General features: G+C 41.3%; 12 protein-coding genes across 21 annotated transcripts; 6 read left to right on the plus strand and 6 right to left on the minus strand.

Moving 5' to 3' along the window:
• Nucleotides 1-953: 953 nt before the first annotated feature.
• RB195_011501 (uncharacterized protein) lies at nt 954-36,340 on the minus strand (the record flags this gene model as incomplete). Of its 5 annotated transcripts, XM_064192944.1 has the most annotated exons (43): nt 954-1,061; nt 1,113-1,193; nt 1,258-1,314; nt 1,371-1,514; nt 1,708-1,853; nt 1,919-2,084; nt 2,149-2,307; nt 4,294-4,405; nt 4,479-4,555; nt 4,616-4,762; nt 4,830-4,934; nt 5,586-5,679; nt 5,789-5,930; nt 5,988-6,141; nt 8,660-8,745; nt 16,016-16,068; nt 16,158-16,228; nt 16,288-16,290; nt 16,350-16,373; nt 16,481-16,540; nt 16,598-16,676; nt 16,817-16,881; nt 16,961-17,093; nt 17,223-17,362; nt 17,418-17,483; nt 17,552-17,742; nt 17,866-17,961; nt 18,578-18,697; nt 18,788-18,908; nt 19,115-19,186; nt 19,247-19,360; nt 20,207-20,359; nt 21,248-21,294; nt 21,352-21,478; nt 21,759-21,790; nt 23,189-23,301; nt 25,168-25,255; nt 25,319-25,474; nt 29,763-29,862; nt 31,241-31,345; nt 31,432-31,498; nt 33,041-33,113; nt 33,184-33,256. In XM_064192944.1, 43 exons carry the CDS (start codon nt 33,254-33,256, stop codon nt 954-956), a joined length of 4,320 nt encoding a protein of 1,439 aa, XP_064050524.1. The 5 variants fall into 5 exon arrangements, with proteins under 5 accessions (XP_064050524.1, XP_064050525.1, XP_064050527.1 ...); XM_064192942.1 differs by lacking the exons at nt 954-1,061; nt 1,113-1,193; nt 1,258-1,314; ... (15 more) ...; nt 33,041-33,113; nt 33,184-33,256 and adding an exon at nt 30,491-30,511 and having other exon boundaries at nt 16,168-16,228; nt 16,288-16,373; nt 25,319-25,447; XM_064192941.1 differs by lacking the exons at nt 16,016-16,068; nt 16,158-16,228; nt 16,288-16,290; ... (23 more) ...; nt 33,041-33,113; nt 33,184-33,256 and having other exon boundaries at nt 8,660-8,740.
• RB195_011502 (uncharacterized protein) lies at nt 8,883-9,131 on the plus strand (the record flags this gene model as incomplete). The annotated part of the gene is made up of 1 exon (XM_064192946.1): nt 8,883-9,131. One exon carries the CDS (start codon nt 8,883-8,885, stop codon nt 9,129-9,131), a length of 249 nt encoding a protein of 82 aa, XP_064050526.1.
• Nucleotides 36,341-37,885: 1,545 nt separating the features above from the next.
• Nucleotides 37,886-46,633, plus strand: RB195_011503 (uncharacterized protein; the record flags this gene model as incomplete). The annotated part of the gene is made up of 11 exons (XM_064192947.1): nt 37,886-37,968; nt 38,039-38,154; nt 38,215-38,354; nt 39,148-39,240; nt 39,290-39,374; nt 42,719-42,819; nt 42,876-43,037; nt 44,349-44,407; nt 44,473-44,611; nt 46,278-46,379; nt 46,469-46,633. 11 exons carry the CDS (start codon nt 37,886-37,888, stop codon nt 46,631-46,633), a joined length of 1,245 nt encoding a protein of 414 aa, XP_064050530.1.
• Nucleotides 46,634-52,917: 6,284 nt separating this feature from the next.
• RB195_011504 (uncharacterized protein) lies at nt 52,918-55,154 on the minus strand (the record flags this gene model as incomplete). 2 transcript variants are annotated; one of them, XM_064192948.1, is made up of 5 exons in its annotated part: nt 52,918-53,046; nt 54,280-54,395; nt 54,452-54,593; nt 54,661-54,812; nt 55,061-55,154. In XM_064192948.1, 5 exons carry the CDS (start codon nt 55,152-55,154, stop codon nt 52,918-52,920), a joined length of 633 nt encoding a protein of 210 aa, XP_064050531.1. The 2 variants fall into 2 exon arrangements, with proteins under 2 accessions (XP_064050531.1, XP_064050532.1); XM_064192949.1 differs by having other exon boundaries at nt 55,061-55,133.
• Nucleotides 55,155-56,218: 1,064 nt separating this feature from the next.
• On the minus strand, nt 56,219-56,539 carry RB195_011505 (uncharacterized protein; the record flags this gene model as incomplete). Its single annotated transcript, XM_064192950.1, has 1 exon — nt 56,219-56,539. One exon carries the CDS (start codon nt 56,537-56,539, stop codon nt 56,219-56,221), a length of 321 nt encoding a protein of 106 aa, XP_064050533.1.
• Nucleotides 56,228-60,130, plus strand: RB195_011506 (uncharacterized protein; the record flags this gene model as incomplete). 2 transcript variants are annotated; one of them, XM_064192951.1, is made up of 6 exons in its annotated part: nt 56,859-56,918; nt 57,071-57,228; nt 57,286-57,433; nt 58,847-58,935; nt 59,007-59,085; nt 60,077-60,130. In XM_064192951.1, 6 exons carry the CDS (start codon nt 56,859-56,861, stop codon nt 60,128-60,130), a joined length of 588 nt encoding a protein of 195 aa, XP_064050535.1. The 2 variants fall into 2 exon arrangements, with proteins under 2 accessions (XP_064050534.1, XP_064050535.1); XM_064192952.1 differs by lacking the exons at nt 56,859-56,918; nt 58,847-58,935; nt 59,007-59,085; nt 60,077-60,130 and adding exons at nt 56,228-56,510; nt 57,657-57,772; nt 58,458-58,634 and having other exon boundaries at nt 57,087-57,228; nt 57,286-57,497.
• Nucleotides 60,131-63,337: 3,207 nt separating this feature from the next.
• On the minus strand, nt 63,338-63,691 carry RB195_011507 (uncharacterized protein; the record flags this gene model as incomplete). The annotated part of the gene is made up of 1 exon (XM_064192953.1): nt 63,338-63,691. The coding sequence occupies one exon, from the start codon at nt 63,689-63,691 to the stop codon at nt 63,338-63,340; it is 354 nt and encodes a 117-aa protein (XP_064050536.1).
• Nucleotides 63,692-64,255: 564 nt separating this feature from the next.
• RB195_011508 (uncharacterized protein) lies at nt 64,256-66,261 on the plus strand (the record flags this gene model as incomplete). The annotated part of the gene is made up of 3 exons (XM_013450331.2): nt 64,256-64,298; nt 64,434-64,505; nt 66,158-66,261. The coding sequence occupies 3 exons, from the start codon at nt 64,256-64,258 to the stop codon at nt 66,259-66,261; spliced, it is 219 nt and encodes a 72-aa protein (XP_013305785.2).
• A 10,025-nt stretch (nt 66,262-76,286) lies between these two features.
• Nucleotides 76,287-77,939, plus strand: RB195_011509 (uncharacterized protein; the record flags this gene model as incomplete). Of its 2 annotated transcripts, none has more annotated exons than XM_064192954.1 (5): nt 76,287-76,380; nt 76,654-76,805; nt 76,873-77,014; nt 77,071-77,186; nt 77,811-77,939. In XM_064192954.1, the coding sequence occupies 5 exons, from the start codon at nt 76,287-76,289 to the stop codon at nt 77,937-77,939; spliced, it is 633 nt and encodes a 210-aa protein (XP_064050537.1). The 2 variants fall into 2 exon arrangements, with proteins under 2 accessions (XP_064050537.1, XP_064050538.1); XM_064192955.1 differs by having other exon boundaries at nt 76,308-76,380.
• A 4,847-nt stretch (nt 77,940-82,786) lies between these two features.
• RB195_011510 (uncharacterized protein) lies at nt 82,787-85,065 on the minus strand (the record flags this gene model as incomplete). The annotated part of the gene is made up of 5 exons (XM_013448178.2): nt 82,787-82,915; nt 83,779-83,894; nt 83,949-84,084; nt 84,142-84,293; nt 84,993-85,065. The coding sequence occupies 5 exons, from the start codon at nt 85,063-85,065 to the stop codon at nt 82,787-82,789; spliced, it is 606 nt and encodes a 201-aa protein (XP_013303632.1).
• Nucleotides 85,066-87,028: 1,963 nt separating this feature from the next.
• RB195_011511 (uncharacterized protein) lies at nt 87,029-93,073 on the plus strand (the record flags this gene model as incomplete). Of its 3 annotated transcripts, XM_064192957.1 has the most annotated exons (12): nt 87,029-87,059; nt 87,139-87,192; nt 87,370-87,432; nt 87,507-87,511; nt 87,943-88,062; nt 89,423-89,581; nt 91,244-91,330; nt 91,592-91,766; nt 91,939-92,074; nt 92,154-92,288; nt 92,430-92,575; nt 92,982-93,073. In XM_064192957.1, 12 exons carry the CDS (start codon nt 87,029-87,031, stop codon nt 93,071-93,073), a joined length of 1,203 nt encoding a protein of 400 aa, XP_064050539.1. The 3 variants fall into 3 exon arrangements, with proteins under 3 accessions (XP_064050539.1, XP_013294041.2, XP_064050540.1); XM_013438587.2 differs by lacking the exons at nt 87,029-87,059; nt 87,139-87,192; nt 87,370-87,432; ... (3 more) ...; nt 92,430-92,575; nt 92,982-93,073 and having other exon boundaries at nt 91,592-91,774; XM_064192956.1 differs by lacking the exons at nt 87,029-87,059; nt 87,139-87,192; nt 87,370-87,432; ... (4 more) ...; nt 91,592-91,766; nt 91,939-92,074 and having other exon boundaries at nt 92,231-92,376.
• A 293-nt stretch (nt 93,074-93,366) lies between these two features.
• On the minus strand, nt 93,367-100,663 carry RB195_011512 (uncharacterized protein; the record flags this gene model as incomplete). Its single annotated transcript, XM_064192958.1, has 9 exons — nt 93,367-93,539; nt 93,602-93,728; nt 94,903-94,969; nt 95,032-95,157; nt 95,918-95,998; nt 97,732-97,804; nt 97,858-97,982; nt 100,469-100,570; nt 100,644-100,663. The coding sequence occupies 9 exons, from the start codon at nt 100,661-100,663 to the stop codon at nt 93,367-93,369; spliced, it is 894 nt and encodes a 297-aa protein (XP_064050541.1).
• Nucleotides 100,664-103,130: the final 2,467 nt, after the last annotated feature.

A 103,130-nucleotide genomic window follows, 5' to 3' on the forward strand; every position in this document is an offset into this window, starting at 1 on the left:
TTTTTGCATTCTTCGTGTAGCAGGAACCAGTAATATGGACTGAATTTTCCAAAAAAAAAAATTTCAAACAAATCGCACAATGCACTATGAGGGCGAAAATGAGGTAATGTCGAGGACGAGAATTCCCGTTGCTGCTGCCCCCATAACTTGGAAGCATGCAATCGATAAGTCGTTAGTCCTAGAGCAAAAACTAGGATTAGTTTGTGAGTGGATTCATTGTTTCGAAAGAGTTTTGCTTTGAATCAGTGTTGGTAGTTTTTTTTTCCAGTTGGACAACATGCACGCACGATAGAACATCTCATCTGGAGGAAACTCGGAAAGTCACAACAGGGAAAAACAATGCTCTACGCAAAATGCAGAAAATTATTTCATAATGTTCAAGATGTACGAAGGCATGCCTATAATAATATACTAGCTATATTTTGTTTGTCCATTTACTGTATACTCCATCCACATTTCATCTCCCACTCCTTCATCAGATGACAGCGATACTTCTTATACATATTCAATATGCAACAATTTCCAAAACCGATCGTAAAGCTCAAAGCACATGGAAATCTGCAGGTTCGATCTGACTATTGAGAATATTTTATTAAACGAATGGAACAAAAAATGACAATAAAAACGAGAACAATACGCCGAAGCCCTACATCGCAACCGGTCTCAAAATGGAGAACACTGGTAGAAGTTAATGACAACACAAGAAAATGATGAAAGCTGGGGCGATTTGCATGGAAACGTCCAATGGAACTCATAACATGGTACAATGCACACAACTTTGAGAAGTTGCAGTTGAGAACAAAAGCAAATCCCAAGAAAAATTGACCGATGAAAAGGCGATAACATCGGCAAAATCAGCGGAAAAAGGACACCAAGCTCTGAATGAGATGTAACGACAATACGGATGGTTACCTATTTTTTTTCTTGCGGTTCATTCTAAAGGGCTGAGCAGCTCAATCCTGCCTTCTAACACGCCTCTTCGTGACCGTAGGAGATTTCTTCATGGCCTCCTCGGGTTCAGCATCTACAACCTCCGGCTCGCTGATACTGCCCTCATCATCCTCAAAGAAAAATGAGTCAATGAAAGACGACATTCACACTTCCTAACTCACTTCGATATCCTTCATGGCTTGATGTTCTTTCGGAAGTTGTGCAGGACTTCCCTTTGGACTAGGTTTCACCACATCTGTTGCCTAAAAAGTGAACAAGCGATAACCAAAAGCGATAAAACGCTGAAGAAAATTGGAGAATTGCGACCTCCTCAATTTCCTCGCCATCTTTCTCATCTTCGTCATCATCGACAAGATTCGGCACCTAAGTCAGCGTAACGGGGGTAACGTCTGACACTTTTATTAGAAACAGTAACCAACTTCATCGTCAGCCTCAGGTGTGTCAGTCTTCTTTCTCTGACCGGAGATATCCGCATTTGACTTGCGGCCAAAGCAACACACACCGATTAATATTATAGGGATCAGCACGCAGAGTACATATACCACCCACAGCCATGGACGCTCCTAAACAAAGTCGCAAACTGACACTTTCCAGGGCAACCAATTGTAACCACAGCTCAGCTCAAGGTTAGAACTACGTTACCATTGAAAATGCATCGGACATTCCTAGATACTATGTCATCAGATCAATAATGGACGATGGATCAATAATGGACGAACAATAACGTTTAAAAACCAATGGAAGCTAAAAACGCACGTTTGCAGCATCTACAATCCCTTGCACAATTCCAGCTCCTTTGCCTTGGCTTGTAGCCAGTCGTTGGTCTTCGGCTCGTCGAACTGTGTAAGTTTGTTTCGCGACATCGGCAGCCAATTCCTCAGATTCACAAACGAGAATGTTGTCTGCATAAGTGTTTGCAGTAGTTTGGACACACCACGGAACAATGAACGCGATTAATAGTACTTACCGAAAATGATGTTTTGGCTCATAGTCCATAACTCGATGCCAATAACTGTGATTGGTGCCAAGCCTTGGAATGGTTTAGGTTCAAAGTAGTTTGGGTTTTCGATCTGACGAGGAGCCCATACACCTTTGAAAGCAGGATTGGGGATTTTTGGGCGCACCCACTTTCCCTAAAAAACAAGTCGTGAAAGTTCATCGTAACAGAAATACTACCGTATCATCATAAAGAATAACCTTATACAGCGGATTTGGGACCAGAGGCTTCTTCCATGGACCACAACCGCTGACACCTTTGCATGCTGGATTATCAATCATAGGTGGCTCCCAGTCCCCGTCCATGTCATTGTCCCAATCGCTCGGTTTCGATGCTTCTGGATCGGGAATGAGCTCTGGCTAAAAAAGGAAAGCTCAAATCTGTATAGGCAATCAATCTCGTATGTCATTACTTAAGATCACTTGATAAAAAAAAACTCAAGCATTTTAAAAGTATTGCTAGAAGCTGCAACCCCCTTAAGGCATTAAGAAGATCACAACGGTAATTTTGTTCTTTGTTCGAGATCTTAATAACGCGGCTAACTTAGCATTATAAGTATGTTGCTTGAAGGCACCATCCGTAAATTCAAGACGTTGAGTTTTCTCTAGCAATGAGTGATGTTCGTGACGTAGCTTGCTATCATCACGACCAAAAAGCGAAACGTCCTAAACAAAGCCAGAAAAAGAATAAAGGATACTACACTGATCAGCTTATCTAACAAAACAACTACTTACACTAACAGGACTAACTAGAAAAATTGCGCATAGCGGACTGGATTACCCGTACTGTACGAAGAGTAACTTTGTCACGAAATGTCACCTTCAATCCATTTTACACTTTCTTTCATTCAATACCGTGGATGTAAAGAGTTAGATTGCTGGAAAAAGAGATCAATCTGCTGCTCCTAATTCACATTTTCCTATACTCTCAAGAGTATTTCACTTCTTCTTGGTGATACTTACGAAAAACCTAACTTATGAGCAGATAAAAAATAAACGCTGAAAAATTCGAACGCTGACTTTAGAGATTATCTATGTATCATCAAGAAACCAGATAAGGTAATTTCACATACTCTTTCACTTGCAAAGAATTCATGCTGGACGTATGCGTTGACTTTATGAATATCTGTTACTGCTATGTCAACGTCAAAATATGTATTCAAATTGAATCTTTCAACTAAATTTTACTCATTTGAAAGCGTCTACATTCTATCGAAGTAGTAGAGTAGTAGGACAGAATTCTGATGCCGTTTCTATTATGAGAACAGATAAAAACTGAGAGATAAAAACAAAAAAACAAGACACACGAAATATTTTACTTTGAAAACAATCTATAGTCAAAGGCAAAACTGAACTAATACAGAGACAAACCAAAAGGTTCTCTTTCTTTCCTTCCTCCCCATCAAATTATGACTTCAGGGCAAAATTTTAGTGTCATAAACGCAACTCGCAATGTGAGGGAAAGTAATAGTAATAATATGTAATATGTAACGAACTCACGCAATCTTCCGTAATCTATTGCGCAGCTACTCAACCTGGTACCAGAAAAAACTGATTCAACAAGAATCTTAGCATCATACACCTGCTGGTACGCTGCAGCGCCACATTTATTTCATTGTATTCAATGGGTGGCTGTGATTTTAGTGCTCGACGAAGGTCGTAAAAGTGGCATGAAACAACGATTTTCACCATGATATCGTCAATTCCAAGAATTTTCTTAGAAATGAAGATATATACATCTTGGCATGAACAATGCCTTTTTGTGTACTACACAATCAATCAAATCAGCCCTCATTATTAGCGAGTTACACTCGCAACTCTGGATTCTTCTATACTAGGAAAATTCCTAAGTTCGTGCCAAAATTCATAATTGAAGCCATGCTTAAATGGTGCGTTCTTTAATAGCAAGTCTTTGTATGGTTATGTTGTATGTAAGAAATGATGCGCCTGGTTAAACAATAACAGCATTATGAAAGTACAAGATGTTGCAGAGGTTAAGATGCAACTTCAGCTAGATTCTTCGAAAAAAAAAAGTTAAAAAGCACAGTTCACAAGTAACGCTGAAAAACTTACAAGCGCATTCATTCTTTATAAACCGAGGTAAAGCTAACTGCATTCTGAGCCTCGGTGATCATTAGTTCTCCCCGAAATAAAACTCAGAAATAAATGTATCCACATGTGCGCTTGATCAGCTCTTCATGTAGCTTTGTTGTGTTTATTAGTTACAAAAAAATACTAGCCGAAAAAGGGATAAGCAGTAGTTGATGAGAAAAGGAAAACTAGAGTGAAAGGAAAAACAAAACTGAATAGATTAAACCACTGATTATTGTACTGAAGTAAAGCTACCTCATCTTCTAGCCAATCTGAAGGTTTCACTGCGCTTTCGTCTACAACTTCACGCGGCTGGCTTTCATCCCAGTCATCTGGTTTTACAGCTGATTCATCTTCGATTTCAGGCCTGCAATTATATAGTTAGAATACCCGACAGCCTTAGCGAAATTCAATCAAAACAGTCCCAAGGAATAGCTCACCTGTCATCCCAGTCAGCTGGCTTTTTATCACTGGGATCAGCGATTTCCTTCGGGGGTTGAAGTGATGGCACAAGATCCTAAAAATCCGAGCCTAAATAATGGCAGTATTTCGACGAACCACAAACTTTTCTACTTACGCTGAGCATATTTCCAGACATTATTTGCTTCTGGTCTACTGATACTGTAAAGGCACCATCAGGTTTCACCACTAACGTGTAGAGATGTGTCTGGTGATCATCCCAGTAAGTGGTTCCAAGACTCGATGGTTGCTTGGCATGGTACTCCTGGATAAACAAAAGACAATTAAATACTGTAGGAAACTTTACTAAAACGGACGGGCAGGAGACTCACATCAGTTGACCCATTCTTTGGATTGGTGTAGCGGAAGATGAGATGAACTTTGCTGGTAGCTCCACATTTGTCCGGACCAAACATTATGGTGTAGGGTGTTTTGTCCTGAAAAGGACCAGATACTATTTCGTTTTAAACTAAGAAGGAAAGGATTCCATAAGAACAAAAGCACAATGCTTATTATGCAGAAACGTTTGCTTTCGATCATATCTGGCTTCAAACCATCTGGAATCACACTACAACTTCCATTTAACTCTGATTCAAAGTATCGAAAGGACCCACTCCCAATTAACGATTACATAATTTCACAGATATTAGGAGACTACTCCTTGGATCATGATCAAGCAAATATTTCTGAATTTCATATACTATTCTGCTACCAAAGAATCAGTGCTTAGGCCATTATGTTAGCGAAGGCTTCGAGAAAGTTCTTTTCTAGAAGAGATCGTATATTATACATAGTGCTGAGAAAAAGGTAGTCTTTTTGTCATAGATTCCATTTTTTCTTAGAGTCTCCCTTCGTAAAAGTGTGGTACGATTCAGTGCGCCATTTTCATGCAAGAATTCCAACATCCTCACTTTAGGGGCATCTATTAAAAGAAATACTTTTAAAGTATATTTAGTATAGTTCATTCTCGAAGGCTATCACGACCAACATATTCGACAGTGGTTTCATCTTTGATAGATACATGATACTATCAGCGACGACTACGACGAATTATGGTGGTTTCCATACAGAGGAGTAAAATAACAAACCTGTACAGATGCGAGGTTCTTTTCAGCGCCTGAACTCAATAATTTCAAATAACCACCACCGCACTCCTGACCTTCTTCATAACGGACCTCATACCTTAATTTGAATGAACTTAGTAACGATAAGCTATTTTCGCAATTCAATGAGAAATTAGAGAGCAAAGGAATCTCAAGTGAAAAGAAAGGGAAAAAATTATGAAACTCACTGTACAACTAATGGCTTGTCTGCGAATGTGAATGGTTTGTCCAAACTAGCAGCGATCGCGTGATGGCGGGCTTTTGTACGAACAATAAGTCCGTAATCACCCTCAATGGACACCTCAGAAGATGTTCCAATCTCCCATTTTCCTTCAAACAAAATTTATGGGATGCGGACTGTGTACCAGGTGTAAACTCAACTCTTACCATTGTATTTTGAGATCTCTGAATCCACTCCATCTTTTTTGGCTGTACTGAGTATCCACCGTTTGCCAATTGCATCTATTGTTGGGAAGTAGTCAAAAAATTGCGGCTTAGTGGTGAGTTTTGGTGAAACAAACTGCGATGGAACGAAGACGGTCTGAAATGATTAGAATAAACTAACCGCAAACAAAAATAACACCACCGCAGTCTCGAAAAATGGTAGGTAATGTATTTCTATCATTCTATTTAAAAAAAATATGCGGAGTTTCTAGAAAAAGTTTTTTCTAGAAACCTCCGAGTGTTTTCTAAAGGTCTGCTCTAGATACTTTTTGCAGTTCTCGTATATAGATAAAATTATGTTTGACTTAAAACGAATGTTAGGAGCGGTAGCGAAAAATGAGTGCAAGACCAGAAATTGTCACAAATGTAATCACTTGAAGAGATTTACCCAAACTCAAATTTTTTATAAGTCGGACGAAGAAAAAAAGGGAGCTTTGAAGATTGCTTTCTTCGAAGTCACTGCTACAGCTGCAACTCGCACCGTTCGTTCTGTCCAGTTCTATTTCAGTAGGATGTAAACAATAGAAAGTCGCCTCGTTGAAGAAAGCAAAAGTATCAAAGTAATACCCAATCCAAAACAATGTTGCTGCTGCTGATCGACTATCACGCACAGAACGAATTCGGTTACTCTAACGAATCAGGACGTTTCGGTTGAAGTTGTCAACAACAGTTCTGGGCAGCAGTTTGTGAGGCCATAACATTTCAACTCAATCCTTTCATTTTCCTTAGGTGATATCTTTTTTGGCAAAAATCCAGGTTCCCATTTCTAAAAACTTCAGAAAGGGAAGCGTTTAATTTTCTTTCAAAGCAGTCCGCCATTTCATCATGGTATTAGAAGTGCTGGGCGGGTGCAGCGTAGCGGTTAGACGTTCCGCTTCCTGCACGATCTATCGGAGGTTCGAAACCGCCCTAGTGCTCACCAAGCCTTTTATCCCTCTCGAGTCGATAAATTGGTAGGCTTGTCTGGGAGGACAAAAACACTGACTTTACACATCGCAAGTCATTGTATAGGCCAATTACACGTTCGTAAACCTCAAACAATTTTGAGTTGAAGTGAACGTGGGAGCGCATCCCAAGCGGATTGATTAACGCCAGAAACTTTATCCTTTATCTTTTATTAGAAGTGCTGAAGAATTTTGGTTTTGAGAACTGCTGATTACAAAAATATCTGCATATGCATTGCAGTTTACATGTCAGCTAAAAACTAAAGTTTACTGAGGGTTATAATAATAATCGAACGAATCTGTAAGAGAAAGCTAACCGCTTGCAATCGATTATTATTATACATAATAGATCATCTGAGGCTAAAAGCTTTAGGAAAGTAATGTGTTAATATGAAAAAAGATCAAAATGTTCGATTCTTCACGGCTAATCCATCTCTCTCAGGAAAGCCCGCTGAAGGCAAAACTGTTTAGTCACTGAATACGCGGTCAATTTCCGATAAAGCGTACTAGCAAAAAAGGCACTATCATAGAAACAAACAAGCAACAACAATGGCAATCGCAGAAAAAAAATTCTGGAAGAGAAGGAAATCCAAAATCATTTTAAATAAATTGAAGCGAATCTGAGAAAAAATGAGGAAGCAAAGTGAATTTGTCACAATCACCTTCAGCTACTTAATGTGCTTCACAAGTACACTTTCTTACTATCAAAATTTAGGAGTAGTTCCTGGAAATCCTGCAGAAAGCTAATTCTTTCCTTGTGGTACTCAATCTTGCTTTTTCGAATTTTTCAATCAATTTTCTCTCGAACTAAAACGGAATGCTGGTTGACTTCATTTTTGATTTTTTTTCCAACGGTTCTGTTATATGACGGTGAAACACTTTCCATATGTAGTTTTACAGGAATGGATTGGGACCCACTAGATTTCATTTACTAAAAACATTTCAAAGGTAAAGGTAAGTGCAGGTTAAATTTCTCGCATGTGCTGAGATTTTAAACAAACGGTGATGGCTGCAAGAAGCATTTAATCTCATCCCATACATCACGATTGAATGTTCTGGCTAAATGTTATTGTGAATCAATGACACTATTTGTTCTCAAAACTCAACTGAATCAAAATCTTTGAAAACGAAATGAAGCGAGCTCTGCTTTTATGGAAAAGAAATGTTCCTCTAATCCAGCAGAAATGCTTGGACTACTGCAAACTATGCTTTTTCTGCAGACTTCCTGTTTCTATTCATATGTTCGCTTTTTCATAGAAAATTTATTGTATGTCTGACGCGTGATGTACTTCTATAATGCCTCCATATGTCATAGCACGTAAATACGCATGCAAATATCAAGACCTCTTATCTCGTCGAGTGTCGATGACCTTTTCTGTGCTCATTTTTTAAGGATCCGAGAAAACGATACCACCTTTCCTTCAGCGGACAAGTAAGTCCTAATCAAGATGTCGGTATTTCTCATTTAATAACTAAGTAAAGTAAAAAGTAATGCAGTATCGTCTTTTGCAAAGACAAATCGTTAAAGACAATAATAATAAACAAATCGATAGCTACGCTCAGAGAAAAAAAAATGTATGCCTTTCATTAGCTCGCATATATTATACATTAGTGTAAGTGGAGAAAAGAATGAAGAAATAAAAAGTAATGCAAGCAAACATATACGCTTACCTTTTCACCCTCAGAGTCATCGTTGCTTGCAGCACCCACTGCCAGTAATACAACGCACAAGCAATGCGCAAACGGCCGCATCGGTGCTGAAATCACAAATTCAAACACCAATAACTGTACGGATGAACAGTTTCACGAGGTGTACAGCAAACAATATACAGTATTGTGATGCGAATGAACTATACGTGCATAATCTACGTTGGAATTGGTTGTACATAGCAAAATGTCAGACAAAGCGAAACAAGATGCATTCTCGACACAAAATGAAAAGCAGCCCATGGACCACCGATCTCCACGTCAATATTCAATAGTTACACAATCGAACAAGTACAGATACGTGGACGCCAGCGCAATAACGCCTGATTCGACACGTGAACTCATGTTGTACACGTCAGAGCAAGACAAGTACGAGATCGCCGCCGAATGCATGATTTACGTGTACAACTTATGGACAAAACATCCAGCCTACTAACTTTGTTATTCTCTGCCAGACACACACCCATCAAAGAACAATGTTCGGCAGATGCACATTAGTGCTGAACAAAAAACTGTCACAAAGAACAAAAACATTAAGTAATTCCTACAAATGAAAAAAGAACTTTTTCTTTCCAAAGATTATGGTCTTTACATAATTAACGATGTGGTACTAATGCAAGGTACCAACCACAACGGTTTTTGAGTGGATTTTGTGAGGAAATATGCTCTAGCTACATGATCCAAAGAGTATTTCAGACATACATCAACAAATCAAAATGATCTGCCTCAAACTGCACACTATCTGCTTTCGAAAGCCTCTGAATACTAAGAAGCGTGTGGAATATACAGTATTGAAGTCGTACAGCAATCTGCACGCTGTACCGCTGCTTTATCTTCATATAAATGCAAGCCCAAATAGGAACTAAATGTACCTCTTCGCATCAAGCCGGTAAAGGGAATGAAAGAGCAAGCATAAACGTAGCAAATGCAAGTCGTAACAACTGAAAATAATAAAGAAATCCACATAAAGCTCGGCGAATTTGATATGCAACACTATGTAGTCTAGGAGTCCATAACAACATTTGTAATGCCAAGTCTCCGGAGGTTACATTCCGCCTTTCGCGCGGGTGCGAACTCTACAATTCTCAAACATTCTGCGGATGTAGAAATAAACACGAAATAAATTCTCTTCTGCATATTATTACCATCTCCCTAGGCGCTGTTGCTAATAAATACCATTCTAAAGGCACCATCATTCCGAAAATTCCGATATTCACTAATTAACAGATGTAAATGAATTTGCGCAATATTACCAAGATACTGCTGAAGAAACTGGAATAAGACAATACAATGGATACCAACGAAATTTGATCAATAGCAGCTATGTACTCGTGGGAAATTACACAGAAAAAAACTCAGAAGTGAGCATCGCAGGACGAAACATGTGACATAGTGTACATTCGGTTAAAATCATTTAAAGCTAAATGTTCACTATAGTACTTTGCAGTGTACCGATTTCAAAGCAATCAGCTTGCTGTCATTGTCTGTCAAGATCTGTCACATACATCATATCCGAAAGTGACGATAACTTTTCCAAAGTTTACAACGATGAAAAATGGAAAATGAAAGAAACTTTCATTTTATATTTATGTTTCAAATAATTCTAGTGAAGAAAACCTTAATAATAACTTGTAGGAACTTTAAAAGCAACCATATTTGGGTTCTCTAATTCACTGTACTAAGCGTCCAAGAAAGCAAGGATAATTTTTCGATTCATCTTCCACGGTTAATCAGAGCCGGTGAACCGATTTGATTAAGTAGCCTATCCAGATCTGAGTTATTGGATATATGTGTGGTGCAAAAGTACTCTTACTGCTGTATTAGTAGCATCAGCGATTTCTCGTCCAAGTGGTTGGTGATGATATTTCACTGTCTAATGTAGAAGCAGAACATGAATGCACATACTGTGAACATAGATCGTTATAGTGGAATGAAAGTTGCACACTGCAATTAAGGCAGAAAATTTAAACATAACAATGATATAAGGAAAAGCGTGAAGTAACCGGGGAGCGTGATTGTGAATTTCGTAATGTCATCACTTGAATGGCACTAAGCCAACCACAAATGCAGCAACGACACGTCATATGATACGAAGGGCAGTTCAGTTCATTACGAATGGGTTCAAGTGTAGTGTCCCACAGCTAGCGCTGTGGTTTATCGGAAAAGGGGATTGGATAATGGCGCTTGCAAATGCACCCGCCTGAATGATTGGTCCTCATTCGAAGGTACGGCTGTCCGTATATGGAATTAACATCAAGGTCTGTGAGACCATGAAGTTAAGTTATTCAATTGTATTGCCCAAGTAAGTGCGTAAAGATAGCTAACAACAACAAACATAATTCGTCAGAGAAGACTAGGTTGCGTAAAATCACTAAGAATTAAGTTTATATTTCTCTCTCCCCACCCTCTCTAGCATTTTAAATGATCGCTTACAATGTATAAATTAACTTAATGATCAATTGAACAATTACTGTTCTCATACTTGAAGAAAAGGTGAAACTTCTCCATAACATTACTATTCATAAAATATTATATTGATCAAATCTAGCTACGAAATCATCATTCATGAACGGAATGAGAACACCCCACTCAACTTGCCACAATTACGTGACAAAAGAAATACCGTAGTTCTAGGATATGAACATATTTCGTGGTTAATCAAAATAGTTTTATTACTGATCAAAATGCCTGCAGGAAGTTGCACTATGAAGATATTTCGTGCAACTTTCTCTTGATTGCATATTTGCTGACTTCATAAATGACGTCGTTCAAAACCTTAAATGTTGCTGTCATGAGCTAAGCAGGATTCTGAAACAAAGATCACATAAGAAATGTCTAAATTATGTGGATGACATGAAATTTGTAGCAGTAATTAGACGCGTTCATAAATAGATCTTCTCATGGACTAGACCTTAGCAAATGCCATGCCTTAAAGGCATCACCCCACGAATCTGAGGTGGTGCAGATTTCAGGTGGAGTATTCTTATAAGGGATAGTAGATTATGAAGAGGAGGTTGATTCCGTCCATTTCATCCCAATTGCCGTAAAAAACGGCCCGGAAGATTCGGCACTGGGCGCGAAGGCTGGCGCGCTCCAGTCGAACTTCTTGTAGAAAATAGTGCACCAGAACGCCCGAAGCCGTATCTTCCGGGCCGTTTCGTACGGCAATTAGGAAGAAATGGACGGGATCACCCTTCTCTCCATAATCTACTATCCTGTATACGAATACTCCACCTAAAATCCGTACTACCTCAGATTCGTGGGGTGATGCCTTTAAGGGAGGAGCAACAAAATGAGAAAACGAACATCAATTCAATACGCCATGCAGAAATCGTTTCAATGACTTCTTGATGCGAATAACGTCAAATATTTCAGTTAGCGCAAATGAGTTCTTTTCAAAGCAAATATCTACATTTTCATCGTGCGCTCACCCCGAAAATCCAAAAATCCCCAAATCTTGATAAAGATTGCACATGTTCGAAGGACAACAACAAAGAAAATGTCTTTTTGTTATTCTGCAAGTACGCTAATTGCAAAATTGTGTGCCACTTTGTGGCCTTTTGACCTTCGTTGATTGCTATGTTTGTGCTGACACTGATAACGGGAAGAACGATAACCGGTCGTGCACGCCTTTATAAGCTTCTTCTCGGACATTATTCGAGAACCACATCCATTCTTCAATGAATAATAAAAGTGGCCAATAGTTGTTTGTATCGAACCACTTGTGACTTTCTGACCAACCTTTTTCTTTCTACCCTTTTCCGCAACTGTGCCAAGGTTTTTTCCTAAGATAATTTCTTCAAACCATTTTTTGAGCCCTAACATTAAAGGTGCTCCAATCATAGCAGCCAAACATCGAGTTTTTAAAGTACAGCGACCTGCACCGATGGGTGGTACTAATTAGGGTCCCACTTCGATCTCAACCGCTAGACTCCAGCACACCGCTTATGCAAGTGCATCGAATTTCAGCTCGTTTTGACTCGATTATACAGGAAGAGATGCTACTGTTACATCGACGAAAAATCGAGGAAAAACACATTCAATATCGGGTCAAAAGGATCTAACTTGTGCGGCAACGATCTCTACGATCGGAGCTAGCAAGGATTCCAGAGCGGGCACAACGCTTCACGCAATACCATCACAAGCCCTGTAATTTCGACCCGACTGTAGTGCCGTGTATTAGCAATCAAGCGAAGCGCCGATACGGCGTGGATGAAAATGACGGTCCGATGTAATCCTTCGGGGTTCTCTTTTTTTTCTTGCGTTACAATATGCACATTTCACATCAACAATGACAAAATTAATACCGATCTTGAGAGCGTGGAAGCATGTTTTTCCTCCTATCAATGACCGGTCCCAGGATAAAGAAGAAAATGTGCACTTTCACTACAAACACATCTTCCTCTTTAGACAAACTGGTCATTTCGTTCTGAGGCATCCAAAAGCAAAAACGTTACTTCTCAAGAAATACGAGCCAGCTCAGAAAAAAAAAAGAAGGAGGTTATCTCCGACATACAATCATGCACCTATTTTGCCGTTGGATACTACAAGTAAGTACAGATGCATAGTGGCGGATCCCGAAAGCCTTACCTCCAACAACCGGAAATAAAAGTGTTCGAATGAGATAAGAAGAGGAAATACTACATCAAAGATTACGTTCCAAACAGCAAACACCAGTAAATACAACAACGTTTTTTTAGAGAAGGTCGAAACTCAAAGATATTCGAGGCAGTACACTAGTAATGTAGGGCGGGCGCGTACCATTTAAAACATTTTGACAGCAAAGTTTTAATGTTCATTCATTTTTACATCCGTTTCAAACAGTCAACAGAGAAAATACAACTTCCATCAATAAAACAAGAAAGAAAACAACAGAGACAACATTAAAGACATTAAAAAGAACACTGAATGAGATAATGCTACTTCAAACCGTGGACATATTTGTATACTGAAGTCCCGGAACGAAACGAAAAAAATACAAGAAGAAAACATTGTAAAAACTACAAGAAAACAACTATTTCTACAGTGAGTACAAAAATTACAAAATAAATCCGTTGCACATCAGAATTAAAATGGACAGACCTAAAGAAACTCATGATCATCACAACAACAATGGGTATCGCACGCTACGTCGACATTTATCACAATACGAAAATGTCAAGGAGACGAAAATCTTTTGAAGTTGAATTGCAGAAAACTGCAAGCACGGATTTACAGAATAGGATGTATTATGCTACAAAAAAAAGAGAGAACTATAGAAGTATGGAAAACGAAATCATATGGAGAAAAGTAATAAATGGAGACGAGTGCGAACGTAGAGCTACAAAACAAAAAAAAAAGATGAGAAAACAAACATAGCATTAGCCACCTCGGAACAAAACCCGGTAACGCCTACGCGTGAAAATTCGAAATACTATGGCCGAATTCACCTCACACGCACCGAAACATCCAAGCATGACTCAGTGAAATTAGAGTAAACGAAAAAGAGATATCAACATAAAACAAACTACCAACTAATGAGGTTCAACGATGAAACGAGACAGATACGGTGTAGGTTCCTCAGTACCCCATAAATAAACTATAGACCAGCTGCTTCAATGAAAGTTGAAGTCAAAACCCAAACCCTCCACATCCAGAATTTAAAGAGAACAGAAACTTCTAAATTTAATAATGAGGATCCCTTAGTCATTACGACCTTAAAGTGGAAGATCTCGAGGTTCTTACAAGTCTTTCCCTTTTTCAAGAACTCGAAATTTGATACAGGAAGAGGTTGTCGTAGAAGGAATGTCGAATGTTATGACCTGAGATTCGCATAAGAAAATTTGCTGCCTTTACCAACTCTTTGTCTGCTCTCATTAATAAAAATGAGTAAATTGCGAGAAGAAGCGTATCCGTAGCAAATAATACTTCGAAACTGAATCCATTTCAAGAGAACATATAACATGTACTTGTACTTCTATCGTCACGTTTTTCGTGACGAATATGCATATTTAGATGCACCTAAAAATAACAGTGGAGGAGAGATACTTCTAGTCTTCTTAGTAACGCAACCTTGAATTCACTTAGTAACACAATCGTGTTACACGTGTTTACCTCCACGTCATTGCGTAGAGATGCACTTCAGTGAGAAACTTAGCATTTACTGTCTAATCTTCAAAGTTCAACTCTTATCTCGGGTTCGTCCTCTTGCGAGACGTACAGACTTGCTCAAGGTCGCACGATACTTTACTTGGCTTGATATTTCGAGTTTTCTGTCACCTTCGGAACAATAACAATAGTGCACTGCTTTCAACGCACATACTGAAAAATATCAAGCATCACTTATCGCTGACCCACTGCAGTATCTTCAAAGTCTAAAGTAATGAAAACCCCAAAATGAGAAATGGAGGCATATGTATAGTCCAATCGAAACGAATTGAAGCCTGATACAGCGGCGCAAACGGATGCGCAATGGAGCTAGCAATCGTGATCGAAGACCCCGCAAGATTCATTCATCTCTGCTTCGAGTCAGGGCAGCGATAATCCCATTTCGATAGGGAGAGCTCGCTCTACCATGCCGTGCAAGTGCAGCAGCCTACGCAATTGTATCAAATTTTAGGTCGTTTTCGCCCCATTCTACACGCGTGCGTTCAGTCTTCGTCATCGGTGTTTTTGGATTCGGGTAACTTTCAAAGGTATTGAAGTTTGCAAGGAGGTACTTAGAAGAAGAGATGATGGCAGTGAAAGGGAAAAGTAAGTGCATCAATTGAAGTAAATCAATACTTCGCCCCACTTTTCGCGAGTGTATAGTCAGATCAAAGCAACAAGAGCTTCGGCGCAGTTGTGCAAGCGGCTGCAGCCATTGGTTTGGACCATTGCGAACTGCAGAAATGAGTGGTGCCAGCAAGGGTCTCTCGTTGATCCTAACCGCAACGCCCTAGCGCATTTCTACGAGCCGCTTACTCAAGAGCACTGAGTTTCATGTCATTTTGACCTAACTATTGTGAGAAAACAGATAAAAAAAGAGCACATTTCACAGCGCAAATGGTAGAACCTCGAAATGTCCTCTTTCTTTAGTAACATTAATAGGATTACACAAATCATCGTAAATGTACATACGATGCATAGTGTAATTGCAGATGTAATTACAATTACACTACCTACGAAGATGTCATGAGCAAAACGGAAAAATGGGATACAGGAGATCCTATGCCGTCTTAAGTGTGACTCCCTAAACCGGGAAACAAAACAAACCGACTATATCCTTATAAAAACTTTCCACTAAGAAATATATACACATGAAAACGTCGATAAAACAACGCCGCCGAGGTCGATGAAAACGAATCAGTGCACTGTTGGCACCCATGACGAGTTCTTCAACACTAAAAAGATCCCTGAAGGAAAGGATTTCTATTCTTAACGGTGAGACGGTATCTTCCAATTTTCCATATGCATACAGCAAAATAATAAAACTCAGACTTACACGCACAACACTAATGACGCGGAACAACTGAAGGCATAGTGGACAATTCTCTGAAAGCTGTTTCGAGGCACCTAAAAATACAAGAAAACGAACCATAGAAACGAAAACAGCTATGAACACAAAATGTTACCTCCTCAAGTCTCCATATGATACTATGAGAAGATTATTCCCATCTCGCGACACAAGCTGTACCTTTTCGGATACACCCGCATCAAGCTAACAACACAAAAAGCTAATCCAATAATATACCAAAGCAAGAGGAATATATAGAGGCAATGAACGTAGAATAAATTTAAAGGACCTTTATTGAGCTAAAAACTTACTTTATTAAGACACTGTACAATATGCGCCATATCCATCCACGGTTTGCCACTTTCCGTCACCTAAAAACAGCTTTTTGAGTATGAAAAGAATGACTGAAATGTTGCTCAATGCTCAACCTGATGAAAAACATAGTCACGGAACAACTTAATCATAAAGCGATCTCCAGTTTCCGACCACGACGGATCCAAGTTGAACCTATAAAAAATTAAAACATGGAAATGTTTGTGTAGACATAGTAGAAACTGATAACTTCGTCTGGCAACTTCGTAAAAAGCACCACAAAGAGAAAGAAATGTAAATTGAATGCTTTCATGGAGATGCAAAAGTTGGCTTACTCGGGTCGTTCTACTATTGTATTAATCTTGGCAAGAATACGGAATAATCGACCATTTTCCAACTCCTTAAATGAATAAGAGAACTTTGTTGGCACAAAGAAATCATATGAATGCGGATACTAACAAAACAGCAGAGAAAAGTACCTTGCTGAGTTCGTTCTCTAACATGTCATTGCGCATCTGGGCGCTTTCCAGTTGTGAGTAGAAGCGCGCTCCAATCATTGGCATGATCTCATTTATGGACTTGCGTCCTGACGGCGAGGAAGACAGAAGGAAACTGAATAAGCAAAATGTTGAAGAAGACCAAACCATAAAAGGCAATCTTGCCATTTTTTGCGTGTCACGAAAAAAAAACTGATCTAACCTGTGTTTGACAAAAATTTCTTGTATGGAAAGTCTGACTTGCCTTATCAAATTCTTCATATCATTACTGTAGTGATTTGTCACATATGTCATGCTCTGCTGTACAAGATCTCGACGCGCTGAGAAAGCATTACCAGTGGCTAAGGCCAACAAAACACGCCCAAGAGCATGTAGGTCTTCCATCTTGAAAAAAACACTACATAAACAAATTAAGAGAGTATGACGCAACATTACAAACCTGAAGTTGTTGTACTTGTGTATCAGGGGCAAGCAGGTCAGCTACTCCACCACAACTCAAGAGTATCTTAGAAACAAATCATGCAGTTCGAAAGGAAAACAGAAGCATCTTAAGACTCCCTCACAAAAACTGACTTTGCTTTTTCCATGAACAAGAATTTTCGAGAGATCAATGCATCTTGATGCGAGACCATTTGCATGAACGGCTCTCAAAGCAGACGACAGCTGAATGACATAAGACCACAACAACCATTCGACCACACCTGCGCCCTGCTGCATCTGCGTTGAAGTATGACCAGGTATTTGACTCGAAATCTTTGCCCCTGCTAGAAAAGCCAACTTTTCATTCAAGATTACAAGAAAAAGAAAGAAAACAAGCAAGAAAACTAGTGGCGACATGGTTCGCAATATGTGCAACCTTTCTAAAGAGAAAAAAGACTGGAACGTACTAATTCCATCTATGAAACCGCTTCCGAGCATGCGTCCGAAGTGGCGAGTTCTCAGTGAATCAGCTAGCGGATGGTAGTCATAAACCAAGACAACCGCTGAAAATCTTTGATGAAATCGGGACTGCATAGCAGAACACTGTCTAGCAGCTTAGAATCCTAAATTCTCAACCTTTTGAATTTTAATTGTCATCCTCTTAAAATTTTAAAACAATGGTAGGAGGTTGAGAATTTAGAAATTATATTCTCGAAATAGCAGGAGAGTCTTTCAAAAATGTCTTACAGGGCCTACGTGAAAAATGTAAAGTCAATACCGGACAAGAAGCTTTCCAAAAAGTTCCTGCTAAAATCTTCTCTAAAGAAATAACTTTAAACAGATTACGTCTGTTGGATCTCTAGACGACAAATGTTCGTTGGTGAGATTTCCTACATACTAATCGAGTGTGGTCCACACATGAATGTAATAGACGAAATCACTCGCTCTACTAGTGAGGCAACATTGGTTTTCCAACTAACCGTGTCATATCTCCATTTAGAAAACTCCACAATGATCTTCTCTTCAGGAACCGCTATCTTTCACGGAAATCTAGCGCCTGACCTCGTTCTCAAATTAAAAAAAGAAAGAGAACCTTCCCGGCCTTCTTGACCAATTTTGTCCCTCTGCAGCTTGATTCATTCTGTGTAGGTAAAATTTAAGATAAGACAAAAAACTCACAACTGTCCCCGAACGACTTGCAGTTGACGATGACTTCACGTAATTGAACGACATTAACGTTATTTAGCTTCTTCCACGTTTCCAGAGGTTGCAGTTGCTTTGGAGATGAAATGCGGAAACCTAGAAACAAGGCTCATCTCTGTCAGCAATAAATTACCACCTAAATGTGAAGAAAGGAGGAAGCATGTATGGATCGAGAGAGCAAATTACCATGTAATCTTCGTATACAGTATGTTACACCATCCCTGACTGAAATGGCTTTATACACGGACTGAGTTGCATGGTGTTGATTAATCTGTTCCAAAGGCACCAAATGATTTAAATGTTCAACCTGAAAACAATCCAACATCTTCTTAGCATCCTTCGATTAGCAACTGTAGAGCTTGAGTTTCAAAATCTATCAGTGCTAATGATGATATGTAAGAATAAAGATAATGATAATAATAACTATAATAATAGTTATTAGTTATAATAATGATAATAATAACTCATAATAATGTATATCTAAACTTTGTTTAAAAAAACAAACGCGAACACCTGTTGAGGCAAATCCGAATATATAGCGGGATCAGCAGTTGCTTCCATAGCAAGTTGTCGATGAACCAATTCCTGATCCAATTTTGCATTAAAAATACAACCAAGCTGAATGGTGAGGAACGATTAATTAACCATTTTCACATCCGGCGAAATAAATTGGGCCATGTTATTTCCAGCAACTCCTTTTGGTCGAAACTTCCCAATGTGTGGCACAGGTCCTTGATAAGAAAAGCTACCATTTGTGTTCTAAAACGTTAAAGTAGTTGATAGAAAGGAATGCTACAAACAATAACTTAAAATTTTCTCATATATCTGAGGAAGGTTTATACTTACGAGTCAAGCAACGACGGAACAATGAAAGAAGGAAAGTTTAAAAATATGAAAAATTGAAGAATGCCTGCAATGCAAACGTCTAACATTTGGGTATGCAGACCACTCAATACTAGGTGTTTTTCGTGAAAAATTCGTGAAGAAGTGGTTTTTTACATTACAAAAGATGAACAAGCACTCCTGCTTCTTCCGCATCAGGGTAGGGTAGTAATAGTATTTAAAGAAGGTAGTAAAACAACGACAGTGATGAACAGAAAAAGTAGTCCATAGCATAGGTGCGATAGAGAGAAGCCGGACCCTCCTCAGATGAAGGGGGTTTAGCTCATGGGGTGCAGCTCAAGTGAAGGGGGTCCTTTCGCCAGCCGTATAAAAGTGAAGGAGGTCCCTTCCCCAACCGTTCAAAAATGAAGGGGATCAGAGCACCGGCTCCGACTATCCAATCTATGGTCCATAGTGGTAAGGCGGATCAATTATTCTTTCAAGATAGGTTTTTGTTTATCTATAGCTTTGCAACAATCCTCCAAGGTGTGTGGTTTATTCAATTACCTACTATTACTAACCTACTGATTACTCACTGCTTTGCTAGCACTGTTCGGCGAACAAAATCATATCGGAAAAAAATCCTCTGTTGAGAAGTACTCCTCTGTTGTGCTAATACTTCATCCAGGTTATAAACAGAAGCAAATAAATCAGAAAGTACCTCATGAAGTCCGAAAAATAGCACAAGTTTTTCAGAAAAAAAAAAAACAAAGAAGAACTTACAACAATAGTGTGGTTTTCCGGTATTCCTTGGTCATGTATGGAAATTCCTGATGCGCTGCTGACACGAGGGTTTCCTGCATTTGAATCAGCTGCGCTCAAAGATTGTGTTGTTTGTGGAGCATGAAAGAAATATGTTGTTCCGCCGTGGTTCTCCTAAAAAAAAAACAAAGATTGGCGCGTTACTATTCCATCTAGTAGAAAAAAGTATAAAATTGGAAATGCTGCACAAATGCACTAACCTCGAGTCGCTTATTGTAAAAATTTATATTTGAGCCAGGTTGTTTCAACGCAAACGATGTAAAAATCAATTTGGAGGTATACATTGGTGTTACTCCCTATTGGACCTAGATGTTCTCTAGTTGGCTGCAATATGAATCCAAGAGACGCTTACGTGACTTCAAATGGCGACTCTTGATGTGTGAAATTTCTCAGAAAATTCTCTCAACAACTAAAGGAATACTCACCAAAATTCCAACCTTTTGTAAAACTTGCTTCAAGCATGTACTGTGCATATGATTGCAACAACAATACTGCAGGAGTTTCCTAGCAAAATATAACATGAATTTCGTATTTCCTACCCTTACTGACTTCATAACTAAATCTCTCCGCTTCAACCTCCGAACTATTTCTAAAGACATCCTACACAAAGCCATTTGGTTTCCAAAATAAATGTTGATTTGTTAATGAGCGAGAGGAATGCACGTTTAAGCAAGAAATAATCTATCTTTCACAGTTTTTTTTTCAGTATACTACTACTGTCTCCTTCGTTTCAAAGGCCAGAATCTTGATTATTTTGCAAAAAAAAGGATGACTAGGGAACGAATGACACTTGCGACACAGTTATATACCTAGTTCAAATGACAGACTTCGAAATACGTCCGGAAAATACCCGAAAAAAATACAGTATAGAATTAGCGATAAAACCATATACATTTGTATGTATGTTGCTTGACAGCTAGTTCTATCCCGTATTTAATTTACGAAAGAGCAAACCAAGGTTAGTGAACAATTGTTGGCACTGATTGAGATATGCTTACAAACCTGGTATGGCGGCAACCCTTCGGTGTGATTAGAAGCGGACGTATTGCCTTTAAAAAACGAAGATAAAACACAAAAATTGGTTAAACAATTTTAAAAGTACCCACCGGGATGAAAAGGAGGTGCACGATTGGGTGTAAACGGCGAATGGGATCCAGAGGGTTTTGCACTGGGTGGAGGTTGCTGCATGTCACCGAGTCCTAGCTGGGCGAATTGTGGGATGAATGTTGGCACCTTAACAGCAATAAATTTGTTTACAATTGCAATACATTTATAAGACAGGGACGCGTAAGAGTAGAAGAGATTCACGAAAGCTACCCTCCATAGAGTAACAAAATGTAATTTGTTAGTAAATCTGTGAAAGGATATTAGCGAATAGTAGCATCCAGAATGCTCTGCAAAACAATAAGCTGAAAGAAATTGGATTAAGCATGCATATAAGGTGAGGAAAAAGATAGCTTTTTTTGTATGAGTTATGAAGACTTGTAAAATACAATATGTCAATTCAACTCACGTTTGCATTCAAGTGCAATCCACTGCTTCCTCCTGAAAGTGATCCGCTTAAATTGAAGTACACAGAAACTGTCGGCAGCCTTATGCAACTAAGATCGCCGACAGTTTCCGTGGCAACTGAGATGCAGAAAGAAATGAAGAGAAGATGGGGAAAAAGAGTAGCCACAAAAAGATTTATGGGTAAAATGTAGTTGGGGGCGGGGAGGGGCACTCAGTGGCGCCATTATTTCTCGAAGTAAAAAATCAGTCGGAGCTCTAAGGCCTAAGGAATAGTCTTGGAGGATGTATGACATGTAAACCAAAGTTACTAAGAGAAAAAAAATAAGTTAGAGCGTCGGGAGCACTGCGCCACGTAGACCCAAAATGCACCTGGGAAGTTCTTTTTTTAAATAAAATAAATGGATGAGACATTATAGAAAATTCTTCAAACACAAGGACCAGAGAATGGTGAAGAAATACTTCAAGTTCCACACCAGTTTTTTATTGCCAAGAGGATTTCGACTGTTTCATTCTTGAAATGAGTTGTTGAAAGTAATATATCGTTCTCTCGACTTCTCTCTGCCTCAGTATCCATAAACACTACTCGATATAGCGAAAAGTTGAAGTTGGTCGATATTCCTACCAGAAAAGTTGCAAGCAGTTTTCTGTTCTCCTTGAAAAATAAAAACTGGCTTTTATTCTTCGTTCTAATGTTATATAGGTTTTCAGTGGAACTATAAGTTAGACTTTCATCAACGGAAATTCTCTCAATAGTTCATTATCTCCGATGAAATCGAGAGTTTTTTCTTTACAACTGCAAATCATTCTCGCAGAATAAAACATTTTCTCACCTTTAGTGTGAGGATTTTAAGTGTAAGAATGGTTTCGACAAAACTTGGGTTGGAATGGTTTTTATGAAGTGACAGCCGTTTTGAAGGATGAAATCAGATATGAACATGTCAAAAAGGACCAGTGATATTGGTGATTGCCATTGATTTTTTCTTTGCACTTTCTCTTATCCTGTTTTGTCATCAATGTAATGGGAACGAAAATTAATAAGAAAAGTGTAAATGTAGAAAAAAATGTTGGAAAAATCCTTCCAGGTTTGCTTGAATTGATATCACATCCAATTTGTCATTAGCTCTTTGGTGTCTTCAACAATCACTGTTCCCTTGCAAAATTCTTGTTCCATAAAATACTTTTTTCAAACACAAGATCTCTAAATCTCCATTTTTAGATGGGGAACTGGGATATTTGCTCTGTCACTAGGATTCAGTCATTCGTTTTGCTCCGTTTTTCTCCCAGGGTACAAAATAAGAAGAGTACTGAGAATACATCGCGATATTATTTGCTAATTCTGTTAAGAAGATACGAATAGTGTAAGATGTGGGAAGGGGATAAACGAGATCTCAACCAGTAAATCGGTTAGAGAAGAAATAGGAAGATTACTACCTGCTCGATTGCCTCCAAGATATTTAGCAAGTCGCGACCCTGGAGGAGGTACGGCCCCAACCGTCGGACCACCATCATGTCCAAATCCATCAGCCGTTTGCATCCGCTTTCGTCTGTAAGAGATTAGTTGTGGCGGTAATATTTCGAATCATACGAATTAGCAAATTATGATCAATACTGGAAAGAGGATCGACTGAAATGCGAATAACCCAGGAACTGCACCTAGAAAAAACCACGTTGGGGAAGTTCCAAGACAGAAATTGAACGAAATCTTAACTGCGAGCTCAGCAAACGTAGTAGAAACCTAGGGAGCAATTGAAAGAAACCACCAAAGCCACGCAAAAGTTGTGGTACACCCGAATCCATTCTTCTTTCCTTCGTTTCAAAGAAATGTACTGAACATACTCGGCCAATAAGAAACCCCCGAAAGAAAATAATAGCACGCCACCAACTTGTACCAGCACTGTATGGTAAGCCTCGTGTTTTTCACTCATCGACCGTCACACAAGCGCATCACGAGTGTCAAAATTCTCATTAGAGCGCGGAAGAGACCGTGTCAGGGACACAACCAACGTCGCTATTAGTAAATCACTTTGTTAAATCTTCGGGCGCAATCGGACAGGATCAGGTTGTTTCTCAACTGGTCGACCGATGAACGGAAGCGATCGACCGGTAAAATTCACTGGACAGCGGATTGTATAGATTCATGGTGAACGGAAATCCGAAAGGAAATGAGTGGAAACGCAACGTTTGTGGGAAACTCGAACGACTAGATTAGGGATATCCAAAGTTAAGGAAGGGTTCCATCAAAATTTCGCAGTATGCGAAGCTGGCAATTCTTTGGTTTCTGTCCCAGACTCTTCCTTTAAAGGCATCACCCCCACGAATCTGAGGTGGTGTAGATTTCAGGTGGAGTATTCGTATACGGGATGGGAGACTATGGAGAGGAGGGTGATTTCGTCCATTTCTTTCTAATTGCTGTAAAAACGGCCCGGAATATGCAGCGCGTGCACGTGGCTGGCGCGCTCCTGTCGAACTCCTCGTAGAAAATAGTGCACCAGAACCCCCAACGTAGTGTGGATTTTCGTTGGAGTATACCGCCTGCGATTTCAAATGAAATGAATTGCCTATTGGGGCGTTCTAATGGATTTCCGACGAATCGCAGGCGAGGCGGGAAACCGTCTGTTTACAGTGATGCAGGGAGAGATGAGCGGAACCACCCCTGCATTCATAATCTACGATCCGATAGAGGTATACCCCAACGAAAATCCACACCACGCCGGATTCGTAGGTTGCCTCGTGATGCCTTTAAGGTCGCATGTTTTCCCATGCAGCGAACCCTCCTCCCTGCAATAGTTTACGAGACTGATGTACAATGTTCACGTCCTCTCATAGTCTGCTACTGACCCAGATATTCTAAAGGCGTTGCTCTGAGACCTACGCACGAACGCATTCACATGCGACATGTTTTCATTTTATCATATCTTTATCATATTTTTACAATAATAGTGGGGGTTGAAAAGACATGAAGCACGGGTGGTTGACGGCTGCGCGCGAAGCAACACAGTGGAGAGGGCGGTTGGAATCGAGGTGGGACCGTCGTGAACTGCGGCAATTAAAGGCATCACCCCACGAATCTGAGGTGGTGCAGATTTGAGGTGGAGTATTCGTATACGGGATGGGAGACTATGGAGAGGGGGGTGATTCCGTCCATTTCTTCCTAATTGCCGTAAAAAAAAACGGCCCGGAAGATGCGGCGCCGCACAAGGCTGGCGCGCTCCAGTCGAACTCCTTGGGGAAAATAGTGCGCCAGAACGCCTGAAGCCGTATCTTCTGGGCCGTTTTTTACGGCAATTAGGAAGAAATGGGCGCAATCACCCTTCTTTCAATGATCTACGATCCCGTATACGAATACTCCACCTGAAATCCGCACTACCTCGTGGTATACTGCCTTTAGCGGTGGTAGCAAGGGTCCTCACTTGATCCTAACCGCTGTCCTCCACAGCACCGCTTCGAGCACAACCGCATAGAGTCCCGCGAACCGTGCTTCAAGTCGTTTTGACTCTACTATATATAAAGAATAATTGTAGCAAGAGTTTGATATGATTTTCCCCGAGACTTCAACATTACCCATTGTATGCAACATTCCCATCCATTTATTCGCATCTATTTCTGGTGGCTCATAGCTGAACACCGCAAACTCTGCATTGTCACAGATCTCCTTCGAGTGTAATGCTGTGACAGTAGGTTCTGCTACGGCTGCACGTGAGATGGCTCGAGAAAGCTCTAAGTCGAACCATACCCTTCATCCTTCCGTGGTCGATAATTAGTAACCAAACTTCTTCAAAAGAGCAAATACAGTGACCGGGGCAAATCTGTTGGTCCTTGCAAATTATTGTCAGGTTGCACTTCGTTCGTTCATAAACCTATACTATTCTGAATTAACGTCGAAAAAGTTGGCTCATCCCAAGCGAAAGCCAACCACTATCCTTCATCACTTATTTCTGTTGTTTCTGTTGTTTTTCAGTAAAGAACCCCTTGTAAAAAAATCATCTTTCAAAGATTTTACCTTTTGTCTTCATTCTCCCTTCTTTGTGTTATTTTTCGTTCTGATTATTTTTCTGTGACCTCTTTTTGTAGTTCGAAAGTCAATTTCGCATCGCCAAAGGAGCTCTTTTGATGGAATCACAGAAGTTTCAGCTGGAGAGAGCTTAAAGTCGGCGCCACCATGTTCCACCGGGCTGACGTGACGCGCCGCAAAGTTGGGTGCTCCGACCGCCAGGTACGTTCAGTGATAGATGGCGCGGTCTTGCTGCACTAACAAGCTGCTTGAAAACCCAGTGCACGCGTTTGCTTTGAACCTATCGCAGGAGTCGTTTCGGTGCCGATTTAAAATGTTTCGAGGGTCTGTAGATACCATATCGGTCATCCTATTCCCCTTAAGTATAGAACATTAACTTACGTAGGGTGACGGCAGATACCCATGCTGATTTTAGTACTTTAATAGGGGATTTTCTCCGTAATGCTTGTCACGGGGTAGTCTTTCAAATTTTCAAAACCAACCTAGCGGAATACCGCAGTATGTTCTAGAAGTCGCCCAAAATCTTGTATAAAGGGAGTCTTCTTTTATTCATTGTTCTAATAAAGCTTTCATTAATGCTCAGGTACAAATGGCGATCAGGATTAAAAAAGACGAATTTGTTAAGGAACAATGTCAAGACGCTTCACTCGCTTCTGGAGATCAGGCAGCAGCTCTCGGGGCGACGCCGCCATACAATGTACGGAGTCTCCACGGTAGTCACCAGTTCCACTGCCGCTAATGTCACAACTACAGAGTTTGCCACCTATTCGCTCTCGATACGACCTCCGGAGTTCAACTACGATCTAGAAAATGGCTGCACGTTTTATACATAATACGAACCGATATCAAAACGTTATCTTCTAGGATGAGCCCAGTGACCCAAGACACTGAGTTAATAAGAGCCAATCTCATTGTTTTAAACTCGATGCCGTCACTTGTTCGCAACTTAAGAACCACATTCCTCCGAATGAGATTTCCAAAGCCTTCCTAGAGACACCGCAAAGACAATGATGGAGTTGTTCGGACAGTGCACATCACTCTTTGCGCAACACTTACTTGAAGGCATCACCCCAGGAATCTGAGGTGGTACGGATTTCAGGTGGAGTATTCGTATATGGGATAGTAGATTATGGAGAGAGGGGGTGATTCCATCCATTTCTTCCTAATTGCCGTAAGAAACGCCTTGGAAGATGCGGCGCGTGCACAAGGCTGGCGCGCTCCAATCGAACTCGCTGTGGAAAGTAGCGCGCCGGAATTCTCGAAGCCGTATCTTCCGGGCCGTTTTTTACGACAATCAGAAAGAAATGGGAGGAACCACCCCCCTCTCCATAATTTTCTATCTCGAATACGATTACTCGTGACTACTCTGGACTGGCCAGGTGGCTTTATGGCATGACCAAATTCAATGATGTCGTACCCGAACAGATGAAATGGGTCTCATGGGTTTGTGGTCTTGTCGCTTCAGAAGACGCTGACATTCGTATTCCTGTTCTACGCAAGATGTAGGGAGTATAATCCACAAACATCGCTCAAAACCCTCAGGACAGAGATTCAGCGGTTCATTAACATTCGGCAAGATGCGAGACTCATTGAGAAGCAACTTTCTTTTTCATGTTTCGCAGTCGACGCCATCAGTACTTTAAAGAAGTGAATACGGGAGCCGTCTTCGCCGTGCTTCCGTTGGGGAGGATCTTATTGATCTAGGGACTGCGGCTTCAACAAGAAGTTTCACAATATCAGGTCGATTAGCGGTTATTCTGCAGGAATTCCACCAGGAAGAAGCCTAACTAGAAGAAGTGCGGAAGAACAAACAAATGCGCTACCGCCGCCTCCACAAATATAGATTTCAAAGCAACCAATTGCATCCATCGACAAGTAAAAATCAGCGGCTCCACCCTGCGGATGCGCCTTGATACAGGGACTGATGTCACCTTGCCGAGCTATAAGGACTGGATCGCAATCGGTTGTCCGAATTTGTTACCATTTTTCATAACACTAAAATCCACCAATGACAAGCTGATCAACGCTTACGGAGACTTATATTGTAACTTCGACATCGATGGAGCCGGGGAGAGGAAACTGTTACGTAGCCGTTGCAACGTCCTTGCCGAGTCTCGACTAATTTACCAACATGTACTTTACTTCCAGTGACTCAGTGAAGCACACATTTGTAAGGTGACTTTTTCAACGCTCAGCATTCTGACATCTTCTGCACCCAGAGGATCACTTTGCGTCAATGTTTGCATCAGGCGCTACACCAAATCAAGCCGCACCTATCGTCAGTTCAGTCGGCGCTGTGTTGGAATGACCCTCCTGAAGAAGGGTCAATCTGACTCTGTGCTGACTTCTCAACTGAACTGAGCGAAGCCCTCGAGCAGTACTGGCCCTCGCTTACAACACCTGATGATAGTTTTCTAGGGTGAACGGGGGTCACTATTTCTTTCAGCTCAACCTTGTTTTCAGTGTATTGCACACTGAAAACAGATGAAGAGTCACAGTCGACAGTTAACACTCACTGGAACAATCGCTTCAATCATCTTTGAGTGAAGTATCCCCATGGAATCTTCCAGGAACAATTCGGGCTTCTCATTGTTGGATTGGATGGGAGTGTGCCTTCCTTAAAAACATCTTGACCACTGGCTGAACTATCGGGGAATACAAAACACGTCTCAAAGTCGTATTCCACAGTGTTCAGGTCTACAGATTCAGTACACCGTCTTCGCGTCTCCTTGCATGCTCTCACTCAACAAAAAAAGCGTCATCTACAAGTGAATACCGGGGTGTCGGTCTACTTTTGATCATCAAGGCAATGGTCAGCTCGGATCTTCTCCTCACGCACTTCGATCCTAGGCTACCAGTCATCGTTGCAACAGACCCTTACAAATACAGCATCGGAGCAGTCCTGTTCCATCGTTTACCCTGAACCGACTCTAGAAAGTTGTCTGTGTCTGTGTCTGTGCAAACCATTCATTGACCCCTGCTCAAAAGAACTGCACTCAAATCGAGAAGGAAGCTCTTGCTTCTATCATCCCCGTGCAGCAGTTCCACCGCTTTGTCCACAAGCGTCATTTCCTGCTAAACACTAATCATGTGCCACTTATCTCTATCTTCGGAAGCAAGAAAGTCTACAGTGTCAACGGTGTTCAACGATGGGCCACAACGTTACTGAATTATGACTTCACTGTCAAATACCTCGACACCGACGACTTTGGGTAATTGGGTGCGTTATCAGGGCTCATAACATCCCAATCGTCGGGGCCAGAAAGCTACATATGTGATGGCCGCTTTAGAGTCAACTCAACTCCGAATACGCTGACAACTGCGATAAATTATAACAGTATTATTATAATATAATAATGATAGTAACAATAATAATAATACTGTTGCCTTCTACATTATATACTCTTTAATGTCTCTCATTAATGTCTCTTTCGAAACCATCCAGACCGCCGCAATTGTCTTCTCATGCTAGCGATCAGTTACACTCGCACTGGACAATGGCCCATCATCGAGTGCTACCGCACATTTCGGCACATTTTGCACACTACTACAACGGTCAGGACGCGCTAACAACTGTCAAGAAGTGTCTGCTGACTGCTAAACACATTGTGATTTCGACATCAATTTAACATCGTGTGCTCTCGTCACTACACAACGAAAATAAGGAAAAAAGTGCTAGCTCGTTGTAACGTCTACTGGCCGAAATTGGACGCTGTCATTAAAGAGTCAGGAGCTGTCCTAGCTTTACAAATCGCCAGGGATCGCGTCAAAACCTTGCTATTTGCTGACATCGCCAGACTACTCGATGGTCGCTACTATTTCGTCAAACAAATGTCACGGACATTGCCACACTCACATTCACATTGTCCTTTTGTAAACAAGTCCAACAACTTCTGCCATTTTCATGTAGTTATAAATGGTCGCTCACTTCCGTCCCACCCGCAAAACAACAGACAAGCGTTTGTGGACACCTTCAATCGTGGACTCGCAAACCTGAAGGGATCAGAGACGACAATCGACGAACTACAGACCTTTCTAATGGCTCATCGTTCGACGCCATGTCCTTCGGGACCTGCCATCTGCCAAGAATTCTCTGGAACAACATTTACGAAGAGCGCTAGATGATGATGATGTTTTCATCTGTCGACACCGACGTTCGACCACGTAACACCGGAAAGGAAGCACAACTCAACTCCCGCTTTGCTGCGCAGAGCCGTGACTTTGAAGTTCACGACTAGATGCAAAGGACAATCGAGGAATGAAGAATAACTGGGTGTTTGGGATCATCATCCGATGAATCGGAAACTCGATGTATTCCGTGCATTGCGCAGGCCTACTGCTGGCTCGACACATCAGCAAGCTGCGAAACGATACAACAACCAGTTTCAAACCGTTGTTCTAATGAAGTTCTATCAACGCACGATTACAACAACTGCGCTGTGGGATTATCGCATCATAGCTGACAGTTCAGTGTCTTCGGAGAGGATGGATTAGGCTATATGACGGAGTCAATTTGAGCAACGCCAGGTGAAATTATGAGGTTCGATAAGTGTAAGAAACCGAAACCAAAGCAAACCCTTGCATTGTATTATATTATTATTGTATTATATGTATTTATTTATGTGAATATACCACTTTGAAAGAACCCGTCCTATCTTCTTTTCCGCTTCTGGTATTTAAGTGTTCTTGATTTTCAACTGTAATGCGTTAACAGTTTTCACCAATGGAATGTTTATTTTCATCTCTTATGAATTTATGGTTTAATAACACAATGATTAAGAAAGAGTAATACAAGGAAAGATGCCCTTCCTCAAAAATCTTCATGTTATTCCCCCTTACAGAACGAAAGGCGGAGAATGAGAAAGCACTACTCGAGCTTTTTCCTGTAACGTCATAACATCATAACATTGTAATAATGACTATAGTAATAACAATGCACCCCGGTAAAAAAAAATTCTCACGCAATGGATACAAACATTCGAATCTATGTATCAGATGATGTAGATTCATTTCATTCATAAATGGTCTCCATACACATTTGTTATATGTTACAGTGCATACAGTCCTGTACAAAGATACGTAGCGATGAGCTTACAGCTTCGATATATTTGTACAATGTTATAGAGAATGTTAGAGATATTCATCCAACCTCTACATAAGAAAAGGATAGGTGCCGATTAGATGGCATGTCAGAAAACTAAAAATTGTTTTTTTAGGGGTAAAGAATCGTTGAAAACCTGTAAAATGTAATAGACTATCTGGATGAAACAATGAGTTATCCGAGCTCTTAGTAGTTTTCTATAAAGCATTACTTGCATAAGTTTGGAACTGTTTTTGTTTCGATGAGGTATTTGCTAGCTAGAAGCTGCATTCAAGAAAACAAACAAACAAACGAAACAAAGAGGAAACAGGAAAAGTGAACTAAATTATATTGAATTGGTATTCTAGAAATGAATTAACTGCATAGCTACCGCTAAAATGATTAATGTAATTGAGAAGGTCGAAGATAAATTGCAAAAGTCCTTGTCACAGCAACATTTTATTTTGTTTGTGGATATAGATGTACAACCATTAGTCTGCAAAAGAAAAAAAGAATTACGTCCTCAAGCATAGATTGTAATCGGTTTAAGCTTAGTTATAACTAGGTCAATCATTAACTTACCAAGCACTGCTGATCAGTTGCACATCCATAAACTGCCGCTGCCACTCCATTAATTTCAGCTCGTGCCCTAAAAATACATATCTGAGTTTCGCGACATTCTACTCTTCTGAGATTTCGGCGTGAGCGAATTCTAAAGGTGGTGGAGTCAACAAACTCCAACGTTCGTTTGATATATTGGCTCTTACTCACTCACTTCTCAGTGAGATGTTCCGCGTTATGCAACGTGCAAGTCATCAGAACGACTTGCTTTGTAATGTAAGCACATCACTGAAGCAGAACCAGTGTCTAATTTTTGGTCCGGAAGCGGAGATGAGCAAGGATTCCCCCACGTGGACGTCTGCTTTAAGTCTGTGCAACGGTTCTGATTCCACTCCGCTGCAAAGGGAATTGTGAGAGCTCGCTGCATTTAAAGGCATCACCCCACGAATCTGGGTGGTACGGCTTTCAGGTGTACTATTCGTATACAGGATCGTAGATTATGGAGAAAAGGGTGATTCCGTCTATTTCTTCTTAATTGCTGTAAAAAATGGCCCTTACAATACGGTTTCGGGCGTTCCGGCGCGCTATTTTCTACTAGAAGTTCGATTGGAGCGCGCCAGCCTTGTGCACACGCCGCATCTTCCGGGCCGTTTTTTGCGGAAGTTAGGAAGAAATGGACGGAATCATCCCACTCTCCATAATCTACTATCCCGTATACGAATACTCCATCTGAAATCCGTGCCACCTCAGATTCGTGGGGTGACGACTTTAGGTTCAATCAGTGACTTACTCTTAGAAGGAAACAGTATGTGGTACGAGATGAATCAGTGTGTAACGCAAGCTAAGCTTTACATTCTGTGTGCATAGAGTTCCAATGCCGTGATTTCTTCTTTCCGCCAAAAGTACCCAGGTATTTACAGTTTATGTACTTGATCTAGTGCGCTTGTCCTTATGTAACGTGGAACTAATGTTCAAATCAATACATGTAGTTGTGATTCGGGAGAAGGATAAAGAATGGACTTCCATCAATTCCTTTTGAATAGATTGAATTTATTTATTTATTTATTTATTTATTGAAAACAGCTGCAAACAGAGCTCACTAGAATTTTGCCTGAATTTTACACAACAAGACTAGCCCTTCAAAGGGAATTGAATTGATTCCTTTTGAATGACATACTCGTGTTCTAATTTCGGAGGCTTAAAAAAGTGGTAGTGGAGTAGCGGATAAGAGCATTTTGAGGAAGATTTCTTCAAGTTGTTATATTCCATTCAAATCGAAACCAGTGTGATTCTCGGTAGCAGGGACCCCTTAATGCTACGGAATCCTGCTACAGAAACTTTCGTAATGCTTCACTCATGAAATCTTTATCTATACTCAGAAAGATATTGCTTAAGAACATTTTGCAAGTAGTAAGTGTATCACGATAAGAGAGTATTCCATAAGAATGAAGAAAACCTTAATACTTACCGCTCTCCGATTATCCCTCGATACTAAATTATAAGAGCTGTATGAATGAGAAAAATGAGTAAATAAATAAATATTTAATAAATATGAAGTGGAGCATTGGTGGTGTCGAATGCGTTCACAACAATAACAGGCCAGCAAGCAAACACACAAAAAAGTTCTTACTTGACGCAGAATCGAGAACGCAAAGGCGTGCAGTCTTTCTTTTGCGTCGGTTTTTCTATTCCATTCGTTTCTCCTAAATTTGCTTAAAAGCTACAATACTATAATAATGATTTCGTAGAGCCATGTTTGAAAGATATAGGCACCTTCATAACATTTCAAAGGGTACACAGAGGTGAGTAAAATTGCGAATAAAACGGTCGATAGAAGGGTTGTCATCGTATACGATCTCAAATCTATCGATAAGCATTTATTTGCTTCTGAAAGAGAGTGTTTCGAATAGGAGAGAAGCGTCTGATAAGAGGAGAATTGCTTATTCTAAGAAAAGATATGAATTGTTAGCCGCAGTTACATTTAGCAAGTTACAATTTCTCGTGAAAAGTGAACTATTTCCAAAATAACACTAAAAATCGCCTAAGGCAGCAGTTCCAATCGTATCCGAGTACGTTCACTGTCAAATACTTGGTCAACAACAGAACTCTAGGATGTTTATGTACACATGTGGAATAACAGCAACCTGTTCACAACATTCAGATATAGTCATATCAGTGTAGCGCGCGTCATGCTACGATTCTCTCAAAGTGTTGATTTACTCGAAATAAGTTCATTTTGTTAGTTATTTCAGTGGAACATCACTTTTTCTGTCCAGGATACGTTGACAGGAATTTTTTAGTGGCACCTATTCCTTATAACGACTCATTCATTCCTTTTTCATACAAAACGCTTTGATTGGCCTTTTTCCTCCCAACTTGCGGCAACGTCCGTTTCACCAAAGACGTCAAACGCAGCAATTTTCTAGAAATGATGGCAAACACGAGCTTGACAAATATGTTATTAACTGAGAAATGTGTCAAGGAGTGCGTCCATGAGCACAATGAAATGTGCAAATGAAAAACAACATAATCAAACAAACAGAGAATTAAGCAACAAACAAACAATAAAGAATTTAAAATTAGAGAATAGAACATAAAATTTGCATGAGCTTTTTCCTTAACCGGTTTCTTTTTGACGTGCATAAGTTGCAACAATCCTGGATCCGCCATACTAACCTTTTGCGAATATCCTGAGAACGAGAGTGCAGGCTTCGAACGATTTGATACACTTCTTGACTAATGTTACTCATTGATCAGTGGATCCGCGTTGTCGCAATGTCGTGCGTTACGAGGCGACGTGACATATTCGCTGGATCATAAAATTTTTGCGTTGTTTCGTTGCGCGCATTAAAGGCGGCGTACCACAAATCTGACGTGGTGATGGAATTCGCGGGAAAAGTTAGAATTGGGGTTTTAGATTGGTAGATCCGTAATGGTACAGCTCGTCTATCTCCCGTCCCCGTCGTCGTAAAAAAACGATTCAGATTCTAGGACGATTTCAGTTGCAACGCGTCACCTTTGTGCACGTACCGCATCCAAGTCCGACCGATCGTAGATCAGTGATGTCTTCTCATCAGCCTACTCAAGCGAAACCAATGAGTAGGCAGCTGAGGGGACCGGATCGTGTGCATAGAAGAGCGCTCTACCTCGAAGGCACTAGAGCGTTTCCCACATAGAGTGGTAACCACACGTCAATCCGTGATTTTTCTCCAGCGATGCAACACGAATGGGTTGATTCCTAAGTTCCCACACTGTTTTTTTTTACTATGACTACAGAGAGATGATCGTCGGATCCCAAAATGTACAACCCTATGTCTAGTTTTTCCCTCGGATTCCCTCACAACATCAGATTCATGGTACGCTGCCTTTAACGGGCGTACTGACGCGAGCTGAATCCAGCTTGAACCACTGTCGTGGATTCTCTACACATGACACATGCATTTTTATTGTCAGGTACCACCTACTTGACAAAGAAAACACATGTGTGGCCAGCAAGCAGGAGGTGTAAACTTGGATGTGACCGGTTTTGCGGGCCAGTTCTTGCCAGGAAAAGATGTAAGTGCATAATGAAATGAACTTATGATAAACAACATAACCGAACAAACAGAACAGAATTATGTGGTAAACTAACAGCAAACGATAGAACTGGAATGGCCCTTCTTCTGAGCCGGATTCTTTGAAGCTGCGTAAGTGGTGACAACTCTGTATCCGCTACAGTGGACCCTAACGTAAAAGAAGTTTTGCGATTATGTTGTGTACGAAAGTAAGCCCTACACTATAGAGATAGATGCTTTTAAATTGGCACATAAAGAGAAAGAGAACTCGCATTCCCACCACAATTTATTACTGATCTGGGTCCTTCCTTAGGAATTTTGCTTCAAACGTGATCTTTGCTTAAAATTTATGTATCTATGTATGCGTAAATTTATAAGTTTATGTATATGTAAATTTATTTGTCTCTTTATTTACAGCCATAAATTTTTATTCAAACAAATATAGACGTGAATATAATTATTTTACTTTGCTTCAACATTACACAGATCCGAAGCAGCTGCATAAAGTAATGTGGTTACAAATTAATGCAGTATGCCATCTATCTAATAAAAAAAACGTCATTAAGAGAAATGAGGCTAAAATTGAAAGTGTGGATCGTTTTGCCTCTACCTAGACGATTCACTTTAGATTAGCATTCCTTGAGGCTCCTCAGTAGGGAAGGGAGGCTAGTCCAAAAGAAAAATAAAAGTAAAAAATCAATAGAATAGAATCAATTAAATATTAATATAGAAAAAACAAAATACTAAAAATAGAGCAAATCAAAAGAAAGGAAATGGAGCGGAAGGGAACATATGTGTGACCAGCAAGCACAAGGTATACTTGAATGAAACTGGTTTCATGGACATTTTTTTAGTTGAGAGGAGGAAGGCAGGATACAGGATCCACAGGATCAGTTGAATATCGAGGGACCATCGTTTTCAGGATCTAAGAGAAGGGCGAGCATAGGGCATACATCATGCATTAGTAACCACATTATTTTATACAGCTTCTTCGGACTTGTGCTATGTTGAAGTAAAGTAAAACATGCACGTTAGGGTCTATATCTGCTTAGATAAAAATCTTTGCCCTTAAATAACAAAACCATCAAAAAATTCAAATCAACGATCACATTTTAGACGGAATTTCTGAAGAAACAGCTACGTCAGTAACGATTTCTGATGGGAAGACAAGTTTTAAAAATCTTTTTCAATTTATGTGCCTATCTAGAAGCAGATAAAACCTCAGAGGCACGTGTGGAGGCCTAATGGCAACCAGAGGCGCTGTCGACTGCCTCAGACTTGGGATATGGCTCAACTGATCTGGGGATCGAAGCCCTGGTTGTGTGAAAATTAACCTTAACTACATATGCTAATGAGACTAGCCACAGAATATCCATCCACTATCCAGCGAAACAACTGTATTTTTCCTCTCAATACTTTTGTTTTCGATCGATATCATTGATTAGTTTTTGTCCAGGCCTTTTTGTTCAATTCATCAACGCTCATTTTAAGCTACTGGAATGACATTTCAAAAAGCTTGCCTGAAAATGGCATGAGTGTTCACAACTATCCTTTGAATATGGATACGATTGAGAGCGCTTATAAGAATTTCTCGATCCTCAAAATCAAAACACGAGCATAAACACACAATAATTTGCACTATTTACATTACACAATGTTGCTGGAATGCAAAATTGTCCTTACTTTTCAATTCACAAGAGAAGACTGTTTTAGTTTAATACCTAAACTTACCTACCTACCTAGAGTGTTTCGCTTCTGGACTCGCTGTAATTTTCCTCAGAATCTCGACAGATTTATTCACTCAGTAGAGCTGAAAAACAAAAACCTTCAAATTTTTCTTATAAAATGAAGATCTATAGATATTTTTCTGGAACTCTGCAAGTACTATAGTACAGTATGTGTAATCAAAACTTCTCCAAATCACAAACCATTTACTTTTTTGTTAGCTGTCAGCTATGGTTCCCGGATCCATGTATACGAGGGCAGTTCTTATACTCGGATTATAACATTTTATGATATAAACCTATGATAGCAATTATGTGGTACGATATATCATGTATTCATATCATTATATTTTATACTCAACTATTCAACAGAATTGATGGCATGCACCAGTGGAACTGACGTCAATGTTACACAGCACTAATGAGAATCATTTCTGCCGTTCGTACGCCAAGCAAACCTCGACGATTTAGCTGTCCAGAACTTTTTCTGGTTCCTGAGTTTCGCTTTTTTTTTCGAACCGAGTCTATATTGTTGGTTACGTTTTTTCCTATCCTCCTCTTAAATAGCAGCACCACTAAAGTTTTCGCTGAAAGTTCAAATTATGGATATTTCAACAGGGATTAGCATTATTTTTATTCATCACTGCTTATTTCCCGTACGGTTTCTTTCTCTGAAAGGAAGTTGGGCAGGGTGTGGACAATTTCGGCTGTGATTTCCTTTGTGCATACGTTGGTATCGAAATGGAAGAATTCATATACAGTACCGAATAGTCGAGCAATCTAGAAAAGTGGGAAATTCAATTACACGGACACGCGATTCGGAAACAAGAACTCGATCGCAATGTGTAGGATCCATGCACAAGTGTTCTTTTAAAATAGAATGAATCATACTTCTTTTACTTTTCACTTTGAGTTGTTGAAAAGTGGATGTTCTTAATATTGTAATACTGCATACCTTTTTTTGAAATTTGAGTGGTCAAACACTCCAATCTTTCGATTTTTCGACCTATTCCTGCGTTCATCACTAAGGAATCTTGAAATATTCGAACATTCGTTTGAAAATATTTGCTTGAATGGCGGTGTGTAGTGGCCAATCAACGGGACTCAAATGAGTAATCCCGGCTTTTTTAGAGAGCTGTGATTAGTGCTCAAAGAATACTTTTATTTTGTTTCAGCTGCATATAATTCTGGATACCAATGACCGCTTTTGGCTACCTATTCATACCCATCATTGTTGCCTTTGCAACCATAGTGTCTACTCTGGATAACGGATTAGCCAGGTATTAGATAAAATCCAGTAAACTGAACCACAAAATTTTTGGTCAATCAGCAAAGAGCTTTGTCATCTAGGCTTCCACCAATGGGATGGATGTCCTGGGCGACTTTTTTCTGCGAGACTGACTGCGAAAATAAACCAAACCACTGTATAAACGAGAAACTCTACAAGGAAATGGCAGATAGACTTGGTCAGACACTATTTTAAGGTTCATTCAATCTTGTTATTGAATGTACAATGAAAACTTCAGTCGAAGATGGATTTCTGGAAGCTGGTTACAACCGCATTCATATCGATGACTGTTGGATGGAAAAATCGAGAGATGAAGAAGGAAAACTTGTTGCTGACCGGAAACGTTTCCCGAGTGGAATCAAAGAGCTCGCAAAATATGTTGGATTTTTTTTTGTTTTTCAAACCTGTTTCTTACCGTTTCTTATAACTTACTTATGAACAAGATTCTATTACTAAGTATTGGTTTTGATCTTAAAGGCATCATTCCACGAATCTGAAGTGGTACGGATTTCAGGTGGAGTATTCGTGTACGATCGTAGATCAAGGAGAGTGTGGTGATTCCGTCCATTTCTTCCTAATTGTCGTAAAAAAGGGCTAGGAAGATACGGCTTCGGACGCGCTATTTTCTATAAGGAGTTCGACTGGAGCGTGCCAGCCTTGTGCACGCGCCGCATTTTCCGGGCCCATTTTTACGGCAATTAGGAAGAAATGGACGAAATCACTCCCCTCTCCATAATCTACTGTCCCGTATACGAATACTCCACCTCAAATCCTACCACCTCAGATTCGTGGGGTAATGCCTTTAAGGAACTTTGCAGAGCAACCGTTTAGCAGTCAACCATTTACACATAGTTTTTTCTCTCTGCTTTTTGACCCCATCAGTACTCCACGAAAACATAGTTTGTGCTGTTACTTCGTTCTAAATTGTTTAAATGTGATGAGCCGGGCTAGCGCAGGAGAAAGGTGAAGTTGTTGGTGCGAAACTCACCTAGGATGAAACGCTGACAAATCATGGAAACTTTACCTTGTTTTCAGTTTAAGAACAATTAAGAAGATGCATACAAAAGAAGTATATATATATATAATTGTATTATAAGGATAATTCAGCTCTTAAGGATCTCTTTAAAAAGTTTCCTGTTCATAGATTCATCTAAAAGAAAACCGAATTCAGATGCACGAAAGAAATCTTGAACTTGGAATATATGCAGATTTCGGGAATGAAACGTGCGCAGGGGAGTATCCTGGAAGCTTGGACCACTTAAAGGTTGGGAAAGTCTCAATAGTTTTTAAAAGAAAACGACTTGAGGTCTCAGGATGATGCTGACACATTCGCTTCTTGGGACGTTGATTACTTGAAACTTGACGGATGCTATGTCGAGACTGATCTGATGCCGATTGGTAAGTGTTATTTCTCTTAATTGAGAGTCTGTTATGGCAACATGTGATTCGAAAATCATGGATCTATGAATACATCTTTGTGCAACAAGTGTGGCACAACTGAGAAGTGGCACCCATGCTAGATTATCCTTGAACCCTTCCGGATTGAACAAATACGTTCACATCAAAATTATCTAAATAGTGCAACTGCAAAGTGTCAGCGCTACATTATCTAAAAAATCAGTATCAGTTAGCTAATAATTTATAGCGATGCTATGTGTCGGGAAACGTATTGGGTTAGAAAGATGCGCTACGACGTTGGCGGAACAGGAAGCGCACAAACCACATCTGCCCCACCCTTCCAACCTAACGCCTTATCGGTTAACTTTGTTTTTTTTGGATAAATCTTGCCGTAGTTGTGCATACCTACTCAACCAGATATTAGGTGAAGTAAAGAGCTCTGAGCATTTTCCCTAGATGTCTTTAGTGAGCCTATCTTAAACATCACATCGGGTCATACTACACGGACATTCAAGGTGACATTACGAGAACAAAAATCAAAAACGATTGTGGTCCAATCGCGCTGGACCGGCTCAAGAGATCGTCGAACCCGGATTATCGCCCAAGATGGTTTCGCTGTGTGTTTGGATCATACACTATGAGCTCTTCACATCGCACCAAATACTTAACTGGGACCTCTACTGTCAGAAACTGACCAGATTGAAGCAGGCAGTGAAGCAGGCACGGTCAGATTTGGCCAACTAGGAAGGTCTCGTGTACTATCAAGATACAAGTAGCGCACATCTTCAACGACGCTTCAGGAGCTTTGAGAGCTTGGATCGGTGGTTTTCCCTCACCCGCTCCGCTGTATACTCCAGAACTGGCACCAAGCGACATCTATCGATATCATCTTTCCAAGAATTAGCGAAATTTCCTTGATTGTACAGAACTTACCTTATGAGAAGATTGTGGAAAGGTAGAAGTAGTCAAGTTTTTTTTGCTAATGAGGACGAGGACTTTTCCTATTTCGGAGTTAAGAAATTGCAATCGAAATGGACAAAAGCTATCGAACAAAACTGCGCATATGTGATCTAATAGTCGGAAAGTCCTGACTATATTAATTTAATTGTCGAAATAAAGCGAAAAAATGCTCAAAACGTTTTACTTTACCCGATATGGTCCGCCTCCACTGAATGTGCGGGACCCAGGATCTTACCTAGTCATTTCGTTCCCTCGTCATCGTCATCCTAGATGTTCTCAAGTTTTCTGGGTAATGTTGACGAAGTCTTTGAGCCGTATTCAGCTGAGCTCTCAGATAGTAAGTTTACTCTAGTGTTCTTCTGGTCCAACTGTCGTCGATTCTTCTCCATGTGACCGGCCATGCCTTGATTTCAATACAAATTGAACTTGGGGGCAAAGCCGAACTAGCCGGTCTTCGACGCTCTGCTTTAGGAGCAGTGTCGGGGACACTGCTTCCGCATCGAGGGCTAAATTGTCGGTAGTACCGTCTCGATCATCGAAAAATAGAGCAAATCAGACACTCATTTATCAGTGTCATGATTTGCCTAATGCTTTATGCTTCTGCACATGTTCAATGAAGCCAGGTGCTGCGTGAGGAGTTCGTGAACAGGTTGCATTGCGACATCGTTTGAAACATTTATAGAGCGACTAGACGTCAAAGAATTCTATTACACATTTATCTTCAAAGGAGGTACTGGGAAGTTGTTTGAGGAACCTGTTAGAACTGCGGGAAGGGCAGAGACACATTTTAGGAGCTCATTTATGATTATGTTGAACAGCCAGGGAGCTCTATCTGTGGGGCTCCCAAAACCACTTATGATAGATCTCACTTAAAGTCACGAGGATTAATCGGAGCAAAAATCACCTTCTGAGTCAGAGTCTTCTGATCACCTCAAGGGGTTTGAAAATAAGTGATTTTGAAACAAACTAAGCTATTTTGTATTTTGCATTTCTTTTCTAAAACTTTCCGGATATTTTTTAGTCCCTAAGAAAAAAAAAAGATTTCAGCGGCAGACTCTTTGAAAATCTTTTTCTGAGGATTTGTGAAAAATAAAATTTTTCGGTAACCCTGCTGTTCCAGCTGTTTCAACGCTAACCTTGTACAGACGAAGATACTGCTTTCTAAGTTCATTAGCAGATGGATGGAGCATCTAGATTGTTATCCTCAAGAAGTTGTCTTGTTTTCGCTATGTCTAAGTCACGCAAAAAATTTCATGTCACTAACGGAGATTTTGGTCTTCTCAAATGCACCAGAATTCGCAAAAACAGCACAAAGACAGACATGGGGCAGACGTGTTACGTCTCCTCGGCTGGAGTCACATGGCGCCGATTGTGAAGCCAAGTTTTGAAAAACGACAGGTCCTCGCTGGAACTGAGCAGCTGAGTTAGTTGAAGACCTAGAACCTATGCATTGGTTTCCGAGGATCCACGACATTTAGGTGAAAACTACTGAGAGAAAAAAGAAGGAGAAAACAACAAAAAGTAGATGAAACAACTACTGCTTTAACTTCACCAAACTCTCCAAAAAGACCCACTGGAATTGAACAGATAAAATGTATCATGTAGCTCTTTCACAAACACCTAGAGTGGGTTTAAAGGCATCACCCCACGAACCCGAGGTGGTACTTTGGTGCAGATTCGACATCATGGGAGATTGTTAAGAGGGGGATCGATTCAATTGCCGTAAAAAAGGCCCGGACTATGAGGCGTTTTTTTAGGTCTGGCGCGTCAAAGTGTACGAGTCGATTAGTGTATTGTTTCGTGCCTTGGATGCTACTCAGCAGACTTTGGTGACCAGCCGGGATTGATTAGGGTGAAGGATCAAGGAATCTCTCCCTGTCTGCAGTGGTGGGTGGAAACCGCCTGGATAAACAAACAAAGGACATACACTGGTTGCAAATCCATGAAGTTGCAGTTCCAGACAAATTTCACTGCAAAACGTCGTTTTTGGCGTTTTTTTTGTGCTCCGAACCTTACCTGAGAATGCAGCTTACCCAGTGCTTCTGATCAACTTCCAGTTAAGTAGTTTTCGTAGGTTTGCTGCACCGCAAAGCGGCATATGAGTAGAGATTGAGAAGTGCGTATTCAAACAACACGAAGTTAGTGCTTGCACCAATTTTCCGACGGATGAGCTTGCGACTTCGTTTTGAGCACCAAATCAAACGAGAGGTGTTGCTTGCTTAGATGTGTCTTTTGTACCATACCAGGTTTGTGGGAAAACTATGAAAACGGGTTCGAGAAAGTTCGAGTTTTGCGAGATCATTGTATCACGTGGGTAACTCGACTTGACTCCGTCACCTACATCCTATCTTGTTAGAGCCTTTATTCATATCAACCTTCTTAAGGATACCCTAAAATGGAACGTGCACTCAACGGAACGGGTCGACAGATCGTTTACGCCTGTGGCTGGCCATTGTTCTTTCATACTGCCGGCAAGGAAGACGAGGTCGAGGAAGTATCGCTTTCTTTTTTTAGCACTTTTTTTACCCCTAGAGCATTCAGATTAAATACGATGAAGTAAGAGCAGCTTGTAATTCATGGCGAATCTACGATGATGTTGAAGGATCATGGAGTTCAATTGCCGGTATCATTAGTTATGTCGAAGAACACCAAGATGTACTAGCAGCAGCACATGGGCCGGGAGGATGGAATGATCCAGACATGGTACTGTCAGTTTTATTGCGGACAACAATAGAAAAACAAAAGGAAGGCAGCAACAAGTTTGACATTGCTTTCATCTTGGCATAATGACTGGAAGTTGTCGGCTAATTAATGTGAAGCGATAACCAATATTCTTAACACTTTTTATTAATATTGTTAACACTTTATTACGGCTGACGGTTCGACGTCATCGCTTTCGTCAGAGCCTGAAAAATCAGAACATCTGGAACATATCCTATGTTCCAGATGCTTACTGTGGTGTTAACAGATCACCGTCTGATAGAATCACTCTGCTAATATTAGATCGGATGCGACCCGCATATGACCCCGCAGATCAAAACCCGCAAAAGTCTTGATACAGAACCAGCTCTTTGGTCGCGGCTATGCACTGTTTCATTTTTAATTATTTTTGGAGCTTTAGCGCTTATCCAAAACTCCTTCAAAAATCTGCGAGCCACAACTTCCGTTTGTACAGTAGGACTGTAAGAGCAATGCGGAAAGGAGTATTTTTACGAGATTTTCTGCGATGAGCTCCAGAAAGGTGCTTGGAGTGTTTCGTCCCATTTAGTTCTTTTATATGAACACAACATGATTACCCTATTCCGTCAATTTATTGTTCCCTACATGCTTTGCACGAAATTAAATAGAATGCACGAGAGACGAAAATAATTGATACAACAGCAGTTGAAAATGTCACTCCGTTTTCAGAAAAGCACCTGCGACCAGAATTTACGCCAATCTGTCCCTCAAAAACTGCTCACAACACCTCAGATTCGTGGGGTGATGCCTTTAAACATTGATGACGCCACCGAAAATTGTTTCAGTCGGAGATGTTTTCCCAAAAAAAAAAAAGCGAGACTGGAGAAGAGCGAGCTTTGTAGTGGCCTTGTAACGAACATCAACGCAAGCAGAGCACGTTGAACAGCCACCAAAGCCATTCAGCCGTCTTACGCGACGCGTGAGGACGCAGTGTTCCGAAATGCAACCTAACGAAACCTGCGCCGTTAGTCAGCTTGTTCGCTAGGGAGCTGCTGAATTTGATTAGCGCAGTGTATAACGGAGAGGAACGGTGGGTGCGACAGAGAAAGGGTGTACGACGCATCGTACTGACGCAATTAAACACTTTGGCGCTGCCTTTGAATTTGAACTTTTTGCCCTCAACAAGTTAATTCCATAGTGGTGCCTTTCTTGAATATTTGGATGATGTCTTTCTCATATATACTTCTATAGATCCTATCTCCTTTCTCCTTCTTAGATATCCTTTCTTCTTGCGCAACGCAAGGAATATCACAAAATTTAACGTTGCACTTTTAGCTTGTTATTGGTCTCCCAAAGGTGAGTATTGACCAGGCGGTTGTGCAGATGACAATGTGGTGCGTGAAGTTTTTTTTTTTTTTTGAGATGTAATGTCTAGCCGAATTAAGTACGTACGTTTCAGGTCTATGTGGTCTGCACCATTGATAATGTCTAACGACTTAAGAACACTGGAACCGGAGTTCAGAGAAATTCTGCTGAATCGTGATGTTATCGCCATTGACCAGGATCCTATGGGGATTATGGGGAAGCTTATTCACAAAGTGGGATAGAGATTCTACTGCTTATTTAACTTGTGCTATATTTGGTTTTTTCGCGAACGTTAAAGGCATCATCCCACGAATCTGAAGTGGTATGGATTTCATGTGGAGTATTCGTGTACGGGATAGTAGATTATGGAGAGGGGGTGATTCCGTCCATTCCTTCCTAATTGCGGTAAAAAACGGCCGGGAAGATGCGGTGCCGCACAGGTCTGGCGCGCCCCAGTCGAACTCCCTGTAGAAAATAGTACGCCAGAACGCCCGAAGACGTACCTTCCAAGCCGTTTTTTACGGAAATTAGGAAGAAATGGACGGAATCACCCTCTCTCCAAAACCTACGACTCCGTATGAGCATAACCCACCTGAAACCCCCACTACCCCAGATTCGTAGAGTGATGCCTTTAAGCGACAAGAGAATTGTCCGTGTAATTAGGCGCTTAGCAGGGGACCCACGTAGAGCATTTCTACACTCCTTTTCAAGATTACTACAGGGAGTTGGGCGTAAATACGCTCACATGGTGAACTACACTCCCACTTCTGCTTCGTAGAAAGATCTTAACAACGTCGATTTCGTAATGTGTTTCATTTTCATTTTCGTGATCTGTTTCATTTTCATCGTTCGACCCATATGCCTACTCATTCCTTTAAAGTTTTTTTAAGGAACAGACAATGATAATACTTCAAATTTTACCACTCCCCTTTAAAGCCAGCATGCTATGAAATTGATGATGTTGGGAGCTCATCACGAACAGTTAGGGGAAGAGCAAAGTTTGCGAGTGTTAGAGTGGTCGGGCTTAGCAGCGATCCTGCACGTTGTAAAGGTTCTGCTGCTTTTTTTTCAGAATTTTACCTTTTATGCTGGTTATTGGATTACTTTGGCTGGACTGGCGACGTTAGAGGATGGAATCGCAGTCTCAGAACGTCTCTGACCTCTTTTTCCTAGATTACTAGGGGGAGTTGAGCGTGATTATGCTCACAGTCGTGAATTCACCTCTAGGGAGGATCTTAACACAAGGTCAAGCATGTTATGGGATTATCCCATCGGGGATCGTACAGGGAGAGGAGAGGTTGCAAGGGGAGGGGACGAAACGCGTCTGTACTACATTTGGAGAGTATTCAAATCATTTACATTTTTTTATACCTACGTATATTTCTTCGAAACAGTGGAAATTAGATTTAATTTATTATTCATCATTTTTATTCATTTAATTTATCAATTAATTAGAACGTCATCATCGAAGTGAGGATTGATGGTTCCATGTAAGATCGTGTGAAGTTTGTTAGCTACTATTTAAGCAGCCGTTTGCATTCGTACTTCCAATTTCTGAAGAAAGAATATTACGAGCCTGATAAGGCAAACGTGCAGGGAAATGGACATGCGGAACCGTACATAGGGATGAGACGCAACAACAGCGCATGCGCACAACGTTTTGCTTGCTTCTTTGCAAAATCACTTCAAATTTTTTTGCGCGATGCTACTGCCCCGGCGACACTGGAGGACTTATCTGAATCGTTTTGCTGTTTACTGGCGATGGCGTACCAATTTGAACCCATGGGACCCTTCCCACTTCATATTATCGCTTTTTGACGCCTGCGCAACAATTAAAAACAACAAAAAAAAACAACAACACGAACAACAAAATCCCATCTTTAAACACTAAATTTCCAGAGCGAGTCGATTGGAGTGTATTTGAAGCCGATAATACCAGTTCAAGGCGATAAAACATCATACGCATTGGCTGTTGTGAACAAAAATCTTCTAGAAGTGAAGGTTTGATTATTTTCCCTACTTTTCCTGCCGTATTTCCTAACATTCTTTAGACTCTAGCTATTCAGTAAACAGAGAAATTCTACTTTCAGAAAGTGGAATTTGCCTTAAAGTCGCTTTCTATTCCAAGTGACAAACTTTACCATGTTTGGGATCTATGGACTGGTGAAGATCATGGAGCTGTCGATTCGTCTTACGTTTTCAAATTTGAACTCCGTCCAACGTCAGCTGTGATGCTGAAATTAACGCTTACATGATCTCCACAACTACTCTGCGCTATATTTAATTTATATTTTGCGAATTGCCATTGTCCCGACTTAGTAGCTTAGTGTGTCTTGAAATTAAAACTTGAAAAAATTTTCCAGACAAAATTCCTCTAGTAGAGACCTAGATTTTTCTTTCCTGATACTCTTGATAACAGCTAGTTGTTGTACAGTAAAACTTACAAGCACCATTTGTTAGTACTAAGTAATTCGATTTATAGTAAAAAAAAAAACGCTGCAAGAGGTTGCGCTCGTATCGATGGTGTTTTTGACCTTCGCAGAAAACATTCTGGATAGTCACATTTCTCCAGCGAGTCTAGTGCACTGAATGGAGGTTCTGCTGCGGTTGTACGGTCGATGACGCGAGAAAACTCCAAGCCAACCAGCACCACCATCCTTCCGCTGACGATAAATTAGTATTAAAATTGTTTAAGAGGATAGAAACACTAAATTAACACATTGGCTTGGCCCCTGATTTGTAAGGGTGGACGTGCGTTCATAAACCCACACGATCCTGAATTAAAGTTGAACACGTTGGCCCATACCAAGCGGATACCGAGCACTTTATCCCTTATCTCTTATTTGTATTGTTTCCTAGTGAACCCCTAAATAAAAAATCCTTCAAGAATTTTACCTTTGTCTTCACTTTCCTTCTTCATGTTATTTCTTGCTCTGATTATTTTTCTATCACCTCTTCTTGTAGTTCTAAGCTCAAAAGAGCTCTTTCGATGAGATTGCACGAGTGTAGATGTGTGAAAAGAGAGCTCAAAGTCGTTGCCATAGATGTGCAACCAGGCTAACGCGACTCTTTGCGGAATTGAGTGCTGCACCTGTCTGACGCGCTCGCTAGTATATGGTGAGGTCCTGCTTCACTAACAGGCTCCTTGAGGCATCAGCACCAGCGACAACACATCAAACATGTCCTGGTCGAAACGAACTGAAGTTCGATGCAATTGCGTAAGCGGTCACGCTTGAAACGCCGCGGTGAAGTGGTCGGCTGTGACAGGCTCCCATCACCTGTGCGATCCGAGCCATCAGCAACCGCTAGTCCAACCGCAACCTCTCGAGCGCAGCCGCTCACGCAACTGCATCCAGCGTAAAGTCGTTTTGACTCGGGCATACTTTCTGGGTGGATGGAGCACCTTCGCCATTTGACGTAGTCAACTCGACTAACGCCAGCCGGTGAAATTATGAACTTTAGTCGTAAATAGGGTTGCAACGCACCTGCGCTGAAAAAAGGAACAGAATCGAAACATGATCTTTAGATAGATGTGGATTTCCAAGCCTGTACCACTGCGCGCCTTTGAAACAACTCCTTTATACCGGTTTTTTCCACTTCTGGTGTTTGATTTTCCTTCTTTTCGAATTGGAGTGTACATATCCTCACTATCAACAGTTTACGAGGGCATTTACAACTTTATTGAATAAGATCTTCATTCGTTAATGCCTTACAAATTAATCGATTAATATCACGCCGATCGAGAAAGAATCAGAGAAAAGAAGAAACGCCTTTAACTCTAAGTTTGTGCCATTTTTTTCCGTACTTGAACTCCGCACTTGAACTCAAGGACCTATGTCCAAATGGTTAAAGAATCACATCAATTGGACAATACTCAACAGTTCTATCATGATACCATCCGCATCAAAGTTAAACAGAAGTGTTCCAACGAAATTCCGTTGTCTCACGCTTGGTTCCACCAAGGACGGTGAAGTACATCCCGCTATTGTTCGAACACCAATAAATATCGGCTCGAACGATGGTGTGTTTTGAAAAGAGATTTTTACATATCCCATTACACTGCACTGGAATCTTGACTTACTTTCATTTTGTTGAATTTTTACTCGTTTTTATAGCAATATCCATGTGCACCCTCTCTTTTTCCCTCTAGGAAAAAAATCTTGTGTCGCAACAGTTCTCTGCGATCCGTCGGAAAGGTTCTCAAAAGCACCACCCCACGAATCTGGGTTGGTGCGGGTTTCAGGTGGGTTATGCCTATACAGGGTCGTAGATTATGGAGAGGAGGGTGATTCCGTCGATTTCTTCCTAACTGCCATAAAAAACAGCCTGCAAGATGCGGTGCGTCGCACAAGACTGGCGCGCTCTAATCGAACTCGTTTTAGAAAATAGTGCCCCTGAACGCTCGGAGGCGCATCTTCCGGCCGTTTTTTGCGGCAATCTGGAAGAAATGGTCGGAATCACCCTCCTCACCATAATCTACGACCCCGTACAGGCATAACCCACCTGAAACCCGCACCACGCCACATTCGTGATGATTTTAAACGAGATTTTCACATTGCGAGAACTGAACCGAGGACAACAACACCGATATGAAAGAAACTACGCAATGTATGTTATAAACATTTAGATGTGATAACCACATTCACTCCATGAACGAGAACATTAGTTCTACACCTTATTCATGATGAAATGGGTTGCTCGTAAATTAATCCATCTAGTAGAATACAAGCAACATGCTCAATTCCAGCGGCAAACACGCTCAAGAATTAAAATTAGCGATATCGATGGTTTCTACTTTTACTGTGGGCTTTTTCGTTTTGCTGCCAACAAAAGACAGATCCGATATCTGCGTTTTTACCAAAAAAATTCTTCTTGGTTTTTTTTATGTCCTGTGCGGCCTCACTGGTCCAGCTCTAGGACATGTAAAGAAAAAAAGAGTGGTATGGCTCTGTTGCTGCAGTTCATCTCGAACTACGTCTTCCTGCACTGTTCATACACGGGCTCGTAGAACATGTATGGAAAGAATGGGTGATTTCATCTTATTTCTTTTTGACGTAAAAAACGGCCCGGAAGATGCGCGTGCGCACGGCTGGCGCTTCCAATCGAACTCTTTAGAAAATAGGCGCCTGAACGCTCGAAGCCGTATCTTCCGGCCGAATTAGGAAATGTTTCCGTTCAGCTCACCTTTTGAGTTCTATTCCGAGCAAAACCCGCTCCTAACTCATTTCGGTTAGGAAAGAGTTCAGTTCTTTCAGTGGTGGTGGTCGTTCTGGTCTAAGTTGGACGTCACGCAGGATTTTCTGCACGGCGTCACCTCAGAACTGAGTAGTTAAAGGTGTACGATAAATCAAGGAAATAAGCAAGACATTACCGCAAAAAACTGTCAAACTGACCGTCTACAGCGAGCAGCTGGTGGCCTATATAGGAGGTTAGGAAGCGAAGGTAACTGGTGTATATAGGTGAAGCCCACTTATAGTGATTATGTTGGATTTGAAAGATAACGCTAAGCTAGCCTACAAGTCAGTCATTGGTTAATGATAAACTACGAGCGAGTAAACCTTTACAAGCAAAAAGAGTACTATAAGCGAACAAATAAGAAAATACACATCTTCGATTCCCTGTAAGATCACAGCAGTAATTTACTTGTTAAAGGATAAAGGATAAAGTCACTGGTGTCAATCCACTTGCGATGCGTCAACGCATTTCTTTCGAATTCGTAATCGTTGAGGTTTTGGAACGCGTGTTGGCCTATACAATGACTTGCGGGGGCCATGAAAGGCTTGGCTTGCACTATGGGCGGTTTCGAACCATGGACCGTGTGACTACATCGGATCTCTAACCGACTGCGCCACACCCATCCCAAATTACTTGTTGTTTTTTTTTTGAAATTTAAAAAGTACAAGCCATTAACCGTGCCAACTTCTGCCACTCTTTCACCTGATCAAAGTAGGTTCGATGACTTCCAAGATATATCAAAAACTCTCTTTTTAATCTGTGATTCCAATGTCGTGTCATTTTGTCTTCGTTCGAATGCCAAAGATAAACTCAAAGGAAGGAGTACACCTTAAATTAGAAGTTTACTACCAGTAGCTTATTTGGTTTACGCTTTCCAAGGAAGTAATTGATTGAAATCTCGTTAATTAGAGATCTGTAGAATTGTTCTCGAGAACATTTGGAAATTAGAATAAAGGGAATCTTCTAGCAGAAAAGACGATTACTCCACAGAAAATACTGATTTCAGGATAGAGAATCTCTACACACGGAGAATTGCTTGGAAGAATCTCTCTCGAGTGTGTTTATACAAGGAGACAGTCATAAAACAACGAAGTTCACGGAAACATTCGCAGATACTGTTACAAACCTTTAAAAATACGTGGGAAAACGGTAAAAAACAGAGAGGCATCTATTTTCATAATTCAAGGTCATGACAGCAATGAAAGAGGAGGCCAGCTGGGGAGACATCGAGAATTGAACACCTCGCATCCGTCATAAGAAAGGAAAAAAGATTATTCATTACAATCCAGTAGTATGCTTGAATTACACATTTGTCAGTGCTTTAACTGCTCTACACGGTGGATATTTTCAAATTATGTTTCTACTTATTGCACTTTTTGTAGGCAGCATACCACGAATCTGAGGTGGTGCGGATTTCAGTCGGGGTATCTGTATACGGAGTCATAGATCATGAAGACGGGGGTGGTTCCGCTCATCTCTCCCTGCATCACTGCAAACACCTCCAGAATGCTGTTTTGTACGACGCCATATTGCAACGCTCCACCCCTTGCACCGCCTCCCCCCTGCGATTCGTCGAAGATCAAATAGAAGTGCTCCGATAAGCAGTAAGGGACGCTACGCGTGCAAGGATGGCGCGCTGCAATAGAAGGGATCGTACAAAACAGCGTTCAGGGGCCCGCTGCTTGCAGTGATTCAGGAAGAGATGAGCGGAACCACTCGGTCTCCGTCGTATACGGATACTCCACCTGAAATCCGTACCAAACCAGATTCGTGGTATGCTGTCTTTAAACCGCAGTTTATGTCTTGATTAGATTCGATTGGCCGCAGTTCATCTATTGATTTCCTGTTTTTGGATTTGAGTTATCGTTGACAGTGAAGCGCGAGTGATTCACATGACATAACGCGGGAATTTCTTTATGTGAAAGGTGATCCCAGTCGGGTTAAGGATTTTCACGGAAGTGCGCGCGGTCGTAGTCGAGCACACGAGTGGATCGTGAATGGAACGGATGAAAAAACCGGAATCGACATCAGTACAGGCAAAAACGAGACTACTCATTAGAGAGGCTGAAGGAGCGAGAGCTATGAATACTCTTAGTGAAGAGATGTGAAGGGATACCGTAATATTTTACAAGTACCTTTACATGAAAGACAAACCTCTTCGCATAGGTGCAACTCCCCACTTTCTTCACACTTTTTTTTGTTGGTCGGGAGAGTATTGGAAACATTCTGCTGTGGGACATGGAGTCCCACCAACGTTGATCTCAATCCAATGCTGGGATGTTTAGATTGAACCGTGCTCTTATGCTGTCTATTATGACTAGATAAACATGGTCACATCCAACATGTCCAATACATGCGGACATCTAGATACTTCAATCTTCCCAACCAGCAGCTTCCGCACATTAATTTCACAAGAGAGCAGTTTAGATAAAAGGATAAAGGATAAGGTGTCTGGCGTTAATCAATCCGCTTGGGATGCGCCCCCACGTTCACTTCAATTCAGAATCGTTTGAAGTTTACGAACGTGTAACTGCCCTCTACAATGACTTGCGATGGCTAGCCGACGTGTCAATTCAGTGTTTTTATCCTCCCAGGCAAGTCTGGTACCAATTTATCGACCCCGGGGGGATGAAAGGCTTATTGGGATTCGAACCTCCGATCGATTGTGCTGGAAGAGGAACCTCTAACCGCTACACTACACCCGTCCCCAGGTTAGATAAAGGTAGTTTTTTGAGTGACTTTTTGTAATCAACATAGTACTAAACTCCTTGTCGCGAACACACCTTTTCACAAATCCCAGCAAAAAAAAAGTTATCGAGAGCATGTAGCTGTGAATTGGAACGGTTTCGTTTGGTTTGCAATTTGGTTTGGTTTGGTAAGTAATTCCACAACTCATGCGATGATCCATTCTACTCTTACTTTTCTTTCAAAATTAAAACGAACAGTTTTTTGGTCTGAGGTATACTCTACTCTATTTCCTTCAATAATCTTCCGATGACTATCTTAGAAATTCACATATCCGTGGCGTGAAATAGTGAACTCTCTCGTTGAAAAAATGTTCTTACCATTATTATTGACGTGATCTTATATGTGAACTTAAATTTCTCTATCCACTTGCCTTTCCTCTAAAAGTAAGCCGTGATGGAGTTAAATGCTTAACGTGCTGCAATGTGCAACGATTTCTATGATCCTGCTCAGTTTTTTTTTTGAATCAGTAACGAGTAACATTCATAGTGCTTTATTACAAGTAGAAGTGCTTTTTCGGCTGTAAAAGTTCCCTTATAAACGTACAATTCATCAAAATTCATAACTGTACAAGAGTGACTGTTCTGAAACTTGTCCCGTACGTTCCAGTTGCCAATTTGCTCTGCGCTCTAAGCAAAACGGTATCCCACTGGTCTCTGTTCCATCCACCGACGAAAGAATTGGAAATCTGGAATTGAATGGTTAAATTGATCAATGGAGCTAGACGAGCACAGTACGTATGAATAGCCAGCGACAAATGTGTTTATAACCGTTAATAGAAAAGAATAGAAACGAGTCCGCATCGAAGAAGAGCCCGTTTGAATGTGTCACTCACTTAAGTACTTAAACAAAGCTGATAGCCTTTCCGCCACGCATATGTTATGTTTTCGATGTTTTTCAAAATGTTTTCGCTACGGACGCGTCGCATTAGTTTGGTTGAAATCACTTGCGCTGATCGCTGATAATATATTCTCAGCATGCATGGTACGAAAGAGAGGTCTGAAGTCAACAAGAGGAGCTTGATTTCTACCCGATTCTCTCCCCATAGATCCCTTCAATTCACAGTCGCGCATTAAGGTTGACGGTTACTAGCACGTATACATCAACTTCCCAGGAAAAGAAAATAAGAAACAAAATTCCGTAAAGGCACGCAGGAAGAAAGACAGTAATATCAAGTGACTCCTCGAACGATGGTAGCACACACCCACAGCACCTAAGAGAAGGAAAATATTCACGGAAAGGACGACCGTGAAGTCTTGGTGGGCTTCCGGAATGCTATCAGTGTTTGTTCCGCTGTACGCTACTTCCTCAACAGTTCAGTAACAGTGCAGCAGTTGCGCTCGAAGCGTTGGGTGGTGATAATGGCTGTAATCAAGGTGGGACCATCGCGAACTACAGCAATAGACGTTGGTAGCAGTGGTCCTCACTCGATCCTCACCGCTAAGCACCACCGCACCGCTTCAACTGTAACCGCCTACGCGACTGCACCGTGCTGCATGTCGTTTTGACTCTGCTACACGTTCTAAGTATGCGTGATATGGAAAGAAGAACGAGAAGAAGAAAAGTGTGCATTTGCACTTTTCAGAAGCCCTGTGAATACTGATAAAGGATGAAGGAATCTGTAAGCAGCACATAGTCTTCCAACCTGATTCCTTGCCTCACAAATCGCTGCATCGACTCACATTGGCGCGCTTATCGACACTGCTTGTACGTATTCCCATGTGCTACAGCATCACTTGGTTTCTTGTCTTGTGATAATACATAAGGGCAGTAGCAATGCGCTATCATAGGACAAGAAACTAAGTGAACTGCATACCCACGTATCTCTCAGCGACAAGAAAAACATGAGATATCGCGCGAATCTTCGTCGGATGGCGTCAACTACCCAAATCAACACGCGTAATAAACGGAACACACTCACGGAAAGGACGATTGTGAATTGCTGGAAGTATACCGGAACATCAGCAGTATTTTGTTGGCTGTACGCTACTTTCGTAATGATTCCGTTTTCTAATACACAAGAGAAGCCACTGGTATCTGAACTGCTTCATCTAGCTAAAATATTGAGAACAGAACAGGATTAAGCTGCTCACTAGAAGGAGCTGCAGCCGTAGTTCCAACTTCTGAACAATCGATAGGTGTGTAGTACGGAGTTGGTTTGATTTGTTTTCCTATGTCCGACGCGAGATTCTCAAGGCCCGCTTTCTTCGCTTCTTCTTTGATTACTGCAGTCACCTTGAATCAAGTACCGTCAATATTGTTAATGACGTCATCGTGGAGTAGATCCCTCATAATTTCCCACCGCTTTTTTCACATATTGTCGGAGAATTTTAACAGCATCAGCCGATGTCTTCGATATTGTCGGGTTAGCAGTCTGCACCGCCGTATCAGTTGAGTAAGCAATCTCGAGAGGGATTGTTGTAAGTCCCTCTCCTCGGAATGTGATTATTCTCTCTGAAATCAGTGCCTTTTGTCAATTCTTTTCCGTAAACAAAATACCTACGTAGACAATTCCACAGAGATTTTCACAAACTTACGGAATTTTACTCTAGAAATCGAGAATTTTCTTGGGAAGCATAAACAGGATAGGAAACTAGTAGCAAATTCCGACTCTAACTTTTCTCCTTTTGAATTTTTTTTTTTGATAATCGAAGGAATACAGAATAACACGGCATTGGAAATGTAGTTTAGAAAGGGCTTACCTTGACCAGGTGGAAGAGTGGCGCAAGCGAGAAGAGCAGCTGGAATCGACAGCAGAACGAATTCACCGAACATTACCGTGCTACATCTACACATCGATTGTATAGGCTTTTATATAGAGTGAGTATTCAATATTGCGTTTTCCTGTTATTACAGACTATGAAAATTTCTCATCTCTAACATTTGCTCGACATTTGCTCTTGAAAATGCATATGAGCATTTGTTGAGTGGAAAATCATTCCTAAAAAATTAATCATCGTTGATGAGTTGCTCGAAACTGTTGCTGGCTGTTCGATTTGACGTCGAAAATGAAACAGAGCTATCAAAAACGAAGCTGCCACTAGAGTTGGCCTTGATCAGATATGGAAATCATATGGAGACGTACATTTTGGAGTCGGCGAGAGCTTAGTCTTTATGGTGCGAAATAAGGGACAATTTTATCACGAATTGTTTCAACGTACTGAATGACTTTTGTTTTTTTTCTGGAAGTTTCAAATGAAGATTCTTCCTACAGAGTTGTCATTCTCTCTACAGAAACATAAATGTAATTTTTTGTAATGATCTTTCCTAGCCAGTGAGAGCAGGAAAAGGTCTGGGTTTGAATAGAATTCGGGAAAATCCGCAAAAGGTGAGGTTAAATTCAAACTTGACTTCTGGTTGAGGTAAACTGAAGCATACAACTAGTCGTTAATTTTTCAAACGCCTTCCAGAGATAATCCTTCAGTTTTTGGAATGAAAAATGCGATTGTGAAAACTTTCGAAGTTAGGAGTCAGCAGTTTTCACAAAAACTCAGTTAAACTGATTTATCGCTTCAGAAGTGGATTTCCAGCCACTCGACGTTGTCATGCTATCTGACGTGCGAGAATAAATATCGAACAAACATTAAGACAAACCTCCACAACGGTTTTCCTCCTCATAGAGGGGTGGAGGTAGCTCTGCGCGCCTGCGACGCACAGCGGAAATTCGTCCTCCGGCAGGGTCTCCCAAGCTGAGAAGAAGTTCGACACATTCGACATTCTGACTTCTCGGAATGGAAGCCTAGCTAAGAGTATACCGCTGCTAAGATTTACCACCGTCTGGGCAGGGGACAAGCCTTTTTGCCACTCTAGCATATTCACTGCCTTAGTACCCTGCATACTGGGCCCTGCCGTCTCAGAAATCAGACGGTATGTCGACCGGTAAGAGGCGACCAAATCTCAGGTTGCTCAGGTCGTCTTTGATTCTGGACCAGGGCAACACACGCACGACTCGCCATGGGGACTGTCTCAGACTGTGCACTTACAACGCGAGAACAGTGTCCACAGACGGTGACCTGCATGTCCTTCTCGGAGCTGCAGAGGGTATCAAATTTCAGGTGATTGCTCTGCAGGAGACCAAGTGCAGAAGCAGCGACGTACGACAGATGAATGACGGTACACTCGTCATTCGTGGAGAGAAGGCTCCGTCGCGAGGTTTTGTTGTGCACCCATCTGTCGTCCATCTTGTCGATTCTTACGAAATCCTGTCACCTCGTCTGGCCATTCTTCGCCCCCTCCCTCTACGTCAAAAACCCATCAGTATCATCTCGCGTTTTACGAGGAGCTGGAGGGAGTGATCCACAACGAGAAGTCCTTCTAAAAATTCGTTGTCGGAGACTTCAACGCAAAACTAGGAAAGGCAACAAAAGAGGAATACATGATAGGAAGATTTGGACTTGGGGACCGGAATGAAAATGGCAATCGCCTCGCTGGGTTATTATCCCCCGCTCGCCTTTTTCGTGAAAGCTCTCTTTTCATGAAGAAAGGTCATCGTCGGCGGACATGGGAATCGCGCAATGGCGCGACTCGTGCGAAGATCGACCACATACCTACCAACCGGAGGTGGTGTCTACTTGACGTCTCAGTAGTACCATCTTTTTGTTGTGGTTCTGATCACCGTCTCCTTCGTACGGAAATACGACTTAGCCACAAATAGTATCTGCCACCGACAACGAAGGAGAGAAGAAGTCGTCTACGACGATTGCGTACTCAAGGACTCATTGTCTCAAGGTGACAGGCACAACGGGGAGAACCACGTGAACTATGAGATGCTGCTCAGAGGATTACGAGCCTGTGCTGAACGTGCCACCAAGGAATTGTTGGAAAGAAGAAACACTTTGAGACTTGATACGAATGCATCCCACATTGAGCGGTTAGTAGCAAACACTAGTTGCAGAAAAACGTTGCAGAAAGATTTTTCGAAATACAGGAAGAGGAAAATTCTGGAAGCAGCGCAAAGAAGAACGAGTCTACAGAAGTGCCACAGGGATCTTCGCGAATATAATATTCCGCTAGCATTCTTCTTGAGCGAAGACGGGACTCGCACGTCTTCTTGTCATGAGATGGAGATCATTACGGTGAGGTTCTACTCGAACCTTCTCCGTTCGTCAACTCCTTTGTCAAGCCCGATCATCCTCGCTGGTAACGCTCCACCACAGATTCTCCTTTCGGAAGTACGAGTCGTTATCAAGAGCATGAAATCTGGCACAGCCTCCTGACATGATTTTATATCGGCAGACTTTCGTCGGAGTGGTTGCCATCCACTCCATGTAATCTTAGCACATGACATCCTACCTTCAGGCAGAAAGGATTCCAGACCAGCGAAAGACCTCGCGAACCGTCCTTATCCACTGGAAATTGACCGAGAGGACCTTCTGACGTACCGTCCGATATGCTTAATGAGCGTGTTATACAAGGTATTCACCAAGATGCTGGACGCTGTATGAAGCCCACCTTCAAGAACAAGCTGAATTCCGTCAGGGGTTTAGCTGCTTAGACCACATCCAGACCGTGTCGAGGGTCACAGATGAGGACCGTGTCGAGGGTCTTGCCGGAAATACCGCCTGCCCCTTGTTCTAATCTTCTTCGACAATGAGAAAGCCTTCGACAGCGTAGAAACGAATGCAATACAGTCAGCGCTGGTCGACCAAGGAGTGGACGCATCGTATGTGAGGACATTAGCCAATTGCTACGATCGATGCGGCCCTAAGATACAGCTTTTCCACCGCCCCCTCACCATATCCATAGGAAAGGGGGTGCGACAAAGCGATAGTATATCGCCGAATCTGTTCACGGTTGCACTGGATATTGAAATCACTTTCCTGGGAAGAAAGGGGCATACGTGTTGATGGAAGATTTCTTTCGAACCTTCGTTTTGCGGGCGACATCGTTCTCTTTTCGAGCAGTGCCAATGAAGCAGAAACGATGCTCAACGAATTGAACGGAGCAATGAAGAGAATGAGGACTGCGAATAAACAGAAAAAAGACACAGTTCGTGAAGAACGCCTACTGTGAGGACGGGGGAGTACAACCTGAAGACTTCCAAATCGTGGAAACTTCGCCATACGTATACGTTCTATGAACATAGAAAACTACTTGAAGGAAGAACTGAATAGAAGAATGAGAGCAGCATGGGCACTATTCGCAATCGTCAGGGAAGCTACGGACCAACTGACGGATCAAGATCTTCTTGCCCATCTGTTCGACTCGACAGTTCTTCCAGCTTTACGCAGCGGAGACGTGCCAGACACCGCTGCCACGTCTGCTGCTTACTACTGAAGTTGATGTCTTCTGAAGTTTAACCGGCGCACAGAACACTCAGTCGGTCCGACAGCTCCGACATGCGAGCAATGTGCCGTCTTCGCGACGCAGCGGAATACATATAGAAAGCAAAGCATAGATGGGCCGGTCACATCATGAGAAGAATCGACGCTCGACCAGCTGAGAGCTCCGGCTCAAGGAACTCGTCAACGTGACTCACGGAACTTGAGAACATTTTGGATGGCAATGGCGAGGGAACAAAACGAGTGGAAGAGATGCTGAGGATACCACGTCCAGTGAAGACGGGCCATCTAAGTAAGTAAGTAAGTATGTAAGTAAGTAAGTATGTAAGTAAGTAAGTACGAAGACAAAAGTTTTCATTTTATTCAGAGGAAAACGAACGCATGAAGAAATTCTTCGATATAAGCCCCTGTACAATTACTGTGAAGCTGCAACACGCAAATGTTCGGTAATTTCGTTCTTGTGTAGATTGCAGCTGTTCTTCTTGCTTGCGTCACTCTTCCACTCCGTCAAGTCTGATTACTCTCAGAAAATATGCAAAGTTCCAAAAAAAAAGGATGAGGAACTAGAACGCATATAATTCCGCGTTGCCTGCGCTACCAACGCTCCCTATTTCGAGTTCTCTGCGGCAATCAGAGGAGGAAAAGAATATGGGCATCAAGAATCTTGTTTCCGACATGAGAAAGCAAGTTGAACCGATTATGTGTTACAATCTCATAGAATGTTCCACAGCTGCAAGAACCTAGCCAACTCCAATGTCCTCAAGATGAGCGCATCATTCTTTTCTTCGAACGATTTCCACCAGATGGAGGACTTCATACGGTAGCTTCTCCTGCTTAGTGCAAAGCGATATCATTAGAACGTCGTCAGTTGATATTCGACTTAAAGGATAAAGGATAAAGTTTCTGGCGTTAATCAAACGCTTCGGCAAGTCTGGTACCAATTTGTCGACCCGGGAGGGATGAAAGTCTTGGTGAGCACTAGGGCGGATTCGAACCTCCGATCGATCGTGCAAGAAGCGGAACTCTTAACCGCTACACTACATCTGCCACATATTCTGCCCTACATCCAGCAATTCGCAGTCGTTCTTCCTGTGGATGTGTTCCGTTCTTTGTAAATGTAAACGCTCTCGTGAATCTAGATCAAATCGCTGGATGCTACGTGCTTTTTTCTGTCACAGAAAGAAGCTTGTTTGTGGTCGTTGCCAGGTTTTTTGTCACCTGAACCATCCTATCTGTGCCCGTTGATGTGCGTATACCTTCTGATTGTTTCGGTTTGAGTTGCTGTGATCTCGTTGCGGCGATCTATGAGACAAAAAATTGGTAAAGCGTATGAGCCAGTGAATGCTTTTCTCAACCGTATTATTTGAATGTAGCGGAAATTTAGTTTATCTGTACATCATGCCCGCTTGATCAGTTCAATTGAAAGCATAATTCCAGATCTGTAAGTCCTTAATTTCTGGACGAAGCAAAGATATGTGGGATCTTAGTTAAAGCGATGAAACAATAGAGAAGTAGGAAGTACGGGGCGAGCATCAGAGCAACCAGTCTTATGCCGTTATGAGTTCGGAGACAATGTGAGTTCGTAGATGTACATATGTCAGCAAAAGTCAATTTCATGAAGTTCACTTGTTGCAGATTAGTAAGATCGCGGGAAGAAGTTGGTCACCACTACCCGGAAGAAAGTTTCAGATTCTTCAGTAGTCGAAATACTGAAATTACAAAAATTGAAATTACAAAAAAAGCGTAGTGTATGCATTAAGAGCGTTACCTTTTCATTGTGATAATAGTGGCGTCATACACAGCCGATTTCGAGTATCAGCGAGATTAAGTGATTTCGAAGCTTGATTTCAGCAATCGCAGATTTTTGGCTCTACCATTCACCTGGATTCATCTTTTAAAATTCTTTCATCACCTTTCTTTTTTTAATTTTTCTTACGTTCAAGTTATTTTCATCGACTTTTCACCGCAAAACTGGAAATTTCTCAAAGAGCTTACGACATAAACCGCTCTTAGACTTAGGCAACATCAAACATGCTCACATGAGAACGCACATCCAAAAATATTCATGAAATTTTCTTATCGGTATGCGGGTGTACATAACGTTCTCTGTAAATTCCTTCTTTTGCAGACTCCACCTGTTCTTTCCGTTTGCTTTTCTTTTTCGCTTAATAGTCGTTAGAACAGAATGTTTGAAAACACTGAAGAAGTATTTCTTTTTGTCTGAAGAAGCTCTCCAACTTTGTTTTGTTCTGATTTCTTTAAATGCGGAAGCACTAGCATGGCAGTGGAAACTTCAATTTCAGGACTATGACTATGATGTAAATATCGGCTTGTAAACGTTTAGAAATCGAAAAATCACCATTTTCAATAAGGCTCGTTTCGTTCTACAGGAAAATGTCAAGAATAGCATTCTGCAGAGATGCGCACATTATTGATTTCTCTTTTCCATCCCATCTTAGGAACAGAACAAGAAACGAATTTTCGAAGAAAAATGTCTGCCTACACCACTAAAAACCGGAAGTTGTGAGAAAGAAATTGCAATTTGAGGACGGATAAAATCTCATAAATGCGATTATCAAAATTAAGGCGACAGATACTGAACAACACTACCCAGCGTCATAGGAGCGATATATAGAACCGTACCGTAGCCTTCTTAGATGAAAGGGTGGGAGCACGCTATTGTTTTTTTTGGTAGAGCATGAACTGAGGTTTTTTTTCGGTGTGCAGCACTTACCTGTTTGTTTTGCATAGGTAGAAGAAGAAACAAAAAACTCTCGTAAATCTCGTTGATTTGGTCTCCATATCAAGATCCATATTTTTCATAGTTTTTAGTGTTAAAAGACAAGTTTGGTAAGACATGATAGCAAATTTCCTCCTCTATTTCCATACGCTGTACGTTTTTGCAACTTCTTTCACAACAAAGTTATAGGGTCAAAACTGAAACCATCCAATTTTTCGTGCCCAACTTTGGGCTCTAAGCTCAAAGGGTAGGTTTTCAGCTGTAACGAAACCATATTGGATGTAAATTCCAAGTTCGACCTTCTTTGAATCTTAGCATCATAGAGTTTGCTTGTGTACTACTTTTTGAGCAGAACCAAGATTGTTATTGATCGTTATTCTGGCTAACGTTTCGGCGGCGTCGCCTTCTTCAGAGCTTGGAAAATCAAAGACACGTGTAATCTGCTCTCTCAAACCCATCCCACGAGATATGTCTTAGCAAACAGATCATTCGAAGACAACGTCATAAAAGGGGATGTGGGATGTGTTTAAGAGAAGATATTACAGGTGCCTTTGATTTTCCAGGCTCTGAAGAAGGCGACGACACCGAAAAGTCAACCAGAATAAAGATCAATAACAATCTTGGTTCTGCTTAAAAAGTAGTACACAACCATTTTGGATGTGCCAGTGTACTGTTTAATTCGTGAAGTTCTAGTGTATTTCGGCGATCCCCTCACTGCTTGGCAGTTTTTCCATTGAACGACGATTTCGATTGTTCAATTTCGTGAATTTCTACAGAACTTCTTGCCGAACCTAGGACGATAGCTTGTCGCTTTTTTTTGCACTACGTTGCGTGGAATTCTGAAAGAGCTCTGGAAAATTCTGCACGCACACTAAAGGACTTGTCGCTTCATTGTCTTGGGATTTTGTCTAGAAGAAGACATAAGGTCTTTCTAAACCTAAAAGCTGAACATGAAAGGATTGGTTACAATCATTCTCCTTTTCTGGGTTTATTCCTCATTCCTTAAGAGGACTACCACGAAAATTTGTTTTCAAAAGAATAGGATAATTGTGAAACATTACGGAAATCCTTCGTCAGAACAGAAATCTCTCGAATTTACTAAATCACGTAAGAAAAGCGAGCAATAAAGGACAGAATGTTACAGGTGATCAATGTCTCTGAAGTGAGCTAAATTACGTAGGAAAAACAAGTAATAGAAGTGGAACTGAAGAGAAATCTAAATCAAGCTTGCTCAGAAAAAAATGTGAAGCAGGTGGAGTTGGGCGTCAGCTATAAGCAGAGTGCACGACCGTAACCCGAGCCGAACAATATGTATCGCCGAGCCAACATGTCCACACATATGGTGCATTTGCACAAGCTGGTTGATAGTAGAAATAATAGAGTGTTTCGCCTTGATCAAATCATCCCGCTTGGAATGTATCGATGAATTCTACTTCAATCCAGAATCATAGCATTTTATGAACGTGTATGCGCGCTTGGAGTGTGCTGGCAGGCTAAGCATAGTCTGTATCCATATAAGCAAAGTTCGTGCTAATTAATTAACCCAGGAAGGGTTTGTAAGGCGGTAATGAGGACGTGGAGCGGGGAGTGCACTCTTTTTTGCCTCGCCTCAACAACAATTTGTCCTAAGATCTAAACGGATGGAATCATAAAGATCTATCACTACAGAAACCATTTAAATCAAAGCCGAGTCTCCATGTACGACATCCGATAAACCTCGGCATCTTCATGTTTCAATACTTGATTTCTTTAATTGAACCGGACACGAGGTTGTTACTATAATTTATTCGTGGCTAACGTTTCGGCAATATCGCCTTTTTCAGAGTCTGGAAGGGTGAAGTCGAACGTGATTAATCCGATGAAACGCCTTATCCGCCCGACAAAGAAAGCCCTACTATCCTATGTTTACTGTTGGGCCTTATAACTACCAGTAGAAGAGAACATCGTAACATCGTACCTCAGCTGACTCGTGCCACTGCTAGATAGCTGTTGTTAGGAGACTGCCGCAAATTACCAATATTAGTCTCAAACAGAGCGCGAGTTCTCTCGTAATGTTCCCTCGTAATGCAGAGGCTTTCCTCCTTGCGATTCATCTTTGGGCCCGTCTTGCGCGCCGCAATACCAGGTTCGCGCTCCGAAATCGTGATCTTAACTTCAAAATCTTCTCCGTTATGACACCGCACCCTATGACCACCTAATGCAGTGGAGTCACATGATTTCTTTTTGCCTTCCAGCTGTTCTTTGATTCGAACACATAGTGGTCTAGCTGTTTCTCCTATGTACTCGTCACCACACTGCTCACAAGAAATCATATCAACGCCGAGTATTTAGTAGTGAAAGCGGTTAATAACAAATTCTGATGAACAAATAAACAAATATTATATAAACAATTTCTAACTGGTAATTTCAAAGTCATTTCTAAAGTTTGTATGTGGAGATTGAATTCTCGTAATTGAATTTTGGTGATGTATATTCGATTCGCAAAAAAAAACGTCGCTGCCGCAAACACATGACTGCGCTCGCAGTATGGAAATGATGAGAAGATGTTTAAAAATTTAAGATAAATCACGCTCAAAATATCTCACGCTTAATGTGCTTTGAATTATAGCAAGCCTCAAAAGGAGAAAATTATGCGCTAAACGCGTGATTTATTATATGTTAAACAAGACGATAAAAAACGTTCCTACATAGAGAAAGAAGAACGTAGAGATTCTGATTGTAATTCTGTGGGAACGCCGTGGACGCTTTGAATATAACGTAACCACATTACCAACCACATCGTTTGCTCATAAAACAGGCGTTTTGTTCAAAACTTTTCTTCTCCACAAATCCCCTACTTGCAATTTCAGACACTCACACTATGTTCTTTTCCAGAAATGAAGAGAATTGCAATTTTCCTCTTTGCTCTCGTTCTTCTCGGTGAGTTTACCCATATCCTTTACAGATTTATATGGATGAATCCAGAACACTTTGTAGCACGTAGTTCCAACGCTTGAAACGATTATAGTGAATGTTTTTGTCTCTGCAAAAAAAAAAACCAACAGTTTATTACAGCTTACGCTAAGAACTGCAAGGTGGACCGAGACTGTAAACAAGGGGATAAATGCAGTGATGGAACTTGTGTTTGTGAGTGCGTTTTTTCACTATTGAAGATGACGAGCGGAAAATTTTCGTAATTTTAACTGATTTCCTTGAGCTGTAGCCAAGATTGGTATCGATCTTTATTAAACAGCGGCTAACGTTTCGGCGATATCGCCTTCGTCAGAGCCTGGAAAACTCAAAGCCATTAGTGACCTATCCCCTCAAGCGCTTCATCACCCTACAGAAAGCACCCAAACGGTAAGCAAACTCAAACAGCAACACATAGGCTAGTACTTACCTCATTAGCTACACTTGTTAACTCAGCAGACCACCACGTGCCACAACTACGAGTCACAAGGGTTTTATATAGGGACCTCACGGCCCGCCCCGTAGATCAAAACCCGCATAGGTCTTGATACGGGGATAACTCGTTTGTGATCGCAATGCACTCATCCTTCTTGTTCATTTTTGGACTTTTGGCGGTTATCCAAAAGGCCTCTAGCGTTCTGCGTGCTGTGATTTCGGACTCGTAGGATAATATACGAACTTCTACCTCTACTTCGGAGTTTGGATGACATATTCTACGGTGTGCTCCAAGTGGGGTGAAGGTTTTTGATTTTGCAAGTCCATCCAGATGCTCCTTGACCCTAATACACAATGGGCGTCCCGTTTCCCCTATATAATCGCCACCGCACAACCTGCACGTGATACGATACACCATTCCCGATATCATGCAATCACCACCAAAATCCTGCAAATTTTCGACATTGATTTCTCAGCAACAGCAAGATTCAGGAAGTGCACAATTAGCAAGAACTATGTAGTCGTGTTAAACCTACTTGAAAGTCGGTGCAGTTGCGTGAGCGGCTGCCGTGGAAGTGGCGCAGTGAAACGAACGCTTGGGATCGGCTAGCATTAGTTCGATTGCGATCCATGCCGCTGCCTCACCGCGCCGCTTCAAGCGGAGCCTCTTACGCTGTACCGAGCTTCAGGTAGTTTTTACCCGACTGTAGAGAAATCGTCAGTAACGTTTTACACAACTACGAATCAGATGGATTAGTACAACCATACTGATCACCCCACGAGACAACTTTTTACATGAAGGACGAAATGAACGCGTGCAAGTTGGATCACTGATGAAAGAATATAACAATATCCTGGTCAGAGGGACTGAATCCTCCAGACGTTCTTGATTTTGTGTAACTTCCAGGATCTGTTTCTCAATTTTGCAGTGATGCTTAAATTATGTCCCAAATTCTGAACAGTTGTGAAGAAAACCTATCATCGAAAGATTTCCCGAAGACTGATTTTTAGTTTAGATTTCAATTTATATGAAACCACAAGGGGCAGAAGTTTTCGTAAGAAAGACTAAAGAACTGCTAAAAACTAGGCAACGATTGCAAGTGTCTCGAAATACTACAGTGAAAACTTCGGATCCATAATAATTGTGAAGAACGTTTCGCAACGTAACGCAATTGGGAACAGTAGGCGTGCATAAACTTATCGCATCCTGTTCTCAATCGGGTGACTATGATGTCCGGATATATTTCTTTCAAGATATAAAATAAATCAATGAGGAATTTAACAGAAAGTTTCGGTCAAGTTCTTGTTATATCTTTTTGTCCGAAAAGTTACTCGAGAGGACGTAATAAGATTAATTTCAGACTTAGCATGTGCATCATCAAAATAATGTTCAGATAATTCTGCATGCGAGATGAGGAACATATACCCTCCGGAAGGATGCAGAGTGGAGACAAGTGTGGATGACAGAAATTGCCCAGTCAACAAGGTTATTTGTTAGCTGATAAAAGCGAGAAGACTGGATCAATAAAGTACATTTCAAACGGTGTAAGACTCTTGAACTTGTAATCTTTGAAAATAAGAAAAATATTCGATAGTACTCAGTGAGAGTAACCCAGCGATTAGTGGTTAGCAGTATGTAAGAGCAGCAGATGGTTTGAAAGTACCCAAAGCGCAGCCAAGTCTTTCATCCTTCGGAGGTCGATAAACTGATAGATCCCTACTTGGTACCTCACAACTCACTGTACGGGCAGCAAGCGGATTCATAAACGTCAGGGGTTGTGAATCGAAGTAAAATGCGATGATGCATCCGAAGGGAATCTATCAACGCCGAGCATTTCATTCTCTTTATTCTTCTTTATTCTTTACCAGTCTGAACTTCTTGCTAGCGCCGTAAGTCGGACTTCTTGTGCTGCTCGCTGCACTTGTTTTCAGTTATCAATAATATTTTAAGTCCAGTTCCCGTAAATTCATGCCAAAGAATTAAAATTATTTCCTCTTCTACAAAGGTTCTTTCATCAAGATGAAGGAAGATTTCATCAAAGTTTCCTTGTAGTCTTCTTGTTATGGGAGCGAGTACTAAATTTAGAACATTTAGAGCATTTCAAACTTAATATATCTACATTCCTTTAATATCACTATAATTTGAAAACATTTTTCGAAGTACTAGACGGAATTCTTGCCTTTCTACTCAGCAATTAAGATAGAATGATGTGCAAAAGTGGAACGACATGAATGCCATCATCATACTGATAAAGATAAGGGTCCTATCGCATATCACATATGCTATCAGTGGCGTACAGCGCAACACTGAGATTCCGGAGTATCTAGGTAGAGATCGAGTCATAAATAACTTCCGTTTTGTTTTTTTTATACATTTGTACAACAGTTGATTGTGTCGTATTGAGGTTCTCTGGCTTTGTCCCAATATTGACTTCAAAATATCGTCACTGAACTCTGAGGACGTCCCTCACTGGTTCGTCTTTTAAGGTGACATCTCCAGAACGGAATTTGACAAACTAATCTCCAACCGCCCGATTGGTCATCACTCCTTCACCATACACATTGCATACTGAATTATCAAATCTGACTCATAAAGTGGCCATATCCAGTGGATACCAAACTGGAGAGGGTGCTACTCGACAAGCGCGACATCCCTCTCGAAGATCCAACGTAATGGATAGCCCAGAGAAGATCCCGTACCGTCTACCTTACATACTACGGGTTTAGAGATCCCTTTCTGCCTAACTGGACTCCCAACTGCTGGGAGTTGTGCAGAGTCGGTAATACGCACGATTACGTACCACTTGACCCTTGAGGTTCGCTGAAGGTATTTCCACAATTCTCACGGCATTCTCTAGACTCGTAACAAGTAAGGTAGACAGGAAGGGATCTCTAGACCCGTAATATGTATGGTAGACAAATGTATGAATAATTTTCTTTCTTTTCTTTAATTTCTTCTCTTATCATTTATACTTTAAATATACGATCGGCGCAAATGAGTTTAACGAAAATAATGCGACGCGTCTGCAAAGGAAACACAATTTTGCGCAGAGTGGAGCTTATCAGATTTTTTTAGTGCCAGTTTTCGAGTACTAAAAAAGTGCTGTTTTACTTAGAGCGCAGAGCAAGCTTGCAAGTGTAGCACATGAGAAAATTTCCAGAACTGCCACTCTTGCGCAGTTATGAATTACGGAAAATTGTGAGTTTATAACTGGACGTTTTACAGCCGGAAAAGCCCTTGTGCTAGTATCAGAGCACCATAAGTGTTACTTATTACCGATTCAAATCAAAACTTGGGCAGGATCATAAACATTTTTCCACTTGGAATGCGTTAAGCAGTTAACTTCTTCATGTCTTCCTTCTACAAAGAAGACAGTTAAGTCGGGAAATTCAGCGCATGTATTAGGCCGCATCGTAAATACTAATAATACAGACATTTTTTTAGTGGAAAGGTATCTTTCATCACGAGATGTGAGTTTCCGAAGACGGACATTGAACGTTCATCAGAAAGGCGCAAGATTATTGTAAGAGATTAGAAGAAAATTGTAGATGTCCATTTCTGCCTCTGTTCGAAATCGTATATGTGAACCTGTCTATAGGTGTACAACATATGAGTTAGGTCCTCTCTAGACTTTCCATCACTGGGCTGAAACCGATCTAGTTATGGGAGATGGACTTCTTTCTCCCATTACAAGTTTCTTGCAGTGCCATTCCGAACGTTAACGTTTATTCTTATCACAACACATACAATGCGATGTTTCAATGTGAGTAGACAATCACTTGTTCTTTTGGAAAGTAAATTTGCGTGGGTGAGCTTGTGTGGTCGTTTGGGCGGTGCTTCAGCGTCAGTAAAGTGTTTACTTTAAACGTGGTTGATTGAACCCCACGAATAAAATAACAATGCGTTACATAACAGGGAAATAATTGTTACCTAATCCAGGAAGCGTTTACAACACACACAGCCATAAACCTATGCGTTAAGAGAGTAAGAAAAGTATTACAAAGAATTAAACGCGTGAGGACACAACACATACCTAAGCGTCAAGAGTGTAATAAAGGATTACAAAGATAAAACGCATAATTGCACAGTATTCACAACCATATACCTTAGCGTTAGGAGAGCAAAGAGAAGAGAAGAGTTACTTTGGTGTATGAAGCTGCGTAGCCTCTCCTGCTCTTATAAGCGGATCGTTCTTCATGCAGTGGATGTGTTTTCTTTGATGAAAGAGTAGACAATACTGAATGTCGCGAAAAATCATGCTACTTCAGCGATACTAAATGTTGTGAAGAATCGTTAGATAATACTGAATGTTTTGAAGAATCGCACTACCTCAGCGATATTCCCAGGTCAAGCAATTGGGCTTGTCTATGGTGAATGTAGATCTCATGATTCCTGTTACAATTCTTGAATCCTATCCATAACCATGCCAGGTCCCTCAAGTGCGTGATGATTGTGGATCGTATGTCCTTACTCCGCTCCAGCATTTTGCAAAGTGATGAATGATGTTCGCGTATTTCCAGTGGTAGCAAGGTAAGTTAGCTTTACGACCAATGTAGTTGCTGAATAAGATTTCAAGACAGCATTTACAGCGGCCTTTCTCTTGTAGCATTCTGCGTTTTTCTGTTGGATCCTTGTAGACTATGCACGAGTCTGAATAATGGTCGCCGGGTCGTCCACAGAACGCACAGCGTATCGTCTTCTCATCGACCCTTCTGATTATTTCATGTACATAGTTGAGTGGTGCACATGTCTGTTCTTGATCCAGTGCATATACTATCTCCCCTAAATCTATGATTCCTTGCTCGATTAGGCGAATCTCGTTCGTGATTTGCCATCTGCGTCTTTGTTGTGCTGCGAGGTGTGATGTTATAATACTGAATGTTGTGAAGAATAACGCTATTTCAGCGATACGCCCGCGTCAAGCAGTTGGACTTGTTCATAGTAATTGTAGATCTGATAACTCTTGTTGCACTCACGAACGGTTTCGCAGCTGTTGATACGATTGCGATACCTACATCCATTCCATTTACGCACCATCGAATCTCACTCATGCCGTTACCACGATTGCGTATGCCCCCGCTTTGGGACCGCAGAACCATTGGTTCGCTGTACCGTGAAAGTCGCTGTCGCCCCTAATCACATTTTCTGGGCATTACGACCATTTGCCCACATACGGCTCCTGCTACGATCGTCCTCACTTTTGGACAAACCCCTTCGAGACACTACCGTCTTGGTCGCTCTGGATTGGGGGTGACCAAGACTTTGGGGCCTGCGCTCAAGAAGCACGAAATGTCTAGTTGTTCGCAATCAAATCTCGGCTCTTTGTTCGAAGTAAAGTGCGCCATAATTGGAACTGATTGACAGAGTAATTGATTAACTTGACTATAGGCTACCTTTCATATAGGGTTATGTGAATAGGAAGCATGTGTTTAAGCTAACTCAGATTCAAAACAAAAAAAACAAAAGCAGCTGCATTGAGACTATCCATGCTGAAAATGTGCAACAAGTTTCCGCCGTATAGGACAGTGCAGGTTACTGACAAATGTGGAACTTTAGTTTTGCCACTACCTATACTTTTCTGGATTCCTTTATCAGTACAATAATTTCTCTGACTACTCAATCCAAACATATTCAGGAGAGTTTGGTGTTGCTTAAGAAGTCCAGAAGTAGCTTCCACGGAACGATTTTCGAGAACTTTACAATTTTTTGATCACAAAGGTTGATTTAAACAAAATTGCAGCGAAATTTTTTTTTTGACTGTTGCAAAGTATTCTGAAAAGATCGCCATGAATAAAGGAAAGAGTCGAAAAGCAGTTGAAAATGTTCAAGTTGGAACGAAATCATTCGTACTTGCTAATACTCGATATCGACCGCGTATGCCGCTGCTGCGGAATATTTGGCCGCCCACAAAAAACCCTACCAACCAAAAGGGGAAGCACCACATGAAGGAACAGCAACATGGCAAGAGTGTGGTTGCGCAGCTCACAGTCTGCCCAATCTGTAAAGGAGGTCTACTCATAAATAAAGATCCTTACTCATGACGAGTCAACGTGACTAAAACTAGCTGTTAACTAAAGTAAATATGTCATAAGCTAAGGTTTTCCGGCCCGTAAACAGTCCAGTTGATTTGTGTACTGTACTTGAGGATCATTACATGTGAAGCTTCATTGGAGGAACGACCAAAAAGCTTAGACATCCCAACGTGACCTCTTTTCAGCTAGAATGGATGGAAAGTGCGCGGACGCTTCAACTCGAGCATCGAAACATCGAAAATGAGGGAAAATGAAGCTACGTTGGTTAGTATCACACTGAAAGGGTAATGCTCCTGATACAGGCACTACGCTTTTTTGTAATTTCAGTATTTCGACTTTCGACTTTCGATTATGAAATTTTTACTCCTTCCTAATCATAGTGGCCAACTTCTCCTGGTGAGCTTAGTGCTCTACCATGGCCACAAGTGAACGTGATGAAATTGACTTCTGCTGACATATGCTCTACAAACTCGCATTGTCTCCGAACTCGTATCTGCATAAGAGTGGACGCTCTGAAGCTCGCCCCGTTTTCCTACTTCTCAATTGTTTCACCGCTTGAAGTAAGGCATTATCCCACATATCTCTGCTTCATCTAGGATTTACTCCATCCAGGAATTAAGGACTTGAAGGTCTGGAATTATCCTTTCAATTGAGCTGATCAAGCGGGCATGATGTACAGATAAACTAAATTTCCGCTACATTCAAATAGTACGGTTGAGAAAAGCATTCACTGGTACATGGCTCATACCCCTTACCAATTTTTTGTCCCATAGATCGCCGCAACGAGATCACAGCAAATCAAACCGAAACAATCAGAAGGTATACGCACATCAGCGGGCACAGATAGGAGGGTTCAGGTGACAAAAAAACTGGCAACGACCACAAACAAGCTTCTTTCTGTCACAGAAAAAGCACGCAGCACCCAGTGATTCGGTCTAGATTCACGAGAGCGTTTACATTTACAAAGAACGGAACACATCCACAGGAAGAACGACTGCGAATTGCTGGATGTAGGGCAGAATATGTGGCAGATGTAGTGTAGCGGTTAAGAGTTCCGCTTCTTGCACGATCGATCGGAGGTTCGAATCCGCCCTAGTGCTCAACAAGCCCCACCGGGGCCGATAAATTGGTGCCAGACTTGCCTGGGAGACTTAGGAGAAAAAACACAGACTTGACATATCGGCAAGTCGTTGTATAGGCCACTTACACATTCCTAAACCTCAAACGATTCTGAATTGAAGTGAACGTGGGGGCGCATCCCAATCAGATTGATTAACGCCAGAAACTTTATCCTTTATCCTTTAGGGCGGAATATCAACAAGGTTTCTTTGACTGTACGTTACGTTCGTAATGTTATCGCTTTGCACTAAGCAGGAGAAGCTATCGCCTGAAGTCCTCCATCTGGAGGAAATCGTTCGAAGAAAAGAACGATGCGCCCATCTTGGGGACGTTGGAGTTGGCTAAGTTTTTTTCTTGCAGCTGTGAAACATATGGGATTGTAATACAGAGCCGGTTCAACTTGCTTTCCTATGTCGGATGCGAGAGGAGGAAATTTGCTATCATGTCTTACCAAACTTGTCTTTTAACACTAAAAACTATGAAAAATATGGATCTTGATATGGAGACCAAATCAACGACATTTACGAGAGTTTTTTGTTTCTTCTTCTACCTATGCAAAACAAACAGGTAAGTGCTGCACACCGAAAAAAACCTCAGTTCATGCTCTACCAAAAAAAAAAACAATAGCGTGCTCCCACCCTTTCATCTAAGAAGGCTACGGTACGGTTCTATATATCGCTCCTATGACGCTGGGTAGTGTTGTTCAGTATCTGTCGCCTTAATTTTGATAATCGCATTTATGAGATTTTATCCGTCCTCAAATTGCAATTTCTTTCTCACAACTTCCGGTTTTTAGTGGTGTAGGCAGACATTTTTCTTCGAAAATTCGTTTCTTGTTCTGTTCCTAAGATGGGATGGAAAAGAGAAATCAATAATGTGCGCATCTCTGCAGAATGCTATTCTTGACATTTTCCTGTAGAACGAAACGAGCCTTATTGAAAATGGTGATTTTTCGATTTCTAAACGTTTACAAGCCGATATTTACATCATAGTCATAGTCCTGAAATTGAAGTTTCCACTGCCATGCTAGTGCTTCCGCATTTAAAGAAATCAGAACAAAACAACGTTGGAGAGCTTCTTCAGACAAAAAGAAATACTTCTTCAGTGTTTTCAAACATTCTGTTCTAAAGACTATTAAGCGAAAAAGAAAAGCAAACGGAAAGAACAGGTGGAGTCTGCAAAAGAAGGAATTTACAGAGTGTTATGTACACCCGCATACCGATAAGAAAATTTCATGAATATTTTTGGATGTGCGTTCTCATGTGAGCATGTTTGATGTTGCCTAAGTCTAAGAGCGGTTTATGTCGTAAGCTCTTTGAGAAATTTCCAGTTTTGCGGTGAAAAGTCGATGAAAATAACTTGAACGTCAGAAAAATTAAAAAAAGAAAGGTGATGAAAGAATTTTAAAAGATGAATCCAGGTGAATGGTAGAGCCAAAAATCTGCGATTGCTGAAATCAAGCTTCGAAATCACTTAATCTCGCTGATACTCGAAATCGGCTGCGTATGACGCCACTATTATCACAATGAAAAGGTAACGCTCTTAATGCATACACTACGCTCTTTTTGTAATTTTAATTTTTGTAATTTCAGTATTTCGACTACTGAAGATTCGATATGAAACTTTTACTCCTTCCTAATCGTAGTGGGACCAACTTCTCCTGGTGAGCTTAGTGCTCTACTAATCGGCAACAAGTGAACGCGATGAAATTGACTTCTGCTGACATATGCTCTACAAACTCGCATTGTCTCCGAACTCGTATCTGCATAAGAGTGGACGCTCTGAAGCTCGCCCCGTTTTCCTACTTCTCAATTGTTTCACCGCTCGAAGTAAGACATTATCCCACATATCTCTGCTTCATCTGGTAATTACTCCATCCAGGAATTAACGACTTGAAGGTCTGGAATTATGCTTTCAATTGAGCTGATCAAGCGGGCGTGATGTACAGATAAACTAAATTTCCGCTACATTCAAATAGTACGGTTGAGAAAAGCATTCACTGGACTGGCTCATACGTTTTACAACAATTTTTTGTCCATAGATCGCCACAACGAGATCACAGCAACTCAAACCGAAACAATCAGGAGGTACACGCACATCAGCAGGCGCAGGTAGGAGGATCTAGATGACAAAAAAAGTGGCAACGACCGCAAACAAGCTTCTTTCTGTCACAGAAAAAGCACGTAGCATCCAGCGATTTGATCTAGATTCACGAGAGCGTTTACATTTACAAAGAACGGAACACATCCACAGGAAGAACGACTGCGAATTGCTGGATGTAGGGCAGAATATGTGGCAGATGTAGTGTAGCGGTTAAGAGTTCCGCTTCTTGCACGATCGATCGGAGGTTCGAATCCGCCCTAGTGCTCACCAAGCCTTTCATCCCACCGGAGCCGCTAAATTGGTGCCAGACTTGCCTGGGAGGATAAAAACACTGACTTGGCACCTCGGCTAGCCACCGCAAGTCGTTGTATAGGCCACTTACACATTCCTAAACCTCAAACGATTCTGAATTGAAGTGAACGTGGGGGCGCATCCCAATCAGATTGATTAACGCCAGAAACTTTATCCTTTATCCTTTAGGGCGGAATATCAACAAGGTTTCTTTGACTGTACGTTACGTTCGTAATGTTATCGCTTTGCACTAAGCAGGAGAAGCTATCGCCTGAAGTCCTCCATCTGGAGGAAATCGTTCGAAGAAAAGAACGATGCGCCCATCTTGAGGACGTTGGAGTTGGCTAAGTTTTTTTTTGCAGCTGTGAAACATATGGGATTGTAATACAGAGTCGGTTCAACTTGCTTTCCTATGTCGGATGCGAGATTCTCAATGCCTCCATTCTAGGCCTCTTTTCTGATTGCCGCCGTGATCTCGAAATAGGGGGCGTTAGTAGTGCAAGCAACGTGGAATTAAATGCGTTCTAGTTCCTGACCGCTTTTCCACATATTTCCACATATTTTTGGAGATTTTTAACAGCGTCTTCCGACCTCATTCGTAGCGGTTGAATAAGCACATTCGAGAGGGGTTGCTGCAAGCCTTTCACCCCAAATTGTGATTCTTCTCTCTGAAACCAGTGTTTATGGAGCAGTCGTGTTTTGTCCACGAGAAAACTTCTTATTCCGAAGTTGAAGTGTCTTCTTGGATAATTTTGCAGGGATTACGTGTAGTTTACGGAATCTCATCCTGAAAATTGAAAAAATTTCCCTTCGCAATAGTGGAAAAATTAAACAGACAAAAGTAAATTTCCAATTTCTACTGCAATCATTCTGTCGAAATGGCCTTTGATATTCGGAAGAAGGCCAAATAAAATATAGTTGGGAATGCATTTTAGAAGGGACCTTTGGATATTTTCTGAAAGTAATCAGACCTACCTTGACCAAATGGAAGAGTGACGCAAGAAGAAGAACAGCTGGAATGGACAAAAGAACGAATTTACCGAACATTTGCGTATTGCAGCTTCACAGGAGTTGTGAACGGCCTTATACCGGGAAATTTCTTTATGTGTTCGTTTTCTTCTCAATAAAAGACATGAAAACTTTTATCTTATAGTTTGTTCAATATTTATTCTTGTCCATCAGATAGCATGACAACGTGGAGCAGCTGGAAATCCACTTCTGAAGCGATAAATCAGTTTAATTGAGTTTTTGTGAAAACTGCTGACTCCTAAATCCGAAAGATTTCACCATCGTAATTTCCAATTCCAAAACCGAAGGATTAGCTCGGAAGATGTAGGGAAGATTTACGAGTGGTAGGACTCTATGTTTTAGTTCACCTCCGCCCCAAGTAGAATTTCATGGTTGAGTGGTAGGACTCTATGTTTTAGTTCACCTCCGCCCCAAGTAAAATTTCATTTTAACCTCACTTTTGCCGGATTCGTCTGAGTTCCATTTAAAGTGAGACCTTTTCCTACTCTCACTGGCTAGGAAAGATCATTACAATAAATTACAAGTTTCGAGTTTTTGTAGAGGGAGTAATAGACATGTAGAAAAAATCTCCATTTGAACCTTCCAGAAAAAATAAGTCATTCAGTACGCTGAAGCAACTCGTGGTAAAATCGTCCCTTTTTTCGCGCCATGAAGACTAAGCTCTCGCCGTCTCCAAAATGTACGTCTCCATATGATTTCCATATCTGATCAAGGCCAACTCTAGTGGCAGCTTCGTTTTTGATAGCTCTGTTTCATTTTCGAAGTTAAATCGAACAACCAGCGTATCAGACAATACACCAATGCTAATTCACCAGTCAACAATTGTCCATATGCTATTTTCAAGAGTGAACGTCGAGCAAATGTTAGAGATGAAAATTTTTCATGGTTTGTAATAACAGGGAAACGCACGTATAGAATAACCAATCCGTACAAAATCCTGTACAATCGATGTGTAGATGCAACACGGCAATGTACGATGAATTCGTTCTGCTGTCGATTCCTGCTATTCTTCTCGCTTGCGCAACTCTTCCACCTGGTCAAGGTAAGGTAAGCCCAACAGCTTCAAGAGAGCGTCCAAAATTCCCTTCTAAACTAAATGTCGTGTTATTTTGTATTCCTTCGATTATCAAAGGAAAATTCAAAAGGAGAAAAGTTAGAGTCGGAATTTGCCACTACTTTCCTATCCTGTTTATGCTTCCCAAGAAAATTCTCGATTTCTAGAGTGAAATCCCGTAAATATGTGAAAGTCTCTGTAGAGTTGTCAACGTAGGTATTCTGTTTACGGAAAAGAATTGACAAAAGGCACTGATTTCAGAGAGAATAATCACATTCCGAGGAGAGGGACTTACAACAATCCCTCTCGAGATTGCTTACTCAACTGATACGGCGGTGCAGACTGCTAACCCGACAATATCGAAGACATCGGCTGATGCTGTTAAAATTCTCCGACAATATGTGAAAAAAGCGGTGGGAAATTATGAGGGATCTACTCCACGATGACGTCATTAACAATATTGACGGTACTTGATTCAAGGTGACTGCAGTAATCAAAGAAGAGGCGAAGAAAGCGGGCCAGGAGAATCTCGTGTCAGATATAGGAAAACAAATCAAACCGACGCTATACTACAGTCCCATACTTTGTTCGAAAGTGGGAACTACGGCTGCAGCTCCTCCTAGTGAGCAGCTTAATCCTGTCCTGTTCTCAATATTTTAGCTAGATGAGACAGTTCAGGTACCGCTGGCTTCTCTTGCATATTACAAACCGGAATCGTTACGGAAGTAGCGTATAGCGCAACAAACACTGATAGTATTCCGGAAGTCTTCCAGCAGTTCACGGTCGTCCTTTCCGTGAGTATTTTCCTTTTTTTAGGTGCTGCTGGTGTATGTCACCACCTTACAAGAACCTCTTGGTATTACTGCTTCTAGTTTTGCTGGAGGATATGTTATCCTTTACGCAACTTTTTTCTTGTTCTTTTGTCAGTGGTAGTGTCAGTCCTACTGTAGCATACATACGTGCTAGCAGTGTCCGTCAACCCTAACGTGCCACTGTGAGTTGAGCAGTGTCCGTCAACCTTAACGTGCCACTGTGAGTTGAGTTGAATCAGTGACCATCTCTTGACTCCATTCTGTCGTACCATCCATACTGAGATTTTATGATCAGAGCAAATGATTTCAAGCAAACTAATGCGACGCATCCGTAGCGGAAACATTTCAAAAAACATACAAAACAACAAACATTGCGAAGGGGTTATCAGCTTTTATTAAGCGTTGTGAGTGACAGAAGGAAAGGAAAGGCTATCAGTACTTTGCTTAAGTACTTAAGTGAGTGACACATTCAAACGGGCTCTTCTTCGATGCGGGCTCGTTTCTATTCTTTTCTATTAACGGTTATAAACACATTTGTCGCTAGCTACATCTCATACGTACTGCGCTCGTCTAACTCCATTAATCAATTAAACCATTCAATTCCAGATTTCCAACTCCTTCGTCGGTGGATGGAACAGAGACATGTGGGATACCGTTTTGCTTAGAGCGCAGAGCAAATTGGCAACTGGAACGTACGGGACAAGTTTCAGAACAGTCACTCTTGCACAGTTATGAATTTTGATGAATTGTACGTTTATAAGGGAACTTTTACAGCCGAAAAAAAGCATTTCTACTTGTAATAAAGCACCATGAACTACTGTTACTCGTTACTGATTCAAATAAAGAACTGGGAAGGATAGTAAAAATTGTTGCACTTTGTAGCACGTTAAGCATTTAACTCCATCACGGCTTACTTTAAGGAGCAAAAGACAACTGCTTACTTACCTAGATACATATAATTGATGGCCCGTCTTTACTAGATGTGTAAGGCCCAGCATCTATTCCAATTCATTCGCTTCCTCCCCATTGTCATCCATTTTCCAAATCTGATGTTCTCAAGTTTGAGTGAAGCTGACGAGGTCCTTGAGCCATATCCAGCTGAGCTCTCAGCTGGTCCATCCGTGCAGCAAACACATCATCTTATCTCGTCGCCGGGGATTCCTTCGTGAGCATTTAGCATCTCTTGGGATCCACTCTAACTTCCCTTAGTCCATTTATCGTCGATTCTTCTCATAGTTATTGGCCCATCTATGGTTTGCTTTCTATATATATATATATATATATATATATATATATATATATTCCGCTGCGTCGTGTAGACAGTACATTGCTCGCATGTCGGAGCTGCGAAGACCGGCCAGGTGTTTTTGCGCCGGTTAAACTTCAGGAGACATTTCTCTTGGGCTCAATGGGTAGTGAGTAGTTACCTAGGCGAGTCACGAGTAGAACGTCGTCTGTCCGCGTCGTCTGCGTACAGCGCACTGGTAGAACATTCGAGTCAAACAGATGGGGACGGAGACCTTGGTCTGTCAGTTGGTCCGTAGCTTCATTGACGGATGCGAATGTTGCCCACGCTGCTTTCCTCCATCTATTTAGTTCTTCGTTCATTCTTCCTTCCTTTCCTTCGTTTTCCATATGCATAGGACCTTCGAGGTATCCACGATTTGAGAGCCTTCAAATTGCAGTCCTGTAGGCGTTCTTCATGAACTGTGCCTTCTTTCTGTTTATTTGCAACCCTATTCTCTTCCCTGCTCCGTTCAATTCGTTAAGCATCGTTTCTGCTTTATTTCTTTACTTCTCGAAAAGAGAACGATGTCGTCCGCAAAATGAAGATTCGAGAGAAATCTTCCATCAACACTTGTGCTCCTTTCTTCCCAAGAAAGTGATTTCACTATTCATTGCAATGCAGTCGTGAACAGCTTCGATGATATACTATCGCTTTGTCGCATCCCTTTCCAATGAGTTGAGTGGGCAGTGGAAAAGCTATATTGAGTAGTGCAATGCTAGAACAAGGGGTAGACGGTGTTCCCGGCAAACCTCTATGACCTTCGACGCGGTCTGGTCCAAGCAGCTGAACTCTTGACTGAATTCAGCTTGTTCTTGAGGCTGGGCTTCATCCAGCGTGCTAGATATGCGTGTGAGGATGATCTTGGTGAATGTTTTGTATAACACGCTCAGCAAGCATAGCGGACGGCAGTTCCGAAGGTCCTCTCGGTCACCTTTCTTGTGGATAAAAACGATTCGTGAGATCTTCCGCTAATCTGGGACCCTTTCTTCCCGAAGATAGGATGTCATGTACGCTGCTACAATTACAATTACATAAAGTGGATGGTCACCGGCTCGAAGAAACTCTGCCGATATGAAATCACTTCCTGGGGCTATGTCTGGTTTCATGCTCCTGATAGCAACTCGTACTTCCGAAGGGAGAATCCTTGATGGAGTTTAACTAGTGAGGATGATCGGGCTCGACACAGGAGTTGATGAAGGGAAAAGTTTTGAGCAGAACCTCTACCTAAGAATTTCCACCTCACGACGACAAAGAGGTGAAAATCCCGCCTTTCCTAAGCAAGATTATTAGCGGAATATTATATTCCTGGACGTTTCTGTGGCACTTCACTTCTTTGCACTGCTTCCAGAATTTTCTTCTGCCTGTGTCTCGAAAGACCCTCCCGCAAGGTTTTTCTGCAGTTAGTGTTAGCTGCTAACCATTCAGTGTGCGATGCTATCGGATCAAGTCTCAAAGTTCTCCTTCGTTCCAGCAATTCCTTGGTGGTCTTTGAAATTCGATCCAAATTTGTCGTGCGTGGGTTGAAGGTGCATTCAGTGGGGAACGGTAAAGAAGGTCCCGGCGGATTCTACGCGAATGCCCCGAGACATTATGTGTCCAGTGAATATGCTGGGGGATACGCGAACATACCTCAACGAGGTCACGCTCCAGTCGTTCATATCGACCCAAGCAACGGTCTCACATACTATTCTGAACATAGAAACGCAGAGAACTATACAGTTATATGGAAATATGTAAGGAAGAATGGTGTGGGTTGTTGGAATTACCGAATAAATTAGAAAACAATGTGGTAAAAGTACATATCGTTTTGTGTGGTGTTGTAATAAGAGGATGGGTGCGAGTTTTGTCGAGATATTGCCTTCAGAAAGTCTAGAAATCTTATCGAATGAGCTCTTTTTCTTGCAATAGGTCAGAGATGTAGAATGTCTCTCTGTATCTCTGACCTATTGTCCGGAATTATCTTATCTTAAATTAGGCTACAAAAAAGCTTTGTCTTACAGAATAAATAATGACTTACAGAAATAATAATAATCTTCATTCTCGCGACTTTAAGAAGCTAGTGTTCCCCGTTTTGAAACAAAATCTTCATATACATAATTTTTATCTACTAGGTCTCTCATATTTCACGTGAGAATTTCTCCTGCTTCTGGTAGGTTACAAATACGAGATCAACTCAGTTCACAAAATTCCACTGTATGTGTCTGATTCTCCAAACCAACTTAGTAGCCCGTGAATCATATCTAGCCAATGACGCAGCACATGATTAGCGGTGGACAACCCGAATCAAATGTCTAGATGCCAACGAAGGTGAATCCCTTTAGGATACCCACCACTGCTAATTGCTCCGACGAAGCATGACCGAGACATTCTCGAAATTCCACAAGAGACCTCTTTACGTGATGAGGAGCGAGATAAGGTGGGGAAAGCATGGAGCATTACCTTAAACAATGACTGGATTTCTCCTTTTGCGTCTCATACAATTGGTCTTAGGGGTAATTGATGATGTTGATCACGAACACGCGCACTCAGAGGGCAATATCCTCCAGCAATGATCGATTTCATAAACTTTTTTGCGTGAACATTTGACTGCGGATATTGGTTTGTCGCACATAGTGCCTTCAAACAATTGTCGATATTATTGATGTATTTTTGCTTCATGAACGGTGAAAACAAACAACTATTGTTTTTCCTTCACATACATTGATCGTATTTTTCACATATGCCAGGAAAATTCAGTGCATTCCAAGTTCATTTTGTAGACCTCTAAGATAATCTCTAAACTCTTTTTTTGACAGATATTCGTATTAATATTTAAGGTTTTTCAGCGCACTTGCTTTCCCCCGTTGGTACCCGTGTTTCAAAACAGTTGTCGGCCCCAGATGCTCGCAAAGCCGGCATCTGGTGCTGGTTTTGATGTAAAGTATAAATATAGGGCAATATATTTATATGAAAAAACCATTTCAAAAACTCGAACTCAGATGGAAAAATTGGAAAAATTCGGTAATGTTCGGAGAATTCATACTTCCGTCGGTTCCAACTGTTCTTCTTACGCCAACATTTTACCTGACCAAGATCTAATAACATTTAAAAAGCATTCAGAAGTTTTCTTCCAGCTCTTCTAGATTTCTCCTCCACTCACTCGAATGTCAAATACGATGACTCTATAAATGTAGAGTTGAAAATTTACTGCCCGTTGTTTATTTTGTTTATGTTTTCTAAGAACATTCTTAATTTCTAGAGTGAATTAGGGATAATTTTTGCAGAATTTGTTCAAAGAGACATTTCAACGTTAAAATCAAAGAATTTTCGGGGAAAAAAATAAAAAAAGGAAAAAAAAGACATAGCATGTAAAACTATTAAAATTCTGCGAAAGTGTATGGAAAGAGCGGAGAAAAAGAAAGTAAAAAAATGCAAAACAGCTTATTCCCTAAATTACCAACGGACAGCGGGCACAAATTAGCGGACTGGGTTCAGAGATTCAGGATTTGTAAACGTTGATTTGAACAAAATCGTAGTTTTGAACAAAAAAGTGAAGTGATAGTACATATTCGTTTCGTGGACATTACCACGAACATCACCTGCACAGCTAAATGAGCCTCCCATGTATTTCTGCCAGAATGACACCAATATATTCGAAAAGAAAGAAGGTTTAACGCCACATACTATACTCTGTGAATGTATTCTTACTCTCTATTTGTTTCCAAATAAAATGGTGTCAGTGTGACAAGAAAGAAGCGGAAGGATCGCTTCGGTTCGTGGCGTGAGAAGCCCGGCGATCCTCTGTGTGGGAGACCGGAGTCCGGAGGAGTTTCAAACTTCAAAAATTTGGTCAGATTGAAATCATTCGATGGAAATTTTCATGACCAGCAAAACCGACTACTTCAAATATGGAGATGCTTATAACAATCACAGAAATTGGGTTTAGTTAAAAAAAACAATCTGATTTTCCAGCCGCTTGAAATCTACAACCAAGTGCCACAGCTTGCTAACTTCGACATTGCATCGTGAAAAGAAGATAGGATTCTAAGTTAGTACCCCGTTGGAGACAAACGTTGTTTATATGTTTAATAATTTCGTTTTCTGAAGAAGATTTACCGTGGTTACTGTACCTAGATTCTTCAATTTATTTTTTCAGTTTTCTTGTTGTTTTTATATGTTTTTTTCTAACAGTAAGCCGTATAGAAGTAAGGAGTCAAGCACTTAAGACAACTTTGGCAACAATAACATCCATGTTTTACAAAGCAAATAGGACTTATTTATCTGTTATGCATTCAGTCATGCCATTTTTCGTAATCTATAACTGCGTAAGAGTGACCGATCTGAAACTTGTCCCATACGTTCCACTTGCCAGCTTGCTCTGCGCTTTAAGTACAACGGTATCCCACATATCTCTGCTCCATCCACCGATGACAGAGTTTGAGACCTGGAATTAAGTGGTATTGACTTATAGAACTGGACGAGCACATACCAAACACAACATGCAGCCAGCGCCTAATGTCTTGAAACGATATGATGTGATATGATGTATGAGCAAGCATCGAAAACGAGCATTGATGCTCCGAGCTTGCTTGTGCCAAACACGAAACAGAAGCAATGCTGATAAGCTTCATGCCGCGCCAATTTGTGTCTACGTTGCGAATGTTGATTTGTGGTTGAATTCATTTACACTCGATTATATAGTCGAGTCAAAACGACATGAAGCACAGTGCAGCAGTTGCGCAAGCGGTTGCGCTCGAAGCGGGGGTGGGGGGAGGGTAGTTTAGATAGCGGCTAGAACCGAGGTGGGACCATCGCGAACTGCATCAATAGACGTTGGTGGTCCTCACTCGATCCTAACCGCTAAGCACCACCGCACCGCTTCAACCGTAACCGCCTACGCGACTGCACCGTGCTGCATGTCGTTTCGACTCTACTACACGTTCCAAGTATGCGTGATATGGAAAGAAGAACGAGAAGAAGAAAAGTGTGCATTTGCATTTCTCAGAAGCCCTATGAATACTGATGTAGGATGAAGGAATCTGTAAGCAGCACATAGTCTGCCAACCTGATTTCTTGCCTCACAAATCGCCGTATCGACTCACATTGGCGCCCTTACGCTCGCGACGCTGCCTGTGCGTATTCCCATGTGCTACAGCCCTTATGTAAGTACTATAATAGGACAAGAAACTACGTGAACCGCACACCCACATATCTCAGCGACAAGAGAAAAATTAGATATCGCGCGAATCTTTGTAGGATGGCGTCAACTACCCACATCAACACGCGTAAGAAACGGAACACACTCACGGAAAGGACGATTGTGAATTGCTGGAAGTATACCGGAACCTCAGCAGTATTCTGTGCGCTGTACGCTACTTTCGTAATGATTCCGTTTTCTAATACACAAGAGAAGCCACCGGTATCTGAACTGCTTCATTCAGCGAAAATGTAGCGCAGGGAGAGGAATGAGTGCTTACCTGCAGGGACTTGGGCTCCAACTTTTGAACAATCTATAGGCGTGTAGTACGGAGTTGGTTTGATTTGTTTTCCTATGTCCGATACGAGATTCTCAAGACCCGCTTTCTTCGCCTCTTCTCTGATTACTGCGGTCACCTTGAATCAATGAGCCTCAGTATTGTGAATGACGTTATCGTGAGAATAGTTTCCCACCGCTTTTTTCACATATTGTCGGAGATTTTTAACAGCATCAGCCGAAGTCTTCGATATCGTCGGGTTAGCGTTCTGCACTGCCGCAACGGTTGAGTAAGCAAGCTCAGGAGGGATTGTTGCAAGTCCAACTCCTCGAATCGTGATTTGTCTCTCTGAAATCCTCACTTTTACTGAGTACTAGTTATATTTTTCTTTCTCTGAAATTCTCCTCGTACAAAACTGAGATGTATTACATTGAATAAAGAATCAGTAGTGTACATAGTTTTGCAGAATATCCCATTCATGAATTTTGTGTTTTTGTGAATTTGACTTCACTTTGACCTTCTTTAGACAAAAAGACGATGAAGAAAGACCAGAGTAGCTGAAATAAGAGCTGCGGATTCACACAGCAGATTTTTTTCTCAACAATTTGATATATGAGTCATGATTTTGTTGGGGGGTTTACAACCACGTTTGGTCTGCACGGCTATTACATCTGAACGAATCTAAAGTGTTTGAGGAAATGTTTGGAACGTGATATTAGCGTTTCTTTAATATATTGATCCTACAGCGTTCGTTTCTCTATAGGTGAACACTTGCAAATTTCCCCGAAAATTCGTTCCTTCTTTTGTTTCTGAAATTTTTTTAGGAACGTATAAGAATCATTGGAAATGCAGACCAAAGAGACCTTTAAGAGTCTCATTCCTTCATGCTGAAGCGATCTCGAAATGGTGACAACACTTCCAGTGCACCCTTCAAGGTGTTTGTGTATCTTCAATTTTTCGAAATCTCGAATCAGAATAAATTTGGCGATATTGGAAGTCTAGGTGAAAAGAGACTGCTGGACGTTTTCTGAAAGTTGTCGAACTAACCTTGACCAGGTGGAAGAGTTGAGCACGCAAGAAGAACAACTGGAATCGAGAGAAGGATGAGTTTGCCAAACATTGCTGTGTTGCATCTACAAGCCAACGGGAGGCTCTTTTATATTGACGGGTTTTTTTTACATTCCTTATGGATAAACACCATAATTTTCCGTTATCTCTAATATTTTCTTTTGATATCTTCGCTTACGTTGGGGAACATTAAAACATTTAATGGCTGAGAACCATCTCCAGGACAACGAATCTGTTTAGACAAATTTCTATAAAAATGCTCTTCAGTTTAGAGTTGAAGCAAAAACCTTTATTAAAAAAAAACCTGGCGGACCGTCTGTGGGTTCTCACGTATGACTGACTAATCAGTACTCACATTGAAGATGATAAGAAATATGAAAATGAACTGTTTCACTTTAAAACTTTTCCTTACTTACTACTTACTTATTACTTTAAAAACTTGCTTGAAATAAAAAATTGAGTTGAACTATCTATCTTGTCTGCAAAATCTAACTTTGGGTTTACTTGATTTATTTCGTACAACTTTTATATTTTTCCCTAACTTTTTATGGATTTTCTACTAGTGAAACTCAAATTCATTTCCCAGAGATGCGGCTAAACCGGATAAAACACGCGCTGTAGAGTCTTAAAGCAATTACAGCTAATCTTCAATATAGAATTTTGAGAAATAAAAGTTTTCTCTTCACATTTACTGGAGATTCACGTTCACTTTTCCGTTTTCTCTTCACTACTACTACCAATATTATTCTTGGTGTCCTCAAAATATCTCAGATAATTCGGTAATTTTCTATTTAATCAACGAAATTCCTTGCTCGCTTTGAATTTGGCCTCAATCGAAGCTGTATCTTTTTTTCCCAGTTGTGATCGCCTCGCAACACTGACGGGCACACATTTCCAATTTGTCTACAATGATTCATACGTATAAAGAAGAAACTTTTGCCAACAAACGTTTCCAGACTATTTTGACAACGCAAAGATTTGAATATACATATGGAATGGTTGATTAAAGCAAAAAAATTTATGCTCGCTGGAAAACGCACATACAGAAAAAGACCCGTATAAAAGTGTCACGCTGATATAAGAATATACACAACACGGGAATGCCCGTTAAATTCCTTCTTCTGCCACTCCCATCTATTTTTTCGTTTGTTCTTCTTTCTTCATTTGATCAAGGTTAGTTTGCAGAATGTTTTTTTTTTTTCAGGAAACGGCGGGAAACATTTCTTCTTCTCCATGAAAAGTCATCAACGTCATGTTACAAAAAAAAATCACTATTTCCAGCTAAAATCTGTATTGTTTAGTGAGAAAATTGTAAGAAAAGCACATTCTCTGCGAATGTGCCACGCTATTGATTTATCTTATTTAACGCAACACAACTCAGAAGCACTACAGGAGAGAAGTTTCGAGAAAAATTCTAACACTACCAAAAATACGATTTTCAGAGGAACAAACGACTTTTAGAGGAGAAGTAAAATAATTTCTCTTAAATATGCCCTTCGAAATAGACTAAATTATAAATTATAATTAAACTGACGCGGGCGAGATGAGCGGAATCACCCTCTTCCCCAGAATCTACGACCTCGTATCGGCATTACCCGGCTGAAACCCGTACCACCCCAGATTCGTGGGGTGATGCCTTCAAGTAAATAAGGATAAAGAATAGTGTCTGACGTTAACCAATCCGTTTGGGATACACCGCATTTACTCCAATCCAGAATTGTTTGGGATTTACAAACGCGTAACTGGTCCTTACAATGACTTGTGGAGGGCTAACCGACGTATCAAGGCAGTGTTTTTATCCTCGCAGACTAGTCTGGTACTAATTTATCGATCCCGGAGTTATGAAAGGTTTGGTTGGCACTCCGAACCTCCAATCCATCATGCTGCAGCCGCAAAACCTCTTACCGAGTTACACCGCCCCTTCCCCTTACGTAACTTGGTAAATTACATTAGTTTCTGTTCTAGGGAACCCTTTATGAGGTGAACCTCCCGTCACCACTCTAATGTCCAACTCGATGAAGAATCTCGCCCTGCGGGACTCGGACAGTAATCTGCGAACCTTGGACGTCGTGCATGCTGTTTTTAGTGTAGTGAACACATTACAAACACTTTCGACATGTCAAAGTGATATTCTCCTATTTTGATTTGTACGTCTTCCCTATCTCCCAGAACTCTTCAGGTCATTTTTCTTTCATGTGATTTATTTAGATTATGGGTACATTTGTCTGTTGGACGGTAGTGGTGTACGTTTACATTATTCGTCAATTCTACTGTATTCAAAACAGCACTTCTTTGTATATCTATTATATATTCCGGCTTTCATTTCTAAAGTGGTATTCACTTACTAAATATTCAGAATTAGCTGTCGTCCTGCAAAAGCGACAACTGAAAATATTGACGTACCGAGCAAAGAAACAGAGTTAGATGTCCCTTATGATCTTGATTGTGACGGACGAAAATCATCGTCGGCACTGACGTAGTGACAACGGCAAGTCCAGGTGCGTCTGTTGAAACGAGATGAATCTAGCAAGTCGACCCGATCCTGCACCTTGGTACACATTATTTATTGTTGCTTTGTAATTTACGCATTTAAGCAGTTATTTCGGAATAAATGTTGGTAGGGGGGGGGGGTACTCAGTGGCGCCCTTACTTTCGAAGTAAATAATCAAATTAATCGGGGCCCTAAGGCCTAGGCATTAGTCTTGGAGGATATACGACATGTAAACTAAAGTTACTAAGAGAAGGAAGTAAGTTAGAGCCTCGGGAAAGAACTGCGCTGCTGAGTGCCCGACCCCTCCCCCTCCCCCCAACTACATTTTTTCTGTTATTTCGAGATGGCTTCTCACTTCTTTTCTAAAAGACTCAAGCAGGAATGATTTGCTTTAAATAACTCAACTATTTTGTCATGCAGACAATTGGGCTCATTTAGATGAATATTTCACGGCGCTGCCTATTCAAGTTAGGATCATGCTATATCACGCGCTGCAACAAGAAAGTCCCATATCCGGGTGATCTTCCTATTGTTCCAGTTAAGCACGACAACAGCAGCGTAAGTAACGTTTTGGGATGTGCTTATTAGCGATCGACGATTACACAAACTGATGTGGTAACCTAGCTACGGAGTAGTTATTTGCTAGAGTATCTGTCTCTTATTTGTTTTAAAGTTCTATTTTCTAAACATTAACATTCACAAATTTGGGGCTGAGAAAGACGGACTCAGAGATTTTTGAGCTTCATAGTTAGATCCGTTGGACCTCAGCATAGAACTCATTGAAACATTGAGCCCGATCATGTTTGTCCCTCCTGTCCTGAGCAACAGGAGCCTGCTTTCCGTCCTTTCAGTAATTGGGCCGCAAGCAAGACTTTGAATTTTCGATTTCCGTACTGTGCGAAAAGGTAGAGACAAAGTGTCAAAAATGTTTTGATGTTGAGACCTCTGAACGGATAGTTAGTCCTGGGGATGCAGATCACGAGTCTGACAGGAATCACACTCAAAACCTTCACCTCCTGTGTTTTCTTTCTACCAACGATGTAAGCTTGTTTCTGATTGATGAAACGCAAGCAATCCGCAACGCGCTCGCTATTATGCGTCATCTTGTACTGCTTTTTTGAGTCATATTAGTTAAATCAAAGATGTTAAAGGCAGCATTCCACGAATCTAACGTGGTGAGGGAATCCGTGAGAAAAGCTAGGGATGGAGCTATAGATTGCGGGATCCGGGGTGGTTCTGCTCATCTCTTTCTTATGTTCGTAAACAACAGCGTTGGTAGTTTAGTTTCCTTAGTTCTTACGGGGTACGTTAGAATGCTCCTCTGTGTACACGTTTCGGTCCACTCATCAGCTCATTCACTTGTTTCAATTGAATAGGCTGGTGAAGAGGGCACATCAATCTTCGAACTCTCGCTCATAGACGTGGTGCGTGCACAAGGGTGTCACTTTGCGACTAAAGTTGTAGTAAAGAACGTCTTCCACGGTCTTTTTTTTAAATTAGCGAAACCATCCTGGATCTCGGAATCTAAAACCCCGTCTCCAGCTCCTCCGGTGGATTCCCTCACCACGTCAGATTCGTGGTATGGTGCCTCTAAACTTTAAAAACAAAAAACAAAAAAAAAAACAAGCGAGAAGACGTCAGCACCAGCCGCATTACTTCGAGCTCGAGCGCTTACGCATCTGCATCTCCAAGTAGTTCTGAGCAGATTATAGACAAGCTAGCACTAAAGCGAAGTGATGATCTTCTTATTATTACCCTGGCAGTGACAACCTCATTTCAATTTTTGGGAAATGTTTAGTTTTCTGCAATTCTAATGCTCAGCCGATAAGATCAACCGATTCAGTCATGTTGAATTATTATCTGTTTTCATACATTTGTTGTGTTTTGCCTATATTATTTTTTACCTTAAATCATTTAGGTAGAGGAGCCGCGATCGGAGCAAGTTCCAACTTTTTCTCAGGAGTTAGTATCTCATTTAGAATCTCTTTCACTTGTTCGATTCGACAATGAGCAAGCTGTTGTCCACTTGCGCTCTGCAGTGAAATCCGCAATGTCTTTGCAGGAAGTTGAAACTACTGTAAGTATTTTCGTTTACTTATATAGTTCCAGATTCATCTTCAAAATGATGGGTGCAAATATAAAGTTCAACCATTTCCTCCGTTTGCTTAGCTTATGAAATGAGCAGTGTTCGGGTTCATAACTTTTAAGATCTGCAACTTTGCTTTTCTCTAAATATTAGGTGAAATAAAAAAGTTTTGAGCGTATTTGTTAGATGTCTTTCGTAAGCCATATCTGACGAGGTAAAAATTACATCGTCAGAGTCGTGGTGTACCGCGATTTCAAGGTGACATTACGATAACAGGAACTCAAAAAGATCGCGGTCCAATCGCGGTCAACCGGCCCAAACGATCGCCCAAGCCCGGATAGGCGGCCAAAGAGGTTTTGTTGTGTGTTGTGAGAATCATTCGCTATGAGCTCCTTCCATCGGGCCAAACACACAACTCGAGCCTCTATTATCAGCTGATCAGATTGAAGCTTAGGATCGGGAAAAAAACTTAAAAATTTGTTTTTTCTCCTTACTTTTCCCCCCCCCTGGGGCCACTTGTTTTTCAAACTACGTTCAGAATTGGCTAATAGGAAAGCTGTTGTGTTCCATCAGGATAACACCAGGCCGCACAGATCCTTAACGACGCATCAGAAGCACCGAAAGCTTGGTAGAGTAGTTGTACCGCACCCGCCATGTCGTCTGGCACCATGCGATTTTCGCCTTTTCAGGCATTTGCGAAATTTTCTTGATGGTACAAAACTGGCCTCAAGAGAAGCTTGAGAAATGAGGAGGTGATCAGGTTTTTTAAATGAGGACTTCTTCAGTTGCAGAGTTATGAAATTACCATCAAAATGGACAAAAGTTATCGAGCAAAACGGCGCATATTTGATTTCAATCAGAATCCTAATTATGTCAACTTCATCATCGAAATAAAGCGAAAAAACGCTCAGAACTTTTTACTTCACCTGATATTTTGTATTGTGTTGAGAAAATAAAAACAGAAACAGCCTCATGTAGTCAAGGCAATGCAATCTGGAGCTCGGCGTAGTTGTAAGCTTTCGAAACGGCGCTGAGGAATGGAACAGTTGGGAACGAGGTGGGACCATCGCTAACTTTACTCGCCCTGCAGCGACACCCTCTGAGTGAAGGTTGCTATGTCGATCCCAACCACTTGTTTCACTGCGCCGCTTGCGCAACTTCACCGAGCTTCAGGTCGTCTTTCCTCGACTGTATCCTTCGCATATTTTGAGATCTGCATCGTTGTAGTAGTAGCGTGCATAGCGGGTTTTAAATCATATTGTAAGGGTGAAAAGTATTCTTCATGATGGATCTATAATTTTTATCTTTAAATCAAGCAAGAGATAGTTTTATTGTTCCTTGACACCGTACCGTCACAGCTGCTCTTTTTATATTCTGATCTGGGCAGGAGATTCATACCGATTTGGATTTTTCTAGCGTTGCTCTGATTGATGATGGTGCTAGATCTGTCTTGGTTGTGTTGTCTCTCAAGAATTTCTTGAGACAAAGTAGCAAAAGCTCACGTGTTTATAAATAATGTATTATTTATAGCATGGTGTTGGAATTAGATGACTCCCGATGTTATTATCGCTCACCCTGAAAAGAAATTTAATATGTGTAGAAACGTACCTTCATACCGTTGTTTACTCTTCGGGTAGATTTGTAATCATTAAGGATATCGATCCAATGTACACTGTTTGGGAGGATCAGCAATGCCCATTACGTGAGGATGAAGTTGAGAAGCCGTTCAGTTTGAGCCAGGTTTGGTTCTGTTTCTTATATTCGTGTACTGCTCTTTTAAATTTAAACTTTTTATAAATCTTTCCATAAAAAGGTTTGCTCTCATGCTGTCTTTATGCGGAAATATGCGTGTACTGCTTGTTTATACATCCTTTCAAGATTTGTTTTTATACGAATGTTCTTGGTGATCTATAGATTACGAATCTGATAAAATTGGCAAAGTACTGCATGATTAGTAACCTTGGCGACCGCCCTCTCACTGTATAGAAATGCGTTTTATAGGTGTTGTCGAATGCAAATCCCGTCCAAGATAACTATTTCACGGCACCTCCTGGAAACGTACCTTTGGAAGAAGCAGCACCTCTCGATCATGCACTTATCAGTCAGTGGGATCGACTCGGCATTGAAGTTGCTCCGGTACCGAAAAAACAAAAGCGTGAATCTGATCAGGAAAACGGTACATAACGTCGGATCTTGTCAACCTATTCTTGTATATTGACGTGGTTGGTTGAATAAAAATGAACCAGGAAATAATGTTGTTAATTGACATGAAAACGAAATGAAAAGAAGATGGGTGAATTCACTTGGATTTTGGGTCTCATCTTGTTCTGTGTTCTTTTCGCTTCCAGTCTTTCTGACCGATTTCTACATCGTTACGTCAAAATACTATTGTGAACGCAACACAACTACACGTCTACAAAAGTGGATGGTCTCGGTAGCAGAAGATCTGTCTCTGTACTGCTCTACTGTGGCAAAGAAGAAATGGTGTTGAAGTATTAGGTTGTAGCACAAGTTCCTTCTGATGTGTTTGATGAACTCACATTTTGACACATGTTCATGCTAGGATGTTTCGCAAATATCACTTCGACCAGATCCATCTTCAGGAAGCAATCTCCATAACACCGAAAACACCGAAATATAATGAAGCATGTGACCCCTTACAAGACCTATACGAAGTGGTTCGCCACATCCAAGAATGGTGACTATTCCTTGGATGATTCTGAGCGGTCGACTCGGCTACTGGAGGAGGACATCGACGAGTTACGCTACGCTGTGAAGGCGTACACGTATACCGGCATCAGGAAGTTAGCCACCACTATTTCGCTTTCCACTATTTCAGTATTGCACGTGACTGCGAAGACTGTCAACATCCAGAAACTCAGTTGATGCGTAATCTACGAGCGTTCGAACTTGCAAGAAAGAAGAGCGTATTCATTTGTCTATCCAAAGGAAGCTTTCTGAAGATCACAACACAGGAAAAGGGAAGTTGGTCATTTGAGATAACGGTTTGAAGAAACTCTAGTTAGATCGATGAGTGATGATCCCGAATCCCGGCCTCCACCCTACAAAGATGCATCTCGTGTTGGTGGTCCGTGAATATGATGGAGTACTGGGTGCTCTTTTCCGGAGGACAAACAACTATCACCCAAACTCAAGTTTCCCAAACGCGAAAGTCGAAGACTCACGTCGATCGTGCAGCTCGAATGCGGTTTACGCTACGTCAACGCTGGACCACACACGGCAAACGTGACCCATGCCGAACTTGAGAACCGTGTTTGTCTAGTAATCCTCAGTGCTTACAGACCAGACATGGCTCTTTATCATTACTGGCTCCCCAGCCACCTTCACCGATGGAGAGAAGATTGAGGAAGGTATTCGGTCACTTCTTTAGGTCCCAGCTCGGTCGTTCTGGGAGAAGGAAATGAACAAGTTGGCGGATCGTTGCTGAATGGAGATGATGACTTCGACATCCAGGCCTGTTAATTTTTGAAATGTGGCGCAATGGAGTAACACTCAAAAAAAACTTGGAATGGACTTATTCGACAACTTGACAGTTCACTCCAAAAGTATGGAAAGTAATGCTAGGATTTTCCGGAACATTTACTTAATTTTTAGTTGATTGGATGGTTTTTGTTACTTCATGAATCAAGACAAAGAATGAATATCTATTTATTGGATGATTGTTCCTTCTTAGGATAGAATTTCCAGTTGGAAACATTATTATGAAGAAGAAGAAATGAGAAATAGACTTTTGGGTTTAAAAAATAGATGGTGAACTAGGGAGTTTTGAAGGGCGCGGATTTTTCTATATTAGAGTTGTCTTCGGTGTCGAAGACAGCCTCAGACAGCCGTGCCTGCTCCAGTTTTGCTTCTTTTTCTCTTTTTGCTCGTTCTTCGTCTGTCTCTTTGAGCACGATATGACTTTGCTCACTTAGTCGATCAACCATCTCTGAAATGAGCTTGTTTCGTTTCATGCGAGAGTATACGGATTTAGAATGGGACATTGTTCACCTGTTTCTACGTTTATCCACTGGAAGTACATTGCTTTCTTTTTCCTCTCGAGCTCTTCTTGCGTGAGATTATCGTAGAACAGCAGTGGGAACATTCCACAAAGAGATCCGAGCAGAAGTCCTATGGTCTGCAAATAATTGAATTAAGGAATTAAGAATTGATTGATCAGAGATGAGTCTCTGATTAGCGCGAAAGCCATGCGCAAATCCAAGAAAAAACATTCATTGAATAACAATTTCGCAACTGCCATCGGACGTGTTGAAGCGAATGTGTCCACACGTCGGTGAAGGTAGGGACCGGTGATCCGAGAAGCCTACTGGAGTGGTCAAACTGCATCATCGTGCGGCGGATGCGTCACGTCAGTGTGGTTGAAGGCGCTTGTTGCTGACTATAACCTTTCCCTACCCACCTATCCACCAGGTGGAGCTTGTATAACCGGGTAAAATGTAATTGGGAGGGGGCACTCAGTGGCGCCCTTATTTCTGGAGGTAAATAACTAAACCACTTGGGGTCCTTGTCTAAGCATTAGTCTTAGAGAATTTATGACATGTAAGCTAAAGTTAATAAGAGAAAAATGTAATAAAGAGCGCTCAGAAATAAGTGCGCCACAGAGTGGCCCCAACTACACTTTTCTCCGTGTAACCCAGTCCCTTTGGTCACAGAAACTTGAATTCGAAAAAAAAAATAGACAACAGGATGAGTGTGATAAAAAAAGTAGTCACAGCAAAAGAGTAACGTAAATATGAATAGTGGAAATAGAGGTGAAGTCTCGTAGACGTTTTTTTTAAAGTGACCTTATTCTTGAAGAGGAATCGAATAGTTGATGTAAATGAATAGGTACGAATGATGAGGAAACGTAGGCCAAATTTATAGGATGCATATGTTGCATGTTTTTTTTTATCACACTCATTCTATCGTATGCTTTTTTTCGGGGGCGGTAGTGTAGCAGTTAGAGGTTCCGCTTCCTGCACGATCGATCGGAGGTTCGAATCCGCCCTAGTGCTCACCAAGCCTTTCATCTCTCCGAGGCCGATAAATTGGAATCAGACTTGTCTGGGAGGATAAAAACACTGACTTGACACATCGGCTAGCCACCGCAAGTCATTGTATAGGCCAGTTACACGTTCGTGAACCTCAAACGATTCTGAATTGAAGTGGGGCGCATCCCAAGCGGATTGATCAACGCCAGACACTTTACACACACTTTATGTTCCAAAACGACGAAAAAAGTAGTGCACTACGTTTTGCTCAACATCGAACATGGTCTCCGGTAAGATGTGCTGACATTGCTCTTAACTCACCTTTGCAAAATTTGTTATTATTCCCATATCCTTGTTATGCATTTGTTCAGCAGACAATACAGGGAACCTTAAGATCAAATCGTTTGTTAGACTGGAATATTAAGAAATTCTAGTATGAATTCATCTTACTTCAGTCCAAACTTCCCAATGAGATGTCCGAAATGGATTTGAGTTTGGAGTAACACGACGTTTGTTACCACATTACCAAGTGCAGCAGCACCCATAATCGACAAACCATAAACACCAGCGAAGGTGCTGAAATATAAGCATCGAGAAAATTATTGATCAATGGAATTATATTCTAAGTCTTAAGAGCAACATTTTCCTAAGCTAACACAATTGGATTAAAAGAGCCTGAACTAGGTTGTTATACTGCAATTGTACTGGAAGGTGTGAAACCGTCGTCGAGCTCCACAGCCTGAATGGATCTAGTGAGGATCCACACGCAGCCGTTTACTGTTTTTTAAAATTGTATCACATGTAATGTACTGCTTTGGCCAGGTAATGACTTCAGTATGGTTATTCATGAGATTTTCTTTGATGATAACACTATCAAACTCAAATGCCATTGCCTAAGAATTCTCATGGCAATCCTCTCGGATCACTTAAAGGCAGCATACTACGAATCTGAGGTGGTGCGGATTTCAGGTGGAGTATCCGTATACGGGGTCGTAGATTATGGAGACCGGGGTGGTTACGCTCAACCGCTGCGCAATTGCGCCGTGGTTCCTGTCGTTTTGACTGTAGTGATACCCTCTCAAACTTCGCCTTCAGGCAGGCACCAGCTGTTTGTGTCACAATGATGCATTCACAATCATCTGCGGTTCCATGAAAATCCTCCATCTTTACATGATCACCTACACAATAAATTAAACCGTTTTGGTACACCTTTTTTTCCTTGGAACCACATCACCTAAATATGTGTGTACCACACATATTTTTCAGCTGTTTATGCACTTTCTCAGAGCAAACCTACAAAGATAAAAGGTTTTTAAACTTCATTAGCAAAAGTTACCTGTTGATACTTTGTCCGGAGAACACTAGGAGTGATGTATCTAGCACACCAAGCACGAAATTAGGAACGAGCGACACATACCTGCAATGGGCGATTTGTCGACAGTTACTAAGCAATGAAAAGTAATCCCAAACACTGTCCCGGACCAATGAATGCGTTACATTCTCTCTAGCGTGCCACACAATCTTGATATAATATTTCATATGCTACATGGGAGAAAATGTAGTTGGGATGGGCGAGGGGGGCGGAAGCAGCATATATCCTCTAAGGCTAATGCTTAAGGCCTCGGACCCCAACTGACTTAGTTATTTACTTCCAGAAATAAGGGTGTAGTTAAGTCCCCCCCCCCTTTTTTTTGATTAACATTGCTGGATTCTAACTTTCTGCATCCTCAAAATCTCGAAATCGTCACAACCTCATTCGCATCATTTTCCTCCATTTGAAAGGTAAGAGAAAATGATGAAAAGTGTGTGAATCAGTCTTGCGTTTTAGGCCTTTTTTGTTCCGACAAACTCGATCGGATTACTTTTTATTCGATTCTCATCCAAAGTTGACAATTCAGAGAAAAATCGCTGCGATGAGTTTGAAAAATCTCAGCCGGTCACATTTTCACACGGTCACATAATTCGGTTCGAAGGATGAATTCAAGGATGAAATTGGTTCAAATTCTATGTGGTTTCTTCCCAATACAATCAATCACAAGTAACTCGTCTTGAAATATTTTTTAAAAGACAGCATACCACGGATCTGAGGTGCTGCGGATTTCAGGTGGAGTATTTGTACACGGGATAGATTAAGGAAAAGAGGTAATTCCGTCCAGTTCTTCCTGATTGCCGTAAAAAATGGCCCAGAAGATGCGCGCGTGCGCAAGGCTGGCGCGCTCCAATCGAACTCCTTGTGGGAAATACTGCGCCGAAGCGCTCGAAGCCCCTATCTTCCGGGCCGTTTTCTACGGCAATTAGGAAGAAATGGACGGAATCATCCTCCTCAATAATCTACGATCCCGTATACGAATACTCCACCGGAAATCCGTACTACTCCAGACTCGTGGGATGATGCCTTTAATAAGAGCAAATTCTGCGTTCTCCGTTTTTCAAACCTAACCATCGTCCAATCAGATAAATGTTCTTGCCTAACAGGTTGTTGCTATGTTATTTCTGTTCTTCACGGACTTTCGACGTTTCGGTATTTCCGCAAAAAAAAACCGCCTTAACAGCCTTGTCCATAAATTATCTTTGGTGAGCTCCATTTTATATTGGTAGAGGGTGGGAATTTTGGTAGTTCACAAATCATAGAAAGTAGAACCATTCTTAGATCTCTGGCGCAGATTCACAGGTTGAAAATTCAGGTTGCAAAAGAAACCTGAGTACTATAGTAGGACCTGAGAAGCCTCATGATAACAAATTGAAGTTATAGTGCACTGGTATTGGAGCTTGTCGAACATCCGATTTTCTTAGTTGCAATCGGTCGAAGTAGTAAAAATCTTCCTATCATTTTCATTGAGGGTGGGTGTAGCGCAATCGGTAAGTGGTCCGGCGGTGACTGCACGATCGATCGAAGGTTCGAATCCGTGCTAGTGCTCACCAAGGCTTTCATCCCTCCCGGTTTGATAAATTGGTACCAGACTTGTCTGGCAGGATGACAACACTGACTTTACACATCCCAGAAGCACCCGGAAGCCAGTCACACGTTCGTAAACCTCAAAAGATTCTGAATTGAAGTGAACGCGGTGGCGCGTCCCAAGCGGATTGATTGACGCCAGACCCTCTACACAATATCCTTGCTGAGGTTAAGATATTTATTCAAGAACTCACCAGATCTTAACCATGTCGTCAGGATGAATCTCAGCATTTCCTAGTCTTTTATGTTCCAAATATTGGTCGGCCACTGAAATCCAACATTACTTAAGCGCAGTTACCTGTATTCAACTGGTTACTTACTCTTTTTTCGAAGCGCATCGAAGACCAGTTTTCTTTCACCTGCTGCGAGCAGTTCCGCAACGTGTTTAGCATCCTTCGCGTCTCTTATGCCGAAAGGAAGATCAGGACCGAAAAGTTTGCGATTTCTGAAAAAACCGCTACTCACTAATGCGAGGAGCAAGCACAGCTGGAATTTTGGTTGAAAAAGATTTCGGACAAGACAAAAAGATGGTTCTTGTTTGTGGATGTTGCTTGATGTCATTCATTGGGTTGAAACATAAGAAATGAGTAGATCCTGAGGATCTGCCAGCAAACTACATTGGCCTCGGGATCCTTTTGTGGAGACAGTTGATACAGAATGTTCGTACAGAAAAGACGTTTCGTCTCACAAAGGCAAGCCATTCAATTTCTCCACCGATATTCACGCTTTCACATGATTCTCAACTTGATCGGGAACAAACCTACGCACAAAAAAGTGGACCTACGAAAGAAGCTAGAAGAGATTGAGACCGTTTTCTTGAAACCACTTTGGTACCAGGGGTTCTTTGGATAAGAATCTTGGGTGATTCAAAGAAAATGGGTAATTTTATCCATTTTAATACGAAGTCGTAGATGTAGGAAGAATTTGGCAGAGTGGAAGGCTACAAGTGAGTCCAGAGACTGCAAATGTCGGTTACTGACAACCATCCTGGCTTGGACCATCACAGCTTGAACTCCGCATCAAAAAACGCAGTCTCCCAACCTCGTGTGTCAGGTGTAGATGTTGGTTGCATTGATTTCTGAATATTCCCTCTGCTTTGGACTTAAATAACGGTTCAATTTCACTTCGAGGCAGTAAGCTCCATGGCTTCCGTAAAATCGTAGGAAGCCTCAAATGTCTGAACTGAGAACAAAAGAGGAAAAATGAAGGAAAATCCCGAACACGCTAGATTTAGAATTTTTTCTTTGATTTTATTCCTTTCTTTGTTGTATAGAAGCCACGTAAGGGAAATTTGATGGTGACACATAGTTCCGTTCATTTGTTTTTTCTCTTCCCTTTGTCGATACTCACCCATTTTACACTTTTTGGAAGCCTTACACATGCGCAATGTAGCGGCTTTTGCAAGCTACGTTTGCGTCTGCGCTGAGTAGAAGATCAAAAATCTAAGAAACGAGAATATGTTGTGACAGCATGTGAATTCCGCGGATTTCCACGGATCACTATAGGGATCGTATCTGGTCAGTCGCGAGGCTACATTCCCGGGTGACGGATAAAGGGCTAACAGACCAAAAGTAACAGGAAAGACTCTCCTGCCTTCGGAGGAAAGCTTGGTGCGGTAGCACCAGGACGGGTGGGTTTGCGGGAGTCATCTAGGCTGTCGAGACGAAAAAGGACTGGGATGACAACCTGTACATTCATCTCACGTGCTTTTGCGCTGGGATCCGCAGCTGAAGACCTGGTGATGCAAACCAAGAAAATCAAGTACGAGTTACCGTGACGAGAACGGAAGTACACCGCCGACGAATGAATGGCTTGTATGAATTTGGAGAAGAGCGGTTCCTTAGAACATGCGACAATGGAGGAACTGGTGGATGTTGCAGTACCTCAGTGTTCAAACCCTTAACTCGTAGCCGCGTCCTCTTTTCTTTCTCGACAAAATTTCGACGGGAAATAACGTCGCACATGTAGTTTTTTTGGCTCTTGCCTTTCAAGACTGAATTGTGTTTAGTTAACAGTTTTTTTTTTTAGTTTTTTAAGGCTAACAAAATCGTTATTTTATGATTTTTTCATTTTATTTTTGTTTTTTTCTTTCAAAATGTTTTTGTGTTCATAATGTTATATATTATTATTGTACAGTTTTTGAAATCTCGTTCATGGACCAAATCAAAGAAGCAGAGCTGTTTTCTAAGAAAAAGAAAATTTACTAATTCTGGAAAATAGTACCACCTTTATTCACGGAGAATTATTTCATTAAAGGCAGCATACCGCGAATCTGGGTGGTACGGACTTCAGGTGGAGTACCCGTTTACGGGGTCGTAGATTATGGAGACCGGGGTGGTTCCGCTCATCTCTCCCTGAATCACTGCAAGCGAATGCAAGCGAAATTGGACGAATCGCGGGGCGTAGGCGGCGCAAAGGGTGGAGCGTTGAAGTAAATGGCGTCGTGCAAAACAACATTCAGGGGCCGGCTGCTTGAGGATTCAGGGGGGGAGGGAACCATCCGGTCCTAATCTCGACCCGTTACGGATCTCCATCTGAAATCCGCGCCACCCAGTTTTTTAATTTGTTTCTCAAACGTATTGTCAGCCTGATGTGTTACGTATCGGCTGCTCCTTTTGGACGACGATCTGGTGCTTGTATACTTACGTTAGTTTGGTCTGTTGGTTGAAACAATCATGTTCTTGGGATCACATAGAACAGAGAGGCCTTATTTAATCTTTCACAAGCGTCGCCTTCTCCGGTTCCTTCGCAGTTATTAACTGAGCCTTTTTCTCAAGAGGACAACATTTGAATCATTTAAGGTGGGTATTATTTAAAGTAGTGGAATTTAAGGAATCTCTCAGATGGTTTGAAATAGTTGGGAAAGATTAGGAAAGGCAAGAAAAAAAAAACTTGAAAGCACAAAAATTTTATTGCATTAATGCTACATACGCAATCTTCGCTTCATCCTCGTCTACAGGACCAACATCGTTTAATGATCGCGAAGGAACAAACCATATTCTTTGCAAATGGTGGAGTTTTGGAAGATTTCTTCTTAAATCGATTTTTTAGTGACTGCCAGTTACTGTAGCAAATACAGTCGTAAAATTACACATCACGAACAAACCTTATAATTTTTGAATACATCTGATCAAAAGTTCATGAGAAGGGTGTGTACCACTCACACAAATAACATAATAGAAAATGGAGAACACCACTGTTTTCGTTTGTTTTGCAATCATGTGATATGATCCATCGTAGTTCTTTTCATTGATAAAAACACTTGGATGAAAACCCATTTATTATTACGAGAAATAATTGGATCAAAACCTAGTTTATTTATTCAGACAATCAACTTCTATCTCAGATTTTAAAGAAGTTTTTAAAGGACTGATTCAAATGCATAGTAGGGAAAACCGAGGCCGAAAACTTTTGGTTTCGCGCACTAATCTGGGAAGTTTGGTTAGAAAAAAATTAGGATGATGCCGTAGAAGGTTTTGTTCGTCTTACATATTTCTGTTCAGTTCAACATTTCAGTTCAACACACATAGTTCCGCATTTTCTTCCTACAGCGCCCGATAATACTTTTTCATTTTACTCTTTCATTTCTTTTCTCTCTTGATTTTCTTTTACTAATGTGTTGTTGGAAGTTGTTTTCTGAAAGCTCAGCCGTGACTCCGTTTTTTTGTTTTAATTGCAGCCGATATTTTGAAACCGGTAAGAATGGGAAATATCATCTTCTGGAAAAAATGGATGGATTTCAAATATATCGAGTAGATGGAGCTATTTTAATGTTTTTAGAGCGTCTTTCTGGAGCGAAAATGTCCCTTAAGTATTTTTCTGCTCAAATATATTAATCTTCAACACTACCTTCGAAGATACGTTGTTCACGTCAGAGCTTTCAAGAATCTCCAGAAAATCTCTGGAACACTTTTTTCTGTGAACTCTCCTGTGTTTACCAACTAATTAAAAGCATCACCCCACGAATCTGGGGTGGTGCGGGTTTCAGGTGGGTTATGCCTATGCAGGGGAGGGTGGTTCCGTCCATCTCTTCCTGATTGCCGTAAAAAATGGCCTGGAAGATGTGGCTTTGAGCGTTCCGGTGCGCTATTTTCTACCAGTTGTATTGGAGCGCGCAAGGATTGTCCACGCGTCGCATCTTATGGGCCTTTTTTTACGGCAACTAGGAAGAAATGGACGGAATCACCCTCCCCCCAAAATCTACGACCCCGTATAGGCATAACCCACCTGAAACCTGCAGCAGCCCAGATTCGTGGGGTGATCCCTTTAATGCACTTATTTATTATCCACACTATTCTGTTTATGGTTTGATAAATCAATATTCGCTAAGGTGGAGATAAAGCGAGCAGTAGTTCAAAACTGTTCTTTTTTTCTGAACTCATTTAAGCTTCCAGTTCACACACGGAGACCTTGGGAAAGCATCAAACAGGGAGGATTCTTATCAATATTGGGTAACTGCTGCTTTTAATTTCAAAGAAAAGAAATTACTAGAAATGACTCAGTAACACACACGATGGTATGACAAGGAGAAAAAAGTGCTTGCAACAAGTTAGCATTAACATATTTATCCATAAATCATAGTTGGACAAAAAACCCGTCACTGTGAGATCGAAAATGTTATATAAAACAAGTCTTTAGTTAATCATTAGTAGTGATATAGCGAAATCTGGAATAAGATATTGTATTTCCTTGTAGGAATCACAGTATGGCTTCAATAAGAAATGATCGAGAACGGCACGACGTCACATGTATAGAAAATTCGAAAACTGTACAATTTCACAACAGTGGGAAACATTCGTTCACAGAAGCTAAGCAACGGAGCGTCAAATTGCAAAGATTCATGAGAATGACAATTTCGGTGAAGAATTCCATAGTGACTTCAACTAGCGATTAGAAAATAGAGTAGAATTCTTTCAGCAATACCAGATCTTAGCAGAATTATCCTTTGAAAAATTGAGGATACAAACATGTACGTTTTTGCCGTACTGTGCTAAACACATATTAAAGGCATCGCCGCACGAATTTGGGGTGGTACGGGTTTCAGCCTATACAGGGACGTAGAATGTGTGGAAGAGGGTGTTTCCACTCATCTCCTCCTGCATCACTGCAAACAGACGACTTTGGAATGCGGTTCTTTACGACCTCGTCTATGGCAACGCGCCACCATTGCGCCCCGCCTCGCCTGCGATTCGTCCGAATGGGTTTTCGACGAATCGCAGGCGGGTAGGCGCAAGGACTGGAATAGAGGACGTCGTAAGAAACAGCGTTCCGGGGTCGTCCGTTTACACTAATACAGGGGAAGATGAACGGAATCACCCTCTTCCCTACAACCCCGTAAAATCATTAACCCCGACCTCGTATAATCATTACCCGGCTGAAACCCGTACCACTCCAGATTCGTGGGGCGATGCCTTTAACTGAGTCGAAAGCGGCGAAAAGAAATCGTATTGAATGGTGACTATCTCCGCATCAAATATGCTAACACATATGACATATGACACACATACAGAGTAGTCGGTGATTACGTTATGTTCTTGTTCTACAGGGCGAGCGCGATGGCGCGACGCTTCGACAAGGTAGAAAGAAGCGTATG

The sequence above is a fragment of the Necator americanus genome, chromosome III (assembly GCF_031761385.1).
Source record: "Necator americanus strain Aroian chromosome III, whole genome shotgun sequence".
NCBI classification, from domain to species: domain Eukaryota; kingdom Metazoa; phylum Nematoda; class Chromadorea; order Rhabditida; family Ancylostomatidae; genus Necator; species Necator americanus.